The 103,807-nt window shown below is 36.9% G+C and overlaps 2 protein-coding genes across 2 annotated transcripts; both read left to right on the top strand.

The window, feature by feature from the left end:
• The first annotated feature begins 33,630 nt into the window (after nucleotides 1-33,630).
• On the top strand, nucleotides 33,631-93,811 carry DPY19L4 (dpy-19 like 4). Its single transcript, XM_043977363.1, has 19 exons — nucleotides 33,631-33,793; nucleotides 46,395-46,514; nucleotides 48,976-49,100; nucleotides 51,280-51,370; nucleotides 52,452-52,573; nucleotides 52,681-52,826; nucleotides 58,594-58,717; nucleotides 61,424-61,558; nucleotides 63,472-63,603; nucleotides 63,691-63,789; nucleotides 64,592-64,665; nucleotides 66,510-66,668; nucleotides 68,045-68,164; nucleotides 73,081-73,201; nucleotides 74,455-74,511; nucleotides 76,490-76,572; nucleotides 80,800-80,932; nucleotides 87,461-87,619; nucleotides 89,423-93,811. The coding sequence occupies exons 1-19, from the start codon at nucleotides 33,778-33,780 to the stop codon at nucleotides 89,585-89,587; spliced, it is 2,181 nt and encodes a 726-aa protein (XP_043833298.1). The 5' UTR covers nucleotides 33,631-33,777; the 3' UTR covers nucleotides 89,588-93,811.
• A 1,525-nt stretch (nucleotides 93,812-95,336) lies between these two features.
• On the top strand, nucleotides 95,337-95,741 carry LOC122746629 (60S ribosomal protein L17-like). Its single transcript, XM_043992411.1, has one exon. It carries the CDS (start codon nucleotides 95,337-95,339, stop codon nucleotides 95,739-95,741), a length of 405 nt encoding a protein of 134 aa, XP_043848346.1.
• Nucleotides 95,742-103,807: the final 8,066 nt, after the last annotated feature.

Below are 103,807 nucleotides of genomic sequence, written 5' to 3'. Positions count from 1 at the left end.
AGAAAGGGACTTCTAACATGTTTTGTGACTCCAGAGCAGCCACCACCACCCTTTCTCCCCCCCCCCAAAAAAAAAAAAATCTCAAGAGGCCTGAACATTCAACTAAAATGAATTGTGAATAGGACTAAATTCGATACTTTGGTTCAAAAAATCACCATCACAAATTGAAGAAAAAAGAGCTAGCTTCCGTTTAAATTATCTATATGTTTTAATAGATACAAAATCAAAGTGAGTCAACAATGTGCTTCTGTCAGCCAAAAAAAAAGCAAACATGATCTTAGGATGCATTAAGGGGGAATACTGTGTCCAGGATTAGGGAGTCGTTGCTGAGTTGTTCTCTGCCCTGGTGAAACTCATCCAGGGTCATCTCCACTTTTCCTGATAACATATCTTGCCACTGAACACAGATGGCTTCAGAAGAGAAAGTGAGTCTGGTGACTTTGCACAGTCCTTCACTTAAAAATCCAGTTCATTTCAAGTCATGACATCTATTGAAGTCCTTTTCTAGAGTGAAGGACAAACAAGAGCAGCAGCAGCAGCCCTGGTGAAACTACTTCTAGACCATTATATTCACTTCTAGTTGCCACATTTTAGGAAGGACATCACTAAGTTGGAACATACTATCAGGATAGGGAGGAACCTTTACATTATGCCAAATGAGCAGTGTTTAACTTGAAGAAGAGGATTTAGGATTGACTTGACAGCTGCTGTCTTTAAAGTATCTGAATAACACTTTTTTTTTTTTTAACTGGGCAATGAGGGTTAAGTGACTTGCCCAGGGTCACACGGCTAATAAGTGTCAAGTGTCTGAGGCTGGTTTTGAACTCAGGTTCTCCTGAATCCAGGGCCGGTGCTTTATCCACTACGCCACCTAGCTGTCCCTGAATAACTCTTATAGGTAAGGAACATTAACTCATTATGTTTGATCCCTGAGGGCTGAACTAGGACTAACAAATAGATGGAAATTGTAGTGAGGCAGATATAGGTTCAATATAACAAAAACCATTTAGACATTCAGAAGTGTCTTAAAATGGATTGAGTGACTGCAGTGGGTTACAGGGTCTTCATGCAGAGACTGGGTGGCGTCTCACTGGGGAGCTTGTACAAGGAATTCCTATTTAAAAATGAATTGGCTTGCAGCAGCTAGGTGACACAGTGGATAAAGTACCGGCCTTAGATTCAGGAGGACCTGAGTTCAAATACAGATTCAGACACTTGATACTTACTAGCTGTGTGACCCTGGGAAAGTCACCTAACCCTCATTGCCCCACAAAAAAAAGAAAGAAAAAAGAAAATGATCTGCCTCTTGAGACAGCTTATTCCTTTCTGGACAACTCTACTTACTAGGACATTTGTCCTTTTGTGGAATTCTCTTTCTATTGCTTCTCCCTATTGCTCCTAGTTCTGCCCTCTCAGGCTGAGTGAAATAAGTCTGATTCCACTACTGTATGAGAACTCTTCCAATATCTGAAGACTTGATTCATGAGACCCTTTAGTGGAGGCAAGGTGGGAGGAAAAGAAGAGCTGGGTTAAAATTGCTATGGAAGACTTTGGACCTTTATCCCTTTGCCCCGATGTTGTGTTGCTCCTAGCTCTCTGGAGGTATGGAATGAGAATTTCTTATCACTTAGTAGAGATAGCTTTAAGGACATTGTGTTCCTAAAGAACATAACTTTAGAGAAACTTGGAGCCTGTCATCAAGCTCCAGGCACTTTTAGGCCTTATAAATCTGTGGAAAGGTATCAAGAATCATAGCATCCCCTTTCAAACCAAAGTTTGCAAAACAGGTAGCTTTGGTTCACTGTGCATTAAAGCACAGTGCATTACAAAGATGCATATGATACGCAACAGTCCCAAATGCCACCTGAACCAGATTAAAATGCAACTGTGAAGGAGTATTATAGCCAAATTCCAGAGCAGCCAGAAAGAAACAATTCAAGTACTGTGGAGCCACAGTCAAGATAACATAAGGTCTAGCAGCTTCTACATTAAGGGATCAGAGGGCATGGAATATGATATTCGGGAGGGCAAAGAAATCAAGAATCACCTACCCAGCAAAACTGAGTATAATCTTTCAGGGGGGGAAATGGGACTTCAATGAAAAAAGAGGACTTGCAGGCATTCGTGATGAAAAGACCTGAACTGAATAGAAAATTTGACTTTCAAATACAAGACCCTAGAGAAGCATAAAAAGGTAAATAGGAGAAAGAAATCATGAGGGATGTTAAAAGGTTAAACTGTTTGCATTCCTACATGGGAAGATGATACTTATAAGTCATAAGAACTTGCTCAGTATTAGGGCAGCTGAATGAAATATACTTAGACAGAGGGCACAGGTGTGAATTGAATATGAAGGGATGATGTCTGTAAAACATTTATTTTTTATCCTTTTTTTTTTTTTTTTTTGTGAGGCAGTCAGGGTGGGGTGGCTTATGTCAGAGGCCAGATTTGGGCTTGGGGGCCTCCTGGGTACAGAGCTTGTGCTTTGTCCACTGTGTCACCTAGCTGCTCCATGATGACATCTTTAAAATAAAATTAAGGGGTGAGAGGAATGCACTGGGAGAAAGGGAAAGGGAGCGGTGGAATGGAGTAAAATATCTCACATAAAAGAAGAAAGAAAAAGCTTATGGAGTGGAGGGGAAGATGGGGAAGGAGCGGGGGAGAATGAGTGAGCCTTACTCTCATCAGAATTGACTCAAAGTGGGAATAACATACTTATTCAAGTGGGTATAGTAATATATCTTGCCCGAAGGGAAAGGGGATAAGAGGTGAAGGAAGGGAGGGCAGATTGGGGGAGGGGACAATAAGGAGCAAAACACTTTTGAGGAGGGATAGGGTGAAAGAAGGTAGAAAATAGAGTAAATATCAAGGGGAGGGAATAGGATTGATGGTAATACAGTTAGCAATAGTAACCATGAAAGAAATGATGAGCAGGATGCTATCAGGACTTATGAAAAAATGTAGTCCATCTAGAGAGAAAGAACTGATGGTATCTGAATACAGAGCAAAGTATACTTTTGTTTTTAGTTATTCCTCTACTTTCTTTCACAACCTGATTAATATGGAGATGTTTTGCATGGCTGCACATGTATAACTTATATTGAATTGCTTGAGTTCATAGGGAAGGGTGGGGAGAGAGGGGGGAAGAGAATTTGGAACACAAAGTTTTTAAAAATCTACGTGAAGGGGCAGCTAGGTGGCACAGTGGATAGAACACCAGCTCTGGATTCAGGAGGACCTGAGTTCAAATCTGGCCTTGGACACTTTACACTTACTAGCTGTGTGACCCTAGGCAAATCACTTAACCCCAATTGTCTCACACACAAAACCAAAAACAAACCAAAAAAATCGACGTGAAAATTTGGTTTTGCATGTAACTTGAGGAAAATTCTAAATACATTTATTATGGGAAAAAAATGCAACTGGGAAATGTTTAACCAAATAAAGCAAAATAAAATGCCTTAGTTTTTTCAACTAATAAATGGGGATAATAACAGCACCTGCCTTTTGGGGTTGTTGTGAGGATCAAATGCCTCTTGTCGCTCACAGCACTAATTAATTCATACCAGTAAGAAAGAAACATTCCTAAAGTACAGTTCTGATAGATAGTATTGCTACCCTGATCAAACACCTTCAATATTTCCCTAGTTCCAAAAAATCCCATATTTAAGTTGGTGACATTGAAAGTTCTCCATAGTGTAACTCCAATGTATATTTTCAACATTGTCATCTTTTTCAACTTCATGTGTGTTCTTTTGCTACCAAACTGGACTATTTACTATTCTAAATTTGTCCCACTTTCTCCCATGTTTATATATTTGTTCACACCATCCCCTGTGAATCAAAGCACCCTCATTTCCTTGTCTGCTTCTTGAAACCCTAGGTTTATATGTTAACTCCTCCATAAAGTTTTCCATGATCCCTCCAAGTTGAAGTAATTCCCTTGGGTCTCTGAGATCTTTGTACTTGCTACTTCATAGTTTACATTAGTGACTATGTGTCTGTCTATCTTGTCTGCTCCTTGAGGTGGAAGATGGTTTTCCTTGAGATGGTCTTCTCCTTGATGGAAGGGGGCTGTGTTTTGTTTACCTTTGTTATCCCTATTCCCAAGCACAATATCTTATACATTAGCATTGAATAAATGTTTATTGAATTCATCTCCTCCATCTGCCCCTTTGCCTATCCTGTTATCTTTTTTACTCAATATTCTGGCTGTTCACATCTAAATCTTAATCTTTTCTTCTTTAAAATGTGATCCTATGAGGTTTTTCTAACTTATACTTTGGAATATTTAGCATTAGTAAAGCTGTGTACAAAAGTGTTGAGTCCAAATTAGTCTACTGCTTATGAATAAGAAACAGATCAAAATAATGTAGAGGTTATTCTTTATGTTTATATTGATACTTACCAGGATCTAGGATTTTATTAGTGTGGACATTCCTTCTACTACTACTGGCTAGAGTGCCATATTTTATTATCCTAAGTGACTCTTATCCTTATTTCCTCATAAATCCTCTACAGAAGATTTACACCAGATGCTGAAAACCTTTCACTATCTTGTAACATCCAAGTTCACTGCTAATTCAGAACTTCCTTTCCTGACAATATGTACCCTTGATTTCAGCCACCATTTATTTCACCTCCATTGTGCATGCTAAGTACTGTGCTAGGTGATAGTAAAATGAAAAATTAGTCTCTGCTGTCAAGGAACTCAGCCTAGCAAAGAGGCTATAGCAATTACCCAAAAATATTAAACAGGGTAAAATATGATACAGAGTAAAGGAGAACAAGGGAGAATGTCCTGATAAATTAAAGAGGGAAAATCATTTTTAGGAAAGGGAGCAGATTAGTGAAGGCTCCATGGAGACAGTGGTACCTTTGTTGGATCTTAAAGGAAAAAAAGGAAGCTTTGGAAGAAGAGTGTATTCTAGACTTTGTGAATTATAAGAACAAAGTTAAGAGATAAAGATGGGGGTAGGGGAATGGGAATGAAGAAGAGTCCTGTTTGTCTGGATTATGGAATATAGGAAATTGGGAGAAGTATAAAATAAGTTTGACAGAGAGGTTGGAGATAGGTCATGATGGGTCTCAAAAGATTAGAAGTTTAAACTTTTTGATTGGTAATCAATAATCATTGAAGATTTTTGACAAATAACAACCATGATTGGGAACATGACTCGTGAAGTATTGTGGAAGGAAAATTACTTTGAAGGCAAGAAGGACCAGTTAAAAGACTAGAATAGTAATCTCAGTGAGAAGAAATTAAAGACTGGATGTAGATGGTTAGAATAACAATAGAGAAGAAGAGCTTTGTGTATTTTTGAGAGGGTGACCAGAAGAGGGAGGGAAAGCTATGAGGGGAAGAGATTAATGACAGGACATGGAAATGGAATTGGATGTGTAGAATGAAGGAAAAGTCATCTAGATTATAAGGTTATAAGTCTGGGAACCTGGAATAAATGGAGGAGCTGTTAAAAGGGGTTTAGAAACAGAATGTCTTGGGTATAAGTAGGCAAAGAATTAATTCAGTTTTAGATATGCTAGATTTGAGGGGTCAAGGTATTCAGATAGAGATATTCAACACATAGTTAGAAATTAATGACCAGAGGTCCAGAGAGAGTGATTGAAGATGTAGAGATCCGGGAATTATCTGCATTAAGATCACCAAGGCAAAAAATAAAAATAGAGGAAAAAAAGATAGTCAGGGGGCAGCTAGGTGGTACAGTGGATAAAGCACTGGCCCTGGATTCAGGAGAATCTGAGTTCAAATCTGGACTCAGACACTTGACACTTACTAGCTGTGTAACCCTGGGCAAGTCACTTAACCCTCATTGCCCCTCAAAAACAAACAAACAAAAAAGATAGGCCTATAACTGAACCTAATGAAATACTCTTGTGAAAGAGGTGGAAAGATGAGAAGGCAATAAGAAACAAAGGAACAGTGATAAGCAATAAAAAGAAAACCAAGAGTGTGGTGTCCCAATAGCCAGAGGAAGAGAGGATATTAAGAAAAAGGAGAGATTAAACTGCTCTGCCAAATGGTGTAGGAAGAGGTCATGGAGAATAAGGTTAGGGGAAATGTCAGTAGATTTAGAGATAGAGCCCTTAGAAACCTTCCAGAGAAGTGTTTCAGTAGATTGGTGGAAACCAATGCTAAATGTTAAAGGCTTAAAACATGGGTGGTGAGTTTGGCAGTGAGAAAGGGAAGAGAGGACAGTGGTTTTAGAAGGAGGTCATGGGATGAAATGTACAGGTCCAGTACTCTATCCATTATGCCATAAGCTTTTTAGGTGAAGCCAAGATTTCTTGTGGTGCTATATGGATATCTTTAAGTCATGGAATATTAGTATCTCAGAAAAACTAAAATGATAACCAAAAGGGCTGAGGAAAGATAATGATGATCATAAGCAAGGTGCAGCATGTTACCAATGACTTATGTAAGAAACAGCATAAAGGATAGAGTACTGGGCCTGGAAGCAGGAAAAGTTTGGTATTGCCTAGTCCATGGAAAATTCACTCTTTGACCCTGGGCAAATCACACTGTGTGAACCTCAATTTTCTCATATGTAAAAGAGGATGATATATGGGACAATTGCCTCAGTTTACCCAAATAATTCGAGAAGACCACCGAGTTGAGCAGAGACAGATTTATTTCATTCTCATGAGAATGGGCGACCCCATACAAGGAATGAAGAGCATGCCAATGAGCTCAGGAGTTGGATTTTTATAGAAGTTTGATGGGGCAGTCCCCTTGTGCACCACGTGAGCTTACAATCTAACATCCAGTCCTGTGATGAGCTCGTGATCAGGGTATGGAGGCATGCTCAACTAGATCCGAGAGCTGGGGGGAAGGAAGAGGAGGGGGAAAGGGCAGGTGGTTATGAAACCACCCATGTGAGAGGAGGGGTGGCACCAGGAGCTTGGGGCTTTGGAAAGCAAGAAAGGAGGGGTGGTACCAGTGTGGGGCTATAGTAGTAAAGGCAAAATACATGTCTCTCAGGACAACACCCTGTTTGGCCAAAGAACAAGGGGGAGAGGTATTTTAGCACTGGGATAGAATATGGACAGAATGGTCTAGCACTAACAGGGACTGGGGGCTAGGTACTTTTCAGACCCCAACCTTAGAGTCTGAACTGACTCAAGTCCACTATATCCCACTCAGATGATAATAGCACCTACAGCACATGATTGTGAAGATCAAGTGAGACAATGTATGCAAACGAGTTTATTTGTTTTTTCATTTATTTATTTGAAGTTTGTGGTTCAAATTCTGTCCCTTTCTCATTCCCTACCTACCTACCCTCCCCCCTTCCTGAGGTGGTAAGCAATATTTTTATCAGGCAAAATTATATAAACATATTGATTCACTCTTGGAAGGACATATACTTTGAGCTAGAATTCTAGAATGCCAGATTGGGAGGGACACAAGATCTAGTCTAGTGCTAATATAAAGCCATTTTTTATAATTGCTGGGGTTGGAAGGAATGGAGACTGGAACAGTGATTTTGTTGGTACAGGGAACTTTCAAGGGGGAAACTCCTATCAGTTCTGGTTGAAACCCTTTAGGCAATTTATACACTGTTTTTTAAATTAATTACTATTGCTCTCAGTTTTGATGGTGAGCATATTAATATTTTATTAATAAAATATCAGTAAAGAATTGACCACGTGTCTCCTTAACTTCTCAGGACCTCATGGTAGAAAAAGCAGGGAGAGAGCTTCAGCATGACGGTTATGGTGTGCAGGAAAAAACACTCAAAAGACTTAGAAGACTTAGAAGCCAGAGCCAAGTCGAGTCTCTAAAAACCACAAGGCTCTAATGGCATCTCCCCAGGGTGTATATCCTCCATTGATAGAGGCGGGTCATGATACATTGATTAAAGCTAATTGGTTAACATCATTCAGTTCCATTGGTTGACATCTGAAGGTGGTCTACGTTAAAATGAACTACCAGTGACATTAGGGAAGCATATGCAAAAAGTTCCTTGCTGAAATGGCTCAAGGCAAAGTCCATTATCTAGGTGTGGTTTGAGCCCACCAGTCCTTCACTGACCTAGACAAAAAAGTCTGTCTCCATTTCTTTTGTTCCCTTGGGTTTGCCCCAGATCTGTAGAAAAGGACTTCTGGGGGGGGGGGGGAAGCACTGAGAAACCGATCTCTGGGTCCCCCCAAGAAATCTATTATTTCTTTTATTTATTTATTTATTTTTTTAAAGTGAGGCAATTGGGGTTAAGTGACTTGCCCAGGGTCACACAGCTAGTAAATGTTAAGTGTCTGAGGCCAGATTTGAACTCAGGTACTCCTGACTCCAGGGCCGGTGCTCTATCCACTGCGCCACCTAGCTGCCCTGAAATCTATTATTAATAATTTTTTTTTTTTTTTACATAACAGAATTACCTAGGGAACCAAGAGGTTGCATGACTTCCTGTGGGTCACATCAGCAGTATGTGTCAGATATAGCTCTTGAACCCAGACTTTTCTAGCATCAAGGACAGATCTGTCCAGTATGCTAAAACCACCACAGTGAATTAAAACAAGAGTCAGATTCTAGATTTTACCTCACTGGCCCTATATTCTATCCAGTTTAGTTAACCAGGTGGTTTTATACTTCAAATATGTTATGGTTGAGTTGTATTTTCAGTCAAGTCCAACTCATTGTGACCCCATTGAGGGTTTTCTTGGCAGATACAACAGTAGTTGGTCATTTCCTTCTCCAGTTCATTTTACAGATGAGGAAACTGAAGCAGAAAGGGTTAAGTGACTTGCCCATGATTACAGAGCTAGTGAGGCTGGATTTGAACTCAGGAAAATGAGTATTCCTGACTCCAGGCCCTGTGCTCTATCCATGATGCCATCTAGCTGCCCTTCTTCAAAATATTCTTTGAGTTCTTTCTTCTGTCCTGCAGCATGCATCCCATTCATATACTTATTTCTTCTGTGAAATCCTTGTCCATATCCCCTCCTCAGCTAATCCTCCATAGAACAATTGTGTGTCACTTACAGCACAGATGGGTGAGGCACTTAGTTGGGAAACTAGAATTAAATTTCCTACTTTTACTTAAAAAGCACCATCAGCAATTAAAAGTCAACTTAGGTAGGAACCTAAAATGAATTGTTATGATCTCGTATACACAGATTCCTTGGGTCTGGTTTCCTGTAGTAAATTAGATTTCTATGTTACTTCTCCAAGGCTCTTCCCAAATCATGCTTTTGGCATTTTTCCAATACGAGCCCTATGAAATCCCATATAAGTAGAGAAATCTCTTACTATTGCTTTCCCATTGCCATCAAATATCTTTTCCATGACTTTGATAACTGCTAAAATGTTGAGGGGGCGGGAACGTTTTCCTGACAACTCATTTTTTTGGCCTCACTATTACAGATGAATTTGGAAATCTGAAATAAGTTTTCAATCTTCTGAAACTTCTTCCATTGTTGGAAGGTGTTTGAGAGAGTGTGAGTATGTCTGTGTATGTGTGTGAGAGAGAAAGAGAGAGTGCTTCCTAATGATTTTAGATCACAGTACTTGACGTGCTTGATGGTGAACCAGTATGTTCTGGTCATTTCGATTCTAATGCTCACTGCAGAGTGGCAACACAAGACTCTTCATAACTGTTGAATGGAATTGGCTAACTTGCTGAGCTGTTGACAGGTGATGCTTCCTATGTAAATCCTCTTCTGCTTCTCCCACACCATCCAGTTGGTAATATTTAGCTCCTGAAATTACCTTGCATTCACTGATCCATTTATACATTGTATTCTTCACATGGGCAGAAGATATTTTATGCTTTTTTCTTTTTATCCTTGGTGCCTGATATAGTACCTTGCACAGTTTAAGTTGAGTAAATGGCAAGAGATTCTGGGGCAAAAAAAAAAAGGGGGGGCAGTTCAAATATACTATAGGAGGAAGATCTCAAATTTGAGTTTTGAAGACTAAAAGTCCATTGTTTTTATGTTGTATAAATGTAGAGGAAAAAGAAGTAGTGAATCACTAATGCAAAAAAATGTTAACTGATTGATGTTCTTATGTATTGGATTGGATTGTAATGTGCTTTGTGTAGTATTCTCAGGCAATCAAGGTAAAATTCTATTCATCTCTTATCTGTTAAAGAAACTGTACAGGAGAAAATCATTCCAAATTGTAGCTGCTTGATAGGAGAGTGCAGAGAAAAATATTCTGTCCTTTCCTCTATAATTAACATATAATTTATGTCATTAGAAACACAGAATTGTTCAAGAAGCAAATGATTCTTTATCATGACTTCTTTCACGTAATATGTGTTGAAACACTTAAGAATGAAATTGAACCATCTTTAATTCAACTTTTTAAATCACTTGTTTATTTCAACATTAAAACAAAACATGAAATGCAGGGTTCTGAAGTTTGGTATCTTGTGTATTTGATCCTTATTTTTAAAAAGGGAAAAAACAACAACTGTGTTCATAGGAGTTGGGCAAGCAACCTGAAGAAAAAAAAAAACTACAACAAAGACCCATTCTTTTAAATACCTATAGGCAGGGGCAGCTAGGTGGCGCAGTAGATAAAGCACCGGCCCTGGATTCCGGAGTACCTGAGTTCAAATTCGGCCTCAGACACTTACTAGCTGTGTGACCCTGGGCAAGTCACTTAACCCCCATTGCCCCGCAAAAAAAACCAAACAAAACAAAACAATAAATACCTATAGGCACAATAAAATTATATCTTTTGATTAGTTCTGATTAAGCCTCAATGTAGGCAGTTTATTTATGAAATGTTCTCTAATTTGTCAAATTTTGAATCTCATTGAAACATGTCTGTAAGGACTTCTCAATTTTTTTTCTTGGGATCTCTCTCATCATCTCTATTTGCTGTGCATCTAATAAGCTTATCTAACAGATTTCTCATAAATATCAGGTATCAAGACTAGACTTCCTTTAGAAAACTCTGACTACATACCTTCCCATTTCAATTTCACACTTGAGTGGGTAAAAACTAGCTCATTGCTCTCAGATAAATATTAGGATCTAGGTTAATTTATTACTTTAGAAATGAGCTCCAATGTTAAACACAAGTTTAGTTTAAATTAATTTGAGGTAGTTACTGTGACATTATCTTAGTGAACAGTGTTTCTTGGTTCCATGTTGTTTCCTTCTGTTGCAGTCATTGTTCAAAAAGTTCTCCCAGGAGGTGCCCACAGGACAAAAATTAGGAAATAGGCCTCAAACATAACCACATTCTAAATCAATCATGTATTTATTAAGTGACTACCACTTTCTGGTGATGTGGATATAAAGTGAAATAAAACAGTAGCTACTACTCAAGGAACCTGTATTCTATTGGGGAAAATTATGTGCTTATAAGTAAACACAGGCTGTATCTTTTAAATATGGAACTATTCAAGTATGCTTTCACTTTGAATTCTTGGAATATTTGGATTGTTTTTTAGTAAAATCTATTTCAAGCTGCTTCTTGAAATAGATTTTTTTTTTTGGTTCTTTGATGTTTACATATAATAATAACTAACATTTATATGGGCCTAACTATGCCAGGTATTGTGCTAAGCACTTAACAGATATCTCATTTGATCCTCACAACAACCCTGGGAGGTATATGCTTTAATTATATACATTATACTGTTGAGGAAACTGAGGTAAACAGGTTAAGTGACTTGCCCAGGGTCGGACAGCTATTGTCTGAGGCTGGATTTGAACTTGGGTCTTCTTGACTCCAAGCTCAGCACTCTATCTGCTGTACTATCTAGTACATCTATGTTTAAGCCTCTTCTGAAAATTGAATTTAAATTATTTTTCATTTGTCATTATTACTGAATAGACAATCTGTCTACTATACAGATATTACTAATTATATTACTAATAGAGAATATATATTACTCATGTGATTGCTGTGAGACTCTAGCACATGAAGAAATGGTGATTTTTGCTATGTGTATAATATCAAACTCTGAAATCAGAAGTTGCTTCTGATCTTAAAAGAACTCATTATTAATCAGTTTAACAAAGTAGCTTTATGTGTTATTGCTGAGAAAATTAATAACCAAAATATAATGGTTTTTTTTCTTCTTTCTTTTTTACAGTGTTTGAGAGATTTAAGGTGGGCCTGAAATGCTCAGAAACCAGAGAACTCCTTGAAACTTCAGAGAGAGTTTTACATTCAGGCTGCAGTATTCTCAGCAACACAATTTGACAGGGACAAGAGGCCCTACATTTTAGTGGAGTGGAAACTTGAGCCAATAAAGCCAAATCTTATAGTTGTTATTGCCTTTGCAAGCTGCATATAGCACTCCTGGCTCTGTGCTGATCACAGATTAACATTTAAAATGTGAATTTGATATCTGAGGTCCCTATTCCCTTCTAGTAAGATATTTACATTCTGTGGCATCTCAAGTGTTAGCCACGTGGAATTCTTAAGATCTTAACAGCAAAAAGAGAAATAAAGCATAATTTACCATCTCTAACCATCAGTAATGATTTGGAGGTCTTATTTAATTTTGTGTTTTTTCTATTCTTCTCTAAGAACCTTCCCACCTACCTCCTACCCCTTCTTTTCTACTCCTCCCACTAAATAAAGAAGCAAATTATGAACAGAGAAAAACTTAACTTGAATTTTCCCCTGACCTCTTTGCCATGCTGCCTTATAGTCTGAACACTGAAATGATTATCTTCACACACACACACACACACACACACACACACACACACACACACCCTGGGCTTAGGGACTATATGGAGGAGCCCTTAAGAAAACATAACAACAACAACAATAAAAAAAGGTAGCTTCCTTGAAAATACCTTTTTTTAAAAATTATATTAAACCAGTGGCCAAAACACTCAGAAGACTTGGTTTCTGTTTGACCAGCAGCTGAATATCATGACTTTAGATGAGATATTTTATATCTGTACATTTTTCATTACTGACTGTTTTGGACTTCAATCAAAAACATATTGTAGTTTTTAATGTTGAAAATGTAGAAACATCTGAATATTGTATTCTAGGAAGCAATAAATTGTAACTGAAACAAATGCTTGTATATACTAAAATAGCCATAAAATGTTTGTCTTCTCTTAAACAGCTTAATTATTTGACAATTGTAACTTGCTCAGACATAGAACTATAATCACTGTGCTAGACTGAGACAGGAGATTAAAAACAACACTGAAACAGTATATGAACAGTGCCTGAAGGAGTCAGTGGTGGTTAGCACTCTGTGTTTAGGCTGTGTTTATGCTACAAAAGTGCAATATTGTAGTTCAGTTAGGTAGTACAGTTTCATCACCTAACTCCAAAGAGGAAACCAGGTTTGATTAAACTAATTGCACGTATTTCATTAAGTAACTCCTCTGCCTTTTGCTTGAATGCAAACATATGTGGCTGCTAGTGGCTGCTATTTTTACTTACTTAGCTTTATTTTTGATCATCATATACCATGGAGAGCCAAACAATTTCCCTCCTCAGCCAACCAGAGATGGCCAACCCTTTAACTTCAGTAGGAAGAGGAAGTTCATAATTTAGGTGAAAACTAGTGACTACTGGCACTTAAGATCAGAAAAGAGAATTCTTAATACTTGAGATGCCTTAAGGTACTGTCTACCCAAAGCTTTGAAAGCCTTACAAGGTAAACAGTTAGACTAACACTAATATGTGTATTAATGTGTTGTTTTTTGTAGAATTGTTGACATTTGATAATAAAACTCTCCTTCCTGACTAATCTCAACATTTGTGCATAGTTGTGTTTTGGTTTTGGTTTTTTGCAGGGCAATGGGGGTTAAGTGACTTGCCCAGGGTCACACAGCTAGTAAGTGTCAAGTGTCCGAGGCCAGATTTGAACTCAGGTCCTCCTGAATCCAAGGCTGGTGCTTTATCCACTGCCCCACCTAGATGCCCCCATAGTTGTTTTTTAATTCTCATTTTGTTACCAGAAAAATAGTGTTGGGAGAAGGCAAAATAAAACCTTTGGAGGTTGGAGTTTTGTTTTCCTCTCTTTCATGAAGTCTTATGTTAATTCCTCAAAGGCAGAGGCATTGCCTTTGTCATTTTGCTTTATCTCCCACTTTACCTAGCAAGGTGCTTTACAGATGGTTCTCAGTAAAAGTTGGTTAAAAGTGAAAAATGTGTGTCCCAACTCAATATCTAATACCAATCAATCCTATTCTCTAAAGTCTTTTTTAAGTACCTATTGGATTTTTAAATCTTTAAAGATTAATATTGGAAATTTTCAAACTAGTGTAACCCAACAATGGTCTCTGATCTCTTCCCCTGGACTAGTTCTTATCCCAACCTACCCGGACACCAGCAGGACTGAGGTTTTTTCTCAGAGGGTGGAGGCTGGACAGAACCTTGTAGCTATTACTCCAATTTGCTTGGGGCCTCAGGGTAACCTTAGTGCTTATGTAAGAAGAGAAGGATACACTCCTATCACTATGGCTCCTAAGCCCTCACTTGTATGCTTTTTATTTTCACAAAAATTAGTTTTCATGATAACATTAACTCTTTCAAAAATTAGTTTTTATGGATATCTTGGTATTTATTTTGCCTAAAATTTCACCTGTATCTATTCCCTCATCCGTCCTAGGGAGAAAACCCAAATAGTTCTCAGAGAGCCATTCATTACCACAAAGGACTTTTAAAAAATAAAATTTTTAAAAAGAAAAGGAAAATGGGGCAGCTAGGTGGTGTAGTGGATGAAGCACTGGCCTTGGATTCAGGAGGACCTGAGTTCAAATCCAGCCTTAGATAGTAACACTTACTAGCTGTGTGACCCTGGGCAAGTCACTTAACCCTCATTGCCCTGCAAAAAAAAAAAAAAAAAAAGGAAAATATGCAAAACTAATCCCACCCTTATGTCTCTTCTTTGGGAATCTGACTTGTTCTTTGTAATTTACAACATTATTTTGTTGTTGTTGTTTTGTGGTGATTTCTCTCCATTTTCATTGTAATCATTGTATTTTCTTGGCTCTCCTTACTTTTCTCTGCATCAGTTTATGTAAATCTTTCCATCCTGTTTTGCATTTATCATATCTGTCATTTTATACCAGAATAACATTTCATTATGTTCCTATGCCTGTTTGTTCAGCCATTCCCCAACCAATGGGCATTTACTTTCTTTACAATTATTTGCTACTATCAAAGGCCCCATTATGAATATTTTGGACACCATTAACTCAAACACAAAACAATTACTAAAGCATTAAGGCAAAAAACAACAATAATCATAACTTAATAGGAGGCAAGAGGAGGAATAATCGTATTCAATAGAATACAAGAAGAAGAATAATCCAAATACAACAGTCCACCTATAAATCTGGGTCACAGTCTACCACTAATGACACATGCAAAAATTTGGACATACACTTTCAGAAACCTAGCAGGGAAGCTGATGAATAGGGAAATACATGTGGCTAAGGTAACTCACAACTCTGAATGGCAGGCCTTGATATCCTGAGTCCTGAGTATAATCTACAGATCACCATCTGCCAGGCTGTCTGCTAGCCCATAGGTCCTGCTGGACACTCTTAGACCATTAAAGTTGCAACAGGCAGCTAGGTGGCGTAGTGGATAGAGCACTGGCTCTGGAGTCAGGAGGACCTGAGTTCAAATCCAGCCTCAGACACTTAACACTTACTAGCTGTGTGACCCTGGGCAAGTTACTTAACCTCAATTGCCTCACAAAACAAAACAAACAAACAAACAAAAAGTTGCAACAAATTCTTTTAACACACAACCAACCATGACAGTGCTAAGAAATAGTTACACTTTCAATTAAAAGTTCCCATATATCGGGGCAGCTAGGTGGCACAGTGGATAAAACACTGGCCCTGGATTCAGGAGGACCTGAGTTCAAATCTGACCTCAGACACTTGACTCTTACTAGCTGTGTGACCCTGTGCAAGTCAACTCTAATTGCCTCAACAACAACAAAAAAAAGTTCCCATACATCATAGAATTGTTAATCTCTCTCAGATCACCTCTCAAAATCTGGTCAGTTTCTCCCTCTCAAGCTGTAGATATGTAAGGGACATGCAGCCTTTCCCCAGTCAACTCTTCAAACAGAAGAGGATTCTGCTTTGTCCAATCAACTCTTAGTCATGCCAGGATTCCTCTCACATCAAAGATGCAAAACCCTTCTTTCTTCCCTTGGGGAACCTAACTGGAGAGTAAAGAGCAACATAAGCAAACTACCTCAGAATAGATGATGCTACAGGGCAGTTTTTACTTCAGCCAGTCAGTTCTCAGCAAACAGTGCCCCTCTTCAAATCAACATGGCTCTCAGCAAAACAACTGTAGATCCTGCCTGTCATCTCTTATTACCTGTCATCAGCACTTGTATTCTATCTTCTGTGTGGTACACTTTGAAGAGCCCTAGCCTGAAGTCAAGAAGACCCTGAATTTGGGGCAGCTAGATGGCACAGTGGATAGAGCACCGGCCCTGGAGTCAGGAGGACCTGAGTTCAAATCCGGCCTCAGACACTTGACACTTACTAGCTGTGTGACCCTGGGCAAGTCACTTAACCCCAATTGCCTTACCCAAAAAAAAAAAAAGGGAAGACCTGAATTCAAATGTGTTCCTGCTCATGTCATTTAACTGGTCTGACCCAGTTTCCTCATCTGTAAAATAGGGATAATAACAGCACCTACTTCCCAGGGTTGTTGAGGGGATCAAAGGGAATTATAATTGTAAATTGCTTTGTACAGCGCCTGGTACAAAGTAGGTTCTATGTAAATGCTGGCTATCTTCATCATCATACTGTAATCAGCCCCTCTACCTCAGCCTCTTATCCCTTTTGTCTCCATCTCCTCCCATGTTTCTGTTTTCATCTGGTTGTCTTTCTCTATTTCATTTTCTTCTCTGGCTTTTAATACCTTAAATCAGGGCCTCCTGATAAACAGTGACCCATATAAGTATGATATAAAACTCAAAAGATTCACTTTCAGTCAGGTATGACCCCAGCATTCCTTATATAATCTTCCAATGGTCCATAAACATTTGAGAATGTCTTAGTTATAATGTTCAAAACTCTGACCACATGCAAATGATCTGATGGGCCACAATGTGCTGCAGACCTCAGTCATCTGTCTTCAAACAGGCCTTCTCAGTTCATTTATCTGAGAGGCAGTTTTCTCTAAGGTCCTCAGAACAGTTTGTCTCTGTCCTCAGGGTAGGTCTGACCTCTTCATAAACTCCAGTGGCTTCCTATCACCTCCAGGATCAAATACAAAATCCTTTTTGGCATTCAAAGCCTTTCATAATCTACCCCCCTCCCATCATCTTTTCAGTCTTCTTCCTGCTTATACCCCCCCCCACACACACACACACACTCTTCAGTCCAGTGACACTGACTTACAAAATAGCCCATTTCCCAACTCCAGGCGTTTTCACTGGCTGTGCCTCATGACTGGAATACTCTCTCTCCTTATCTCAGCCTTCTGGCTTCCTTCAGTTCTCAGATGAAACTCTACCTTCTACGTGAAGGCTATCCCACTTGTTCTAAATCCTAAAACCTTCCCTCTGTTAATTATTTCCAATTTACCTTGTACACAGTTACTTGCATGTTGTCTCCTCCATTAGACTATCAACTCCTTGAAAGCAAGACCTGTCTTTTACCTTTCTTTGTATCTCAGAACAGATAGATATAAATGTTATATATTGTTATATTATAAATATTAAATATAAATGTTTATTGACTGACTCTAAGAGGCTATTTATTGCCCAGTTGGGGTTGGGGGGGTTTCCCAATTTTCTTTATATATTTTTTTCTTAGACTTCTCAGCAACCAAAATATCCACAAACAAAAGAAATAATAATTTTATGGCAGCTCCATAGGTAGCCCTTGGAATTCCTAAAAATAGCTTTCATACTCCCTTTCTGGAAAATTCTCTTTTTTCAGGCTATGAATACCCTGTTCCTTCAACTAATCCTCATGTATCATGGATTCACAGCCTTTCATTATTCCTGTTTGCCCTGTTCTAAACACTCTCTAATTTATCAATGTCTTTCTTAAACCACCATGGCCATAACTGACATTACCCTTCATCCTCCTCTTCTTGATACTCTTCTAATTTTTCAGAACAGTTTCTCTCCAGCTTCTCCTCCTACTTGCCTACCTCCTGCCTCCAGATTTTCCTATCTGGCTGCTAAGGAGCAGTCTCCATTATAGGATCTTGATCCAAGTGATGCCTGCTAACCCTGGGTTTCCCACAGGACTCTATCCTGGGCCCTCTTCTCTTCTCCCTCTGTTCTACTTCACTTGGTGATCTCATCATTTTTCCCTGAATTAAATTATCATCTCTATGCTGATGAGTCTCAAGTCTACTTATCTCGCTTTAATGTCTTTGCTGACCTCTAGTGTCCTGTCTCCATCTGCCTATTAGACATCTTGAACTGGATGCCCTACAGACATCTCTAATTCAACATGTTCAAAACCAAATTCATTCTCTTTCTCTAAAACTCTCCATTCTTCCCAATTTCCCTGTTAGTGTGGAGGGTATCAACATGCTTCCAACCCATGACCTAGGTGGCATCCTCGGCTCCTCATTTTCTCACCCCACCCCCATAATCAATCTTTTGCTAAGGCCTGTTGATTTTACCTTCATAACATTTCTCACATATGTCTTTTCTCTCTTCTGATGCTGTTACCACCCTGGTGCAGGCCCTCATCATCTCAGGCCTGGACTGTTGCACTAGAGTACTGGTAGGTGAGAGGTCATTTTTAGTTGGGCAAGGAGAAACTGACTATTTCACTTTAGATAGTCCTAATCCTAGTTTTTCTTCATATAGGGCCTAAACTTGCCTTTGCAATTTCTACTCATTGTTCCTTATTCTGCCTTCTGGGGAAAAGCAGTTTTAATTGAATCTCTCACACATGAAATCCCTTTAAATACCTGAGAGCCACATAGTACCAGGAGCAAATCACTAGTTTTGGTGTCAGAGGACCTGAGCTAACTTCTTACCTCTAACTACCTGCATGACCTTGGGCAGCCAATCACTTAATCTCTCTGATCCTCTGTTTTGTCACCTATTGAAGTAGGGGTAGTAAAAAAGTAGATATATCTCTAAAGTCTTTTCAAGCTACAAATCTATGATCCCATGAAGCTGAATAAGGCTGCTACATCACCCCTATGAGTCTTTTCTCCAAGTTAAATGTCCCTACTTCTTTCAATCATTGCTCCTCTTGTGACAGGATTCTTGCCACCACCTTACTGGTTTCTAAAATGTTGTGCCCAGAACTCAATACAGTCAATGCAAAGTGCAGCAGAGCTATCACCTGTCCTAAACACTGTGCCGATTTTAATGCCACCCAAGATCACATTAGCTTTTTTTTGGTACACTTGACACCACTAGTGCAGTTTCCCAAAACATGCAGGTCTTTTTCAGATGATCTGTTGTCTAGCTAAGTTTTCTTCATCTTGTGCTTGTAGAGTTGACTTTCTTAAACGCATGTATAAGACCCTATATCTAACCCTATTAAGTTTCATCTTGTGACATTCAAGAAAGGAAGTGGATCAGGCATTTCGAGGGAGTGAGGGATAACCAATAGATATCCCATATCCTCCACTGTTATCTATGCAATGGCAAAGAATTAGAGAAAGGCCCCCTCAAACATGTTGAGTACAACTATTATGAGCAGTTTATGGGGGGAAATCAGATCAAAGGACATATATGGGTTGTGAGCTACATTTCTGGAACAAGCATCTACATTAAGGAGATGGCTAAAATAGATTCTGTCCAATGATCTAGGTTCTTGAGATATTTGGGGATCCCGATTCTGTCATATATATTAGCTATTCTTCCATAGTTGTATCATCTGCAAATTTGTTAAGTATGTCATCTATGTTTTTATCCAAGTAGGGATTAAAATGTTCAGCAGCACAGGGCCAAGCCACATTTTGTGTCTGTCTTTACTGTACCTGTACTTAGGCATTTAAATGTGGATCCTTACCTGCTACTTACTGGGCACTAGATAATCTAGAAGTTCCCTTCTAGCTGTACAATTCTATAGCTGACTATGGCATAGGATAGATAATATGGTCCAGATGCTAACCCATTATTTTGCAGGTGAGGGAAGTGAGACCTAGGAAAGCTAATGTTTTGCCCAAGGATACTTAGCTAATTAATGACAGAGTAGGGACAAGAACCAGTCCGATGATTCATTACTGCTGTACTGAAAGGAAGAAACTAACTGATAGGATTAAGAATGAGATAGACCCAAATGGGGTGTGAGACAGGAATATTGAAGACTCAATTCCATCTCCTTAAGGATGATATCTTCCCCTGGCATGCTACAGATGATGGCACCTGTATTTCTGGTCTTGACCTTTATTTTGAGCATTAGACCCACATCTTTAACTGCCTAGAAGACATTGCCACCTGGATGCTCCACTGGCATTTTAAACTCAACATGTCTAAAATTAAGTTCTTTATTTTTCCTTCCTAAACAGCTCTTGCTATTTTTACCTATAGTCCTACCATTCACAAAGCCTCTTGTTGTTTGTAATCTTGAGGTTATATTTTGATTCAAAAGATGGGGGGAGAATCTATTTTAACCTGTCTTCCAACCTGCAAAGATATTTTGAATCTTTCCCCTCTTCTCTGAAAGGTATCATGGTATAGAACCAACCCTAGAGCCAGGAATACCTGCCTGGGATACCTAATGGCTAAATGACCTAAGACAACTTATAAACACTCAGTGCTCTAAGCACCTAAGACTATAAGATGCAGAAGAGGTGTTAGCCTGCATTAGTAGACAAAATTTCTTCATCTGAGTTTCCTATGACAATGAAATCAAAGAGCCAGTCCCTATCCCCTGCCCTCTATTCCCACCATAAGAACCCTAGTACAGACCCTCATTACTACCTACTTAGACTACTACAATAGCCAATAAATCAATAAACATTTATTAAGTGCCTACGATGTACTAGGCACTGTGCTAAACACCAGGGATACACAAAGAGGCAAAAAAGCCGCCCCTGCCCCTGAGAAGCTCACAATCTAATAGGTGAGACAATAAGCAAACAAATATGTACAAACAAGCTGTATACAGAAGAAATGTGAAATAATTAAAACAGGGAAGGCGCTAGAATTTAGAAAGGCTGGGAAAGGCTTCCTGTAGAAGATGGGATTTTAGTTGGGATTCACCCCACTCCAATTCATCTTTCATACTAATTATCAGAATATTCTACTCACAATTTTTATTGATGTTTTCTGTTTCTTACACCATTCTGGTATCCCATGTTTACCTTCCTCACAGCCTACCCAAGAGTCACCCCATATGACAACTGGTATTTTTTTGAGAGGAAAATAAAAGTCAGAACAACTGATCAATTCACCGAACAAGTCTGAAAACACGTTCAGTGTATAATACCTGTCTGTGGACCTCCTAGGTTGTAGTGTGGGGATTGGGGAGGATATTCTCATATCTCTTTATTTGAGTCCCATTAACCATTATAATTGTGTTACATTTATAGGTCTACCTTGTTTTATTGCACTTTGCAGATATTGCTTTTTTAAAAACAAATTGAAGGTTTGTGGCAACCCTGCATTGAGCAAGTCTATCTATGCCATTGTTCCAACAGCAAGTGCTCATATTGTGTCTCTGTGATGCATTTTGGTAATTCATGCAATATTTCAAACCTTCTCTTTAGTATTCTATCGTTATGGTGATCTGTGATCAGTGATCTTTGAAGTTACTATTGTAATTGTTTTGGGGCACCATAAACTGCACCCGTTATAAGACAGCAAACTTAATTGATAATTGATTAATTGTGTGTGTTCTGACTGCTCCACCTACCTGATTTTCCCCTCTCTTTCCCGGTCTTTGGGCTTCCCTATGCCTTGAGACACAACAACAATGAAGAATATCAGTTGATAAGGCAGCAGCAGAGTTTGAGAGGATTGACTCCAATTTTGAAAGAAGTTCTACTATGTGGGCAGCTAGGTGGTGCAGTGGATAAAACACCAGCCCAAGATTCAGGAGCACCTGAGTTCAAATCTATAATGATTGGAATGACACCACCTGCTGGAGACTTACTGTAGCAAAGCTCCTCCATGAGGAGAAGGCCTCTCAGGGCAAGCCATGTGGTCAAGGTCCTTAGCATCAGGAAGTGACGTTTGCTTGTGGGTACTGTCTATCAAGGCTACCAGCCAATCAACTTGAGGAGCCTCCCATTTCTGGGAGGGGGACATGAAGTAGGAAGTGGATGCTGGTGGAGGGGTTCTGTCTCTTTTGGTTCCTGACCTTGCCATGGTGGGTTGGAAATAGTTAGATTTTTACCTTTTTCTCTGATCCTAATGCTCTGTAATAAATACTTAAACACTTAAATACTCTTGCTAAAGCTTATAATTTATTGGCGACCACTCATTAGATTTTGGATAGTTTAGCTAGAATTTTAGCCCCTTATAAATCCGACCTGATATGACACTTATTAGCTGTGTGGCCCTGAGCAAGTCAATTAACCCTCATTCCCCACCCCCACCCCCAAAAGAAGAAGTTCTACTATGGGTAAAATTCTATCAAGTGGCATTACAGACTATAGAGAAATATTTCATGAAAGGAAGAGTCGACCGATTTGGCAAACTTCATTGTTGTCTTATTTTAAGAAATTGTCACAGTCACTGCAACCTTCAGCAACCACCACCCTGATCAGTCAGCAGACATTGACATCGAGGCAAGACCCTCCATTAGCAAAAAGATTATGCTCCCTAGAGGCCCAGATGATGATTAGTGAATTGTTTGGGGTTTTTTGTTGTTTTTTTTTTTTTTTAGCAATAAAGTATTTTTTAAATTAAAGTATGTACATTTTTGAACATAATACTATTGCATACTTAATAGATTACAGAATCATGTAAACAACTTATATATGCAGTGGGAAACAAAAAAAATGTGTGATTAGCTTTATTATGATATTGGCTTTATTGCAGCGGCCTGGAACTGGACCCACAATATCTCTGAGGTATGTCTGTTGAGGGTGCAGAGCACCCCAGAAGTTCTCTGGGGTACACCAAGGAATCTTCTCCTTGAGAAACTAAACCAGAGGACAGATACACCTAGAGAGATAATCTGAACCACATCAGACTGTCCTCATGTCCTCTGCTTCAAAATCACCAGTGGCTTCCTGTTGCTAAATTCAAACTCTTTTGTTTGACATTCATTGTCCTCCACCAACTGCTATCACTCTGTCTTTCTAGCTTCATCTCATTACTCTCCTCTATTCTATTGAAACTGCTCAACTCACTGTTCGATAAACACTCAAAGAGTTTCATATCTCCATGCCTTTTTTTAAAAAGGCTTTTCCCTATGTGTAGAATGCCCTCTTAACCTGGTAAATGTCTATTCATCCTATAAAGCCCAAATCAAATGCTATGTTCTCTAGTTCCTACAAATTTACCCTGTTCAAAATGATTTTCTTAGACCTCACACAGCCCTTTGTTTAGCATAATTATCTAATTCGCTTATATATTATAACTGTCTGTGGTGGTGAATTATCTTCCTATTAAACTATCACCTCCTTTAGGAAGGGGAACAAGTCTTACCTTAACTTTGATTCTCCCATAGTACTTAGCATGATGCACTATATGAAGACACTTAATAAACATTTTAATGTAACTCCCATATGCCACGCACTATGCTAAGTGCTAGGACAAAATAAAAAATAGAGAAAAATAAAAATAATCCTCATTATCTGGAAACTTTATTTTTTTTAAAGGCAAGAACACATATGTATACAGATAAACATATATGCAAAGTAATTCAGGGAAGCACTAGTAAGTGGGGGCATTAGGAATGGCCTTATGTAGGAAGTAGCACATGATCTGAGCTTTGAAGGAAGCTAGGAGTTCTGGGAGACGGAGTTGAGGAGGAAGAGCACAGGCTATATGAAGGCATGGAGAGGAGATGAACCTTGTGTAGGAGGAATAACAAGTAGTGCTACAGAAGAGTCAAGACTACCTCAGGGTGGGGCAGCTAGGTGGCACAGTGGATAGAGCATGGGCCCTGGAGTCAGGAGGACCTGAGTTCAAATCCAGCCTCAGACACTTGACACTTACTAGCTGTGTGACCCTGGGCAAGTCACTTAACCCCAATTGCCTCACCAAAAAAAAAAAAAAGTACATCAGGGAGAGTAATGTGTAATGTGTAACTTGTCATAATGGAATTTCCTCTGCCCCACTTCTCTGTCCTCCACCTGTTTGAAGAGGCCATAGGTCAGCTTAGTATTGGCCAGAATCCACAGATTAGTTTTAAGAAAGCAAGCCAATCCAAAAAGAGAAAAAGACCTATTAATACAAAAATATTTATAGCAGCTCTTTTTGTGGTGGCTGAGAATTGGAAATCAAAGGAATGCCCATCACTTGGGGAATGGTCAAACAAGCTGTGGTATATGGTTTAATGAAATATTATTGTGCTATAAGAAATGACAAGCAGGATTATTTCAGAAGGGCCTGGAAAGACTTGTATAAAGTGATGTATAGTGAAGTGAGCAGAACCAAGAGAACATTGTGCACAGAGACAGCAATATTGTTTGATGAAGAAGTATGAATGATATACTATTCTCAATAATACAATGATCCAAGACAATCTCAGAGGACTATTGATGAAACATACTATCCACCTCCAAAGAAAGAAGTGATATTGATTGACCACAGAGTGAAGCATGCTATTTTTCACTCTTTCACTTTTTTCTTTTATTCAAATTTTCTTGTACAAAATTACTAATGTGGTAATGTTTTACATAATTACACATATATAACCCATATCTGATTGCTTACTGCCTCAGAGAAGGGGGAGGGGAGGAAAGGAGGGATAAAAATCAGAACTCAAAAGTATAAATAAAAGTGTTTATTACTTAAAAAAAGAAAGCAAGGCAGCAAATGATTGTCATTCAACATTTTTTAACTTGTTCATACAGTACAACTGTAGGCTAATAAGTGTCACTAACAAGCTCTTTGAAGCAAATAATTTGTTTCTAACAAGGTCTTGAAAATAATAATTGCAATTTGTATTTATCTAGGGTTTTTAAATTTCTAGAGTGCTTTCTTCACAATGTGATGACATAAGTGGACCATGTGAAGTTAGTAAAAGAAATGCAAATCCTTTCTAGTTGAATATGACATCTTTTTGCTTTTCATACGTGCTGAATGTTATTGTCTTTTAAAAACAGGCTACACAGCCTAGGTCATTATATAACAAACTTTTCAAGAATAAAACTACATTTCTAATTATTTTCTTACATTTACCTTGTTTGAAGATTTCATGAAAATCTTTTTCCCATTCATTCATTCCTTCTTCCAAAAAATATCATGTCCTACAGATTATGTGCAAAGTAATGGGCCATTACCTGTGGGGGATACAAAGAAGAGTAAAACATCATCTTGGCCATCGAGGAGCCTATAATCTAGTGTATGAGATAAAATACATACAAAACTAATAAAAGGTTAGAACAGAAAAGTGACTTAAGAGGTATAAAAACAGTGCTCTGCGATTCAGCCTAGAGTCAAGATGCTGTATGATCCTAGGCAAATCCCTTAATCTTTGTTTGCTTTAGTTTTCTCAACTGTGAAATGGGGGAAATGATGATAGCACTTACTTCCAAGAGTTGTTGTAAGGATCAAATAAGATAACATTTACAAAATGCTTAGCATAGTGCCTGACACATAATAGGTGCTTTAAAAATGCTTGTTCTGGGGCAGCTAGGTGGTGCAGTGGATAAAGCACTGGCCCTGGATTCAGGAGGACCCGAATTGACACTTACTAGTTGTGTGACCCTGGGCAAGTCACTTAACCCTCATTGCTCCTGCAAAAAAAAAAAAAATGCTTGTTCCACTATTCCCCTCCTCAGAGCAGGATGAAATCACATCTGTATAGAACAAGAGAAGCTTCACAAAGGAATTGCTACTTGGTCAAGAACTTTAAAAATGGATGGAGTTTCAATTGGCAGAGATTGAAATTGAAATCTTTCCAGGGAAACAAAATATCATGAATTGAAGAGAAAAAACAGGGGGCTTTTTAGGAATTGGTGAATTGTTCATTTACTAGTCTGGGGCATAGTGTAAGTATGTGGTAATAGCAAGAGGTAAAGCTAAAATGACTGAAACCAGAACCTGGATACCTTGGATGTCAGACTAATAAACTTAGATTTAGTTAGGCAATGAGGAACCATAAAGGTTTCTGAACATGGCGGTAACACCAGAGTTGCGTTTTAGGTAAATTAATCAGAAAATATCCCGTAGGATAGATAATAGGGGAAGAGAGTTTGGATTTGGGAAGGTTAGTTAGGAGACAACTACAATAAGTCCAGGAAAAAGGTAGGCAAGGCCTGAAATTGGGAGGAGATGATGGGAATGGAGAATAGAGAACAGTTCTGAAGGATAGCAATAAATTGTTCTCCTCAGTACTCATCTCTTTGCTAGATATGTGAGAGGTGGGAGAGAGAAGAATTTTATAGCCAAGAAAGGGAATGCTGACTTTAAGGAAATATGTATCCTAGACTTCAATAACATGTAACCCTGGATATTTTGTTTTGGTTGTTACATTTTGAGAGGTATTAGAGACGAGAGCACAATCAGGTTGGTGAAAGGACTTGAAACATTGTCCCATCCCTAGATTTAATAATTGGGTCTGTGTGCAATGCACTGAACTAGGGACTGAAAAGATACAAAGACAAATAAGAATGGTTCCTAGTTTCATGACGCCTATAGCATAGTACAATTGTATCCCATATAAAACTTTCCAACCTTATGTCCAAGTTCCTCTATAATATTTTTTAAATCAGTCTTTAGGAGACTAGCCCAGTTCATTCCAATGACTAGTTTTCATCTTCAATCTTCTTTTGGATATAACAGAAATATTACTTTATACAGGGTCTAACAGGTTCAAGGAATTGATCTCATCATTAGTAGCTCTATTGAATAGCTAAATGGCATCAAAGTAGTTGTTCTACTGTTCTACTTCTAGAAAACAAAGGAAAAGAGGATAGGAAGAGGAAATATAGATCTCTTTAAAAACAACAGACCTTGAATCCCCACTCTATCTCATGGCTTTCACTCCTCTTCCATTCTATTGACTGTAGAATAAGACCAAAAGGTAGGAGTTGTGAATAGGCTGACTTTTGGATTGATATAAATAAGAGCTTTCTAATAATTGGAACTGCCCCTAAGTGTAATGTTCTGCTGTGGAAAATAATGAATTTCTCACCATTGGAGATTAAATGGAGGCTGAATGCCCACCTACTTGGAATGTTTTAGAGGAATATTCCTATATTGGGTAGGATGTTGTACAAGTGTCCAAGATTAATCCTAATACTAGGATTCCATATTTATATAATTCAGTGGTTTCTAGCTAACCTGGGAGAAGGGTGTAACCATTTTTTTTTAAATAGGAAAAGGGAAGAATTTGGGAGTTATGTGTAAAGAAGGCCCTGTAGAAAATTTTTGTTGTTGTTCAGTTGTTTCAGTGGTGTCCAACTCTTCATGACCCCATTTGGGGTTTTCTTGGCAAAGATACTGGAGTGCTTTGCCATTTCCTTTTCCAGATCATTTTACATATAAGAAAAGTAAGGCAAACAGAGTTAAGTGAGTTGCTCAAGATTACACAGCCAGTAAGTGTCTAAGGCCAGAGTTGAACTCAGGAAGATTAATCTTCCTGCCTTCAGGACCAGAACTCTATTCACTGCACCATCTATGTTCTATAACCTCTCAATAACCATAGACCTTGAGTAAGGGCTGACAGGATCTTTTATAACAATTAGCGACATAACAGCGCAAAATCTCAAGCGACCTAGGTGTTTCTTCTTCTGATTGGCTATTCTATCAGTGACATAGTCAGAATTGAGATCACATTATTTGGAGCTACCCTTTTGAAATACCTTTAACCACAGCCAACTGTTGCATTGAAAAGAATGACTATAGACACCCATTTGGGGCAAGCATATTATTAATTTATCAATATTATACCAGTAAAGGATAAGACTATGTATCTCTCTAACTTCTCATGGTCTCAGGTCATGTGGTAGAGAAAGCAGGGAGAGAGTTTCAGCTTTCCAGTTGGGACCCATGTGGTCTCCCAGAGAGACAGCATGTGACCTCAAAGAGAACTGAGAGAGAAAACAAAAGAGACAGAGACCATGTGGTCTCAGAGAACCAAGGGAGCCAGAAAGAGCAAGACAGAGAGCTGAAGATTCAGGAAAAGAAACAAAGAAGGAGTGGTCAGATAAGGTAGGAGGAGGGGCAGCTAGGTGGTGCAGTGCATAGAGTACCAGCCCTGAATTCAGGAGGACCTGAGTTCAAATCTGGCCTCAGACACTTGATACTTACTAGCTGTGTGACCCTGGGCAAGTCACTTAACCCTTATTGCCTCACAAAAAAAAAAATAAGGTAGGAGGAGAATCAGGAACATGTCATGTCAAGAATAGTCATGAAAACCTAGAGAGAAGAGAGTATCAAAGAGAAGAGAAGCCAAGGAGGATGAGAATTGAGAAACATTAGATCTGGCAATAAAGAGATCATTAGTGACTTTGGAGAGAACAGTTTTGGTTATGAGATGGTAAGGCAGACTGAAAAGAGTTAAGAGAGTTAGAAGAAAGGGAGTGGAGGTACCACTTGTAGACAGCCTTTCCCAAGAGTTTAGCCACATAAAAGAGTAGAGAAATAGTAAGATTTTGGGGATTGACCGATTAAGTAAGGGTTTTTGAAGGATGGAGGAGACAAAAGCATGTTTGTAGGAAGTAAAAAGCAGCCAGTAGACTGGGAGAGATTGAAGATTAGTGAAAGAGTGGGGATGATTGAGGGGGCAATATATTGAAAAAAATAAGATGGAACAGAATCACTTGTACTTGGCAAGGAGAAGGACCACCACTTTGAGACAGGGATAAAGAAACGGCAGAAGGCATCAAAGTGATATGATATCAGGAGGGGAGAAGATGGAGCTCTGGGTGAATGGCCTCCATTTTTTCATTGAAATATGAAGTTTTATGTGGAAAAATAGGGACTCAAAATGTTGGTAGAATTGTGAATTGCTCCTTCTAGAGAACAATTTGGAACTATTCCCAGAGTTATAACATTGTGCATTTGACCCTTTGACACCACAATGCCACTACCAGTTCTGTGTTCCAAAGAGATCAAAGAAAAGGGAAAAAGACCCATTTATACAGAAAGATTTATAGCAGTTCTTTTTTTTTTTTTTTGGTGAGGCAATTGGGGTTAAGTGACTTGCCCAGGGCCACACAGCTAGTAAGTGTCAAGTGTCTGAGGCCAGGTTTTGAACTCAGGTTCTCCTGACTCCAGTGCTGGTGCTTTATCCACTGTGACACCTAGCTGCCCCTATAGCAGTTCTTTTTGTGGTGGCAAAGGATCAGAAGTCAAGGGGATGCCCATCAATTGGGGAATGGATGAGCAAGTAGTGGTATATGATAGTGATGGAATATTTTTGTGATATAATAAATCATAAGCAGGATGGTTTCAGAAAAACCTGGGAAGTCTTATATGAACTGATACAAAGTGAAGTGAGTAGAACTAGGAGAATACTGTATACATTAATAGCATTATTGCAACAATGATCAACTGTGGAAGACATAGCTACTCTGATCAAGACAATGATCTAAGGTAATTCCAATGATGATGAAAAATGCTATCCATTTCCAGAGAGAGAACTAATGAACTTTGAGTACAGAATGACTGTCTTTATCCCCCCACTGTCTTTATCTTTTTTGGGTTCTTTTTGGTGTGTTATCTTTTGCAACTTGGCTTGACTTCACATGTATAATATATTGTTTGCCTTCTCAAGGGATGGGTGGGGGAGAGGCTGAAAGGAGAGAGAGAGAACTTGAACTCAAATTTTTTAAAAAATGAATAAGGGTCAGCTAGGTGGTACAATGGATAGAGCACCAGCCCTGGAGTCAGGAGGACCTGAGTTCAAATCTGACCTCAGACACAACACTTACAAGCTGTGTGACCCTGGGCAAGTCACTTAACCCCAATTGCCCCGCCTATATATATATATATATATATATATAGTTTTATATATATATATAAAACTGGGAAATAATTAATGGATTAAATAAAAATATGTTTTAAAAAAGAAATATGAGGAATGGTTCTTGGGGAGGGGAAATAATGGAAAGTCTGTTCTATCTATAATATGGGTGTAATATCTGCTCCAAGGTTACAACCTATTCCCCTTAGTCCAGTGTAGGGACTAAGATTCTGAAACTTCCTGAGGAACAAGATTTGACTATAAACTCTAGAAGGGATAGGACTATTTCTTATCTAAATTTTGTATACTTTCCATCACCTAGCACAGTGCTCTGTACAATCTATGGATGAATAAATGAAAGGAAAAGCATTTGTTAAGTTTTTACTATATGCCAAATACTAGAGATACAAACAGAAAAAACATAACAAGACCTGATGTCAAGGATTTCATACATTAATGGGGAGACAATACATATTTTCTGTTGCTCATTGGGGAAGAGGAATAATAGGAGGGGCAGATTAATAAAAATGCTTATTACTTGAAAAAATTTAAAAATAATAAACTAAAAAATGAAAGAGTTCAGCTATAGGGTAAATGGCAAGACCCCAGAAGTTCTTAAGGTATAGCAGCAGGTCATATGGCAGTGCCTGGGAGCTTAGAAGGTATAGTGACCAGACATGATGTTCTTCCTCACCAAAAGAACTGTGGCTGATAACTTGAAGTTCAACTAACTAGTGTTAGCAGCTGTATCAGCTTTCCCAAATAAAGGGTAAAGAGAAGACAAGGGCACTTAACAGTTTCCAAATCTGATATCTACACAACCCAACCTCTCCTCAGAGTTTCAATCCAAAATTCTGCCTCCTAAATATCTGTACCTGTATGTCCCACAAGCACCTCAAATTCAACATATCTGAAAGAGAACTCATTACTGAATTCAACAAATTTTTAAAAAGATGCCCTTGACTCTAACTTTCCTATTTCTGTTGATGGCACTACTATCCTCCCAGTAACAGCCAGGTTTGTAACTTCAGAATCATTTTTTACTCTCTTTTCCTCATCCCAAATTTCCACCTTGAGAAGCAGTATGATTTGTAGGGTATAAAAAGCACCGACTAGGCTTGAATACCAGAGACAGGTTTGAAGGCAAATTCTGACATTTATTCGATGCCTGACCTCAGGTAAATCATTTAATCTATCTCAGCCTGATTTTTTTCACTTCTAAAAGAGAGATAATAGCACTTGAAGTATTTACCTCACAGGATTATAGGTAAGATCAGATGACAAAACCTACATAAAACCTTTGCATAATTAATTATCTATGAAAAATTCATTTATCCAGTAGCTGAGCCTGATACAATATCTTTTTCATAAGATCTCTCCTCTCTATTTTCATTGCAAGCACTTTAATTAGCCCCTTATCTCTTCTGCAAATTGAAAAGCACTGCATAAATGCCAGTTATCTCTATTACTTCAATGTAAAGGATCTGTGATTTCATTGGTGTGAAATTCTACATTGGTGAGATTCCACTAATCTAGGTCACTATCTAGTTATAATTTAGTAGATAAAACTAAGGTAATTAACTAAAAAGTGTGATTTCCTCACAGTCATTTACTAGTAATAGTCAATCAAACACAAGATTTGAACACAGGTCTTCCTTGATTCCAGGTCAAGCATTCTATTATGATTGGTCGCTTCTTCACCAATATTATTTTGCCTAAGAAATTTTCCTAACGACCATGTCATTTCCTTTGATCATGTCATTCCTTTACTTAAAAAAAAAATTAGGATCAAAGTTGTAAGGGACCTAAGGGATCATTTAGTTTATGGATTCTTAGCCTTTTTTGTGTCATGGACCCCTTTGACCCCTTCTCAGAATGTTTTAAAATGCATAAGACACTTAAAAAACAAATTATATTGAAATAGATACCAAACTATATTGTTTAAAATTCCCAGATCCCAGGTTAAGAACCCCTACCATAGGCCAATGCCTTCATTTTATGAGGAAACATAGGTGCAGAGAGGGGAAGTGACATGGTCAGAAACTCAGGAAATAGACACTATGGAATTTGAATTTAGTCCAACTTCAAATCCAGTCCTTTCTGCTTTGCCCTGCTGCCTTTAAAGGGGATCTGTATTTTGGCTCAGCCTGGAATACTACTGAAGGGAGCAGGTTGCAACTGGGCAGTGGGTATAGGGAAAGAGAATACAAAGAATATGTGAACACACATATGGCTATGGGCATGTATTATATATGTATGTGTGAATATGCCCATGTATAGCTTATTACAGCTATGTGTGTACATATACATGGATTGTATTGTGTATACAAGAATGTATTGCATGCACACATATAAATGTATGTATATATTATGTATGTGTGTATATGTATGCATATTGGATGACTCAAAGAACCTCCCAACTCAAGTTCTATTACATATACATATATGTATATGTGTAGGTCCATATTACATCCTCTAGGCCAAGGCTTCTTAAAACTTTTTCCACTTAGAACCCCTTTTTTGCCCAAGAAATTTTTATGAGATTCCAGATACACAGGTATATAAAATAGGTATACAAATCGAACATTTACTGCCAAATTTTTCAGAACTCCCACATTCAGTTACACGACCCCATATGGGTCCTCAACCCACAGTTTAAGAAGCTTTTCTCAAAGTGTGCATATCCTTTGATCCAGCAATACCACTGCTAGGTTTATATCCCAAAGACATCCCAAAAAAGAGAAAAAGACCTATTTGTACAAAAATGTTTATCGCCGTCCTTTTTGTAGTTGGTAAGAATTGGAAATCAAAGGAACGCCCATCAATTGGGGAATGGCTAAACAAGCTGTGATATATGATGGTGATGGAATATCATTGTGCCGTAAGAAATGACAAGGAGGAGGACTTCAGAAAGGCCTGGAAAGACTTGTATAAACTGATGTATTGTGAGCAGAACCAAGAGAACATGGTACACAGAGACAGCCAATATTGTTTAATGAAGAACTGTGAGAAAGAACTGATATTGATGGAACACAGACTGAAGCATGCTATTTTTCACTTTCTTTCATTTTTTCTTTTATTCAAGTTTTCTTATACAAAATAACTAATATGGTGATGCTTTACATAATTGCACATGTATATCCTATATCTGATTGCTTACCAGGGAGGGAAGGAGGAATAAAATGTGGAACTCAAAACTTTAAATGGAAATGTTTATTATTAAAAAAAAAAAATTCAGTTTTGCTCTAGGCCAAACAATTCTCAAACTTTTTGCTTTTAAAAATTGGGAATAAAAAAAACATATATCGGGAATCCCCTCCCCCCTCTCTGAAATTTGTTTTATGTGAGTCATCAAATCTTCTCGGGGCAGATACGTGGGTCATAATTACCCGGTTAGAAACTAAAGCGTTTCTTGTATTATCATGAACATCACTTTGCCTGCAGAGCTCCGGCGGGGTCACACGGGCGTACCAGCTCGGAGAAGCGCTTCTAGGGGCACACCCCCGCTTCTGGGCGCACCGCCCCCGCCCGCGGTGCTCCACCAGACCACTCCGGCTGCTCCACAGCACCCCGCACGGTGGTTCCTGGGCCGGGCAGGCCGCACCGGTCTGGGGCGGCGGGAGGACTACGTTGGCGGAGGCACCGGAGGGGGGCGTGTCAGGAAGTCGGAGAGCGGAGCCGTGGCGGCGGCGGGGACTGGGACAGGAGCAGCTCCGCGGCATCCTAAGGGCCGGCGGCCTCAGGGCAACGGCGGCGGGGCTCGACCTGAGCTTGAGGACGCGACGGCGGCGCCCGAGTTCGGGTGTCTCGAGCCGGGCGATGGAGGAGGAAGAAGGTGACGGAGACCCCGGGGCCTTCTTGGGGGACGGGGAGAGGTGCGGGGCGTCTAGGAGAGGGTTGGGGGAGGGGGAGGGGGGTTGCTGGGGAGGAGCGGCGCGAATAATGTCTGGGGGGATGGGAGAGGAGGCGGGGAGGGGGTGGGGCAAGAATATAGGGTAGGGGTACGAGGACCGTAACTTTTGTGGGGTAGGAGTCGGAGGGCTGTTAACATTTGGAGGAGTTGGTGAAGAGGGGAATGGTTGGGCAGTTCCATTTGTGAGAGGAAGGAGGGGGATGGTGGAGCAGTTATATGGAGGAAATGGTAAGGAGGGGGATGGTAGGGCAATAACATTTGGGGGAGGAGTGAAGGAGGGGCGAGCAGTAAAATTTGGGAGGGGGGACAGATGGTAATGAGAAAGCAGTACCATTTTGGGAGGTGGGAAGGAGATGGTGGATGGCAGTTAGCATTTGGAGGAAGATGGGTGGGTAAGAGGGCATTTAGGGGAGACTGGAGGGATTGTTTTGAGAAGCTGGAAGCAGTGCTTGGAGGTGATAGAAGTTGTTTGAAGGAAATGAGCGGGGAATCTTTTGTATGTGTGGCTTGGTTTATCCTTATTCGCATTTTTGGTGGGATGTAATTGGGGAAGGGATCAGAGGAGTTGAGAAGAATGTCCTGGTCTTCAAAAAGCATTTAAGTTCTTATTTGAGGCACGCAATAAACGTTGGTGTGATTCCAAAAAGAACTAGATTAGGTCACAAGGCTGGGGGTGGGGGGTTAGTCATTATCGCCATGGTTTGCAGAAAGTGGGGTAAGACTAATGGGGAGGGGATATTATAAAGGAGAAATATTCAGATAATGAGTTTGGAGAAACTAAAGTCTCAGAAAGTTTCCAGGCTTGATTGATATGGGGATGATGTGAAAAGTTTGGGAAGGCAGGTGATAATGGTTGAAGATGGAGAAAGGAGATCTGAGGCAGAATCAAGACTTGAGGGACTTGATGAAGAGGTCTTTGGGCACACAATAAAAGGGCACACATTAAAAAGGACCTCTAAATTGTATATACAGTTCTCCCTCTCCAAAATTTGTCTGCTTGCCCTGTGAGCGAACAGTAAGTGGTATAGGATCTAGTTCGAGTACTGCTAGAAGTTTGTGTATTGTTGCCACTAAATTATCGGCAATTATGCTAGTAATAGGAGCATAGTAAATGTGATGATGTAGAGATAGTGATTTTTATATGGCACTAAGTGCTTATATTCCTGAGTAGCGGTGATATTTTGCCATAGAAAGGACTAGTGTGTGTGTAATGTAGTTTGGTCTAGTTGAGATCTAATTTTTTTCTACTAAATAGAAGAAAGCTTCGAGTTCAATAGAAGAATTGTAGCTTCCTGTGGCTTACATCACTAAGCCTATGGCTATATGGATTTGGTTGCCTCCTGTTTGAGGGTTCAGAGTTGACCTGAATTTAAGATACTTAATAAAGGCAGCTTCAAAACCAAATAGCTCCTTTGCAGTTGATAATGTATGCTACATAGACTCAACTCTGAACTTGTTTTCATTTTGTGGCTACAGCATAGTGTTAGAAGACAAACTAACGTGATTAAATACAGTTTGATACCTTCTTTTCCTGATGAATTTCAAGTGTATGATGATTTGAATATTCCCATCCTCATTTTTGTACTTATCAGAAGCATTTTCCAAAGCTTTTTTTTTCCTCTTCAAAACTACATAGGTAAAAATAAAGAAAATAGGGGGAAAATAACAGATTCTGTGAAGTGATGATGTTTTTTACCTTACTGTAATGGTGAGTTTTAAGATTTTGCATTATCCGACATTATTTGAATAATGTTTTCCTCTTTGGTGTTTTATCGTAAAACATGTTATAAATCAATCCTTTGAGGTTGATGTTCTAAAAACCTTTTGAGGTACTCTATAGCTACTAACTATTGCACTACAAAGCTAGCATAGCCTTACTCTTTTTTATACACTTGAATAGGGATCAGCCAAGTGGCTTTCAGCATTACTGCCTGTTTTTGTATGGGTCAGCCAGTTAAGAACAATTTTTACATTTTGAAATGTTAAATGGAAAGTCAAATAGGGCAGCTTTGTTCAATAATAAAATCTTTTTTTAGATATGTTACATATGAAAGAAAAATATTATAAAAGCAGAAAACTCTCTCTCTATATATATATATTTTTTTTTTTTTGTGGGGCAATGAGGGTTAAGTGACTTGCCCAGGGTCACACAGCTAAGTAAGTGTCAAGTGTCTGAGGCCAGATTTGAACTCAGGTCCTCTTGAATCCAGGGCCGGTGCTTTATCCACTGCACCACCTAGCTGCCCTCAGAAAACAATATATTTTACCTAGAACTAAGCAAAGATTACACTTTTATTTAAAATTAGTTGAATAGATATAATACCATCTTCTCTCCTATGTAGTACATTACTCTAACAGTATTTTATGTTTTTCCAAAATGCTTTAACTTACATTAATTTATTTTCTATGTTTAGACTGAACAGTTCATATTTTTACTTGTATTTAGACATTGTTATCCCTTCATTTCAAATGTACTCTGACAGATACACACAGAGTAAAGGTAAAAGGCTGGAGCAGAATATATTATGCTTCAGCTAAAGTAAAAAAAACAGGGGTAGCAATCCTTATCTCAGACAAAGCAAAGGCAAAAATAAATCTAATTAAAAGAGATAAGGAAGGAAACTACATCTTGCTAAAAGGTACTATAGATAATGAAGTAATATCAATATTAAACATGTATTCACCAAGTGGTATAGCATTCAGATTCTTAGAGGAGAAGTTAAATGAGAGGAAATAGACAGTAATACTATAGTAGTGGGGGATCTGAAGCTTCCCCTCTCAGAATTAGATAAATCTAGCCACAAGATCAAATATACTCTGAAATCTTTTATTTGAATCCTTTTTATAAAAGAATTAATTTATAATATGAATTTTCATGTTTTCCACCCTCCCTCCATTTTCATAAATATGTTATCTGTAAATAGGACATAGCTTTATTGTTTTATATGAGATTCATAGTTTGGGAAATAACCTGATATTGGTTGAAAGATTCTTCTATTGAAGATAGAGAAAAATTGGAACACTAATGCATTGTTGGTGGAGTTGTGAACTGATCCAACCATTCTGGAGAGCAATTTGAAACTATGCCCAAATGGCTACAGGGCTGTGCATACCCTTTGCCCCAGTAATGCCACTACTAGGTCTCTATCCCAAAGAGATTATAAAAAAGGGAAAATGACCCACATGTACAAAAATATTTATAGCAGCTCTTTTTTTAGTGGCAAAGAATTGGAAATTGAGGGGATGCCCATAAATTGGGGAATGACTGAACAAGTTGTGGTACATGAATGTAATGGAATACCAATGTGCTATAAGAAATGATGAGTAGACAGATTTCAGAAAAACCTGGAAAGACTTACAGGAACTGATGCTGAGTGAAGTGAGCAGAACCAGGAGAACATTTTACAAAGTAACAGCAGTGTTGTGTAGTAATTAGCTGTGATAAACTTAGCTCTTCTCAGTAATACAATGATCCAAGATAATTCCAAAGGACTCATGCTGGAAAAATGCTTTCTACATCCAGAAAAAGAACTGTGAAATGCTGTTTTTTTGTTCTTTCTGGAGGTTTTCCTTTTTTGTTATGATTCTTCTTTCACAACATGACTAATGTGGAAATATATTTAACGTGATTGTACACATATAACCTATATCAGATTGCTTACCATCTTGGGGCAGGGGTAGAGGAAGGAAAGGAGGTAGAAAAATTTTGAACTCAAAATCTTTATAAAAACAAATGTTGAAAACAAAATAAAAAGTCCTCTATTTTAGTAATGTTCTTTTTTTTTTTTAAGTAAACATTTTTATTGAAAGTTTTGAGTTCCAAATTCTGTCCCTTCTTCCCTCCCTCCCCTCTACCCTCTCTGGGGCAGTAAGCAAACATGGTTATACATGTGCAATTATGTAAAACATTACCATATTAGTAATTTTGTAGAAGAAAACTTGAATAAAAGGAAAAAAATTTAAAAGTGAAAAATAGCATGCTTTAGTCTGCTGTGTACCATCAATATTACTTCTTTCTTTGGAGGTGGTTAATATATTTCATTATTAGTCCTTTGGGATTGTTTTGAATTGTTGTATTGTTAAGAATAGTTAAGTCATTCACAGTTCTTCATCAAACAAGATTGATGTCACTGTGCACATCATTCTCCTGGTTCTGCTCACTTCACTATACATCAAGTTCATATAAGTCTAGGCCTTTCTGCAATCCTGCTTCTTGTCATTTCTTATAGCACATTAATATTCCATTACAATTATATACCACAGCTTGTTTAGCCATTCCCTAATTGATGGGCATCCCTTTGATTTCCAATTCTTAGCAGTAACATTCTGTGAAGCTCTGGTCAGCGTCCCTTGCAAACCTGAAAGTCAAAGTCTTCAGGTTAAACAATAATAATAATAATAATAATAATAATAATAATAATAATAACAGTAATAGATAGCATTTATATAGCTCTCTAAGGTTTGTAAAGTTCTTTACAAATAAATCCTCACTTTATAGATAAGGAAACTGAAATGCAGATTAAGTGACTTGCCCAGAGCTAGACAGCTAGTGAATGTCTGAGTCCAGATTTGAACTGAGGTCTTCTTTACTCTAAGTTCCACACTTTCGGGGCAGCCAGGTGGCGCAGTGGATAGAGCACCGGCCCTGGAGTCAGGAATACCTGAGTTCAAATCTGGCTTCAGACACTTAACACTTACTAGCTGTGTGAGCCTGGGCAAGTCACTTAACCCCAATTGCCTCACTAAAAAAATTAAAATAAATAAATAAATAAGTTCCACACTTTCAATTGAGCCACACAATAGCAGGACCCCAAGAAGACACAGGTTCAGTCCAGACATTGCTTCCAAAAGTGTGGCATAGCCTGGCCCTAACATAAAGTCTAAAGTTAAGAAGTAGGCAGGAAGAATGAACAAAAAAATAATCCCTTCATAAAATAACAGGGATGTTTAAGACACAAACCCAGAGGAAGAGAATGACTAAAACTTCTACAAGCAAAGCCTCAGAGAACAACACAGCTTTAATTAGAATTCCTGAAGGAGATGAAGCAAGAGCGTTGGGTTTTTCTAAAGAACTTAAAATTATTTTATACATGAAATGATAGGGGCAGTGGGAAAACAATTAAAAAAGAAATAGGGAGCAGCTAGGTGGGCACTGGCCCAGGAATCAGGAGGACCTGAGTTCAAATCCAACCTCAGACACTTGATACTTACTAGCTGTGTGACACTGGGCAAGTCACTTAACCCTCATTGCCCCACAAAAAAAAAAGAAAGAAAGAAAGAAAGAAAAATAAAAAAAAAAGAAAGCAATGAGAACTATAGAAGAAAGAATTGGAAAGAAAATTAACAGTTGATCCAAAAGGAACAAAAGCTTATTTAAGCAACAAACTCCCTAAGAATTAGAATTGACCAAATAGAACCTAATGACTCCATGAGACAACAAGAAATAATAAAGTCAGAAGATTGGGGAAAAAAATCCACAGCTTCCAGGTTAAAGAAAAAAATACTACCAATACCTAGAAAGAATTCAAGTATTGAGGAGCAACAGTTAGGATTACATGAAACTACTGCCACAGAAATGAAGGAGTGGAAAGATTAGAATACAATATACCAAAAGGCAAAAATAAAGGCTTATAACCAAGAAGAACTTATCCATCAGAACTGAGTATAGGGGGAAATGGATTTTTTTTGGTTTTCGTTTTTGCAGGGCAATGAGGGTTAAGTGACTTGTCCAGGGTTACACAGCTAGTAAGTGTCAAATGTCTGAGGTCACATTTGAACTCAGGTCCTCCCGAATCCAGGGCCAGTGCTTTATCTGCTGAGCCACCTAGCTGCCCCTGGGAAAAGGATTTCTAATGAAGTAGAGGATGTCCAAGCATTTCTATTGAAAAGACCAGAACTGCATAGAAACTTTGAAATACAAACATGGGAATCAAGAAAAAAATAAAAAGCAAACATAAACAGGCAAGCATAATGAATTAAAGATGAATAGTTTACATTTTAATTTGAGGAGATGATCCATGTGTTATCTCAGAACTCTATCATCAGGGATTATAGAGGGTGTATAATAAGATAAAGAACCCAGGACTGGGTTTTGTTGTGCTTCAGTAATCTTACAAGAAAGGAAAGGAAGGAGAAAAGGACTATACTAGGGGAGAAAAGAGAGAGGATGAGGAAAATGATCTCACATGTTCAAGAAGCACAAGTTGAAGCCCACAAACAATAAAGGGTGAATAGGAGGGGCTAATACTTGCACCTCACTTTAATCTGAACTGTTCGAAGAAGGAAGAATGCGCACAAACACACACACACACACACACATCTTTGGGTACTGAAATTCATTTCACTAAACAGAAAAGCAGTTGGAAAAGGAGGGAAGGAAGAGGGTGGAATAAGAGGAAGGATGAATTAAGGAGGGACTAGTCCTAAGCAAAACAATGATAATACTACCTAAATTAATTTATTCAGTGCCATACCAATCAGACTACCAAAGGACAACTTTTTAGAACTAGAAAAGGTAATGAAATTCATCTGGAGGAAAGGAGGCCAAGAATTTCAAGGTTGGGGGGGGGGGGAACGAAAAATGTTTTGCTCAAACAAAATCAATGCAGCTAAAAAAATAGGGAGGAGGGGCAGCTGATTCAAATGTATAAGTGTAAGAGCCATTCCTCAGTTGATAAAATGGTCAATGGATGTAAAAAAGCAGTTTTCAGAGGGAAAAAAAAAATCCAAGCTATTAGTAGCTATTATATCAAAAGTGCTTTAAATCACTAATAGAGAAATGCACATTTAAAACTCTCTTTCCCTTTATATCCATCAGATTGGCAAAATTTACCAAAAAGGAAAATAACAGGTGCTAGAGAGGTTGTTAGAAAACAAGTATGTTAAATGCATTGTTGTTAGAGCTGTGAATTGGACCAGCCGTAGTGGAAAGCAATTTGGAACTATGTCCCCAAATTTATGAAGCTATGCATTCATTCGACCCAGAAATACCACTGAGTTTATATTCCAAAGAGATCAAAGAGAAAAAGGATCCATTTATACAAAAATATTTATAGCCACTCTTTTTGTGATGAAAAGCAACTGAAAACTGAGGGGATGCCCATCAGTTGGCAAATTGCTGGGCAAGTTATGGTTTATGAATGTGATAGAATACTATTGTGCTATAAGAAATTATGAAGATGATTTCAGAGAAACTGGAGACTTGGATGAACTGATGCAGAATGAAGTGAGCAGAACCAAGACAACAATTTATACAATAATATTATAAAGACATACAATTTTGAAATATTTAAGAATTCTGATCAATATAATGAACTATCACTATTCCAGAGGACTCATGATGGAACATACTACCATTATTCCGACAGAGATATTTACTCAGAGTGTAGATTGAGACATTTTGTTGTTGTTATTCATGGCCAATGTGGGAATTTGTTTTGCTTGACTATTTGTTACAAGGGTTATGTTTGTATTTTTCACTGGGAGGAGGAGTAGAGCATGGGAAATTTTTGTTAAATTTTAATTTTAAAAATTCAAAATAATAAACATCAGGAATTGTCTCTAGTACCTTCATTGTCTTGGTCCCCCTTCTCTGTGCATTGTGGTTTGTCAGTATCTTTCCTGAAGTTTACATGGGGGAACTGGACATGATGTTCCAGATGTGGTATAATCAAGAATGACTCCATAGGAATTATTGCTTTCCTTTTTTTTTTTTTTTTTTAAACTTCTCAGGGAAGCCAGGAGACAGAGATGAGGAGGCAGAGCATTTCAGGGGTGGGGAACAACCGGTGCAAGGTCATGAAGTTAGAAGATGGTGTGTTGTGTGGGATGAGCAACAAGAAATCAAATCAACAAGCACTTATTAAATGCCTACTCTATGCCAAGCACTGTTTTACACACTGAGTACACAAAGAAAGGCAAAAACAGTACCCCCTCCTAAGGAATTTACAGTTTAATGTGAGAAACAACATGCCAACAGCTTTCTAAAAGCAAAGTATATAGAGGATAAATTGGAACCAAATACAAAGGGAAAGTACATGCTTCTCTATATTTTCATGACATTGCTTTCTCCTGGTTTTCTTACCTTTCTGTTCTTTCTCAGTCTCCTTCACTAGATCTTCATCAAGGTCATGCCCACTAACCATAAATATCCCCTGAGACAGCCATGGGCCCTTTTTTCCCTTTAAACTATTTCAGTTATTGATATCAGCTCCCATGATTTCAGTGATCAGCTATACGCATGTGATTCACATTTCTTTTTCCAGCTCTCACCTTTCTCCTGACCTTTAGTCTCACATCTCCAATTACCTATTGGATACCATCTTAAACTCAACATGTCTAAAACATCATCCTCACCCCAAAAACCTCCTTTTCTTCTGAACTTCCCAATTATATTTGAGGATTCTACCATTCTCACAGCCCCCCAGGCTCTCAATTTACATGTATCCTCAGCTCCTCATCTCACTTCCCATATTCAATCAGTTGCCAAGTCCTTCCACTTTCTACCTTTGTAATATATCTTGTACATGCCACCTTCTCTTATACTGCCACACCCCTGTCCAAGCTCTTAATATCTCATTTCTGCACTATTTCAGTGACCTTCTGGTTGGTTTCCCTGCCTGAATTGTCTCTTTGTTCTAATTCATCCTCTACTCAGCTATGAAATTGATCTACCTCAAATGTTGACCCCTTCTAAACTTTTCTAATATTATACTACCCCCCCCCCCACATTCCTCTCACCCCCAATACATAAATAGATACCGACCTCCTTGCAGTTCCTAGCAAAAGACACACCATTTCCCTACTTTGGGCATTTTCACTCTTGCCCCTGTGCCTGAAACTCTCTCCTTTGTCATCTCCTCCCAGGTCCTTTGTCTTCTTTCAGTTCTAAACTACAATCCTAACTTTTGCATGATGCCTTTTCCAATAATCCTTAGTGTTAGTGACTGTCATCTGTCAATTATCTTCAGCTTATCTTGTATTATATCTTTTTTGCACATAGTAGGTGCTTAATAGATGCTTTTTGATTGAGTAGAACTAAAAGGCATCAAGAAAGGTGTGTGAGGGGTGGCTAGGTGGCACAGTGGATAAAGCACCGGCCCTGGATTCAGGAAGACCTGAGTTCAAATCTGGCCTCAGACACTTGACACTTAACTAGCTGTGTGACCTTGGGCAAGTCACTTAACCCCCACTGCCCGGCAAAAACAAAACAAAACAAAAAACAAACAAAAAAAAGAAAGGTGTGTGAGATTTTGGTTGTGACGTAAAGGAAGCCAGGAGCCAGAAATAGGACAGAGAGAGTTCCAAGTGTATAGAATGTATAGAATGGGAGATGGAGTGTTTTCTGAAAGGAATAGCAGGGAGGCCAGTGTTCCTACATTACAGAATATGTGGAGAAAAGTAAGGTAGAATGAGATAGGAAAGGTAGAAAGGGGTGAGGATATGAAGGGCTTTAAAAGCCAAACAGAATTTTTCATTTGATTCTGTAGATGACCACTGGAGTTTATTGAATTAGGGAGGTGACATGGCAAATATGTGGTGGTTGTTTGTCCTTCATTTTTTTAAGAAGACCAATGACATCATGATGTTGGGTTCAGGGTTCAGTGTGTTCAACTGTAGCTGATCAGTCTAATAGAGACTCAGAAAGCTTTACCAGAGGTTGGACACAAGCAGTCCATTAAAACATTTGGGATGGAGGTGTCGCTGGGTTTATGCAGCTCACATTTCCTTTGTGTTACTGTGATTCGGCTTTGCTCCAAGAGTACAGCGCCTTCTTTGATACAGCCACACCATGATGGATAGTTCTATGCTAGTGTATCCCGTGGCTCACAATCAATACTAAAGTTCTTTAGACAGACTCTGAGAGTGTCCTTGTGCTACTTCTTCTAATCACTGTATGAGAGCTTGCCTTGTACGAGTTATCTGTAAAACGGTCTTTTCCATAAGCCCGTCAGAATTGTGCTCTCTGAAGTAGTTTGAACACTTGGCATTTCAGCTCAAGAGGGGGACCCTAGTGCCCCATACCTTGTCTTATCAGGTTATCTTTAAAATCTTCTGATACAATTCAAGTGGAAGCAGTTCACTTTGCTAGCATGTTGTTCAACACAGTGGCTCTGTAAACCTTCAGTTTGGTAGGCACTCTATTATCTCTTCTGTCCCACATTTTCTTTTGGAGCCTCCCAAGCACTTACCTGTGGCAATGTATACATCAGCCTTATCAGCTATGTGGACATCCCTGGAAAGTATATTGCCAGAGTAAGTGAACTTATCCACAGCATTTAGAATTTCTTCATTTACTATGACCAATGGTTCCATGAGTGGATGGTGTGGTAGAGGACCTGTTTTCTTGGTATTGATTGTCAGGCCAGAATTTGCACAAGTGGCAGAGAATTGATTTATAGTCTGTTACATCTCAGCCTCAGACTACATTGAGTGCACAATCATCTGTGAATAAAAAAAATGTACACCAACTCTCTCACCTTTGTAGCCTTTTCAAGTAAAATAGCTTACCATCTGTGTGGCAGCTGACCTTGATGCTGTTTTCATCCTTGTTGAAAGCATCTGCCAACATTGTGGAAAACATGATGCTAAAAACCATGGAAGCAAGCACCCAGCCCTGCTTCACTCCATTGGTGACTGGGAAATTATGAGAACATTGTCCTTCATCCAGAATCCATGCAAACATGCTGTTGTGAAACTGGTCTAGGACACTGATGAACTTCTCCAGGGAATCAAATTTTGCCATGATCTTCCACATGCCCTCCCGACTGACAGTATCAAAGGCCTTGGTCAGATCGATAAACATTGTATACAGACCTCTGTTCTGCTCCTGGCATTTCTCTTGTAGTTGTTGGACAGCAAATACCATATGAACCATTCCTTGGCCCTCTCTGAAACCACACTGCTTCTCATACCATCAGACACAGAATTTCATATTGGATGCTGGATGTTATAGGGAGTCACTAGCATTTACTGAGTAAGGGGTGGGTGAGTGACATGGTCAGACTTTTGCTTCAGGAAGATCATTTTAGCAGCTGAGTGTTTGATGCATTTGAATTGGAAGAGATCTGAAGCAGGGAAAAACTGATTAATTTGTTCATAGACATTTAGTTGGTACCTGTGCTGGTAGGTGTTGGAGGAGGTACAAAGAAGTACCTTTGCACTTCTGCATGAAGTAATTCATAGGTCATATTCTAGTAGCAGACTTATACAATATTGATAAGTATAATACATAATAATATGCAAGTATATTAGATGCAGAAAGAAAAAAAAGTTTTAAGATATAAGGGATGATGACATGTAGTGATTACTGACTTTTGGAATCAGAATAGTTTACCTAAACTGGGCTTCATGGAAGAGGTAGCTTTTGAAACAACATACTTTAAAGCAAAGCTTCTTAAACTGGGTTGCAATCCCATATGGGGTCAAGTACCTGAATGTGGGGGTCATGAAAAATTTGGCAGTAAATGCTTGATTTTTATATCTATTTTATATCCTTATATACCCAGCATCATGTAAAATTTTCTCTAGCAAAAAGGGTTCATAAGTGGGAAAAGTTTAAAAAGCCCTGGTTTAAAGGACTGGTAGAGGCAGCTAGGTGGTGTAGTGTTTAGAGGGCTGGGCCTGGAGTCAAGAAGATTCTTATCCTGAGTTCAAATCCAGTCTCAGATACTTAACTAGTTGTGTGACCCTGAGCAAGTCACTTAACCCTGTTTGTCTCAGCTTCCTCAATCTGTAAAATGATCTGGAGAAGGAAATGGCAAACCACTGCAGTATCTTTGCCAAGAAAACCCCAAATGGGTCATGAAGAATGGGACATAACTGAAATGACTAAACAACGAACAAGGAATTCATTAGGTAAAGAGGAGCAGGGAGGGCATTCCAGGTATAGGAAGTGGTGATGACAGAGACCTAGAAGCAGGGAAATTTGGTAGATAGCATCAAATTGTTGAAAACCTTGAATGGGAAGGAAAATAATTTTAATTGTATTCACTAGGAAGTATGAAACCACTGGAAAATGTTTAGCAGGAGTGTGGGATAACTCCAACTATGTATGAGTAAGATTAATTTAAAGAAACAAGCTGTAATAGAAAGGAGGTTAGATTTGGAGTCAGAGGATCTCTGAGTTCACATCTGGACCATTTGTGTGACCTTGGCAAGACATTTAATCTCTCCAAGCCTCAATTTCCTCATCTATAAAATGAAGAGATTGGACTCTCTTAAGGTCTCTTCAGACTCTTAAGTCTGTGATGCTGTAAGATTACTCTAATCACACTGTAAAAGGTAGTTTTGAAGAGGAAGAAAGTCGAGGCATGAAGATCTGTTGGGCAAGCTCTGGCAGTAGTCCAGGTGGTTGGTGATAGTTATACTAGGATAGTAAGAGTGGGAATAGAGAGGAAGGAGAAGTTGTGAGACGGTATCTGAAATGTATTAGTACATTTCTCCTTATACAATATGCTCACCTAACGATTTAGGATAGTTGTTCACCATGTATAAAGTTGAAATAACTTTCTTAAATGTTAAGGATCAACACCAGAATTACGTGAGAGAAAAAAGTCAAGTTACCTTGAAAATGAGCAAACAGCTCTACAAACTCTGCCAGAGAAAACCAGAGGCATTCCAACCATGAGGAGGTCTCCTAAATGTAAGTCATATTGATTTCAGAGTTCTCTTATCTTTTCCTGTAACTGCAGTATCCTTAAACTTCCCCTTTCTTCCTCCTCTTGATCCCCACCTGTCTGTTTGGTGGGTTGGCTATTTAGATGCATAATTGTTGGAACATTTTTTTCATCATCAACTTTTTTCTACTTCCATTTCCATTTCACTTGAAGTTAAAAAAAAAGTCATCAATTTGACTTTGGGACTCAAAAGGATGTTTCTGCTATAGAGGGTGATTTTACCTTGTTTTTTTAACTCCTTGTGCCCCTGTTGTCATTATTGTTTCTTCATCTATCCACTTAATCCTCATGTCAAGTGACTTTGGCATGTTTGGGAGATTAGGCAATGGATATGACTCAGTGGCTAGCTCCATCATATGAACTCAGGGTATAAACTGATTATACTAAGGGTTTTGAGCATTATAGATCTATTTTAAAAGTGCTTTATTTGATTTAAGTATACTTCGTGGTGTTGGAAAGAAAAAGCTGACTAATTGAAAATACAGTGTTTCAGTGATGCATTTTGCCTTAGTCTGCAGAATTGATATGTTTTCTATGGGAAAATGTGTCTCAAGTCTCAGACACCAGACTTGCAAGTTGGAAAACAGACCATTGTAAATTCAGAACTACCTATGCAATACTTTGTTTTTTTCCTAGTTAACAGAGTACTGTATTTTTTCCTAATTAACAGAATGATGAATCCTGTGGATAAACTTTATAGTTATTTTCAATTTACAAATGAAGATACTGTGACATGTAAAAATTATGTGATTGTGCTTAGTCCTGGATTATATGGTATATGTCAGTAGTGTTACTGAAATTAGAAATAAGCTGCTTTATTTTCATCCTGTATTTTAAACTGAAATATTCTGTAGTAGCTAAAAATTTCAATGCTTAGTACTGAAAGTTCTGAGCTAAAAATTCTGAACTAAACTGAACATTTCAATTAGTACTTTTAAAAATTAGAGGGTTCGAGCTTTTGGTTTTTTTACATACACTTAGAGGTGTGAACACCGATCTCTTACACATGCACGCAAAAAAAAATTTGAAGAACCAAATGTTTGGTAGGCTAATATCCAGATATGGAAATTTGTTCTTGATGCTTCTAATATGTTCTGGTGGAAATTTTTTAGCCCTCAGTATTGAACTAAATTGATAATGCCAGTCAAGAATGAATGATCATCTAAATTAATATTTTACATTTTGTCATAATCTTTCTAATTTTGACATTTTGCTTATTTTCATTTCTAAATAACGTTCTCTTATGTTAACAAGAATTATGTTTAATTCTTTATCTCATATGACCCTACCACACAATAATAGCATTTGCAAAGTTAAATCATTAAGCAATATTGCAGTGTGAGCTAAATATTTGTACCTTTTTTCAAATTGTAATTCAAGAATATCAACCTTTTGTTTATTAGATACTAGTGTTTCTCACATATTTTGAATATAGTATATAAAATATAGTATCTCTTTAGTATAAGGGCTCTTAACCAGTTTTTGTTCTGTTGATCCCTTTAATAGTCTGGTGAAGCCTGTGGACCCTTTCTCAGAATAATGTTTTTAAATGCATAAAATTATGTAGAATTATAAAGGAAACCAATTTTCTTTTTCTTTTTTTTTGGGGGGGGCAATGGAGGTTAAGTGACTTGCCTAGGGTCACACAGCTAGTAAGTGTCAAGTGTCTGAGGCCAGATTTGAACTCAGGTCCTCCTGAATCCAGGGCCGGTGCTTTATCTACTATGCCACCTAGCTGCCCCTCAATTCTATTTTTTCAAAAATATTCATAGACCCAGGTTAGGAACTCATCATCTTGAGGAACATTTCTGTTAAATTACATAGTGAATGCCTTTTTAGTGCTTTGCAAGTAATAATAGCCCTTAAATCGCTTTTTAAAAAAATTTTAAAATTTTTAATTTTTTTTGTGGGGCAATGAGGGTTAAGTGACTTGCCCAGGGTCACACAGCTAGTAAGTGTCAAGTGTCTGAGACTGGATTTGAACTGAGGTACTTCTGAATCCAGGGCCAGTGCTTTATCCACTGCTCCACCTAGCTGCCCCTTCCTTAAATCACTTTTGAAAGCAGGTAGGTGTTAATCCCAATTTTACAAATTAAAAAAATTTTGAAGTAAAATGTTTCCTCATATGTTTCAGTAATATACATGAATTTTGTTTTTCTATTTTTCTTTATTGCTTAGTGTATTTATGGTGTGAAATATGTGTGTGAAATCATTTTATGTGTGAAATCCTTTTGTAAGGGTATTTTCTCATTTTGTCACAAAGTAGTTTTAGACACATTGAGGATGTTCTACATCTAACTTTAATACTTAATAAACTTAAACAGGAAATAAGATGAAATGGGAACTTTGATTCTTTCCTGTAGGGTATTTACTTTAGTATATATAAATATATATATATCTATGATTGCTTTTACTGTCCTTTTTCAGATGTATTATTTCAACGTTTTGCAAAGCTTTTCTTGGGCTGTCTTGCAGCGGTTACTAGTGGTATGATGTATGCACTATATTTGTCAACATACCATGAACGGAGATTCTGGTTTTCCAGCAGACAGGTAAGGTAGAATTTTGAGGATGTGCTGTCAAGAAATGTGTTTTATAGGGAGTTAGATGTATAGACTATATATTATCTGTGGATAACTTAAGGTTATAGTTGTAGCCAGTTCAGAAAATGTATTATTTAATGTACCTGTAGAAATATTTTTTGAGAACTATTCAGTATAATATATAAACTTGTGACATTTTCAATAGCTTTTGTCTTCTGGCCTTAAACTATAGCCTATCTGTGATGGGTAGTGCTCCATTATGAAACAGATTCAACTAAATGTAACAGTTAAATGTCACCAATTATTACAATATTTTATTTGTGCTAAAGTTCATCTATGATTATTCCTTGTTAGTTAATGTTTCAGTATTAAATATATTCATTTCCAGTATGTATGATATTCATAATGGTCAGATTTTCAGGTGCCTCCTTCCCTACCCCCGCAAAGGCAGAAGAGATAAACCACATAATTTTTTTAATCTTAAGAGTATTTTTTCCAGTTATATATAAAGATAGTTTTCAACATTCTTTATAAGATTTTGAATTCCATATTTTTCTCCCTTCCCTCCCCCCTTCACAAGACAGCAACCAATCTGATATAGGCTATATATTCATATTTCCACATTAGTCATGTTGTGAAAAAAGAATCAGAACAAAAGGAAAAACCTCAAGAAAAGAAAAAAAACACCCCCAAAGTGAAAATAGCATGGTTCAATCTGCATTAAAATTTCACAGTTCTTTTTCTGGATGTGGAGGGCATTTTTAGTCATGAGTCCTTTAGAATTGTCTTGGATCATTTAAATCACATTATTTTTAAGATGTTTTGTCGAATTAGCATAGGTATGCTCCATCTGTTCTAAAATGTATATTGACTAACTATGGAATCCTTAGTAAGCATGATGTTTATGGTGGGGGTGTTTTGTTTAAATGATTCTGTTTTGGTAATTGTCTTTACAATTATAGTTAGATTACTAGTTAGCAGAATAATCCTGTGAATGAAGTTTGTCATTCATTGATGTAAACGGACATAGTTTACAATATTGTCACGGGCCACTTGCTTTTGTTTTACTTTAGCCTAGATGGTGGTGTATTTTTGTTTTGTTTTGTTTTTGGCATAAATTCTGAGTGGTAGAAGAGGTCCCCTGTACTTTAACTTAACTAACATCAGAAAATGAATTTTTTTTTTTTAAGAACTGACTATAGGGGCAGCTAGGTGGTGCAGTGGATAAAGCGCCAGCCCTGGATTCAGGAGCACCTGAGTTCAAATTTGGCCTTAGACACTTAACACTTACTAGCTGTGTGACCCTGGGCAAGTCACTTAACCCCAATTGCCTCACTTAAAAAAAAACAACTGACTGTAGATGTTTTAACTTGGCAAAAACTACTGGATTGTATTATATTTACTTGCAAGCGTTTCAGAGTTTGCTCCTGTGAGCTTCTAGGCAAACCTAGTCTATTTTAGTTCTAGAATTTAACTTTTGGAAATATTTGTCTTGTGAATGAGATTTAGGTCTTCATAAAAGGTTGATTCAGGGTCATGAAGAAGATGCTTTTTTATGAAGAAATCATTTTAACAGCTTCAAAATATTTTCTGCCTCTTCTAGTGAATTTCCAGAAGTACTTTTAGGGGTTTTTTGTTGTTTTGTTTTGTTTTGTTTTTTGGCCAGTACTTGGCCCAACTGGGAGCTTTTTAGTATATTATTGAAGAAATCATAGAATAGATATAACCATTGGGCTTATTCTGTTGTCTTTTATTTGTAGAACTGAAGCGTAAATCATTTCCTATTAAATCTTTCCTTGATTTATGTACTAACACTTCACTTTTCATGATCATTTGTTCCATTGGCCTCTCAAGACATTTCTTCTGATTTCTGTCCTAGGCTTTTTCTGTTTTCTGAAAGGTGAATTATAAATTATAGTCCATTCTAGATATTTTGTTTCATGAAAATGTCTTACCTTTTCAACATGGCTTTTAGTTTATGTAGGAATATTTGAACATTTCTTTGAATAAAGGGATAAATAAATTGCAAATGAATCAGAAACCTTATATTCTATGGGATCTATGCTATACATTTAAAGTCATAGCACAAAACTAACCTGTTTGACATTCTAAAAAGTATAGGGAAAAGGGAGATTCTGGAAGCAATTCAAGAAATGACAATTTTAATAATAATTTGATTTTCTTTTAGGAGCTTGAACGGGAAATCACATTTCAGGGTGACAGTGCCATTTATTACTCCTTTTATAAAGAAATGTTAAAGGCTCCTTCATTTGAAAGAGGTATGACACTCATGTTTACATGTTTAATCACTAAAAGGCTTCTGAAGTAAACAAAAATTATATTTTCCAAATAAGAGCATCTGAGTGTGAGGAGGATCTATTATAGGAAAATTAGATTCTTTTAAGGGTAATTCTTGATCTTTCTCAAACTTAAGCAAAAGAGTGAATAATATAGAGGACGATATTCTATTTTAGATTGCCTTTCCAGATTATAATGTAAAGCTCCTAGGATCAAAGTAAAATATTTTTCAAAGCTACTTTAAGCTTTCAAAAAACATCTTTAAGGATGACTTGCCTCTCATTTTTATACTAATGAATCTGTTTTATTGTGACATACCTCAGTTTTTTTAACTTTTTGATTACTTTAAACTCTAGTTCTACTATTGAATATGGTCTATTTATGTGATCAGCTATTTATTTATGTAAATATGTTTAAAAGGAAGAACAATTAAAAATATCTGAGGTCATGTAAAGATTGGATCTATTGAAATAGTCAAGAGATTACATTTGCTTCTTTGCTTTCTTTCTTTAAATGTACCATAATTTTTCTTTCTTTGAATGTACCATAATTTCAAATAGAACTCAACTATTTCATCTTTACCTCTCATAATATTTTCTTTCCTTCATTCCTTCATGTACATACTTCTGTTGATGTTATCTATATTATTTGATGAGGTGTCTTGTTAAACTTTCAGGTAACCATTAAATTATGTGCTGTCATTCAAGTGTGTAGCAAGAAAATAACTGAACAAATTAGGTTTTAGATATTAGAAGGAGATTCAGTAAAGGCAAAAGAGTTTGTAAAAACTTCATTAATATGCTATTACAATTAGTCATGTAAAAATTATATTTTCTTTTGATGTGGATTCGTTTTTCAGCAGTATTTGGTGGTAAAATGACCATTCCTGACTTTGCATGCTAAGAATTTAAACATTAAATTACAGAACTTTTTCCTGAATAACTTAAATATATTTTTGCTAGCAGTAGTTCCTATGAGTCTCACAGCCAAAAGCCATATAGTCTTACATGGTTGTAAAAAAAGCAAAATAAATAATCTGAAAAGGAATTTTTCTCTCTTTAGGTGTTTATGAGCTTACACACAACAACAAAACTGTATCACTGAAGACTATAAATGCAGTGCAACAAATGACTTTGTATCCAGAACTGATTGCCAGTGTACTGTATCAAGCAACTGGTAGTGAAGTATGCATTATTCCTGTAGCTTGCCGATATTTATATAGTTCAAATTTTTTTTAGCATTACAGTAGCTACAAATGCTATCCTAACATCACTCATTTCCCCTATTTCAGGAGGTTATCGAGCCAGTATATTTCTACATTGGTATAGTTTTTGGATTGCAGGGAATTTATGTGACTGCACTGTTTGTAACAAGCTGGGTTATGAGTGGAACTTGGCTAGCAGGAATGCTTACTGTTGCGTGGTTCATTATTAATAGGTAAGAAAATAATTTTCTATTACTTATCACAAAGTAATTTGGGGTGTGTTTTACCTCAATAGACATACTTGGTTTATGACTATTTTTTTTTCAATTATTGTGAGAAGTAGATATATATTCATTTCCTCCTCCTGTTTTGTTTAAAACTGACAATCAGCCACAGATAGGAATTAATTTCAACAAGTGTTCATTAAGCATGTACTTTGTGCCAGGTACTATGCTGTGCACAAAGTAAAAGAATGAATTGGGAGGATGATAACATGTACACAGATAAATGAATATAAAACCAATACCAAGTAAGTAAAGTAATTTTGATGAGACTGGGGTAGAATGCATTAAACACAAGAGGCTCAAGAATATCTTATATAGGTGGTAGTACTTAAGTGGAGGCTGAGCGGAACTAGGAATTTCAAGGGATCAGAGTGAGTTTGGAAAGCCTATCAGGAAGGCAGTCTTTGCATTGACTCACAAGTGGGAGATGGAGATGGAATGCCATGTGTGAGTATCAGAAAGTAGGTCAGTTTGGTTGGACCACAGTAATGACAAGTAATGAAAAATAAGTCTAGAAAGGTATGTTGGAGCCAGATTTTGAAGGATTTTAAGTGTTGTAATCAGAGGAGCTTCTCTTATCCTATCCAAGAGGAGTAAAGAGTCTGAAGATTTTTGAGGAAGGGAGTTGGTTATATATTTAAAAGTGTCCTTTTGGTGACAGCTAGTTGGAGGCTAGAGGGAGACCAATTAGGAATATATTGCAGTAATTTGGGTGGATACAAAAGATTACCAACTAGGATGGTTGTGGTGTGAATGGAATGAAGGGCACATTTGTGAAACATGTTGTGAGGCAGAGTCTAAGACTTGGCAACTATTTAGACATGGGCATGCTCCCCTCCATATTCTTGACTATCCAGTGACATTGGCCTATTCCTTGAATAAGACAGCCCTTATAACTCTGTATTGTCACTAGCTGTATCCCATGCCTGAAATTCTGTAGATATCTTTTTCCTATATAGTTGTTTGTATGTTGGCTCCCCCATTAGGTTGTAAGCTCCTTGAGGTCGGGGACATTTTTGCCTTTGTTTGAATCCTCATCTCTTAGCACAATGCCTGTCCCATAGTAGGCATACTTGTTTAATAAATGCTTATTGACTTGACTTGTGGGGTACTAAGGAGAAAAGAGTCAACAATCACTCCAAAGTTGCACATCTGTTTGACTGGAAGAATGATTAGGAAAAAGGGTGGTTATAGGTTAAAAATAATGAAATCCGTTTTGGACAAATTGAGTTTGAGATACCTGTGGGACATCTAGTTAATGATGTCATTAAACAGATAGATATATGGACCTGGATTTTAGGAGAGGTGTAAGCATTGAATATATAGCTGTATGAGTCATCATAAAGATAAGTTAACTCCTAGGAAATGATAAGTTGTTGAGAGAAGAAACAACAGGATGTAGATGATAATCTAACAAAGGAAACTGAGGTTAGTCAAACAGTAGGAGAATTAGGAGAGAGCAATGTTATGAATTAGGAAAGTTTTTTTAAATTTCAAGATAACTATCACAAATAAGGAACCACTAGTTGTCTATGGCTTCAGGCAAATTGTTTGCTTCCAGGATTGAGGGGCAGCTAGGTGTCATAGTGGATAGAGCATGGGCCCTGTATTCAGGAGGACCTGAGTTCAAATCCGGCCTCAGACACTTGACACTTACTAGCTGTGTGACCCTGGGCAAGTCACTTAGCCCCAATTGCCTCACCAAAAAAAAAAAATATGAATGTTTCAATGTCAAACAAGAAGTAGAGGGAAAGGAGGCTCACTTAAAGGAGATCTGGTTTAGAAGTCAAAGAATTTGTACTAAGTAGAAGTATATTTGACTTTGATAAATGGCCTTTTTATTGTTATGACAGGTAATTAGCTAAATACATTATGACTGTGGTTACTTCTGGCAGTGAGAAGAGGAGGAGGGAGGAGCTTTAAACCATGCCTTTTCAGGATCAATAAAAGAAATTAGGTGTGTTAAATCTGAAAAAGAGATTTATAGGCATTAATATGCTTTCAAATAGTTGAAAGACTCATGTAGAAGAGGCTTTAGAATTATCTTGCTTGAAGGCAGAACTAGGACCGACAAGTAAGAATTACAAGGAGACAGATTTTTGATTCAGTATGAAGAAGAAAAATTTCAAGTTCTCTGAAAATAGAATAGGCTGCCTTATGTAAATTAGTAAATTACCCTTAATTAGAGGTAGTAAGTCACTCTTAATTAGAGGCTGGATAATTCCTTGTTTAGGATATTGTAGTGAGGCTCATATATCCTGTAAGGCAGAATGCGGCCTGTGAGCCTCATGCTGCTCACAAAACTCCTGAGTATAGCTCAAACTGGATTAAAATATAATTGGACAATATTTGACAGAATAAGTAAAAATACAATAAAACATAGATAATATTAATACATGGTTTTTTAAGTCAGTGGTGTGATGTTTAAAATCTAAATTTTGGTCACCTTAAATTAGAAACTTCAGCACCAGTCTTTGGGCATTAAACATTTATTAAAGCATACAGGTATTCACAAGGAGTTCAAAAAGTTAAGAAAAGGCCTATCTCGAATAGAGTTCCAGCCTGGTTGGGTTCTTCCTCAAGTCCTCCTCCAGGAGCCTGCTTTAATCAGGAACTCTCTCCAGCAAACTGATTGTGGAAGCTTTTTATAGGTCTGGAACAGAGGCGGTCCTTACACACTGCTTCAAGCTGATTGGTTGGTGTCATCCAAATCCATTGGTTCTGAAGGTGTTCTCAAGGTGTGATTCCAATCCAGTTAACTTGAAGTAGGCTAATCAGCAGTTAATCACTCTCACTTGATTCAATCAGTCTAGATTAATCTCCAGGTGGGTCTTTGAGTATCTGCTAAGTCTCATTATTTCATCACAGTGGTCTGCAGGGATCTTTATATAGGGTTTAGTGACTCCTATTTCTATTTGGATTGGCCACCACTACTGTAAGGGACTAGATAGGGCCCTTCCATCTTTAAGATTCTCTAGCTAATCTCAGATTCTCAACTTCCAAAATTTCTTATAGTTTATTTCTGTAATCTAGAAGCAGGTGTTTTTGCAGACAAAGAAAGTTACCTATGAGGTCTTGCTATTGGCACATGGAGGATTGTTTTGATTTACCCATAATATAACACTTCTTTTAAAAAAGGAAAAACTTGCTTTTTTGACACTATCATGTTTTTGTTTTGTTTTTTTAAGTCATCAAGGAAATAGTTTTGCAAGCAGTTCTTTAAAATTTTGAGTGGAAGGTCTAGGCAGTCTTGGCACTGAAAATCAGGATATGAAAGTCCTAGAGACAATAATAACACAGTTTACTTGGTGTTTTGGTGAGGGGGAGTTCTTGGGAACTGTAAGGAATAGAAAGAGTAGAAGGTATTGGTGCTAGTCCCTGTTGACTTGTCTCACTTAATGGATGATGCTGTGTCCTGAGGAGGAAGAAGAGGAGGAGGAAGAGGAGACAAGGGGCTAGTAGAAAACTTTCCCTGATGGGTTAAGTTCTGTCAACATGTTTTATGCTAGTTGAAACATTCTTTTTAAGTAATTATCCATTATGTTTTCATATAAAATGGTAGTAGATTAAAGCCTTTCCATGGTATTCATCAACTTTAGGAAACCTTTTGGCACCATTTGAAGACTTGGACTCTGGTAGCCTGGAAATCATTTTAGCTGCCCAGAGAAGTTTCTTAAAATGTTCATGTTATTTTATGGTGGCATAGCTATTAATATTAGAATTTATGGTGTCTTGTTCCATCCCGCCCATCCTCCCTTCCACACAGAAAGAGTGTGATAATTTCTATTGAATTCAAGCTCTGTATAACCACACTTCTAGTTGTAATGATGAACTTTAAAAGAATGTTGAACTATACTCCAGTGTCCAAAGAAGCTCTTACAAATATTCTGTAATAAGAATACATTGTTTAAAAAATCAATGGGGGCAGCTAGATGGCGCAGTATATAAAGCACTGGCCCTGGATTCAGGAGGACCTGAGTTCAAATCTGGCCTCAGACATTTGACACTTGCTAGCTGTGCGACCCTGGGCAAGTCACTTAATCCCCATTGCCCCCCCCCAAAATAAATGAAATAAACTTATAGAACCTTCTTTATCCTAATAATGGTCTGGAATCACTCACAAAACATATAAGAGATCATAGATCATTTTGCAAATTTAGATGGCGAAGTGAATTAATAAGAAGGATGAAAAATAGATGCATTATAGTCTGTATCAGCAAGCTACATAGAACCACTTACAAATTGAAAGGAATTGGGAAATCCTGCTTCATATATTTACTTGTCAGTACAGTGGAATATATGACTGAAAGGGGAAATAAAGCATATTTTTAAGTAGACTGGGGCAAGGCTTCTTAAACTTTTTCCACTGTGACCACTTTTCACCTGAGAAATTTTTAAGCGTGTAAAGTTATATAAAATAGGTATACATAACCTTTTACTGTTGCCAATTTTTTGTGACACTCCCCCCCCCCCCATTCAGTTACATATCATGGCCCACAGTTTAAGAAGCTTTAGACCAGAGAATAGCATTTTTAGTGGCCTAAAATTCCATATTTGTATCAGTGACTAAAACTTCTTGTAATGCCACAATCATTTCTTAGAATGTACTTAATACCAATATCTCAAGCCATACTTAATATGTTTAAATGCTATATCCCAGTTTTAACACTGCGTCATAGTATGGTGGACAGACTTAGCTCTGTCAGTCATGAAAACCTGGCTTTAAGTCCAGCCCCTGACATAAATTGAGTGTAACACTGGGCAAGTCACTTAGCTTCTCTATTCTCCAGGCAGCTCTCTAAGGCTATATATTGTAGAATAGTTGCTCTTCCACATTGGTAGAGTGGAATTTTCCTCATCAGAATTTCCCTACAACATTTAAATCACAGGTTTAGATAGAGAAAATAAAAAATTAGGCCTTAAAATGTGCCATGTCAGCTAGCATAGAACCTGCTTATTGCAGCACAGCTCCACTGATTGGGATTTGTGGTGAAATGGACCGTAGGCAAGGATAACTTTGGAATGGTTATCTGTTTGTTTTGATGTAGACCTGTGATTTCCTGGTATGAAATTCTCTCCACAAATGCAAACCAGCAACTTGTCTAAAAGTTATAGGCCAAGAGAACTACTTGGGCCACTGAGTACTTGTGACCTGCCTACATTCATGTGGCTACTAAATATCATATGAGGAAGCATTTGAATCTAGATGCTTCTGTCAGCAAGGCCTACCTTTTATCCACTAAGTCAGGCTGCCTCCCTAGCAGTGCTGCAGGGTAGCCTAAAGTACCTGTGGAGAAAAAGCATGATTACTGTATGTCCTTTTTACTTTTTTTTTTTTTTGGTGACAGTGTAATCCTGAAAAATAATAGAGGTTGATCTTGAGTTAGCACTAGTTAGAAATATGGTGACTTCTTTTGAACATAGGTTAAGAGAACTAAAACATGCTCTATAATCAGCAGGTATGTTTACAATATTGCTCTTTTCTTGCAAATTGTATGAAAAAGGCTCCTGGTCCTCTAATCCTTTCAGCTGTGACCATAAACTGAAAACTCTTTCAGAGCATCTTCTTCAAATGTGAAGAACCAAGAAATTTTGGTAGAGATGTTAGCTGTTGTTGGCTTTGAGGCTGGCACTAATAACCAGATGAGGTTTCTAATTATATTTACATTCCAAAGAGCTAACTTAACTTGCCTTTTCTTCTGTGTTTTCATTTTAGGGTAGATACAACAAGAATTGAATATTCTATTCCTTTAAGAGAAAACTGGGCACTACCATATTTTGCATGTCAAGTTGCTGCTCTTACAGGCTATTTGAAAAACAACATAAATACTTCTGTGGAGGTAAAATGCTAATCTCTGGTATGCTAAACCCCTGTGTACTACCTTCTTAAAATAACTTGGGATTTTTCAAATTTAGATATACTGGGGATCAATTAATCAGTGAACCCTATTGCATATCATCAGTTTTATGGCTTTTGATCCTAACAAAAGAGACAGAATATGGGGCCTTGCAGTTATTTTTAGACAAAAGGATGGGTTGTAATTATAGATGCATAACGTGGTTTAACAATGAAATGAAGACTCTTTTATCCTTTTCTAGATTAAGCTTTGTCATCAGTGACTGGGCCATGATAATACCAACAGATTTCCCAGTTTTGGTATATCAGGCTAGCCTTGCAGCATAAGAGAATGAATACTTGGAACAAATTAAACATACATATACACACAAACACATTCCAGTGATAGTGTGTTAATCTTAATTTTATATTTTTTCAACATCTAATGCTTCTGTTTTCTGTCACTGTATCTTAACTTGGAGAGGAATTGGGGAGAGTAGATATATGGGTGAGACAGTAGTCCTAGATACTTCCTAAGGTGAGAGAGCCAAGGGATTAGGTTGGGCATACAAGAAAAACATCTTTTAAATTCTGTTGTTTGTAAATAGGAACTAGGAGGTGTATGTGGTGACATCACTTTAAAGTTACAAAATGGGGCAGCTAGGTGGCGCAGTGGATAGACTACCAGCCCTGGAATCAGGAGTACCTGAGTTCAAATCCAGCCTCAGACACTTAACACTTACTAGCTGTGTGACCCTGGGCAAGTCACTTAACTCCAATTGCCTCACCCCCCCCCCCAAAAGTTACAAAATAAGAACTAGGTTCTCCCCCAAATCTGGCTTGACCAAATATGTGTCACTTAAATCACACACTTAGTAAGAGAAAGATCAGTAGTGAATGTGGTGAAGACAACAGTAGTGATAAAAATGAATGAAATGGTTTTATTTGAATTGAAAATGTTTAAAAACTTTCCCCAGAAATATGGTTTTTAAAAAAACATACATGTGCAATTATGTAAAACATTGTCATATTAGTAATTTTGTATAAGAAAACTTGAATTGAAAAATGAAAGAAAAAAGAAAGTGAAAAATAACATGCTTGTTTGCTTTTTGGAGTTATGATAAGAATTAACTCAACTAACTCCTTTCCCTAAGGAGGGAGGGCCTTTGTGGCATCCTTACATCCTTACATTTAGCTTCAACTTCCTTCTGTCTTCTGGTTTCATTTACATTGAGAATGTTAAGATTGGAGGCAACTAAGTGGTACAGTAGATAAAGTACCGGCCCTGGATTCAGGAGGACCTGAGTTCAAATCCAGCCTCAGACACTTGACACTTACTAGCTGTGTGACCCTGGCAAGTCCCTTAACCTCATTGCCCCGCCAAAAAAAAAAAGAGAGAGAGAGAGAGAGAGAGAGAGAGAATGTTAAGATTGAAATGACATACTTCCTCCAGTAGAATCTCTTCTCGTTAGTCACTGTACAAAGGGTCTTACATTTAGGCCTCGACCAGCTAAGTTAGTTTTTATAAATGGCTTAATGACTATGTAATTCTTAGCACCCTGTGCCCCATTAAGGTCACTGCAGAAGTGGAAGAGGACCTGCACAGGATGAAGAGTCACTTTGTATTTTTCTTTGTTTTGTTGGTTTCTGTAGTTAGAGTTTATTACCAGTTGGCTGCTTACTGAAGATGAGCTTCTCCTTGCTTAGGTAGGCTAGTTTTTGGAACCCAGACATAAGTTTTTTGCCACATTGCACTTCACACTTTTCTAGGATGGTAAAATTTATCAGAGCTGGTACTCCACTGACAGGATTCAGGGACAGAAGGTTACCTTCTTGCCACAATAAGATAATAGAGTAGGTCTTTCTATAGGATGAAAATGCCATGGATTTATAATTTTTTTCCATGTGCTTTATTTAGTTGAAATGATCTAAATGTTTGATAATAGCTTTTTTTAAAAGGTACTCAAGTTAGATCATTCTTGGGAGAGATGGGAATAGATAGATCTTATACTTTTTGAGCTCAGTTCAGAGGTAACCTTCTACAGGATACTTTCCTGCCTAGGTCATGCTGTTTTATCTCAGGGAAAAACAATTCTTCCTTTATTTAATAGGCTATACTTTAAAAAAAAAAGAATTGGATTGACAGAAATTAATTGCTTATGCTTTCATTATCTTCTCTTTCTTCCTTTACCTTGTACTCCTTGATTTTTGAATTTTAAAAACTGATTGATCTTGTGAAGATTTTGTGTGTCTGTGCTGGAGGTGGGTTGGAACATTCATATTTTCTTTTTCTCTCACCTGTATTTTTCTGCTGTGAAATCATTCCTGTAGCAGTAACTCACATTTGTGTAGCATTTTAATGTATGAAAAGTGCTTTGTTTATAGCTACTTTATGAAATAGATTATATGTTACTTAGTATTTTAAGATTAGGACTTGCTTATACTGAATTTCCTGATTGCAAGTCTGACTTTTTTGCAGTGTCCAGCTGCCTCTATAGCGACTCACAAAGGTTCCTTATTCAGAAGATACTCATTGCTGTTGTTATTATCCAGTAACAATTATTTGGTCTTATAATGGATTAGAATATAGAGAGTTGCTGTAGTTTCCTGGGTCTTTTGACAGGTTCTTTGGCCCCAGCTTCAAGGGGGTGACCTTGGATATCAGTAACAATACTATTGATATTTAGATTATGCCTCTTGTTTCCCCTAGAGATTTTGCTATTTGTTGGTGAGTGCATCAACATATACTTTCATGATGATGTGGGAATACAGTCACTATCTCCTGTTTCTTCAAGCAGTCTCCTTATTCCTCCTAGACTCCTTTTCCTTCATGCAAGGAGACAAGGTAGTATGACATTTTGACATTTTGATTTTAAATACAAATGATTCAGTGTTTTCCTTTCTTCTGTGCTTTCAAAGTATTATGCCTTCTAGTAAATTTTAGAGAGAAATTTGTTTCATAAGTTTAGAACATCCTTCTCTCCCTTAGAAGTTTAAGATCATCTTCTTGAAGGAGGCTTACTTTGGGAACAAGAAGAATAACCAGAAGTACCTATAAAAACAGTGAGGGGGCAGCTAGGTGGTGCAGTCGATAGAGCACTGGCCCTGGATTCAGTTCAAATCTGGCCTTAGACACTTAACCATTACTAGCTGTGTGACCCTGGGCAAGTCATTTAACCCCAGTTGCCTTACAAAAAACAAAACAAAACAAAACAAAACAAAAATATGTAAAAACAGTGAAGAAGCACCAATAAATCTTTTTTTAAAAAAATAGGGGGTTTTTTGGTCTAATTATAAAGCAGTCTATTTTTTCTTCTCAAAACCCCCCAAAACAAATATTTTTTAAAAGTCATGCCCTTGAAGGTCTTTTGGCTCCTTGAAACATTCATGGCATCTGAGCTGTTCCTCACCCAGATGTTGTTCCCTATCACATGAGATTTCCTTTTCATCCCCAAGCCCACAAATCCTTCTCACTAATCTCAAGGGGGCAGGGGGCAAAATTGATTTTGTCCCTTTGATGTATTTTAAGACTCTTTAATTATTGGCTTTAGACTCCTGAAATTCCTCTTTTGCTGACCCAATATCTATACTTTATATTGATGGATCTTTTCAATTTTTGAAAGATTCCTTTTTCTCTGCAATCGCTTTTTACCCTTTTTAGCTAATCATGCTATTCCAGGCAGATCTGTTTTTGCCACTAGTATTTTTGACATCCTGTACACATTTGTCCTGAACTTCTAGTAAAACATTCCTGTGGGTTGTTGACTTTTAAAAATCTACCTTTCTTGGGGCAGCTAGATGGCGGAGTGGTAAAGCACTGGCCCTGGATTCAGGAGTACCTGAGTTCAAATCCGGCTTCAGACACTTGACACTTACTAGCTGTATGACCCTGGGCAAGTCAACCCTCATTACCCTGTCCCCCTCCCCCCCAATCTACCTTTCTTTTCCAGAATTAAATACTTGTACATTTCAGAAACAAATATCCTGATCTGCATTGTTTTCCAATAAGATTGTTAATATAGTATAAACATAAACTCAGGAACCCCTACTGCAATATCATTTGGCTGATTGTTTAAACTCCAAAGCATCATTTTGACTAATGATGTATTTTTATGTAACCCATTTATTAATGATTAGGTAGGGTATGCTATTGACTGCATGGTGGATTTAGTTTTCTTCTTTCACTAGAATGTTGAACTTAATAGAGATGTAATTGGTATAATCTCTGGGCTGACCCACAAAGAGGATACATTTTCATGGAATAATAGCAGAAGTATTTTATCTTTAGGATATTTTCACTAGAGACTTTAAAAGTCATATTTTCACAATTATGTGACAAAGGTTCCAAAAGCAATTTTACCTGGCACCTACTTTTAGAAAATTTTCTCTAATCTGATTAAATATAGCCAAAGATTGATTTAGAGACTTGTATTTTAACTCTTGCCTTCATGTGCAAAGAGTTTTTTCTAAGCTGAAATCATTCATTTCATTATTAACAAAAACATCTCTTTGGTACATACTGTATATGACACTGTCCCATGTTTTTACAAAGAATCCATGATACAGATTTTAAATTAGGGTTCAGTTCAGTTAAACATTTATAGTTATGGCTGAACTAACAACATAAGTCAAAGAAAAGATATGTTTTAAGATTTAGTTTATTCTTTGAAACTTCAAATAATAAAATAAGTATGGAATGAAATAGATTTTGAAAACATGTTTTATTTTATTCAATTGATTTTATTTTTGTCCCAACAGGTTCATGAGGTGTACAAAATTTATTTGTTATCCCTCTTCTTGGGATATTTACTGCAGTTTGAAAATCCAGCTTTATTAGTATCCCCTTTATTAAGCTTAGTAACTTCCTTAATGCTTGCTAAATGCCTACAGGTAATTATGATCTATCTTTATTCTGTATTTTTTCCTTCACTTTTTTTAACCAGTGAAACTATATTTCATGTATATCTTTGTTTACAGTTGAATGTGAAAAAAGGAACTCGTATAGCCAGAATGATGAAAGTGATGTATTTTTATTTGATATTTACACTAACAGTGATGCTGAATGTTGTAATGAAGGTAAGCAGTTCTTAAGGATTAATGGAGAAAAATAAATTGAGTGATAAAATATATTGGATTTAATTGACCACTAAAAATAAGAGAGCAACAAGGTAACAGTGTTTTTAACATTATAATTTTCATTTGAACGTTGACCAGACAATTGAGTTGACAAACAGGTGAAGAGAGGCCAAGCCTTAAAAGAGCCTGAATAACTTAGCTGTCATGGGTCCATTGTTCAAAATAACGAGACTTTTAAAGGAAGACTGTTTTTAGTGAGGGCATTTTCTAAGTTAACTTAGATTTTCTTCTGAAAATCTTTCTGCTTCAACTTGAGTTATCTTTTTAATATATACTATAATACTGTGGTAAAAATTATTTGTGGTAAAGATATATATCGGAAGTTTTAGCTAAATCATTTGAGAGATTATGCATGCTACTGAAGCGATTTTTGAAGGACCTCCCTTTTGAGGAGGAGAAGGCAAGGAATTTCCAGGACGCCGACTTCAACGTGAGGGCAGGAATGGAAGTTCTCTCCCTCTGGCAGTGAACTTAGCAGCGACAGAGTGGGATTGAAAGGAGTACACGTGGTTTGGTGTTAGGTCTTTTCAGGGATTCGCAATCTGTTGGGCAGTTTCAGGCTATATTTTTCACTTAAAATTTTTAGTTGTCATTACTCAATCTAATGATAATAGAGTAAATGCATTTCAGAAGAAAATTGTTGCTTTATAAACAGTTGTGCTCATTGTGAACATTTATTTCACATGCTTAATTATTATAATTTTGCTTGTTATTCCTATCTAATCATACTTTTTTCCCTCAGACTTTTGTCCCACACAAAGAAAATGGACACATGTTAAAATTCCTTGAAGCAAAATTTGGACTAAATATGACTAAGTAAGTTTAACCTTATTACTTATTATCTAGAAAATAAAGAATAAGCTTTTCAAATTAGAAAACTATAATTTATAGAAGAATTAAGGATTAAGGAGATATTTTTTCATCTTTTAAAAAAACTACATTTAAATCTTCATATAGAGAAGACAGAATTTTTCAAAACCTTTTTTTCTCTTGTGATAAAGCAAAAGGATAGAACAAGTAGGGGAGGGGGTTAAAAGAATAAAGAGCCACATTAAATTATTTAGGGCCAATATTAAAGGCTTGATGGTTTTAAATAAAGATTGCTTAGTATGGGGTGTTTTCCTAAGTGAACTGAGAATGCCATCTGAAAAGTTGGTTTGATCCTTGGGTAAAGAAATTTACTTTGTTGATTTTTATTTAAAACACTTAGAGGAGGAGCTTTTCTACCAGAAAGAAGATCCTGTAAAAGAAGCAATTTGAACTCTCCTATACTAGGTACATGATTCTGCATAAAATCTGACAAATGTAATGACCTCTCAGAATTCAAGTACATTGTGGGAGTGCCACCTCTTTCATTAACCTTTTTGAGTTCTATTCCCCTTTCTCCAGAACCATGAAACAAATATTGAGTTATTTCTTTTGTGGGGAAGCATATTTATGCACAAGTAAAATAGTATAACAAACCACTTTTATATTGTAGTCAGATATAAGTTAAAATTATATGTAACATTTAATAATACAAATTAAGATTCAACCTGTACTTCAATACTTTAAGGATCTGTACTTTGTCTAGTGTGGATACACCTTTCAGAGATGCAGATTACAACCCCTTTTAGAATTAGTTGGTGGAAAAAAAAAAAAAAGAATTAGTGCTATATGAGAAGTGAGAATGTTTACCTAGAGGAGAGATAGAGGGAAAACATGATAGTTGTCCTCAAATATTTGAGGGGCTACCATGTGCAAGTGGGAGTAGACTTATTCTGCTTGACTCCAGATGGAAGAACTAAAGCAATGGGGGGATGTTGCAAAGAGACAAATTTGCAGAGAAAAACCTAGCAATTCCTGCTCTCCAAAAGTGGGGGGAGGGGGTTGCTTTGGGATGTAGTTTAGTTCTTCATTAGAAGTCTCCAAATCAAGGCTGGATGACCATTCCATGGTATGTTGTAAGGGGAATTCTTGATTAATTATGAGTTTGACTAGATGAGCCTATTAGGAGTCAAGAAGGGTAAGGATAGAAAAGGGCCCTTTTGAAAGATGCATGCTTAAGTGACCAAAAAGTACATGTTTTTACCTGCTGTCATGGGGAGGGCAGGGGGAGGAAGGAAGAAAAATTTGAAATTGGAAATCTTATCTAAACAAATGCTGAAAGCTTAAATAAATAAATAAATAGTGCATGTTTATATTAAAGTTCAGCCTTTCATTTTACTCTAAGCTAATTCAAAGTCATATTTTTCTGTGCACCATTTTAATCTTAAATTCCTGTTGTTTAAAAATATTGTTATATTTAACCTCAAATTTCATATTAACAGATAGACATTTTTTAGTAACATAAAACTGAATTGTGTCTGTGATTTCATTTGGCTAGAATATCAACTTAACAAGGCCAAAATGATAGGTTTTATCAGCATCTGGGACAGTTAGCTAAAAACTCCTCAGTGAGTGACTGTATGATAAAATACAGATTCAAATATAACATAGATACATTGCTTCCAGAAAAATAGCATTGGCACTATATTGGCACAAAGAGAGATCATTGTTGTGCTATAACGAATACATTTGAAGAACAGTTTTCAGTTTTTAATTGAAAGATACTTTGACATTCAGCATACATGAAAACCTGGGGATCTTTTTCATTGTTATGCTTTTTTTTTCTCTTATAGGAATTTTACAATGAATTGGCTCCTTTGTCAAGAATCCCTACAGGCTCCATCTCAGGATTTTTTTTTGCGATTGACACAGTCATCTTTATTGCCTTTCTATATTTTAGTTTTAATTATTTGCCTTTTTTCTGTGATACAAGTTATTTTTAGGAGAATCAAGTAAGTATCCATTAGGTAGCAGGATAGGGGAAAGAGCTTGGGTTCCTGAGTTTGAGTCCCAGCTCTGCTCCTTGCTTCTTGTCTGAACAGAGGCAGATCATTTAATGTTAATTCAAAGTTTCAGTGGGGATAATCCTTGTACTCTCTACTTAGAGGGTCATTAGAAATATCAAAAGAGAAAAATTTACACAGAGCATTTTAGAAATGTAAATTTATATAATTTGTCAACTATCATTCTCATTGTCCACAAAGAATGTAGATAAATGTAAAGTTCCTGTAATTCTTACATAAAAATGCTGTTAAGTTATTCCTTTGGTGCTTTGTAAGATTGTGTTATTTGTGAATAGTTAACCAGTGAAAATTGAAACTTAATCTGAATCCATCAAAATCTGGCATCTAAACAAATATAAACTCAGCATCTGAATAAGCAGTGAAACTTTGTGAGATAGATACAAATTATTTTCTGATTATTCAGATGTTGAGTTGACTTTTAATAAAAGTAACTGCTATTATTTCCATTTTCAGTAGTAAAAATAAAGCAGATAATCTCATGTAAATTAGAGTGGAATTTTATTTTCTTTTGAAATGGTAATGTTTTATTATTGTGCTCAAGTTACTGGAAGAAATATCCCTATCCTCTTTAATAAGCTTTTACAAAGGAAGTTCACTTATTAGTCTAGTATTTAGTTAATAGTAAGATGTTTATAACTTAAACATCTGGTCAATTTTGTTCCTTTTGGTAGTGCATGTGATTTAATATTTAAATTGCCTCAAGAATATTTTTGTCATTTTTTAAAAAGTCTTTTGTAAATTCTTAGTTTTAAGGTCTTAATTTAGGCATGATACTATTAACTACCATTTTTTTGGGGGGGTAGGGCAATGAGGATTAAGTGACTTGCCCAGGGTTACACAGCTAGTAAGTGTCAAGTGTCTGAGGTCATATTTGAACTCGGGTCTTCCTGAATCCAGGGCCGGTGCTTTATCCACTGCACCACCTAGCTGCCCCCTCACTACCATTTATTTTAACATTCACTAGTAAGTGCTAACTGACCTGAGAAATCTGAAAGGCTTTTCAGAAATTGTATTTCCCGAATTGGTTTTCATTTTTGAGTCAGTTTGGCATCTGGCAATGCAGCTGGCATTCTTTGGAAGTAATCCGAAAAGACTTAGAAGTCTACTCTCTGGATGAAGTGGATAAGGCTAGTGGGTCCAGATATTTGGATAACAGAAGATATTTCTGGACTCCAAAAATCATTAATACTTATTTCAGTGAAGTTTAATATTTTAATTACTAGTTATGGCCTGATTCAAAGGGGGAAAAGCATCCTTGATTTTTCAGATATTAATTTATTAAAAATTCTGTTTTGTTTTCACAGTGGCAAACCCTTAAAAGAAGTAGTTAAACTTGAAGATGGTCGAATTGGAGAAAGACCAGAAATAGTTTATCACGTAATTCATACTATTTTGCTGGGTTCTCTTGCAATGGTGCTAGAAGGGTAAGTGTAATTTTACTTGGCTAATGGATTTTTAGGGTGAATTGATTTTCTTTTTTGGCAAAAAGATACTTTTTGTATACAAAAAAAGAAATATGCATACATATTTTTATGCAACTAAAACCATGCAGACTTTCATGATTTCCATGAATTCATCCTGGAGTGTTATCTAGCTCCTTCAAAGGAAGCACTATGAAATTTAGTAAGAGTACCCTTCATTCTCCTTTCCCTCATCTCCTTTACAAATTGTTATCATACTTAGTATTTATAGTCTTAGTATTTTATATTCTTCATTTGTTTAATCATTTTTCATATACATTCTACTTAAATTTGAGGAGACAGTGGATTTTCAGATATTGTTAAGCTAAATTTGTGCCATAATTAATTAACCAGAATTTTTTAGGTGATCCTTGTGGTATTGATATTCACACCTTCAGATCTTTATCCTCTTCTCCCTTTTGCCTGCCTCTGTACAAACTCAGAATTCTTAATAAATACTAAACTGCACAGAAAATCATTTAGCTTCACAAGAATTAAGTGTCTACCATCTGCACAGTAGTGAGGATATAAATGTGGAAAAACACATTGCTCTAAAAACAAAAAAGCATCCAGTCAAACAAAGGAGATACATATACCAGTGATTTCAAACTCAAATAGAAACTGATCCTTGTTGGCTGCACATTCATTGACTTAGAAAACCACATATTAACATGACAATGCTATATCACATTTTTATTTTGGTAAACAATTCCCAATGACATTTTAATCCGGTTCAGGCTACACTTGCCATTTTGCAGGCTGTGAGTTTGATACCTCTGACATACACAAATGATTATGATGCAAAGGTAGAGTATGTTAAATACAAAGTAAAGTTTCAGAGAGAGAATTTCTTTTAGTCACAGGGATCAGAGAAGGTTCCCTAAAAGAGCTAGACCCTGGCCTTATGGGGCAGAGAAGATTTTTAATGTGTAAAAGCATGCATTCCAGGTCTGGGGCTCAAATCAATAGAATTGTGAGAGGGCAAAATGACATTGGGGAATAGCTGGCAGTTCAATTTGGCTCTACTAATAATAGCTAATGTTGACATACTATTTGAAGGTTTGCAAAGTGTTTTATACATCTCTCATTTGATACTGTAGAGTGGTTATTTATTTGTTACTGTTGTTCAGTCATGTCTAACCCTTTATAACCCCATTTGAGTCTGGAGGGCTTGGCCATTTCCTTCTCCAGTTCCTTTCACATATCAGGAAACTGAGGGAAGCAGGGTTAAGTGACTTGTCCAGGATCACACAGCTAGTAAGAAGTGTCTGAGGAAGTTGTGGTATATGAATACAATGGAATGCTATTGTGCTGTAAGAAATGATGAGCAGGAGGAGTTCAGAGAAACCTGGAGGGTCTTGCGTGGGCTGATGATGAGTGAGATGAGCAGAACCAGAAGAACATTGTACACAGTATCATCAACATTGAGTGTTGATCTACTGTGATGGACTATATTCTTCTCACTGATGCAATGGCACAGAAGAGTTCCAGGGAACTTGTGATGGAAGAGGATCTCCAAATCCAAGGAAAAAAAAAAAGAACTGTGGAGTATAGATGCCGAATGAACCATACTATTTCTTTTGTTTTTGATACTGTTTTTTTTTTCTATTTTGAGGTTTTTCATCATGACTAATGCAGAAATATGTTTAATGTTATTATGTGTGTGTATGTATGTATGTGTATATATATATATATATATATAAAACCTATATCAGATTACCTTCTGTCTAGGGGAGGGGGGAGGGAGGGCAGGGAGGGAGAAAAATCTGAAATTGTAAAGCTTGTATAAACAAAAGTTGAGAACTATCTATACATGTAACGGAAAAAAATAAAATACTTTATTAATTTTTTAAAAAATAGTAAAAAAAAAAAAAAGAAGTGTCTGAGGCCAGATTTGAACTTAGGAAGATGATGAATCTTCTGGACTCTAGTCTCTGCACTTTATTCATTCCTCCACCCAAGCTGCCTTCCTATAGAATAGGGGTTAGCAAACTGTAGCTGTGGGCTAGCCCTGTTTGTTCTTATATGGCCCATGAGCTAAGAATGATTTGTACATTTTAAAATAAAGTTTTATTATGTTTAAAAATGAAAAGAGCATTCTTAGCTTATGGGCATGCAAAACAGGTGGCCAGCAAGATTTGGCCCTCAGGAAGCTATTGAGTATGAAGGGTGATAAAATGAGATAAGGCTGAAAAAAAGACTGGCCTGTTGAAGGGACTTTAAGCCAAACTTCAGGACCTTTTATTTTATCCTGAGGGTCATAGAGAGCTCTTGAAGTCATTTATTAACTTTAAGACTGTAAGTCCCATGAAGTAAGGAGATTTTTTTGTTAAAGTGTCCACTCTGTGACCAGAAAATAGTAGGCAATTAATACCTAATTGCTCTAACCTTTGTGAACCACAAAGGTAAATACAGGAGTCCTTAGTAATATTCTTCATGAATGAACCCTGGTCTTCCTGACTCCTGGGTCTCTATCCACCATGCCAGGGTGCCTCCCAGTAGTGAGAATAAATTGCAAAAAACACATTTATTCAAATCCGGCCTCAGACACTTGACACTTACTAGCTGTGTGACTCTGGGCAAGTCACTTAACCCTCATTGACCTGCCCCTCCCCCCCAAAAAAGAATTAAGGTATACCCATTTCAGTCTACAAACAGTACTTATAGTTATATCATTCAGAGATTAATAAAGGACATATCTCTAAATATATCCCTGAATCATAATTGCTAACATGTTCCCTTGATGATTTGTAGACATCTTCTTAAAGCTATTTATTTAGCTTTTAGTAAACATTCCATAATGATCTGTTAGCATAAAAATATAACTCAATGATTTCACTCTTCTGCACTGGGGAATTGGAGGTATGTGGCAAGGTTGAGTCCCCTTTTGCTTATCTTACCCTTTCAGTGACATTTTTGGAGCTTCTTTTATCTTATTTCCTTGACATTCTTGCCTTTGTGTGAAGCCCATCTTCCTTAATATGTTACCAAAAGAGCTTTTTGCTGCTTCTTTTATTCCCACCTTTTTTTTTCTACTTTGTAATTTCTTCTTTTGAATCTTTAATCCCTGATGATCCATCCTTTTCCATGCAACCTTTCCTCACCTGTCTTCTCTTCCTGTTCTTCAAGCAGAGGCTTGTCCTTTTGGTGGGTAGTAGTTGGGGGGAAGAGAAGGGATGATACCTAAAATGTTAAGTTATATTACTTTTTTGCTATGACCTTATTTTTGTGAAAACCATTTAATGTGAGACCATCTTTTGGACTTGTTGCAGAGAACTTTTCTCATTGTCACATGGTACAGTGAAAAGAGTCCTAGTTGTTGGGAGGCCTGACTTGAACCAACATTCTTTCATTTATTCTCTGTTTGGCATTAGGGATTCACGTAGTAAACCTCCTGATCTCTCTGAGCCTTAGTGTCCTCATTCACAACTGGACTGGATGATCTTTGCATTCTCTTCTAGACTCCATTCTCTTACTGCTTCAGCCTGTGCAGCAGTCATCTGCCAGAATGAGCTGCTGTCCTTTCTTTTAATCATTTAAAAACCTAGTGGTTTCAGTGTTTCAAACCCAAACTATTCAGCCTTATACTCAAAACCCTCATGTCACTCTCTTTACTGCCCTCTCTGCCAAACACATCTTCATCCATAAACTTTACTCCAGCCAGTCCAGTCTCTTTGCTATGCCATGCACATAATTTGCTAGTCTCAACTCCATACCTTTACTCATAGCATTCCACTTAACCAAGGAAATCTCCCTTCCCTTCTACTATTACATGTCCTTTTGTTCTTTGAGACTGTGCAAAATTACCTCTAAGAAGAAACTTTCATACTATCTTTAGTCAGATTAGTCCTTAAGTCTGTTGTCTTCTGCATTGTAAGCATATCATTTTACCTCTCTAAACCCTCAGTTTCCTCATCTATAAAATGAGGAAATAATATTTGTACTACCTACCTCAAAAGGTTACTGGGAATAAATCACTTTGTATACACTATATAAGTATAAGTTGTAGTTAGTGTTATGTGAATGAGTTTTCCCAAACTAGTATGCCTCATATTCTTATGAAAACCTTTTAATGTAAGACTATCTAGTGGATGTGTTGCTAAGGATTTTTCTCATTAGCATTCTGTACCTCAGTACAGAAATCATGCCTTTTTAAATTCTTGTTATTACAAAATATCTAGTACCATGTCAAGGAATAGGGTAGGTGTTCAGTAAGTCTTTGTTGACGTTATTTCTTAGTTCCACAGCTATCCTGTTATGTAAATATTTGTTGATTAATATAAGTTCATGTGAATTGTCAGATGGAGTCATATCTGTGGTATATCCAGATAATATTCTGTCGATAATAGCAGGTACGAAAGAACATGCTATACAAGAACGATATTGTACTCTTTGCTGTCAGCCTTTTAGTTAGGAGATGTATTCTCTCCCTTAGTGTAATATATGATAACATGTTTATATATGAATTTATTTCAGTATTTTAGAAATAATTCTTATTTTTCATCTTTATTGCCTTTTGAGTTGTGTGAGTTTACTATTTACTATGTAATTAAGTACTTCCTTACATGTAGAAAATTCTATTTGCCAGTCATGGGTTTATAGATTTTTTTAGTGTGTTTTCTTTTACCTTCATTCTTCTCTAGTTTGGAGTTCTAATCTTTTGAGTCTGTCATATAACAGTCTCCATGTATTATCAAAACTATCTCCTTTGGCTGTAAAATAATTTAGTCATTTGTTAAAAAGCAGAGGCCAGGGTTGACCTATTGCTTATTTAATTTTGCATTATTGTCTGGATTAGAACCATAACTCAAATGTTGACCAGGAAAAAAATATTTCTCCCAAAAGTTGTGTTTCATCTTTACATCATTTTTCTCCTCCAGCATGAAATACCTTTGGACTCCTTATGTGTGCATGCTTGCAGCATTTGGTGTATGTTCTCCTGAACTTTGGATGACCCTTTTCAAGTGGCTTCGATTGAGAGCTGTACACCCAATATTTTTGGTGAGCTGCTCCTGTTCCATGTTGTAATGCTAATGAATGAAATTTGAATAACACAGAATAGAGTAAGCATGAATAAGATTACTAGGATTAAAATTTTTTTTTTTTTTAAACAGGGCAATGAGGGTTAAGTGACCTGCCCAGGGTCACACAGCTAGTAAGTGTCAAGTGTCTGAGGCCGAATTTGAACTCAGGTCCTCCTGAATCCAGGGCTGGTGTTTTATCCACTGCACCACCTAGCTTTTTTTTTTTTTTTTTTTAGTGAGGCAGTTGGGGTTAAGTGACTTGCCCAGGGTCACACAGCTAGTAAGTGTTAAGTGTCTGAGGCCGGATTTGAACTCAGGTACTCCTGACTCCAGGGCCGGTGCTCTATCCACTGCACCACCTAGCTTTAATCCCTACTAGGATTAAAAAACATAAAGCATGAAAAATTTTAAGTGATTCAGTCCTGTGAGAAGTCTTCACAACTAAGTTGAAGTTATGGTTATCTTTCTGAGGTTAGATAAGTCCAGTAGTAGACCTTTAATAATAATCAGATTCTTCTGATAATCATTCCAGAGTAATATATAGCAGTCTTATCTTAGAACAGTTGATACCCAACTGCTTTTTTTTGTGCTTGTAATTCAGCTAACTCATCAGCTTTTCATTACTTTCAGTAACTATCATATGGTGAGTAAATATATACTCAAACATCTATTGAAGTGATTCACATTGAATATATGTTGGAGACCTGTTATTTTTTTAGTTTTGCTTCACTCACTTCTTCCACTTTCAATTATGCACTTAGTCTCCATTTTTATACATACTGAGTCAAGACATTATTTACAACTATTTGTTAGTCCTTTTAATGATATCCTAAACAAAAAATTCATGTACAAGGAAGATTGGACATATTCTTTATTATCATAGCATATAGAAGTAAGACCAGTGAACTGCAAGTACAGGGGCAGATTTTGATTTAGCATAAGGAAGGATTTTATTAAAATAGTGACTTCTTCATGGAATGGATTGTGCTTCAAGGTTTTGATTTCATTATCACTAGATGTGTTTAAATAAAGGCTAAGTGACCAACTGCTAAGGAGTGAGAAGAGGAAATTCTATGTTGTCAGAAATTGTACTATATAACTTCTAAAGTCTCTTCAGATTCTAATTTTATAATATTAAGATTGCATCAAGACTTTTTGTACCATAATCAATAATATAAATGAATGTGAAAAATTTAGTGATCCATGACCCTTTTTGTTTTATTGTCTTAGGCTCTTATTCTGAGCATGGCTGTACCTACTATTATAGGTTTTAGCTTATGGAAAGAGGTAAGATATTTTTGCCTTATTTAAAAAATTAAATAACCCTCATTATATTTTGGTAGAAATTAAGATGCTTTCTATCTAATTCATAATGTAGCTTGATGTATTAAATAATGATGAATTCTAGGTATTTATAATTGCAAAGATATATAATAAAAGGCTACAGTCTTTTGAAACTATAATCTATTACAACTAAAATATTAATTGTTGCCTAATACTGCTATTGATATAATTTTCAATTGATAAACGATATTGATTTAAAGAGACAGAAAATGAAAACTGCATACTGTTCTATTTTGTTTTAATTTTTTATATGGAACTAAATAGTTTTCCATAGAGATAAGATCCAGCTTCTTTTAAACATTCTAGTGAAATATATCTAAGAAATGAAACTTTGATAATCTAGTATATGAAAATGGTCTCTTAACTTTACTAAAAAAAACAATGTTTAGCACAGGGATGCAAGAAACATTTGATCCTGTCAGTTTCATTGTTCATGTATAACCTATGAAGAGGCAGCCTGTCATAGGGGATAGAGAATCCAGGAAGACCTGGATTCAGTTTCTACCTCTGACACCTGGTAGTGCGGGTGACACCGGGCAGTACAGTTAACCACTCAGTCATTACTGTAGACCAGAGCTATCAAACACACAGTGAGACCCAGATTCAAATGCGATTGAGAAATATTTAACAAAATAAAGAAAAATACAATAAAATATGTAATAACATAGCCTAGAGGGATCATTATGTATAGTTTAGTGCCTGCCTCCACCTGCCCACCCTTGCCCCCTTTATGTTTTGAGTTTGACACCACAGTTCTGTACAACTCTAAGACTAATTTTAAAGAAGGTATCAATCTTCATTATTAGATCAAACTCTTTACCTGGAAGTCCCCTCCATGAGTGAAATGAAGGCTCAGATCCAATACCTCTCCTTAACCCATTATAGACAAATTATTGTTACTAAGACACACTAATAGCATAGTATTTTAAGTCACTTACTCCTTGTAACATACCTATGAACTGTTCCCATTTTTAAGATATGAGAATAGTTAATAGTTCACAGAGATGTGAGAGCTTCCCTAGAGTCACATAGCAGTTTAATATGGTAAAATACTCATAATGTAGCAGTTGGCTTTTGTCCTGTTTTCATAGCTTGCCATTTATGAAGCTCTGAAAATTTTTGGTATGGGGCAGACTTACCATATGTAAATGGATTTTGTAACTATCAGTAATTAATTAGAACATGTAAGTGTGGCTATTTTTAGAAAATTTTACCCTATAAGAAGTTGTACGGTAGAGTTCATAGTCTTTTGATTTTCAAAGAAAACTTGATGTCTTAGTTAGGAAAGCCACTGATTCTATTGCATAATTCACAGTTTTATGAATCACCAATGCTACAGTCTTAAATGGGTTACCTAATATGATTTGTATAAGAAATAAATCTGAAATAACAAATTTGGTATTGAAAGTAAAGATCAAATAAGAAATTTGGGGATTGTCTTTATTGTGAAGCTAAACATTCAAAGAGTTGATTACAGAAAAGCTAATGATGTTGAAAATAAAAAACTACCAATTCCAGATTTCCTAGGCATCTATAAAATACAAATGCTATAAATACTTGTATGACACAAACAGCAGAAACTTTTAAAGTTACTAATAACATCATAAACCATTTATTTGAAACTAGAATTAAATTTGGATGTGTTTGACAGAATAGGTAGAAATAATTATTAATCTAATTGTTTTTTAGGAACCTTTATTGAACACAAAGTTTAACATAAAAATGATTTAGCTATATGAATTAGGCTTAGTGAGAATAGACACTTCATTGAAAGAAAACAGATCTATGACATTCTTTGCTTCAGTGAAAATAGTGTTAGTTTGTGCTGTATTAAGACCTTAGGTTCTTTGAAATATTATGAAAATATTTAGATTTTAAGTTTCTAATGCATACCTCTTAGGGCTTTTGTTTTGCTTTTTAGTTTTTTCCAAGAATAATGACAGAACTTTCAGAACTACAGGAATTCTATGATCCAGATACAGTGGAACTTATGACCTGGATAAAGTAAGAATTGAACTTCAGAAATAACATAACTTATCCTATGTAATTTCATTTTAAAATACCATATGTGTTTAGCTGTTATAATTAATTTTCTTTTTTTAAAAATAAAAGTATTTTATTATTTATTTTTATTTATTTATATTTATTATTTTCCAGTTATATGGAGAGATAGTTTTCAGCATTTGTTCATATGAGATTTCCAATTTCAAATTTTTCTCCCTCCCGCCTCTCCCTTCCCCCCTCCCCTAGACAGCAGGCAAATCCGATATAGGTTATATATATATGGCTGTAAAATAATTTACACTGTAACGATTGGAATAACACCACCTGCTGGAGACTTACTGTAGAAGAGTTCCATCCATGAAGCAAAGGTCTTTGAGGGCAAGACCAGGAGTCTTTTCTTTGGCATCAGGAAGTGACGCGGGCTAGTGGGAGGAGGAAGGAAGAGACTGGCACTCGGTCTCAGGCTCTTTCCTTTGGACTCTGGTGGAGAGCAGAGCTAGAAATGTGCTCTCCCTTTAATAGATAGGAATCTAGGCCTTTCTCTCTCTTTACCAAATTCTTATTCTCCTTAATAAATGCTTAAAAGTCTAACTCTTGCTAAAGCTTATAATTTACTGGCGACCACTCATTAGATATTTTAGACAGTTTAGCTAGAATTTTAGCCCTTAACAACACACACACATGTTATAATTAATTTTAATGCGTTTCTTCAAAGACTGATTCAAAGGAATAAATATGCCCATCTGAAAAGTTATTAGATATATTTAATGTTTGAGTTTTTCAATACTGATTTTTAAAATTAAGCAAATTTTCAGATCTAAAACATAGCTTTGAGATTTTGTAGTTTTGCTAAATGTTTCTTTGGCTAATTTACTTTGAAAGATACTGCACTTGTGAGTTTGAACTATATCTGAAAAAAGTGTTTTGTCTGTAAAATGTGTAATTTAGTTCAGCAGACATAACCTATACAATGCTGGTCAAATCACTTGACCTCTCTGGGCTTCAATTTGCTCATCTGTAAAATAAAAGTAGTCAAATGGATGGCCTCTGGAGTCCCTCTACAGCTCTGAATCTGTGATTCTCTTCTTACAGAATACTAATAACATAATGCAATGTGCTGGAATGAGCCCTGATCTTGGACTCGGATGCCAGGTCTTACCCTTCCTAAGGAAAAGACTGGCTGAGTTACTTAACCTTTCTCAGACTCATCTGTAACATGGAGCCCCTAATTATATCACTGGTACCCACCTCATAGCATTGTTCTGAGGAAAATATCTTCTACAATTTGATGGGATTTGCAAATATCAAGTACTATAATTATCTAACTTATAGAGTTGTTTTTTTCCACAAAACTTGGACGTTTATTAAGTTCCCATTGTATGTGAGACACTCTTTGCAGGTACTGAGGGTCCAAAAAGAGAGATGAGACAGTTGCTTCTTTCAGGGAGTTTACAGCTTTGTTGAGGAAAAGATAGACACATCTTTGGTCCAGGGATGGTGAGAGAAGTGCAAGTGGAAGATCCCACCTGAGTGTGAAGGGAAATTTGAGGAGGCAGAGGGCACTTTCACTTGTGGAGTTCAATGAAAGCATCCTGGGCAAGTGGTTCCTGAGCTGGCTCTTCAAGACAGGGACCAAGTAAAGAAGGCAGAAAGGGATGAAGGGAGGGGAGCTTGTCCCAGATATGGATCAGCACTTCCAAAGACACAGGTCAAGGAGGCGGTGGTACAGGAACAGAAATGAGAGCCCTGTTTGGCCACAACACAGAAGACATGAATTCGATTGGTAGGAGTTGCTTAGGGCTAGAAAGGAGGAGGCAGCCGTATTGCGACAGGCTTTGAATACCAGCATCAGTTTCTGCTTTGTTTGGTATTGGGAGACCTCTGTAGGGTTTTTTCCTGGAGAAATGACATGATAAAAGCTATGCATTAGTCATGTGCTTCAGCAAGTCATATGAAGGTGTAGCATGGAGGGAATAGCATAGTGCCAGGCACAGAACAGAGTAAGCATTTTATTGACTGACAGAATAGACTGATTGCAAAAAAAGGTTAGCAGAAAACTGGTCTAGATAAAGATAAAATTATTGTTAGCATTGTAAATTACTAAGCACTACAAATAGTTTTTTTGTTTGTTTATTCTCCTTGAACTTCTTGTCTTTATATATACTACTTTCATTATTATTCATACCCCTTCAGTCATGTGACACAGTGGAAGGAGGAGAGTCAGGGCTATGTGAGTTCAGGTCCTTTGTCTGAAATATACTGGTCAGTCACGTAATCTTTCAGGGTTTTAGGCATCTCTGAGGCTTTAAGTTGCAAAGGTTTTATGGATCTCTGTTGGTAGAGAGAGAGTTTCCTCATCAGGAATTCCCTTCATCAGTAAAATCACAGGTCTAAGATGAAACAGAAACAGACCATATCCCTAACCACATAGAACTTTTCTCTCAACAGATTTCTGGATATGTCATTTAAGGCTCTCAACCAGTCATCTCATTCTACCTTTCAGTCCATGTCTAACTTTCTCAGTCTCTTATCTTCCATTTGAACCTACCTTACTTCCTAAGTGCTCTCGCTATATTTGTGACAACCTAACAGTAGTGAATGCTTCTGATTTATGAGTTTAAAAAGGTGTCCAAATTACATACCTTGAGGCAGTCTTTAAACTTTCATTAAATGTTTACCATGTACCTGTAACTGTGCTAGTATAAGAGAGAAAACGTAGTAATTATTTACCCATTCTAGCAACTTAGGATTCAGTAGACTTAACAAAGAAATGTAATTGTAAGTAATTACTGGAGGCGGCTGGGTGGCGCAGTGGATAAAACACCTGCCCTGGATTCAGGAGTACCTGAGTTCAAATCCGGCCTCAGACACTTGACACTTACCAGCTGTGTGACCCTGGGCAAGTCACTTAACCCCCATTGCCCCACCCCCCCCAAAATATATATATATGTAATTACTTTCTTATGAGCAAACAACAGAATTTATACATCCAAATGAGAATTATCCTTACACAGTATTGTCACCGTTGTGAAAAAGAGTACCTTACATCTAACAGTCTTTTAATAAAATATTTGTAGAATTGAATTAGAATTGCCATTAGTAATAGACACGTAGACTGAGAGAGGAAGCTTGTACTGTGGAAACAGCTTTGGACTGGGATTCAAGTCATTTATTTTGTCTCAGGTTTGACTTAAGGGAGTAATTCATCTCTCTGGGCCTCTGTTTTACCATCTATAAAGGGAAGAATGTTGAATGAAATAGTTTCTAAAGCTCTCTCCCATTGTGAAATGCTAAAAATGAAACTTAAAAAAAATACATTCTTAGTGGTAACACATTATCATTTGGAGATTTGCATTTTTTGAAATAGTAATTTAGAGTCAGGGTATGCTCTGCCTCATATTGCATCATGTCATGCTGCATCATACTCTTTGGTTTAAAAAAAAAAAAAGGCGGGAGATCCATAAAGTCAAAAGACTGAGTCATCTTCTGTGGCCCATATGCTGCTTCTCAATAGAGTTCTTAAAGTGTAATTCTTGAGGTATTTTCAGCAAAAATAAGTATCTTTGTTTTTAAAAATAAGCCTTGATGTTTTGTTTTGTTTTTTTAATTAATTTATTTTGTGGGGCAATGGGGATTAAGTGCCTTGCCCAGGGTCACACAACTAGTAAGTGTCAAGTGTCTGAGGCCGGATTTGAACTCAGGTACTCCTGAATCCAGGGCCGGTGCTCTATCCACTGTGCCACCTAGCTGCCCCGATGCTTTTCATAATTGTACTTTGTGCATGTAAATCCATTTGTAAAAACTTATATGATCGGGGACAGCTAGGTGGCACAGTGGATAGAGCACTGGCCCTGGATTCGGGAGGACCTTAGTTCAAATTTGGCCTCAGACACTTGACACTTAATGCTGTGTAACCCTGGGCAAGTCACTTAACCCTCATTGCTCCTGCCAAAAAAAAAAGAAGAAGAAGAAACTATATGATCTCAAATTGTAACCTGAAATAGTACTTACTTTTTCTTTTTCCTAATGTAGACACATCTTAAAAGTCATCTTGAAATTCTAGGTTTGCATCTAACATTGTGCAGCCCTGATTCTGTGATTACTAAGCAAAAGGGATCTGTTGCTATGTATAATGTGTAGTTTGCCAGTCTTTTAGAATTCATATAAAATATTGTTTTAAACAATATACTTGTCTGTTTAATATGTAAATCAATAATGTTTTTGCAGAAGGCAAGCTCCAGTTGCAGCTGTGTTTGCAGGGAGTCCACAATTGATGGGTGTAATTAAGTTATGCACTGGATGGATGGTGACCAATTTGCCTCTTTATAATGATGAAGATCTTCTGAAGAGAAATGAAAATGTAAGGCATTCACAGTTCTCCATCTGGGCACTTGGTTCCTAGTTATAAGCCTATTTTAATAGAGTTCTCTAATTAAGGTATCTGTGAAAATGTGCATATGTTCAGCTGATTGCAGAAATAGGAAAATCTGAAACTTTAAAAAGCTATGTTTAAATCAGGCCTTTTTTCTCTTAAGGCAGCACAAGGTACTTAACTATCAGGTGAGCCAAAATTAAGATTCGGGGGGCAGCTAGGTGGTGCAGTGGATAGAGCACTGGCCCTGGAGTCAGGAGGACCTGAGTTCAAATCTAGCCTTAGACACTTATGACACTTACTAGCTGTGTGACCCTGGGCAAGTCACTTAACCCCAATTGCCTCACAAAAAAACAAAAACCAAAATTAAGGTTCGTCCTTTACTGATTTCTCTGTTATTAAAAGTTTTGAAAAGATGCAAGAAGTAAAAGCACAGTACTCTAGCCATTTTACTGGTGACCTTCTACCATGCTGATGCTGAAACATTAACTACTATTTGAGTATAGCAATTCATCCAGTTATGTATCCATTTAATTTTGTCACTCTCTAGTTAACATATTTCCATGTTTTCCACAAGTGTGAGATATTGCATCAAACACTTTGCTAAAAACCCAGACAAACTTGCATTCCTTCAGTCTACCAATTTAGTAACACTATCCAGAGAGAGAGAGAGAATTGCAGACTGCTGAGAGGTCATTTTAGTCTGATCATATTGAAGCCATGCCAGTTCTTTGTAATATTTGTTTCGTATTCTACATGTTTAGCAAACAACACCTAATGATCTGCTCTAGACTTCTCCCAAGAATTGAAGTTAAACTCACTGCCCTGTGGTATATAGACTTTATTCTTTTCCCATTTTTGAATGTGGGGACATTTTCCCTTCTTGGGTCCTACATAATACCTCTCCCATGCTTCATCTTCTTTCAGATTATCATGGATGGTGGCTCAGCAAGCACATTCTCCAGTTTTTTCAGTGCTTGACATGTACTAGCTGTGTGACCTTGGGCAAGTCACTTAACCCTCATTGCCCTGCAAAAAAAAAAAAAGGTAGCAGGGAGAGCAAATTGCATTTTTCCACCTATATTTCAGAAATTTGAAGATGAAAGGAAACCAAAAGATAAGATGGGTACAATTCTAAATAAAGATGGGTTTTCTGTGTTTGCTTTTTTTGGGGGGGGAGAGTTATGGAGACTGAGACCTTTCTTTAGAGGAAATGAGTAGTAGAGAGACTGAAAAGGCAGTAGAATAAATAATAATCCCTCACCCCTTCACCTTCCTAGAGGAAGGCTTTTTCTACTTTACTAAAGTTCCTTGAATATTTCAGTGGATCCAGGTACTTACCCATGTGGGCAAGGCCATCCTCCCAGGATGCATAGCATACATAGCTCATCCATGCTTAGCTATTTTGTACTGTTCTTTCCATGTCCTCACAGATTTACCACAGGGAGTCCACCAAACATGTTGGTGCCTTCCTTCTGTTCTTTTGTTATCCTGTGGATACCAATTCAGCACCAACACTGTCCATTGGTTACCTCTTGTTCTCAATATCTAATTAGCCAGTCTCTGGTTTCCAGTCATATCATTTTTCTGGTGACATCTTTTACATGTCTCCTGTGTAATTTGTAATTCTTCATTTTTAACATATTATACAGCCTGTTCATATCTTCCACGCACACCTACATTACCCATTTCAAGATACTCAACTTCTGTTTTTCATATACTGGAATGATATAACTGACACACAGGACTGGAATACTGGTGTTTAAAAGATGGGGTGTGTTTCAGGGAGAATCATGGAATGATTAAAAGATTTGTGCTATTTCCAGAAGGAAATGCAGCCCATTTTTTTTCTTCTATTCAATTCATGAGTTTCACACAAATATATATTAGTAGTAATGGGATACTTTAATTATTCATTAACTTGTAGGAACTCCTCTCCCTGCCAGAAGCAGAGTAGCAAATAGTTTCTTGATTTGCCTTAGTGATAGTTTCACTCCTCAAAAGTGAGAAGAATCAAGAAGTAAAAATTCTACTCTGTATTTATTATCACTAACAGAAACTGGTTGCTAGAATGGAAATGCTGGGAACCTTCTGGGAAAGTGACCACTCGTCTCCTAAAATCTGTGATGGGGAGTAAAAGGGGGAAAGGGAACAACCATTTATATAGTACCTACTACATGCCAAGCATTGTGCTAAGTGCTTTACAAAAGACTTTTTTCTCATCTTATTTTCCATATCCAAGCAGTCTAATATGGACCTTAGATTTTGGGAAAGCTGATTCCAAAGAGTTCAGAGGCAGGCTAGAATTAGAGAATTAGAGACATCTCAAGAATTAAAATCTTATAAAAGAAGTCGGTCCAGGAGTGATGGAGAACTCTCAAGAATCAAGTGCATTTGTATTTCCAGTACTATTTTATTTTTTAAATTTTTTGTGGGGCAAAGAGGGTTAAGTGACTTGGCCAGGGTCACACAGCTAGTAAGTGTCAAGTGTCTGAGGCCAGATTTGAACTCAGGCCCTCTTGAATCCAGGACTGGTGCTTTATCCTCTGTGCCACCTAGCTGCCCTCCTTGCTACTTTCTTACCATATACTCATTTATTTAACCTTTTTAAATCTCTTTAGTCCCTCCCACTCTTGAAATTGTTTTGAAAGTCACTATTGACTTCTTAATCATTAAGTCCAATGATCTTTTGTCAATTCTCATACTTCTTGACCTCTTTATAGAATTTAACACCGTTGTCCACCTCTTTTTGAAACTCTTCCATAACATTGTTGTCTCTGACCATTTCTTCTCTGTTTTTAATTGTTCCTCATCCTATTTCTACCTTACGTAGTTCAGAATATCCTTAGGCTCTTTACAACCCTTTTCTCATTTCTCTCTATACTGTCTTCCTTGACATATGTGATATTTTCATTGACTCCTACTGTTCATGCCAAATCAGTAACCAAGTTCTATACTTTTTATGCTATAACTGGGCACATAGTAGGAACTTAATAAATTCTTATTTATTTGAATTCTAATATTTCAGTATCTCATATCCTTTCCTTCTCTCTTCTGACAATAACTAACCTCAAACAGTCCCCATTATTATCCACCTGAACTACTATAATAGATTCCTGCCAAGTCTTGTCAGTTCTGCTTCCCCATCTCTCTCATTTCATAACCATCATCCCTTCTTTTCTTGGAGTATGTTTCATCCTCCAGCTTCTTCTCATCTCTTTCCTCTCCATTCCCTCTTTCTCAGAATATTCCTGTATCAATGTCACTCCCTTCCTCAAGAATTTGTAGCAGCTCTCCATTGCCTCTTGGATCAAATACAAACTCCTTAGTTTAATTGTTTTTTTAAGGGGCAATGAGGGTTAAGTGACTTGCCTAGGGTCACACAGCTAGTAAGTGTCAAGTGTCTGAGGCTGGATTTGAACTCAGGTCCTCCTGAATCCAAGGCCAGTGCTTTATCCACTGCGCCACCTAGCTGCCCCTTCCTTAGTTTAATATTTAAAGCCCTTCACAATCTGGTGAATATTTCGTATTCCTGTTCTTTATACACTCATGTTCAAGTTAACCTACTTGCCATTTCCTGAACTTGGCCTTCCATTTCCTTACTTTTAAAATTTGAAAAATCTGTTCTTTCTGCTGAAAACGTACTGTTTCCTCACTTCTGTGCCTTAGGAACTCTAGGTTCTTTAAGACCCAACTTGTGTACCATTTCCTACAGGAAACCTGTTCTGATGCCGCAGTTATAAATGCTCTCTCCTCAAATTATCAAGTATTATAAGATAATACATAGCAAGGGCCATGCATTCTTTGTTCCAACCAAATTAGATTACTCTCTGTCCCCTAAATAACATACTTTCCCACTTCTGGGCCTTTGATTTAAGTTTTTCCAAATGCCAAAAGTGCCCTTCTTTCCTCCCTCTTTGCCTGTTGAATTCCTTTCTGTCCTTTAAAACCCAATTCAAATACCACCTCTTCTAAGAGGATTTCCTTAATTCTGTCAGTTATGATTTTTTTCTAATGGGATCCCACTTAATGCTTTAAAAAAAAATCTCCCCATATGTATTTATGCTGTATAATTCATATTTTTTATGCATCTTTATCTACATACCAAACTGTAAATTTGATGGGCAGAGGAGACTGTTACCTAAATACTATATTCCCCCCACTGCCTGGTAAGCAGCATTTAATACATGTTTCTTTGATTAGATTGAATTGATTTTTTAATTAGAGCAACTAGATAGCTCAGTGGATAGAATACTGGGCCTAAACTGAGGAAGACTCATCTTCCTGAGTTCAAATCTGGCCTTAGACACTTCCTAGCTATGTGACCGTGGGCAAGAAACTTAGCCCTGTTTGTCTCAGTTTTCTCATCTGTATAAGGAGCTAGAAAAGGAAATGGCAAAGGACTCCAATATTTTTGCCAAGAAAACCCCAAATGGGGTCAAGAAGAGTTAGGCACAATTGAAATGAATGTTAAACAACAAAAAGTTTAAATAATTAACCCCAGACTCTTCTGTTTTTCAGACCCAAATTTCAAGTCTACTGCTAGGCATTCAATTTATATATTTAGTCACACTTCAAATTGCACATTTCCAAAACAGTTACCCTCCTCTTCCTCCCCCCAGAACCAACCTTTCTTCTTGTCTTCCCTGTTTCTATTAATGGAACCTTCTTCTCACTTAAACTAGGTTAGAATCATCTTCTATTCCTTCCTTTCTTACCTACCACATTCAGTCATTTGCCAGCTTCTCTCCATTCTATCTTTTCTGTCAAATGTCTGACCTCATCTTTTCCATTCCACTGCTCCAGTTTAGACTGTCCTTGCCTAATTTAAGTTCTTTGAATTAATTTTAATAGATTGTAGAATTTTAGTGCTGAAGGAAATTTAGAGCTTATCTAAGTGTCTTGTCAGTGTGACTGGAATTATTTTCCAAAATCAAAGTAAAGCAAAAGAAGAGAGAAGAAGAGCTAAAAGAAGGGAGAATTGGGAGGATTTTTTGGGTCCTTCAGAGTAGGATCAAGAGAGTTTAATGAGTTTTTCCAAATTCCCATAGCTGTGACTAGAAGCTTCATCTGTTGACTTCCAGTTTAATGTTCCAAACCTAATTATTGTATTTTAATTATTGTGTGTAGAGGCATTTCAGATTTTAAGATAGGCATAATTTAGAAATTAATAGTTTCTCTCTCATCATTTAAATATTGAATAATAATTCTCTGTGATTCAAAAAACATCAAACAGCGGAAATTTGGTATTTAGCATTAGATACCCAGGAGAAAGCACTAAAGGGATCTCTCTTGGATTTCTTTCTTTCTACTGAATTACTAGTGCTTGCTACTTTTGCCATATTTGCTTCACTCTTTTCTTTGTGGATTACTTTGGAACATAATAAGTATGTTGGTATTTTTTCTCAACAAATTATTGCTTATAATTTCTTAAATTCCTATTTGACTAGGTTCCATATGTAGCATATAAAATAATAACTGTAGTGCTCAGGAAACTTATAATAAACTTTTAAATTTAGTTTTGAGTTCCACAGTTTGTCTTTTCCTCCCTCCCCCCTCTCTGGTAGTAAGCAATTAGATATAGGTTATACATTGTGATTATGTAAAACATTACCATATTAGTCATTTTGTACAAGAAAAGTCAAATAAAAGAAAAAAGATGAAAGGAAGAAAGTGAAAAATAGCATGCTTCAGTCTGTGTTCAATCAATATCAGTTCTTTCTTTGGAAGTGGATAGTCCTTTGGGATTGTCTTAGGTCATTATAATCCTGAGAATAGTTAAGTCATTCACAATTCTTCATCAAACAATATTGCTGTCGTTGTGCACAATGTTCTCCTGGTTCTGCTCACTTCACTATATATAAGTTCATTTAAGTCTTTCCAGGCCTTTCTGAAATCATCCTGCTTGTTGTTTCTTATAAGATTGTGCTATAGCACAATAATATTTCATTAAACCATATATCACACACAGCTTGTTGAAGCCATTCCCCCAATTGATGGCCATTCTTTTGATTTCTAATTCATAGCCACCACAAAAAGAGCTGCTATAAATATTTTTATACAAATAGGTTGTTTTCTCTTTTTTGAGTTATCTTTGGGATATAAACCTAACAGTGGTATTGCTGGAGCAAAGGGTATGCACAATTTTATAGCCCTTTGGGCATAGTTGCAAATTGCTCTTCCAAATGGTTGGATCAGTTCACAACTCCACCAACAGTGGATTAGTGTCCCAGTTTTACCACATCCCCACTAACATCCAACATTTTCCTTTTTTGTTGTATTTGCTACTCTGATAGGTATGAGCTGATACCTCAGTTGAACTTCTTTTCCAACCTTTGTGGTACTTAGTCTTCTCCCACAATTGAACCACAGGTTCATCAGGGGCAGAAACCACAGGTAGGATGCTTCTGGACCCCCACACATCTGCACACAGAATTGTTGAGTAAGTAAATATTAGGTGGTTGGCATTTTGTGTGCATTTTCAAGTCATTATTATTTTGTTCTCTAATCTGATAGATCTATCAGATCTACTCAAAGAGGTCTGCTGAAGATATTTATAAGATACTTACATCTTACAAAGCTAACTACTTGATTGTAGAAGATGCTATCTGCAATGAGGTGGGAACCATGAGAGGATGCAGGGTTAAAGACTTGTTGGATATTGCAAATGGCCATGTAAGTAACAATTTGGAAGATTAAATACTATGTTTGGCTTAGCTTTAGGAAATGAGGTTCAAAATTTTATTTTCAGGCTTTATTTTTAGAATTTACATTTAAAACATAAAGATTATATAATATTTGTTACTTGAGATTACAGAGTTGACTTGGATGTGCTAAATTTATACATTTATTTCAATTCCTTATTCCTAATAGGCTTTCTTTCATCCTAGTCTGCAATAAAATTGTCTCTGGCATCTAAAAGAAAGGGGAATTGGGATAGCTGATAAGTAGAATTCTCTGGGAGGCACACTCAGAGTCATCTTTGACTTCAGAAAAGGTCTATGATTTCAACTTGATTCACTCTACCTTATTTGCTGGCAATCAAGATCTCGCCTAGTCCCTCCCAGTTAGTAGCATACTTTGTTCCACATCCCTGAAACAGTATATTGGGTGAAGATTGGTGCTCTCTAACTTCATTTTTCTTTTCTTCTCTCTACTTTCCCAGCTATATAAATAAGAAAGTGTTGCCTTTATATATAATGTTACCTAAAATTATGGCCTTTAATTTTTAAATGACAAGATGAAATTGTAACGATTTACTAGGTTTTCAGTAATTAGCACTTGGTATGACATCTTATTATAAAGCATTTCTTTAAAATAACTCACTTGTCAGTAACTGCAAAATAATGGTGTCATATTGGAGAGTCCTGATTTATGTGGAGTTGAAAAATTAATCATTTCCATCCATTTAATTCCTTCTTCTTTTACACTTTAGTTATGAACCTGGTTCCCCTTAGATTATGCAAAACTCTGACCTAAGCATACTTGCCCTTTCAGTTTCTTGTTTGTTCTCAGTCTCACTTTATTTCACCTTGGGTAGAATTTTAAATGTTATGATTTAAAATGTTTTTCATAATGGACCCAAGCTTGAGTCTCTGGTCCCAGTAAGAGTCAAAAAAGAGAGAATGGAGTGTAAAGTAGACACTACATCCACCCCATATCAACCCTCACCCCTTAAAATATAAAGAGTTGTCTTGGATAAGCTGCAGAGTTTTGCTTTCTCACTCTGGTGATTGAGAGCTGACAGTAACTATACAAGTAGAAAATTGAACGTATGGATATTTCTCAGTATTCGTTTTTCTAGCCAAATATGTTGACCGGCAAAAGCTGACTTAGGAAATCAAAAAGGCTATGGACTGCGGCAGCTAGGTGGCGCAGTGGATAGAGCACTGGCCCTGGAGTCAGGAGTACCTGAGTTCAAATCTCACCTCAGACACTTAACACTTACTAGCTGTGTGACCCTGAGCAAGTCACTTAACCCCAATTGCCTCACTTTAAAAAAAAATTTAAAAAGGCTATGGACTCTTATGTCTTCTTAATTTTGAAACTAAATAATTAATCTTGGTTTCAGCAGTCCTATTGTGGAGCCCAAGTGTTCATTAACTCATATAGTGGCTATGCCTTGGTGACCAAATTAAAGCTTACTCTTGAAGATTAATAGGGAGATAGTTTGGTTTAATAAAAAAAGAGCATTGGACTCAGAGTCAGGAGAAATGAGGGTTTGGATTTTGCCCCTCATGAGCCTCAGTTTCCTCATATACCTATAATCCTAACCCCAAAGGACTGTTGTTGGGAGAATCAAATGAGATAATAAATGTAAAGTGTTTTGCAAATTCAAAGTGCCTGAAGATGTCAGATTTTAATATTGAAATGGCATACAATCTTTGTATATCAATGGCGTAGTATTCACTAAATTTAATTTTCCTCTAGAGCTGAAGCAAGCATTTTTAATTTGCTGTTTTGTATCTTTTGGTATAGGTGGTTTGTGAAGAAGGTGACAGTTTTACCTACTCAAAATATGGACGATTTTGCCATGAGATCAAAATTAACTATTCTCCATATGTGAATTATTTTACTAGAGTATACTGGAACAGATCCTATTTTGTTTATAAAATCAACACTGTGATATCCTTCCAGTCCTGAAAAATAGCAAAGCCTTCTTTTCAAAGACTGACATAACATGAAGAGGAATGGGATGCTATTTTCCTACTCATGTATTCTTTTGCAAATCAAAATTTGGACATTTGAAATGGGTTTTTTCTTTTCTCCTTGTTTTGTTACCAGACCCATAGTTTTATAGGCAATATTACATCAAAACTTATGATGTATCAGGTCTTCCAGTTTTTACTATGCCAGTAACATAATCTTTCTTTTGCATTGATCTTTCTATATTTTACCTTCTCAAATACTATCACATCTTCCCCCCTGAATGTTTATCTAAATAAAGTATATTAGAATCCCATTATCAACAGATTTGAATGTACTGGAGGTCATAACATAATTACATGCAGTGAAAACCTTGATAGAGCACAATTGGCGTATAAGGGAATTATTCTTGTACTGTATACCATGGTATATGACTTTACTAATCCTTACAATAAAGAGTTAAGGAAAACAATAGATGTCAAGATAAATAGTGTAGTTCTAAAATGGGCATTATGCAAAGGGAAGTAGTCTTTTAAAATTACATGAAGCTTTGCTCTTTCTAGTGTCCAAAATCAAAATATTTATGATATTCATACAAATAGTTTGGTTTTTCTTAAATATTGCTTATGAGTACATTACTTTCTCAATATATCCTTACACAATACATTTTAATTCTGTATTATTATTATTATTATGTAGTTTTGTCACAGTGAATTGATCATACATGTGATACCACTTTGATCATGATAAAAAGAATTATTTTGGTGCCTATATTTTTAATATGCATTTCAAAGTCTATTACCATACATTTAAAAATATAAATATTTTAAGTAAAATCTGCTTGCATGTTTCTTGTCAGAATTTTTAATGCAACTTAATCTGTTGCCAGCTACCATAGTGGTACAAATAATTGTCTTAACTTCTTGTCTCCGTTAAAGAAAACTGAAGCTCCTAAATTAAACGTGGCCTAAGATAAGACTGCATATGCATTAAAAAGACTTATAATTACTCAAAATCTCTGCTCTTAACCATATCTATGCACTCATGATTACTTATTTAAATTTTCTCTTACAAACAACAGTACTGAAAACTAAGTGGAAATTTCAAGCAGCTTTACAGATTTATCATTTTTGGAGTTTACAGGTCTTCTTGTAGTCTATTTAAATTTATGTTATATTTTAATTGTTTAAAACATTTGCTAAGACATCAAAATGTTTTATGAGAGCAATGGCAATCTGTAGATATATTGTGTTTAGCATGTAGAGATGATGCTTAGTTTTTTTTTATACATTTGCCAAAATTTTTTCAGTGTTTCATTATTAGAATAGTGCTGAAATTACATCACTATCATTAAATACATTGGAAGGAAAAATCCTTCTGTCTTCATTATGCATGCATGTATTTTTGAAAAAATCATGTGTTCTTCTACTGGCTGTCAAATGCTGAGTGCATTCAATGTTGATGAATTGATGGAGTTTTCATGAACATCGTATCAGTTTCATTAGTCTTCATTTTCACATGTATAATTCTATACTTACAGTAAAGCATCTTCAGGTGGTATATTTCATTTTAACTGTACTTCTTGGGTAGTGAGTTGCTGCTCTTTTGCTTCATACCTTATGATACTATTGAACTATTAGAGGAAGAATTGTTTAAAAACAGTAATAGGAAATTGGCCTCCCAGTGCACAAAAAGTTAAGTTTTTCATTGATCTATTCATTGATTTCATTGATTATTATTGATCTTATTGTGTTGCAATGAATTGGTATGAGGTCTTTTTAAAAATTATAATAAAAACTTTCTTCTATTTCCACTAATTGCTTTCTTAAACAGATTTTTGATGGATTAGAAGAAATTTCTAGTTGAATTTAAGAAAATATTTTCAAGCAGTAGCTATTAAAAAGAAAAACCTGAACTCTTTATAGAAAAGATTATTTCAGACATTAAATGACCATTTATTGTATTCAATTTTAGTATGTATTAAAGCGACATCAAAACCTAGGAAACTTTGGGTGGAAGTAGCAAATCTAGGTGCTGATTTCTGCCTATGAAATAATATCCTCACTTGTGTCTTTGCAGTTTCCTCTTCATGTGTTAATATGACCTTTCCTTTATATGTACCTAACAACATAAAATAAGCAATGTTCCTAGTTTTGAGAATGAGAAGTGTTTATGAAAGAAATCCAAATATATTTTGCTTTTGATATTTCAAACCTGTTAAGATTAAGTGCCTTGATGACTCCATCTTCAGCTTCTCCAAAAGTTGTTATGCGTTTTTGCCCGCTTTCTCTTGGCAAAATTATTTGTGTTGTGTTTGTTATTAGCATTTATTGTTGGATAAGAAGGGTGCTAATATTTTCAAGGCACCTATGCTAATTAAAATATTTTAGTTAGACTCCAGAACTCCAGGATAAAGAAAAAAACAACACATTTAACACATTTCACATTTAACAAGGCCTATTGCACCAAACCTTTGTTAATCTATTCTTAGTGATTCTTCTTATTCCTAACATCTTTGTTATTGAAGTTTTTGTTAGATTTATTTTGTTTCAGGCTTATGTTGTGTTCTGTTACTGCAATACTTGATCAAAATTGTGTCGGTCTCAACTGGGTCCTTTTTAAGGATGCCTGTCCAAACCACCAATAATCACTTAGCAGTATGCCAATTTTTATGGTTTGAAGACTAAGAAAAAATGCTAAATTGTAACACAAAAGGTGATAGTAAAGTCAGAAAAAAGCTTTGGCACATAGTTATATGCTTAATCTTAAATCTATAGGCACAAACTTCTCTGGATTCCCATTTAAAACCAAACTGGGGGGCAGCTAGGTGGCTTACTGGATAAAGCACCGGCCCTGGATTCAGGAGTACCTGAGTTCAAATTCGGCCTCACACACTTGACACTTACTAGCTGTGTGACCCTGGGCAAGTCACTTAACCCCCATTGCCCCGCCAAAAACAAACCAAACAAAACAAAACACCAAACTGAAGGAAAACTGAAACTGTATGACAATTATTAAATTATACTATAATTGTATTTAGTTTTGGTGATTTTATGGGAATTTTAGTCCTGTAAGTATGCCTTTTATATGATAACTTACATGCTTCACTTTATACGTGGGCATGCGCTTAAAATTGTATATCAATTGATTTTTTTTCAAATAAAAATATTTTAAGTGCACTAAGAACTCTTGTTATTGAAAGGATCCCCGTTTTTCATCCTGTAATTCTAAGAAGCTTATATAAAGCAAATAATGACTCCCTAATTTATCCTTTGTGTAAATCTCAGCTTTTTCATGTAGAATTTACTGAAAGTAAATTATTCCTGCAGCAAATTATTATTAGTACAGTTCCTTTAGTGTAATAGAAAATATGAGTGATACACTAAATGACTACCCTAGATGTTACTTACCAGTATTAATTTGATTCCTTTACCTTGGTGATTCTCAATTGATGACATGTCCTTGACATGTATTACTCCACCATTCTTTTGGTTTTTAAGTACAAAACTACTTGATATTGATGTAAGTAATAATATCTCATTAGAATAATACCTTATTGGGCTATTTTGAATTAGATCTTGCAGTTCTAAAGGGGTGTGTTTTTCTCGACTATGTTTTGATGTTCATTAAGGATTAGGTCATGTTTTTTGTGTGTCATAATTTAAAAGCCTAAAAGATTTTGTTGGACCAAATATACTGACTTGGCATAGAGATACTTTGTGAGCCAGTTATCATCAAAGATCTCCTAGTGATAATGCTTAGATTATGGTGTATGTAAACATCTGTGCAGCTCTCACAGGTATATGTGCTTCTGACACTTAGCAAGATCATAAAGCTGTATTCACTTAATGGAATGGAGGCAACCTAGCTAAGGAATTGTTTCCTTCTTGAATTAATTTGTTAATATTACTTTCAGTTTTTCCAACTGTCATTTGTCCCATATTTTTAGGGATTTCAATAGACCCTTAAGTTTGAGAAGGCTATTCACACTTATGCTAACTCTTGGGTCAATATACTTGACAGGAATATTTATTTTTAGTAAATGTTTTCCTCCCCTGTTAAAAGACAAACTTTTCATCAGAATTAAAACCAGTGAACATATGTCTTTTAATGGATTTGGGACAAAAAAGTATTTTACCTCATTTTGTAACCTCATATGACTATTTCACCAGAAAGGGACTTCCTTATTTCATGATAAATTAACCTACTTGTTTTCTGTTAACCATAATAAAGTTGATTTTGGATTTTTCAACTGTGTTTTGCTTACACATGGGTTTTAAAGAAACATACTATGAGTGATTATAAAATTGCATTACCTTGCAAAAAAAAAAAACAGCCAAAGAAAAAATCTCTAGCACAAGAAAAAATATTGTTCAACAAATAACCAAATTCTAAATTTTACACTTAAGAATCAAGGAACAAAACTACTTAAAGAATACAAATAGGGGGCAACTAGGTGGCACAGTAGATTAATCGCCGGCCCTTGATTCAGGAAGACCTGAGTTCAAATCTGGCCTCAGACACTTGACACTTACTAGCTGTGTGACCCTGGGCAAGTCACTTAACCCTTTTTGCCCCACAAAAAAAAATTTTTTTTAATAGTACTGGAGGGGGCAGCTAGGTGGCGCAGTGGATAAAGCACCGGCCCTGGATTCAGGAGGACCTGAGTTCAAATCCAGACTCAGACACTTGACACTTACTAGCTGTGTGACCTTGGACAAGTAACTTAACCCTCATTGCCCTGCAAAAAAACCCCATAAAATTAAAAAGTTAAGGTGATCAGGAAAACCCCATGATAAAATTTAGGAAAACGGGAAAATCTAAAACAGTGTACTGGAATTAAAAACACCAGAAACAGAAAATAACAAAATAAATATAGTAGAAAAAGATTTCATGAATAATAATTTTTTTACAGTTAGTATTTTTAAAAATGGCAATGTATGCAATTTTGAAAGTATCCTCAGAAGAAAAAAGACTAATTCTACATAGAGTGTTGGGGCTGGGGAGGGTTGTTTCTTTCAGACAAAAACTGATTTAGTCTGTTCCCCCAGAACTCTTCTATGACAAATTACATCGTTTCTGTTCTATCTTACTGAAGGGAGTTTCCCTACCAGGAATTTATCAAGGTGCTTGGTGAGTGAAGGGGTGGAGAAGACATAGCTTTAGGCACCATATTTGAAGATGTCATAAGAGAAAATTTCCTAGAGTGATCAAGAATAGGCGACACTCCATAAGTGGAAGAATTCTCAAAACCTCAGAATGAAGAAATCGGATGTTTCAAACAAATAATTCAGGCTAGAAATGGTTAGAAAACCTTCAGTCTTCTCAGAAGCAAAAACATAAGTTAAAGTTAGACCAGCATATACAAAAGAAAGAGCATTCTGAATCACTGATCCTACAAACTTGAATATTCTGTTTGGATGCATTTTTTTTTTTTTGTCTCAGAAAACAAAAAGCCCTTAAAGGATTTGTCAGTGGGCCTGTGGGAGACTTTTAGGAGTAGTTGGGAGGAATACCAGCTTTGTTAAAGGAGTACTTAACAAAATGGCACACAGCTGTCCCGGTAAACATTTAAAATGGTGAAGTACAGGGCAGCTAGGTGGCACAGTGGATAGAGCACCGGCCCTGGAGTCAGGAAGACCTGAGTTCAAATCCGGCCTCAGACACTTAACACTTAACTAGCTATGTGACCCTGGGCAAGTCACTTAACCCCAACTGCCTCACCAAAAAATAAATATAAAATAAAATGGTGAAGTACTCTCTTGATCCAGAGAACGCTACAAAATCATGCAAGTCAAGGGGTTCAAATCTCCGGGTCCACTTCAACAATACCCATGAAACAGCCCAAGCTATCAAGGGCATGCACATCCAAAAAGCTACCAAGTATTTGAAAGATGTCACATTGAAGAAACAATGTGTTCCCTTCCGTCGATACAATGGTGGAGTTGGCAGGTGTGCCCAGGCTAAGCAGTGGGGTTGGACACAGGGTTGTTGGCCCAAACAGAGTGCTGAGTTCTTGCTGCATATGCTTAAAAATGCAGAAAGTAACACTGAACTGAAGGGTTTAGATGTGGATTCTCTTGTCATTGAGCATATTCAGGTTAACAAGTCTCCCAAAATGCAATATGGCAAGTTCCCCTTGCCATATTGAGATGATACTGACTGAAAAAGAACAAAATGTTCCTAAACCAGAAGAGGAGGTTGCTCAAAAGAAAAAGATATCCCAAAAGAAACTGAAGAAACAAAAGCTTATGGCATAGGAGTAAACGTGACATTAATATGCAAACAAAAGTGAAAACGTGTTTATCCTTTCCACCACCACAACAAAAAAAGTCATTCAGCTAGAGTGTGACCAGTGCAAGAACTCAAGTGCTCATTGAGATTGTATTGGCTGAGGACAAACTAGTTCATTGGTTTTAAGTGCATATGACCCCACTAAAGGTTTAAATAAAGATTTCCTCACAATGAGTATAAAAATTCCATTTTGTCCTTGTCACAGATTTAAAAACCTCACAGCTTATTTAATATTTAACTTGGAGGTTCACTTTAACTTGGACTAATGTGACTCATAAACTGGAGAGAGAGCTGGCAATCCTGGAAATAATTCTCATTAAGGAGAATAACATCATAGTAGGTTTAAAAGGCAGGAATTAATTTTGTTCATCGGAATTAGAAATGCAAAATAGACTATAGGATCTATTTCATTTTGCCAACATTAAGAACAAAAATGGTGGGGGTGGGGATGTCAGATATTTGTGACACTGAAAGCAAATGGTCCAAATTTTCCTATAAAAAAAGTAGTAACAAAAGATTTAAAAAGTAACATTTTTTTATAGTATTTTATTTTCCAATTACATGTAAAAATTGTTTTCAACATTCATTTTTGTAATATTTTGAGTTCCAAATTTTCCTATCTTCCCCCCTCCCCAAGATGGCAAGTAATCAGATATATATAGATATATATACACACACACATATATATATATATATATATACAATCATGTTATACATATTTCCATACTAGTCATGTTGTAAAAGAAGAATAAGAACAAAAGGGGAAAAACCAGAAGAAAGAAAAGATAACAAAGTTACAATAGTATACTTTGATCTGCATTCAGACTCCATAGTTTTTTTTCTGGATAGTTTTTTTCATAAGTCTTTTGGAATTGCCTTGGATCATTGTATTGCTGAGAAGAGCTAAGTCTTTCACAGTTGATCATCACTAATGTTGCTCTTACTGTGTACAATGTTCTGATTCTGCTCACTTCACTCAGCATCAGTTTATGTAAGTCTTTCCAGGTTTTTCTGAAATCTGCTCATCATTTTTTATAGCACAATAGTATTCCATCACATTCATATATCACAACTTGTTCAGCCATTTCCCAGTTGAAGTTCCCAGAGGGAAATTGAGGGGAATCAATTTCCAATTATTTGCCACCACAAAAAGAGCTGCTATAAAGTAAAAAATATTTAAACTTGTGAGCATCAAACAACATATCAAAAGCCAATAGCAAAAAAATAAATTAAGCCAATAGCAAGAAGAAATAGAAATAATAGTAATAGGATACCTCAATATTCCATTATCACAGTCTGGCAAATCTCATAAAAATGTAAAGAAATTACAGATTTTTGCTTATTTGAGAAAACTAGAAATAGCATGTAGAGAACCCCAGTTTCTCCACCAGTGTCCTACTCTAAAACTTCACAACCCTTCCACTGTACTCTCTGGAATGCTTGCTTGATAGGTAGCATATGTGCTCTCATCTTAAACCTTTTTCTTTCCTACTCCTTTCATCTTCTAGCTCTTACTGAAACCTGGCTCCCTCCTAACAGCCTCTAGTTTTCTCAAATAAGCAGGATGGTTTCAGAAAACCCTTGGAAGACATATGAATTGATACAAAAAGAAGGGAGCAGAACCAGGAGAACATTGTACACTATGTGTAATTTAAGATTCTAAATGTGGATTCTAATCTGTTCCCCCAGTTTTGGGGAAAACTGATTAAAATCACTGATAAAACGAGTTTAGGTTTTTAAGGGTTTATTGGAAAATAGAAAGAAAAAGATTGAGAACAGAATTCCAACAGCCTGGCATTCCTATCTTTCCTCAAATTTCCTGTGAAGTCCTCTGCCGCCGCCACCACCATCAAGTCAGGAACCCAAAAGTGCAAGAGCTCTCCGAGCAGGCTCCCTCTCCTCCCTCCTCTCTCCTCCCAGAAAATAGGAGGCTCCTCAACTTGATTGGCTCGTAGCCTTGATAGACAGCACCCATGAGTAAATGTCATTTCCTGACGCCAAGGAAAAGCCACAATGCCTCTGAGGCATTTTCCTCATGGCAGAGCTTTCCCACAGCAAGTCTCCAGTAGGTGGCATCATTACAATCATTACAACTATGACAGAAATATTGTGACAATGATCAACTGTGAAAGATTTAGCTACTTTGACCAAGAGAATTCCAAAAGACTCATGATGAAAAATCCTATCTACCTTGAGAGAGATAACTTTTTATGTTGTTGTTGTTCAGCCATTTACTAGTTGTGTCTAACTCTTCCTGATCCCATTTGGGGTTTTCTTGAGAAAGATAATAGAGTGGTTTGCTATTTCCTTCTCCAGCTCAGTTGCAGATAAGGAAACTGAGGCAAACAGGGTTAAGTGACTTGCCCAGAATCACATACCCAGTGTCTAAAGTCAACAATTAATTACTCTGGAACATTATTGTATTAGAAGAGCTGGCAAGCAGGATGGTTTCAGAAAACAGGATTTTATTTGTGAATGGAAGCCAACACAGAATCAGAAACCACAAACTAGTAGATAAGAAACTGAGAAATCAGTAAGCATCTATTAAGCATTCACTATGTACCAGGAAGTGTGCTATGTGCTGGGGATACAAAGAAAAAGCAAAAAGATTCCTGGTCCTAAGGAAAACCATATTCTAATGGCAAGGACAATATGTAAATAGCTAGGTAGATACAAAGGTGTATGCAGAGATAAAAGGTTCCTGGAAAAGGTAAATCACTAGCAGCTGGAGGCACTGGGCAATCCTTTCACCAGAAGGTGAAACTTGAGCTTCATCTTGGATTGGACATTGGTAAGATGATGTTATGTGAGACGACATGCTAACAACAATACTTCCTCCTGCCTACGGGCAGATGGGTGGTGCTATGGATAGAACACTGGCTCTGAAGTCAGAAAGTCCTGAGTTCATATATGGCCTCTTGACACTTACTAGCTATATGATCCTGGGCAAGTCATTCAACCCTGTAAGCCTCAGTTTCCTCATCTGTAAAAATGAGCTGGAGAATGAAATGGCAAACCATTTGAGTATATTTGTCCAAAAAATCCTCAAATGGGGTCATAAAGATTTGGACACAACTGAGCATCAACAATAAAAAAGTGCTTAGTACATAGTAGGTGCTATCTAAATGCTTATTCACTTCCCTTGCTCTGCTGCACAGCATTGGAAAAAATCCCATAAAAATCATAGTCTTGGAGCTGGAAGGACCTTCTAGGCCATTTGGTCCAACCCTTCCATTTTATGCATGAGGAAACTGAGGTTAATTGACTTACCCAAGTTCACACAGGTACTAAGTCAAAGATGAGATTCAAATTCGGTTCCTCTGGTTCTATAGTCAGTGCTCTTTCCACTATACCATACTGCTCCTTAATGACTTAAATGGGTTTTAATATTTGTGGTAGACCAAGTCAAAACTGTATAATATATAGGTTAATATATCGATCAGAACTTCTTTTGGGTTAAGTTTAGGTTCTAAACTATTACTTCCTGCCTCTGTGAATCAGCTATCTTAGGAAATCTTCACCTTATTTGACAATACAGTGGCTAATTCTGAGCATGCCTAGAAGCCAGGTTGCTCCTAGATGCCACACAAATTGAAACGAGTGAAAAACTTGCTGAGGGAGTTGGCTCCTCCCTTATCCTTAGTTATTTGTGCTTCTTCAAGGCTTATACTAAAGAAGAATGGATAATTTCTCTTTTGATTATTTTTCCACATCAAAGAAATCCTAGTACAACTAGTGAATGAAATAAACCAAGAGTACTGATACTTTTGATCTGTTTTCAAAGAGAACATTATGTTTAGTTTTTCCCATGGGAACGTGTAAGACTAGGAAATTTTACCTCTTTGTTCTTTTTTTTTTTTTTAGTGAGGCAATTGGGGTTAAGTGATTTGCCCAGGGTCACATAGCTAGTAAGTGTTAAGTGTTTGAGGCCGGATTTGAACTCAGGTACTCCTAACTCCAGGGCTGGTGCTTTATCCACTGCGCCACCTAGCTGACCCTACCTCTTTGTTCTTATTCAGTTATGCAGTTAAGTCTGACCCTTCATGACCCTTTTTGGGGTTTTCTTGGCAAAGATATTGGAGTGGTTTGCCATTTCCTTCTCCGGCTCATTTTACAGGTGAGGAAACTGAGGCTAACAGGGTTAAGTGACTTGCCCAGGGTCACACAACTAATAAGTGCCAGAGAGCAGATTTGAACTTAGGCTCTTCAGGCTTGGTGCTCTATCCACTATTCCACCTAGGTGCATAATTTTACCTTTATATTTGTGGAAATTTATTTTGATTTAGGGACCCTGCCTTTGGGCTGAGATTAAAAAGCCTTAGGCCCTCAGGGTTTTTTTTTTCCTGTGTAAGAGGGGCTGGTACCCCTCCCTCTCCACTTCAGCTGAGCCAAAAAGCCCGGTGGGTTTTACTGGACACCAGGTCAAATGGCTGAGGGAAAAAGCCCCAGCTCCCTCCGCCCTGGGGGGAATCTCCCTGAGAGATACCGGGCTTGTCCAGGCTGGGCTCTGGCATAGCCCGTGCAGAGGTCTCAGGTGTGCAGCAGGGAGCACGGGTCCCTGGAACCCTGGGTGTGGTACTTATGGGACATTTGAGCCCCCTCCTGGCTGAAGCACTAGCGAGGCCAGCAGATTAATTTGGCATGTGGGGGTGGGGGGCAGCAGTGCGCGCAGGGAGCCAGAGGTTTGAGGGGAGAGAAGGAACATATATACAGAGGAGAAGACTGTAAGGGAGGAACGGACAGAAAGTGGGGCTCCAGAGGATACAGAAAGGGGGAAGATGTATGGAGGTTGGGAGAGGCCAGAAGATTAAGAGAACAGGAGAAGGTACAGGAGGTTGGAGAAAGCGAGGAAGGGCTATGATACAGAGACACTAGAGATGCCAGGGGGTTGGCAACAGAGGTGAGGACACTAAGGGGCTTTTGAGGGGGGTCGACAAAGTGAAAGGGGCTTGGAGTTAGAAGAAAGGAGCGGAGCAGTGAAAGTGAAAGCGCAGGGGGGCTGGAGTGAAGGAGAAAAAGAGTGAAAGTTGGAGAAAGCTGTAGTATACCCTAAGGCAAGAGGCAGAAAGGCCCTCATTATATTAAAAGCAAACAGGTTGTATAATTTGCATTTCTTAACCCTTATCTCTTACATTTATTTTTATAAATAAATTCTGCTTTGATTATTTAATTGAGGCTTCTTAATTGTTTGCTTATCAATTTGGGAGAAAGTGTGGTAGAACTTTATAAATGGCCCATATTAAATTAATAGCAGTCAGATAGCCAGCCAGTCAAACATCCACAGATTAATCAAAAGTCCACAGATTAGTCCTGCAATTAGTTTAGTCCCCCCAAATTAGGCAAACTAGCAAAAATATTTTTACATTTGAATGGCGACCATGGCAGGACTTACAGCCCAATTATAATTTTTCCAAATTTATAATTTTTCATATACTTATAATTTTTCATATAAATCCATTTATATAATTTTTCAGATTAAGATTAGCTAGTTAATTTTTTTTACATATTTTACTTATTAAAGAAAAACATAATGTCCTTTGAAAGATCTGATTGACATTTGTTCTCCAGGTACCTGTCTGGCAGAGTGGATATTGTTAGATAACGACTGGTCTTATTCATTGTAGCCCTTTATCCTGCAGACAATATTGTTTTAAGGAAAACTTTGAGTGAATATGTCATTATGACTATTATACATACCCACATTAATTATAAAGGACATATGAAGAAAGATTCTATCTGCATCCAGAGAAAGAACTGATAAGTAGAAGTATATATAGAATAATTTTACATATGTGTGTGTATCTAATGGTAGCCATTGGGAGTAGGGGGTGTGGAGGAAAGGGAAGGGGAAAAAAGGAAAAGAAAGAAAAAATAAATTTACACAATAACTTTAATATATTTAAAAGGGATAGCAAGTTGTACATAATAGATCTGCAGTTCCATTGTAATCATCTTTTTTATTATACAGTGTTATGGAAACACTTGTTTTATTCTATAAATTAAAAATAAAATACATTAATGTAAAAGAAATGGAGGTTCCTGGATGATGTAGTAATAAAAAAAATTTATGTCACTGGGCAGATGGCTATAAAGGAAGATAGTGTGAGGTCAGCCAGGTGAAGCCTGGGAGACCTGTGGTACTTAGCTCTGACTCTCCCTTGTTGGGCATCATGTGCTTGCTGATTTTCCTAGGTAAGAAAGTGACTTCATTAAAGCATTATTCATTGATTCACTCAACAAACACTTACTTTTCCTACCTGGCTGACCTCCTTGATTTCATGATCTCAAGAAATTCATTAGTCTCCAAGATGAAATAAACCTCCTCACATCATTTCCGACCATGAGCCAGAGGACTTTATTTTGCCTATATCCGACTAATCTATTCTTTCTCTCTCTCTCTCTTTTTTTTTTTTTTGCAGGGGCAATGGGGGTTAAGTGACTTGCCCAGGGTCACACAGCTAGTAAGTGTCAAGTGTCTGAGGCCGGATTTGAACTCAGGTCCTCCTGAATCCAGGGCTGGTGCTTTATCCACTGCACCGCCTAGCTGTCCCTTAATCTATTCTCTTACCCCACTTTCAGCTTCTTTTTTTATGTGTTGTATCCCTTCAGTAGACTGTGAGCTCCTTGAAGTCAAGGACTGTCTTATACCTAAGTTTCCCAGAGCTTAGCACAGTTCCTGTCACATAGGATGCTTGCTTACTTAAAAAATATATTTACTATCATTGGGTATCTACCATGTGGGACAAACTATACTAATGTTTATGAGACTACAAAGACAGACATACAAGGTCCCCTTTGTTTTTAGGACCTTACAATTTGCTAGTGGGGATAAGTCATGAATACAAACAGCATTTACTGTTTTCTTTTACAGTTAAATGTCATATAAACGTTACAGACAAGTGTTGCAGGAATTCAGAGGAAGGAGAGATCACTTATTGTAGTTCAAGTTTGATTTACAGTAGCATTATTATGTATACTCAGAGATGAGGGTAAAATCCTTACATAAGTGTCTAGGATCAAAAGGGGGTATTGTTTATGAACTGGCTGTCAAGCTAAATTGAAGGGAGAAGATAATTGGATACAACTGTAATTTTATCTTTAATAGGTTACTTTCTCCTCCCCTTTTCAGAGAGGGGAGATGCCCTATTAGCCACTGATCAATTAGTATTATGAATTAATTTCAATCCAAAATTTCTAGGAGTCAAGAGGCATTTTGATTGGTTGGGCAGTCCTTGTATGATTTCCAAGCAATGAAGGAACTAGAGTGCCGAAGTGGATGATTCCCAAGTCACGAAGATTAAATGGTTTTAGAATTATGTATTCACTTTCCTAGGGATTTTTTTTTAAAGATTCTCTTCTCTCCAGCTGATCTTCACCCATCCATTTATTGAGAAAGCAAGTAATGTGATATCCATTAAATATGTGAAGGCATGCAACCATAGTTCTATAGTGATATTTTTAATTGGTAACCTTAACGTATTTTCAGATATAAGATCGCAGGATTTAGAACTAGAAAGGACCTTAGAAATCATCTTGTCTCACATCTGCATTTTCTATTTGAGAAGACAGAAGTCTAGAGAAATGAATTGACTTTCCCAAAATTAAAAGGTAGTAAGAGCAAAATCAGGATTTGGACTCAAAGGTTCTGGTGCCAAACACAATGTTCTTTCCATTACACTATGATGTCTCTTTCTTCCCTCCTCTTCCTTCTCCCATCTTCATCCCTATCGCCCTCCTCCTTTGTCCACACTCCTCTGCTGTCCAAAAGTATATAAATTTTGATTGTTTATACTTCACAAAGCACCTTGGGGCTTGGGGGCTAGATTTTTTTTTCTTCGCTATTCTATATATTTTCCCCCAAAAAAACTGGGACAAGTTCTGGCTTATGTAGTTTTCATTTATAATTTCTTGAAATATGGCTCT

This window comes from Dromiciops gliroides, chromosome 1, assembly GCF_019393635.1.
Source record: "Dromiciops gliroides isolate mDroGli1 chromosome 1, mDroGli1.pri, whole genome shotgun sequence".
Classification (NCBI taxonomy): Eukaryota; Metazoa; Chordata; class Mammalia; order Microbiotheria; family Microbiotheriidae; genus Dromiciops; species Dromiciops gliroides.
Note: the sequence above shows the minus strand (reverse complement) of the source record. Positions and strands in the feature narration are given on the sequence as shown.

Excerpts from the sequence above, each read along its gene's own strand:
- DPY19L4 (XM_043977363.1), top strand. Across the intron at positions 46,515-48,975 it reads CATGAGGAGGTCTCCTAAAT|ATGTATTATTTCAACGTTTT; the intron begins GTAAGTCATATT and ends GTCCTTTTTCAG. Across the intron at positions 52,827-58,593 it reads GCGTGGTTCATTATTAATAG|GGTAGATACAACAAGAATTG; the intron begins GTAAGAAAATAA and ends TTTTCATTTTAG.
- LOC122746629 (XM_043992411.1), top strand. The coding sequence starts at position 95,337 with ATGGTGAAGTACTCTCTTGATCCAGAGAACGCTACAAAATCATGCAAG.